This window comes from Nansenia antarctica, assembly GCF_963989245.1.
Source record: "Nansenia antarctica genome assembly, chromosome: 3".
In the NCBI taxonomy this organism is placed as follows: domain Eukaryota; kingdom Metazoa; phylum Chordata; class Actinopteri; order Argentiniformes; family Microstomatidae; genus Nansenia; species Nansenia antarctica.
In genome coordinates, this window is record NC_137688.1 from 58,139,128 (window position 1) to 58,276,891 (window position 137,764).

Sequence of the window (137,764 nt, forward strand, 5' to 3'; positions counted from 1 at the left end):
TTACTTATGAGAGCTGAGAGCTACAGTAATGACATTTGCCCTAGCGAAGGGCCTGCAATTGGTCCCATGCAAGATACTTTAAATTAAGTTAAAAATGTTACGTTTTAATGAAAACCCTCTTTTCCACAGATGCAACATGTTTTCGACAAACTTCCGGGATTCAAAGAAATCAATGTATTGGGAATCAGGTAAACATCTGGTTTGAATATTTGTTGTCATTATGTTGTTGTGCCAACAGTTAATGTTAAAAGATGAGGTGGGAAAGAAAAAAGAAAAACTGGGTTCTCTGCCTGAAGGAATTATGCCATATCCTCTCTACCATAGGGGTGAGAAATCTGATCAAGACTCAACATTAATTCATCAGATTTCAATGAAGTGTTAATTTGGCATGGATGATGTATTCATTTGAATGAATCATGAACTCCCTTTCACCGACACTGTAGCTGATGTTCAGTCTAAAGCCAGTAACAGTTAATGATGTGTAGTGTCAACATCTGACTGACAAGCAGGTCCACAGATAGGGGCCATGATAATGGGCTTTGTGATGCCAGTCTGAGTCACCCTCTATGCTGTCAGTCACCCATGAACAGTAGCCATTTCCTTCTACTGGCTGTGCTAGGACCTTTCATCATTACTGTAATTTAACCTACTGTACTTGCATGCCATCAGAACATACAGAGGCTACGTGCTCTCCGTTCAGGTGTTTTCATAATGATGTGATCTTGACATTGACATAAAATAAAATAAAGATTTAAATCATGACACAAAAGATGAATGACTTCTATTGCCTCTATAGACAACATAATACCGTGTCTGTCATTATAATAAAATACTAATAACCTTTCTTTCTGTCCCCAAATGCAAGAGAGACCCAGGAGAGTGATGGGTAATTGAATTATAGTAATGAGAAACATCTTGATTGGTAGCAGCTTCCCTGTGTCTGTGCTTGTCTCTGCCAGTCTTCTGCTCAGCATCTGTTTGGGTCTAACTCATAGGCACAGGGGAGAGGGCTCAAATTACCTTAACAAACAGAAGCTCAATTACTCTGCTCTATGCACAAAATGAAAGGTCAATACAGAAACTGGGATAATACTGTGGGAAAAAAAGGACCACATTTTCCTGAAATCTGTTTCCTGTTATCAAAATTATTATTTTTTAAAGAAGAAAAAAGAGAAAACTAAAGAAAAGAGTACATTACAACAAATACATTAATTATACCCAACTACTACACTACTCCTGGTCAATCCACAACAACAGCTCAAATGGCTTATTACAGAGTCTATAATTGTTCTTCCCCGGATTCGTCCAGCAAATGCGATAAGTCCTCGTCTTGCTGATATTTTATGAATGGGCCCAAATACTTTGGAATCTTTCCTGCCTTTCTAATGGTAGACACAGAGACACTCCTCTTTCTAATCTGATGAAGGGTTCACAACTCATCTGACTTTTGTCTGCCAGTCTTCAGTAGTCTCAAAAACAAGGAAATACACTATTGTGGCCTCTCCTTGGGGGCCCCCGGCCACCCCGCCCGCGTGCTTGGTCTGTGCCCCGCCGCTGGGGCACCTGCTTGGCTAGCCTGGTGCGGGGCTATTATGGTCTGTGCTTGCTTGGCTGGGCCAGGTGTGCTGGTGGTGGGGCGGGTCGGGTGTGTGGGGCGGCGGGGGCCCCCCGAGGGGAGGTTTGGGGTCCGCTGCTGTGTGCTGGTAGGTAAACTGGTAGTTGTCGCTCTATGAGTAGAGGGCTGCAAGGGAATCTGTCATTATGTAAAGCGCATTGAGTCGCATCTTGGGAGATGCGCTATACAAATAAAACTTGATTTGATTTGAATACAATTTTGAAGCTGACATAATACTGGCAGAGCAACGTTTGGCTTTTATATTGTATAAAAAGTGTTTATTTATTTATTTTGAAGTATTTCAATCTTCATTACAACAGTTTTTTTGTTCTTTCTTAACATGGATTTTTATTCCTCAGAGGAGTGTCTGTGCACTATTCCCTCGTGTTTGAGACACATTCACCTGACATCAGTGCTGAGAGTTCAGAGGACAGCACTGGGACTCCAGTTACCTCACCTGGGCCCAGCCTGTGGGATATGGTGGCTAAAGCTTTGAGAGAAGAAGCATCTCTGCCAGTGGATCTAGATTCACTCAACTTTGAACCAGGTAGCAAAATATGTATTTGTTTTTATGTCTGGGTATGAGGGATTTTTTTCTTTTTCTCATGATTTTACCTTTTTGTGTCTTATTACAGAGAAAGTGACCCTACCAGCTTTGGTGCCAACCCCCTCTGTTAAGGAAGTGAGTGAAGATTATTTTGAAGACCGCTCCAATATACTGTACATTATGATGAAATACATTTGGAAATATGTTTGTCATGAACATGCATTGCATTTTTTAACAGTCCAGGGAGCCAGATTCACACAATGACCTTGAAATAGCCACAGATGAGCCAGAGGGCACTGTCGAAAAGCCCCGTCTGGTGGTTCTACTTACGCCTGTGGAGAAGGAAAATGATCTCGTCACCCTGCTGAACTCTGCAGCTGTTCCAAATGATGATGATGATGATGATGATGAAGAAGCACTAATCTCTACAGCCACAATACATTCAATCTCAAAGGATACTCATGATGACTCAAAGCCCAGTGGTGAGAGTGAGCCTGAAGCAACAAGTGCACCAAAGGAAGAGGAGCCATATATCACTCACATGATTGAGACTATTCGAGCGGGAATTGGTGAGCTTGTAAGAGACTTTTTCCCAACCCCTCTGGAGGATGCTGCTGTTGAATCCGACTCTATTTCTTCTACAATTCCAGAGGAATATACAGAGACACCTTTTAGTAATGTAGTCCCTAGCATCACCAATGAAGACTTTGCCTTAATCCCTCAGTATTTAGATTTGACTTCCGTCCCTGAACTAGAAACTGATGCTCCAATTGTCAATATCTCACCTAACTTGATATCAGAGGAGGACCTAGCTCCTGTTGATGATAGTTCAGATATAGGGGAGGCTGAGACTACCCCCACCACACAGTTTCTGTTGACCACAGCCACAGTGAGCCCTCCCTCTGAGGAGGCCACAGTGGATGCATCTGACTCTGGATTACCTGTGACAACTCTCTCAGCCCTCACAGATCAACCTCCTACTGAACTTATAGGGGACCTGCAAGATGAAGAGGATATTAATGTATTACCAGCTGAGGGGGAGACTGACATGGAGGTCTCTGACATAGAGGTCTCAGATGCAGAGGTAGATGTTTCTGAACCAGAGGGAGAGGCTAAGGCTGAGATTCCTGAGCCTGTGGAGGTTGAGGTGGGCTCAGGGATACAGGAAGACTCTCCAGGACCTGAAGAAGAAATTGAGGTTCCAGAGCCAGAGGAGGAGGTAGAGGTTGAGGTTCCAGAGCCAGTAGAGGTTGAGGATCCAGAGCCAGAGAAGGAGGTAGATGCTGAGGTTCCACAGCCAGTTGAGGTTCCAGAGCCAGAAGAGGAAGTAGAGGTTGGGATTCCAGAGCCAGTAGAGGTTGAGGTTACAGAGCCAGAGGAAGAGGTAGATGTTTCAGAGACAGGGGAGGAGGTTGAGGTTTCAGAGCCTGAGGTTCCAGAGCCAGAGCCAGAGGAGGTTGCGGTTCTAGAACCAGAGAAGGAGGTTGAAGTTCCAGAGCCAGATGAGGAGGTTGAAGTTGAGGTTTCAGAGCCAGAGGAGGAGGCAGAGGTTCCAGAGGATGAGGATACAATTGTAGAACCAAAGGAGGAGGTAAAGGCTGATATTTCAGAGCCAGAGGAGGTAGAGGATAAGGTTCGAGATCCAAAAGTTGAGGCCCCAGAGCCACAGGAGGAGGTTGACGTTGGAGAGTCAGAGGAGGAGGTTGAGGTTCCAGAGCCAGAGGACGCGGTAGAAGTTGCGGTTTCCGAACCAGAGGAGGAAATAAAGGTTGATGGTCCAGTGCTAGAAGAGGAGGAAGAGGTTGTAGAGCCAGAGAAGGAGGTAGAGGCTGAGGTTCCCCAACCTGATGAGGAGCCTGAAGAGGGGGCAGAGGTTGATGTCCAAGTAACTGAGGCAGAGCCTGAAGTAGAAGCACCACCAGATATAGAAGGGGGCATTTTTGATACAACAGAGGACCTCAAATCTGGAGATGAAAGTAGTGAGCCACCAGCTTATGCAGTTACAATCATTCCACCTCTGGACTCTGTAGAGGACCTATTGAGTTTAGAAGACACTGAGGTCCAACAGCCTGTGGCGGAGACTGACCATCTGCCCACTGTGCCAATAAGTTCTGAAGATCTGCCTGATGAGGAGGACATTGGTGATTTTCAGCCTGAATACTCTGGATCTGGGTATGAGGACCTCTACCCAGAGGACGATATTTATACTGTGGATCCACAGGAGAAGACTGTGACTGACATGCTTCCCAGAGGGGACACACCGTCAGACATAGAAACCAGTGACCTTCAGCCTGAACAACAGCTAACTTCTCAACCAGACACAGCAGTTACAGCAGGTGAGGAATGCAGATTATTAAAGCTGTTGCAAACTCAGTGTGTGATAGACAACAAGCAGAGAGAATGAGAAATGATGTGATTATAAGCAATGAATGACTGTAGGCTAAAATAGTTGTGCAGTTACAGCTAATAAGTGCTAGTGAGTGCTGCTGGCTGATAAATGTTGTCTTGTTTATCAAGGCTGTTCTACCGGTGAGATCCTTAATGTAATGGCTGTAGGACTCAGGCAGAGAACTCAGAGACAAAAACCTAAATCCAAAAGAATACTTTCAACATGTATTCAGTACACAGTCAATGCGTAGGTAGATAATCCAGTAAGGGGGTAGACAAAGCAGGGTTCGGTACACAGGTTGGCAGTTCAAAAAAGCAGGCAGACTTTGTAATAGGACAACATTTGTGATGGTGTGTAAACTTAATTCAATCTTTTACCCCATATTTCAAAGAGGTGACAGCACCAGTAAAAGATGACACATCACAGGACAGCGAAGTCAAAGAGCTTGAGGACGTGCCAGAGGAGAGAGAAGAAAGTGATTTATTCCCTGATGAAGAGATTTCTGTGACAGCAGAACCCATCCAAGATTCCATACCAACACCACCTACAGACCCTAACACCGTGCCTATGGTGCTTTTCACAACGCCATCTGTAGATAGTGGACTCTCTGAGGTAGATTTAACAGAATCACCTGCAATCACTTCAACACCCATGTTAGAGCTCGAGCCCTTGGAGGAGGAAGCAGAGGTACAAGAGCTTGAGGTAGCCATCATTGATGAAGTCTTAGAGGAGACTGAGGAGGAGGTTGTGGAGGATTTCAAGGAGGTGGAGACAGAAAGTGAGACCACCTTACCTACAGCTGAGGATGACTCCATCGATAAGAGTATGCAAGATCTTGCAGCTAAACTTGACCAAATGGACAATAAGGAGCACCGCTTCGAGACCACAGCTTCCCCTCCACTGAGATACCTGACCACTCCTTCCATGACCACTGCCAGCAAGGGAAGAGAGCTGGTAGTGTTCTTCAGCTTACGGGTTGTCAACAGGAAGTTCTCAGATGACCTCTTCAACAACAGCTCTCCTGAATATAGATCCCTGGAGAATGTCTTCATGGATTTGGTGAGTGAAAGAACATACAATAATTGTGTTCAGAGTCAGAGTGCACATGTTTTTACCATTTGTTTTCTTTAGTGCCAAATGGAAGAGCTACAGAGGAATACAGGTCTATGTTTTACTTACTGTTACTACAGTAAGTCTGTACATGTTTTTTTCAAAACCATACTTGCTTCTCCTATGAGCAAAGCTTCAATTCAATTGATTTCAATGGTTTTAAATGGTATATTTAGAAGGAACATGAAGCCCCAATGTTTGCCATGATCCACCTGCTCTGACTGAATTGATTACCTCTTGTTGACATTTTTACAATGAAAAAGCTGTAAAGAAAATACAGGTGATGAACAAGAATAGAAATGCAAGAACCAAACTAAGATTGTTTTTGTCACTAGCTATGAAATACATCTCTCAAAAATGTCTGCAAATGCTGAATCACAAAACATGAACGGAATGTACATAGTTTTCACTGTCACTGTCGAAATACAGTATTGTGTCTGAAAATTCCAAAATAATTCTGAAATAACACTGGTTACAATTGTGTGTGCATGGGCATGCTTGTCTACACAACACATGAAGCACAGCATTTGACAGTATGTGTACCTAAAATGTACTTTTTGCAGTTGCTGCATACGTTCTGTACAGTGCAAGAAAATGTTACAATGTTTACATCAAAGGGTAAAGAGTGCGAGAGCAGATGGCTTCTCAGTGCGGGAAAGCCAGAGCAGACGAGTGTGAGTGAGTGAGTGAGTGTGTGCATGTTCCTGTGTGTCTCTTTTTTCCTTATACATGTTTTTCATAGAAAATAAGCCACGGCCATGGAGTTTCAGATAGAAAAAAAATTATCTTGTACCATTTCTCTTTTTGTAAAAATTCAAAACGGGTCATTTTGACCCGAACACCACACAAGCGTTAAAGACAAAATCATTGAGAAACGGTTACCAGAACTAAACGCTAGTAAATCCGAAAAGAAAACGTCCATGAACCTATAGGCTTACAGTATGTGTAACACAATGATTGAGAGACCAGGACAGTGTAGACATACAGTACATACTGTACATGTATTGCCTCTTAAACATTCACCCTAAAGATATCTCCCATTGTATAAAGCCACAATAGATTTCTATAGGATAGGATTTCAGAGGATTTCAGAGTGCTTTATTATAGCATTTATCTGTGGCCCCAAGGGACATAGAAAAACAGAATAGCAAAATGCTAAACAGCTACAGTATGCAGAAATGTGGGCAGTTTCTCACTTCAGAATAATATAGCGATAAATCATTTTGGCACAACACTGAATGTCTGCATATGTTTTTGGTGTAAGAAATAAAATGAGACCATCCATGTTTTACTGATATATACGGACAGTAATTTAATGGCATTATTATCAGAAAGTGCAATAATCAAAACCTTTCATGATAATGACTACTTTTCTTTCCTATGTTCAGCTGTTACCTTACCTGAAGTCTAATCTAACGGGATTCAAGAAACTAGAGATTCTCAACTTCAGGAATGGCAGTGTTGTGGTCAACAGCAAGATGAAATTTGCCAAGTCAGTGCCATACAATGTCACACAGGCTGTCCACTATGTCCTGGAGGACTTCTGCAACTCAGCAGCCAAGCATCTGGACATTGAGATTGACAGTCATTCTCTGGACATAGAGCCAGGTACTGTATTGTGTAATGAGGCAGAGGAAGGAAGTACATGTTGCAGTTGTTGGGAACGTGTAAAATGTATATGTATATGTTACGGTACATGTGGGAATACGGTACATGTGGGAAAACTAGGGTTAGGGTTAGGTGCTAGGGTGCTACGGTTAAGGTTAGGGTTAGGATTAGGGGTAGGGTTAGACATGCCAGCATGTACCAAGTCGACGTAGCACCAACCCTAATCCTAGTTTTCCCACATGTACCGTATTCCCACATGTACCGTAACATATATACAACGTCACAATCTACCAAATCAAAACAAAATGTTCTTGATATTCTAGTAATGAGGTATCCCTAGATAGATATACTGTAGCAATGAAAACACAATTACAGATACTGTAAATCTGGAGAGGGTATGTAATGTTATGCTTCTTTACCTGAGCCATCAATGTTGAGTGACCTCTCAGAAACTAAACCTTAAGTGGCGTAGCCTGCATGTCATCCCCTCTCTCTCTCACCCATCCTTCCTGTCAATCTCTACTGCCTCTATTCCAATAAAGTGGAAATGCAATAAAAAATGATTAAAAAAAGAAAGAAACTAATGACTAAACTAACTTATGATTCAATGCAGACAAGAACCAGAGGACCTCATTAAAATCAATCAAACACTCTCCACTACCACGCAGAGAGAGGAGGGTTGTTAAAGGTTGGAGAAAGGCAGTTAGTTCCTGAATGCTAATGAGACCTATATTTTTCCTTCTTTTTTTACAGCTGATCAAGCGGATCCTTGCAAGTTCTTGGCTTGTAATGAGTTCTCTCGTTGTGTGGTGAACCGGTGGAGCAAAGAGGCAGGGTGTTTGTGTGATCCTGGCTACATGACGGTCGATGGCCTGCCCTGTCAGAGTCTCTGTGTGCTCCAACCTAACTACTGCCTCAATGGGGGAGAGTGCGAGATAGTGCCAGGGCATGGAGCGACTTGCAGGTACCTTAGAATAACTTAGATGGGCCATTCTACTGAATTTGATCAAAGTCCAGAGTTGGAAACATATTTTTGAAATGTGTTTTTTTTCCAAAACTTTGTCCATACATATATTGTACCATATCTAAGGTACATACAGTATCTCAAAAGTGAGTACACCCTTTAGATTTGTGCAAATATTCTGTTATATCCTTTCAGGGGATAACATTATCCTACTGAAACTTTGATATAACTTAAAGTAGTCAGTGTGCTGCTTGAATAACAGTATAGATTTATTGTCCTTTGAAAATTACTCAGTACACAGCTGTTAATGTCTAAACAGCTGGCAACAAAAGTGAGTACACCCCATAGTGAACATGTCCTAATTGTGCCCAATGATGTTGTTTTCCCGCCCTGGTGTCATGTGACTCGTTAGTGTTACAAGGATTCAGGTGTAAATGATAAGCAGGGCTGTTAAATTTGGTGTTTTGGGCACAATTCTCTCTGAATGCTGGACAACATGGCACCTCATGGCAAGGAACTCTCTGAGCGGCTGAAAAAAAGGATTATTGCGCTTCACAAAGATGGCCTTGGCTATAAGAAGATTGCTAACACCCTGAAAATGAGTTGCAGCACAGTGGCTAAGATCATACAGCGGTTTTCCAGGACAGGTTCCACTCGGAACAGGCCTCGCCAGGGTCGACCAAAGAAGTTGAGTCCACGTGCTCAGCGTCATATCCAGAGGTTGGTTTCCAAAAATAGACGTGCGAGTGCTTCCAGCATTGCTGCAGAGGTTGCAGAAGTGGGATGTCAGCCTGTCAGTGCCCAGACCATACGCCGCACACTGCATCAAATCGGTTTGTATGGCCGTCGCCCCAGACAGAAGCCTCTTCTGAAACCGATGCATAAGAAAGCCCGCAAACAGTTTGCTGAAGACAATGAATCCAAGAAAATGAGTTACTGGAACCATGTCCTGTGGTCTGATCAGACCAAAATAAACCTGTTTGGGTCAGATGGTGTCCGGCGTGTCCGGCGGCACCCTGGTGAGGAGTACCAAGACAAATGTGTTTTGCCTACAGTCAAGCATGGTGGTGGCAGCATCATGGTCTGGGGCTGCATGAGTGCTGCCGGCACTGGGGAGCTGCATTTCATTGAGGGACACATGAATTCCAATATATACTGTGACATCCTGCAGCAGAGCATGATCCCCTCTCTTCGGAAACTGGGCCGTAGGGCAGTTTTCCAACATGATAATGACCCTAAACACACCTCCAAGATGACAACGGCCTTGCTGAAGAAGCTGAAGGTTAAGGTGATGGACTGGCCAAGTATGTCTCCAGACCTAAACCCAATTGAGCACATGTGGGGCATCCTCAAGAGGAAGGTGGAGGAGTGCAAGGTGTCCAACATCCGTGGGCTCCGTGATGTCGTCATGGAGGAGTGGAAGAAGATTCCAGAAGCAACCTGTGCAGCTCTGGTGAATTCCATGCCCAGGAGGGTTAAAGCAGTGCTAGATAACAATGGTGGTCACACAAAATATTGACACTTTGGGCACAATTTAGACATGTTCACTATGGGGTGTACTCACTTTTGTTGCCAGCTGTTTAGACATTAACAGCTGTGTACTGAGTAATTTTCAATGGACAATAAATCTATACTGCTATTCAAGCAGCACACTGACTACTTTAAGTTATATCAAAGTTTCATTAAGATAGTGTTATCCCCTGAAAGGATATGACAGAATATTTGCAAAAATCTAAAGGGTGTACTCACTTTTGAGATATACTGTATATCTAGTAAAAGTACAGTACATTTTCTTATTATAATTTGTGCCTGTTCTTGGAATGTTTTTCCGCTCCCGAAATGTGTCACTACTGAAACATAGCAAGACAAAATATATTTAAAAATATATTAATTTGTTAAAATTGTGTTTCCATACCCCCTCTAAATAATATATATTTTAAAATGTGTTGAAGATTTTTACAACTCAATCAATTAAAATGAATATTTTAACAAATAATAGTTATCATAAGATTTTAGTTGATAAGTCAGTATCTTGTGTTGGCTGCACTGTTTCGGTAGTGACTGGTTTCGGTAGTGACTGTTTCGGTAGTGACCACAGTATTTTGTTTGCAAGGTTGTATCATATTCCCTCAACTGTATTGCTTATGAACTCATAACATGCCTTAAGTTGGGAATATTACAAACAAATGTTTATGATCAATAAAATCACTACAGAATTCCTAGCATAACTCAAAAATGCTAACAAGCACATGGCTAGCAAACAGATGTTTGAACAGTTGTACACACATAAAAACGACGAAAGATTTTTCACTAAACCCCCAAAAGTTTACTCAATTGTAGAGAATATGTGTTCAATATGTGTTCGGTAGTGACAATTGTTTATGTTACATACTGATTTTTCAGACTTTGGAACACATTTACTTTACGAAATGATGAGAGGTAACTACTCACCATGCAGCCATGAGGGACAGGAATGCAGTGTCTCTTCATGGTCAAAAATGCAAGGGTGTGGCTAAAAACCAGGCTCAACCTATGTGTAAAACTTATCATAAGCTGCGTTGTGCGGTGCCTCACCTCTGTTTATGTCGTGATAGGTCTCATGAAATTCGGGGGCGGCTGTGGCGCATGAGGTAGAGCCGCCGTCTAATGATTGCAAGGTTGGCAGATCGGCGGTTCGAGCCCCGGCTGGCCACATGACGAAGTGTCCTTGGGCAAGACACTGAACCCCAAATTGCTCCCAGTGAGCGCGCCGGCGCCTTGCATGGTAGCTTGCCACCATTGGTGTGTGAATGTGTGTGTGAAAGGGTGAATGAGTGGCCGTTGTAAAGCGCTTTGGATAAAGGCGCTATATAAGTGCAGTCCATTTACCATTTACCATATATTCATGTACAGAAAAAGTAAACGGACCAGAGAGACAGTGACTTTGGCGTAAGCAGGCCTTTTTTATGTCAGCTTCACTGTGTTGATTTTGTATGATACATAGACTTAGCTGTACTACAATATGTATTTTTCTTTCAATACTCAATTATGGTTACAAAACAGACTCTCCATTTTTAGAGCTGAGAGCACTTCTAGAGCTAGGGTGAAGCCATCTTTACGTAAGCTCTTAGGTTACAGTCCCAATATCAGGTGGACTCCTGAGAGAGAAATGTCATTTGAAACCCCAGAATTAGAATTACTTAGTTACCATAGCTACTGATATAAAAATAAAATGTGCATCTAAAGGTTTTACAATTACATTTCAGAAAGCCTTTAAATCTCTCGCCCTTAACTTCAACTACACAAATCGTTGCTAATAATAATAATAATAATAATAATAATAATAATAATAATGACATAATAACATTTAATAATCTTGAATATGTATTTCTGTTTAGTCATTGTGACAATGACTAAAGCCCATTTGACAATGTCCTTTTTCAGAACTGAGTTGGTACGTTTCCCAAAGAATGAAGGAAACTTCAAAACCTTAAACTTCTCTGACCTAACTCTAGCAACAAAGTGTTTAAAGAAAGGTTAAAATGTCAGCTTATTTGGTTCCCTCCCATATCCAGTTTACATGTGTACTCATATGAGCAGCTTTACTGCTTGTTTTTTCAAGGGTCTTAACTCCACCAGAAACCAACCTACAGTCCTCCAGTACATGAACAGAGCGTCTAACCGTGGTCACAGACCAGCCAGCAACAGAAACAGTAAACAACACAATAGTAAACATGGCCAGTTTAACCAAAGCTAACGGTTAATATCATACAAGATAACATTAGCTATGCTGTTATTTTATCGTGGATGGATTTAAACAGTGGTGTGCCGTCAGGGCCAGCAAGGCCTTCTCTGCTGGCCTAAACATCATCAGAATATACATTTTATTTTAATATATATTTTCCACAAATATGTATTAATGATTCCCCATAGTCTATTCTCTTCATTTCATAGCTTTCCTCTTGGTTGCGCTGCTTCCAGTCTCCGATTGAGATTTGGAGGGCTGGCCTTTATGTTAGAGCTTTTATCCAATCAAAATGTGTTGCTAGGGGGCTCAAAAATCTGCCCGCCTTCACATTAAACGGTGCTGCGGATTCGACCTGTAACTTAACATTGGAACGAGAAAACCTGTGGCGTACCTAGTAAACCTACGTAGATGCGAGCAAAAGCAACAACGGCGCCTGCTGTAAGGCTCAATGATGTCAGCACCCAGCACGTCTTTTGATTGGATACGCACTATTGCTACGCACTATTGATACGCACTATTGATATTCACTATTGAGATGCGGAACTATGCCGGTAGATGTGAAACTTTTGAAAGTGCGCAGGGAAACGGAGCATCACAACGAAAGCTTTCGTTGACTGATCGATAATACTGATCGATTGTGTCCTGTTTTTGGGTAAACAATAACTTTCATTTAGGGGACACAATGAAAGCGCCAAGTCCACAAACAGAGGAAACTACGTTGAGCTTCTTTCTTTTCTGGCTGAAAACAACCCAGATTTACATTACCACCTGTCCACAAACAAAGTGTTTACTGGGACGTCAGGCAAAATACAAAACGACCTGATTTTTGCTATTGCTGAAGTGATGGAAGAAGAGATCAAAATGGAGATTAAAAAGGCACCCTTTGTCGCTATTATGGTGGACGAGACGACAGACGTGGGTAATGTAGTGATCTTAAAGATGTTAGTTTAACACTCTTCATTGTAAATGCGGATTTATTGATTAAAAATGCTTCGGAAATATTAATATAACTCTGTTGTACTTGTCTGACTATGTTAAGGTGATGCAACGCCCGGTTATACTGTGTTTCTGTCTAGTTTCTAGAGCCATGGCGTCATAACGATGGTATTAAGAGGTAGAATAATTCAGGTAGGAATGTGTCGGACATCACTGAAGGCCTAGGTGTGAAATGCACCGCCCGTCTAGTAGTGCCTAAAATAAAAAGCCATAAAAGCAACAGGTCACAGATTAGTTTCAGAGACAAACCTTTAAATCAACAATTTACAATTAGGCCAGATTGGAAAGTGATTCATGACATTCATTCAATGTCCAACTATTGCTTCGTAAACTGTCTGTCAATGTAAGCAGTATGAAAATACAGGATACTGCACCTCAGTGAACACAAACATGGCTTTTTCATGTTAACAATCCGGCTGTTCTCTACTGTACAGTATGCTCTGTCCTCCTGACTAATGTGTCTTCTTTACAGAAAAACCGCTTGTCGTGCTTCACCCCATGTTATTTTCCCCTTGGGATAATGTACTGTATAGTGATAATGTACTGTATAGTGATAATGTACTGTATAGTGCCAATTGTTTTCTGGTCTGCTCCTTTGTTTGTTTTCTTTCTTTTTCAATACATTAGCAAAGCTGCTTTAAGTGTATAGCTCATCTCCATTTAATGTGTTTGTGTGTTTCTTTTGTAGATACCCAGAAGAGTTAAGAACACGGTATCACATTTAGCATCACTAAATACTACATATTTAGGTAAGGAAACGTCAAGTCATTAATTTTTCACACAGCAGGAATTAGTTATTACAATTTAGTTGACCATAATCATTCTGCTAGCTGGAGCCTAAATTGTTTTTGGAGCTGTGTGTATTCCAGTGGCGGCTGGTGCTAAACATTTTGGGTGGGGCACAGGTTATGGGGGCATGCTCCACGGGGAAGAATATCAACTTTAAAATCTGGATTTACAGTCGATTTTAGCATGAGAATAACAGTGTTTCCCCTAGGTTTGCTGCCTTGGGGGGGTGGCATGGACCGTGGCATGGACCCCCCCCCCCCCCCCCCCCCAGGGGGTAAGACCCTGCGACATACCAGCGTCATGTCCAGGGGTGTACTAACTTGTACATTAAGCCGCCTCACGCTACGGAAACAGGAGATAGGCTCCTTCCCTATGGGCCATTAGGCTCGACAAGGCTACTTACTTATGTGGTCTTGACTACCTGTCCACTTTCTCACCTGGTTCTTGCTGTCTCTCTCTCTGGTGTGCCGACACCATCCTGCTCTCTCTCCTTCTCTCCCTCCCTATCCTCCTCTCTCCCTTTTGCTGTCAACCAAAAGGCAAACATAACAACCAGAGTATTTATAATCTAATAAGAGGTATAAATTGATCCATATCAATTGTTATTCATATATACATACATATCATATATTCGTCATAGTCAGGGACTCCAATTAAATGTCACGTAGCCCATAGGCATCTCCATCAATCCAGGATTCATTACATTGTCTACTGTCACATTGCCCATATAGTGGGCTGTTGTTCAGGTATTGATGTTAGCCATTGATGTAGTCAGGATTATAGAGTTGGTTTAATTACCTGGATGTAGTGTGCCATTGCCTCTCTGTGGTCCGTGAAGGAGGCAGTGTTGTTAGCAAATGTGACAATCAGCTTGTGTGGAAATAACAGCCCATACCTCACGTTAGCCTCCCGCGGGGTTGAGGTCCCAGCTTGTCGGCACCAAACACGTCGCATAACAGGGAATTCATAAAAGCAGTGTGATTGCCTTTCTCACTGTCTTCAGGCAGTCCCAACACTCGAATATTAAAACTGCGGCTACGTGCTTCAATCTGTTCAATTTTCTGTTTCAGTGACATATTATCCGACTGTGATTGAGAAAGTTTTTGTTCAATATCAGTTAGACGGCGTTCTGTCTCGTTAGCAGCTGTTTCCAGGTCCTTTACCTTGGTCGTATTGGAAATCATATCCTTGCGGAGTGAATCCAGACATTCTATAATTGGTTTAAGTTTCAGATCAAATGCGGAGTCAAGCTCTTCACGTATGACTTCTCTCATAATTGATGCAAGTTCTCCGCGGTCCATCACCGTAACTTTTTGTTTTAGATCGCTTCTTAGATTTCTTAACTCTCTGCTGCCAGCAGCGTTGGCCATACAACTTGAGTAACCTATATCAAACAATCAACAAACAGCCGGTGCGGAGATTGCGACCACAAACAAGATAAGTTTGACTTCGGTAATAGGTCCAGTTGCAATATCCTCAAGTTAGGAACAAAAGATGCCTCCTTCTAATCCATTTGTTCAATTTGTTTACAGAAAGAAATCCTCCTTACATTGTAAAAAACGTAATTTGTTAGGAGAGCAGTCGTGCGTGCGTTCAATCCATGCTGCCCCGGAAGTCGGAAGTCCTCAGCATATGCATTTTCTGCTATACAACCGGATATTCAGGGCGCCCCGGCCGAGAAATAGGAGACAGCCAATTGGAGCGCTGCTACAGCTCACGTGTAAGCGAAAAGTATTTGGCCTGCTATAGACTTGCATTCGGCCGGCGCCCCGACTCCTCCCCCTATGTATTTTAACAATGTTATGTGAATTTTACACACACACAGATAAAATGTTTATTGTATTGGAGGATTTTTAATGAATGCTGATAGGCGCCGACAGAATATCAGCCGCATTTTGTGAATAAACCATGTTTATTTTTAAACTTTTAGAAATCGCAACTAGGAAGTGAAGGTGGGGGCGGCGCCCCAGCGCCCTCTATCGGCCAGCCGCCACTGGTGTATTCCCACAATAGACTTAACCACAGACTGAAGTGCACACAGACCAGGGGCCTCATTTATAAAAAAAGTACTTGAACGTCATCTTTGACTTTCACGTAAGCACATTTTTCTAAACGGACGTAAGCATTCTTTATAAAACGGGCTGAGATGGTTTAAAGTTGCATACGTGCTTCCTTCTATAAATACCAACGCAGGTAAAATGAACGCAGGTGAATGAGGTTTGTATTAACGCCTGTGATAGCGACTCAATTATAGCGGCTGAATTAAGCCAAGTGCTATAATATAGGGTAGGCGTTCGTCTGGAAGTGGGAGAGGGCAGAGAAGGATGGCTTCTCGGTAAGTTGCATTTGTAACGTTTGATCATGACAACTAACCAGGCACATGCTTATACTCAGTACGGTACTCAAGTTGTAAAAGAAAATCAGGGGAGGTGGTGGATTTTATCATATGAGGACAATTTTAGCATCCCCTCAGCGTCAGTGACTTCAGTGTCAGTAACTTGGTAAAAATGTCATTGCATGTGTGCGTGCCCCCTCGCACCTTGAAATAGCAGTAATACCACGTTCATTGATAAAATGACAAAGTATGGAAAGAGGGGGGCGATTTTGACTGTTTTTATTTCTGGGGGGATGCCATCCCCCCTCAACTCGAGTGCTGCTTATACTGTAATAATATAATGGTCTTATTCTTATCAGGTGGTCTTATTCTTATATGGCTGCGAACTCCCTTTGCGAACTCCCAGACACCGGAGAAAATCCAGTATCATTTAGCGCGTGGCCGGGCAAGGTCCGTTGTGGAACGCACTAGGCATGTTGAAGGGGAGATAGACAGCTCCGGAGGGATATAAAGGAAGACTGAAATACAATCATAAACATCAGTTCCTTTTAAATCTTGAATTAAACTCATTTTCTCGGCTGATAACAACATCGTTAATTTTATTACGAGCCACTTGCATGAATTACAGTAGGCAGTGCGGCTCACATTCCTGTAATAACTCCGCATAACCAGTAGGTAATGTGCGTACGCAAGGTCAATATCGACGTAGCTACGATCGTTTCCACGGTCAAATTGACTCACGTTGAAATTGTATAAATCACTACGTTGACGTGGTTTTCTACGTACGACACGGGTAAGATCAAAATTTGATCTGAGTACTTTCCATAAATGAGGCCCCAGGTGGATACCATTCCTCATTCCGTTCCATGCATTACAATGAGCCGGTGGTCTGATTTCTACCTCCACCACCAGCCTCCAGACACAGACAGTACACCTCCAAAGGGTGGAAACCTTGCTTGCAGAATATCCAGTGGTTTATAGCACTCTAAAGAGGTGTAAAAAAAGAAAAAGAGGGGAGGCTGATTGTCAAGCCTTGGGGGTATTCCATCAATGTTGCTAAAGGGAAATCCGGGCTTATTTTGATAAGTCTCGCGACGTTGATGGAATAACCCCCTGTTCATTAAAGCAGACTGTTGTTGTTGTTGTTGTTGTTGTTGTTGTTGTTGTTGTTGTTGTTGTTGTTGCTGCTGCTTTCTTAACATAGGCAATTAATCTGGCTTTGCTTGATCCTCTTTCCGGGTCTGTGTTACTGCCATTATTAAGCTGTTGAGGAACTGGGTCTTACTCACTGTTGAATTCTAGGCAATTCTTTTTGGTACTCAGTTTGTGTGGTGTACACATGCTTCAATGTACCTAATGAGCTGAGGTGTTGATGGTTAGTATAGGCCAACTTCAAAACAACATACAGTAGATGTTTTGCTGACAATTCAAAATATATGACTTTGCAAAATGCTGCTTTTCATCAAATGTCCTGTGTGCTCTATTTGTTTGTCTTTATCCAAGGTAACTTTAGTTTTCTCTTTTTTTAGGGCATGGTGATTGCTGATTGGAATACAGAATCCATGAAGGCCCTCCGACAGTGAAGGCAAATCAGACTATGTTGGGACACAGATGATGATTTGCTGGCTTTTTACTTATTTCTTATTTTATTTTCAGCAGCAGCAGAAACGCTCCACAACACCTATACTGTAGCTCAGTTATACATTAATTGGAACTCACCAAAGAGCTATAACGGGAAGGATGTTCACCTTTCTGGTGAAAGACATTTTAATCAGTGGACAAAAATAAATGCAGAAAATGCTGTGAACTACAGATGGACGTGATCATTCTCTTGCATTTCTCAAATTAATGTCAGTTCATCCTGGGGCCTAATTTATAAAAAAAAGTACGTCATCTTTGACTTTCACGTAAGCACATTTTTCTAAACGGACGTAGCTACGCCTAGGCATTATTTATAAAACGGGCTGAGATGGTTTAAAGTTGCCTACGTGCTTCCTTCTATAAATACCAACGCAGGTAAAATGAATGCATGTGAATGAGGTTTGTATTAACGCCCTGTGATAGCGGCTCAATTATAGCGGTTGAATTAAGACAAGCTATATTATAGGGTAGGCGTTCGTCTGGAAGCGGGAGAGGGCAGAGAAGGGTGGCTGGTAAATTGCATTTGTAACGTTTGATCATGACAACTAACCAGGCACATGCTTATACTCAGTACTCAAGTTGTAAAAGAAAATCAGGAGAGGTGGTGAATTTGATCATATGAGGACAATTTTAGCATCCCCTCAGCGTCAGTGACTTCAGTGTCAGTAACTTGGTAAAAATGCAAAAATGCAATGAAATAGCAGTAATACCACGTTCATTGATAAAAAAACGTTTTACATAAAGTATGGAAAGAGGGGGACGATTTTGATAGTTTTTATTTCTGGGAACCCTGGACTGCTAACTGCTTTTTAATGTGTGGTATACAATTTGTGTGTAGTGAACTGGTTGGAAAACATGCTTTTTAAAAAATAAAATGGCAAAGACATGTTATGAAAATGTCCTCATAATGAGGTGCTTCTATTGCAGTGATCATCACATACACAGAACATCTGCGTAGGTTGCCGATGTATAATATAAAAGTCATAATGTTTTTAATGTATCCTCCGTGTCAATACATTTGCTTCGGCTCACTTCATCCACAGTAGAGCATTTTCTCAACCAATGTGGCCATTCCTGTTGCATTGTTGACATGGAAGGAAAGAGAGACACAAGAGGCAGACAAGCAGTTGAGTGAAACAATGGAATGCGTTTATTTCATCAGTTAGATCAGCATTAGAAAAGTGACAGTGAAAAGGCATTATCTGCGGAATGATTGTAATGCGTAATGAGAATGAGATACGTAGCCAAGCCAGTCATTGGTTTTACATTACAGGATATTCCAGGAGACCCACAGTAGTACACTCTGGCATTCAAGTCATAAATAAATACTTAAGTCTAAACCGAAGACATATGCTTCAGACACAGGAGTGGATAGATCATGTATTCAAACAACCAAGTCGCCTTTTGCTTGTAGAGCAAAGTCAAAGGGAATGAAAAGCTTTTAGAAACAAACTCAAGACTAACAGCCTTACCTGAAGAAAGTAGTTCTACTCTCACAAGAGATTGTCTCTAAAACATATGACTGTACATAAACGCTGTCCTTCTCCTTTTAGCGTTGTTTGGGTAAATTATTGCTTCATTTTACAGTAGTCAAATAACAGTTTCCAAGAAACAGACTCACGTGCCCAAACCCTTGGATCTTAGTGTGGAAAGACTTCTTTTGAAAATAAATGTGTACATTCCTGTAGAAATATTACACTCTCTTTGTATCATACACTTATATAAAATATTTTGTGTGTGTGTCTAGTGAAAAATGAAATGATATTGAGGATTGGGAAGACTACATGTACTGTATACTGTATGAGCATAATCTCTTGCACCAACCAGCGTATTAATCATTATCTCACAACTCCCATAGACACATTTTGGTCCAACAGTATGACTTGAATTATTATTGGAAATTTTAGAGTACGTCAGGATTTGCATCTGTATCATCATATTTTCACATCATAATCAAGTTTAATACATTATTTTGTCATTTGTTTCTTAAGACAATATTTGGAATATCATAACCATGTGTGGATAATAGAAAGAAATCCATTTTAATTTAGACAACCAAAACACCATGGTTTTAGGTGTAGTTGGGTGATGTTAAAGAGAATCTGTTTGTCTGTCTTTAACTCTCATTAGCACTCCATCGAAACCTTAAATCACACAATAATGGAGAATAAGACACACAAACAAAAAGTAAAGACTGAAGGAATAAAATCAATTAACTCAAATTACATTCAGTTTGAAAGACAAAGGTAAAAAACTATGTTATCATTACAGTATTGTCAAACATTTTAATTAGAAATTAATTTTGCAGTTTGCAGTTACTGAAATAATCTTAGAGAACCTGACACTCAATACTGCCTCACATAAGAGAACAGAGTTACAGTACAACTACTCTTTTTGTGCAAGTATTGTCCTGTAAAAACTACATGAAAACAATGTAAACAGCGAGTTTGAGTGGAATTATAAACAAGCTGTTAAGACTGCAGAGACATAACAATAAGACTTCAGTTTAATCAGGAACTCATAATTATTAACATCTATATGATTTCATAAACTCTTATTTGGAGAGGCAGCTTTGAAACAGTTCATACTTTCAGCAAATGACCCTGTTAAAGTATTTTTAAGGCCTCATAGTTAAAGTAGAAGTATTAAAGAGAACTTAACATTTGCTTGAAAAACAAACTAAATGTATTGTAATTATTCACTGATTCTTCTGCATAGGTTCACTGCAAATCGCCCTGACCCTACCCAAAAACTGATAATCGACAAGACCATTGAAAGCCAGCAAGACCAACAACGTGAACAACAAGACAAATAACAAAAAAAGCAGTTCACTTATGACTCAAGTGCCTCCAGTCAGAACATGGTACAGTATTCCTGAATGCTGGCTGTGTTAAGTAGCTAGTGCATTCTTCTTCCCTTTGCTGTAGTGAGAGGCATGTAGTAAGAGGCATGTGGATTGAACCAGGGCTCTACTTGAGGAGGCTCTGCAACATGGCTGTGGCGTAGGTGGGACGGGCCTGCCGGCTCTCGATGGCGCTGCGGAGGTACTGGATCCCGCCGCAGCGTTCCCAGATCTCCTCAAACTGCCGGGGCAGGATCTCTGCCCCCCTCTTTCTTGTTAGACCTGTCTCCTCCAGGCTCAGCTCACACATCTCCATGTCGTCTTTCCCTACAGAGCAATTAGTGAGATTTGTGAGTTTACAGCCAAACAGATGGACAGACCCAGAGGAGGAAATCCATACTCTGAGTCAGAGTCCTGATTAAGCTTTGATCAAGAAATACTGTGGCCCAATCCGATTACACACATTGCTCCTACAATTTAGCCCTTTTTTTTTATTTTTGTCCTGATTCTTGTTGGGATAGAGGGGTAGGGTGAAGTGGTAGGGCTACTTGGCACATTCCAAACCGAGTGTTATGAGAAATCTCCCAGAATGCCTTGCGAATCATCAGCAAGATAGTGGCGAACGCACAAGAACAAAAGAAAACCACAATTGTAATTACTTTCTTTGTTAATAAAGATTAAAAAATCATTTCAATGCATTATAGACCTTTCTTTATAACAAGCATAACAAAAAAAAATCGCTAGTAGCCTATGCTGATGTCTCTATCTTACGGAAGAGTATTAGGGCCACCAACTTGATTTTTTTTTTTCTTCTCCCGAAAGGGGGGGGGGGGGGTTATATTCTGAGTTTGAAGTCAGAATTTCTGAGATTAAAGTCAGAATTTCTGAAAAAAAAGCCCGAATTTCTGAGATAAAAAGTCAGAATTTCTGAGAAAAAAGTCTGAATTTCTGAGATAAAAAGTCAGAATTTCTGAGATAAAAAGTCAGAATTTCTGAGATAAAAAGTCAGAATGTATTAGTGTTTATTGGTCCTACTGGTTAAAATGAATGACATGAATGCTCTTATCAAGTTATACTTTGGAATTGGCTTTAGTAATAAGGACATTCTTTGTCTATTGGCACAAAATCACCTTATTATAACAAGTATTCGTACTTTGAAGCAACGTTGTCGCGAACTCGGTCTTTAGGCTACAGAAGGAGAAATCACTCAGATTTAAATGAGGTAATAGCCTTGGTGCAGGAGGAACTATCAGGAAGTGGCCAAATGCATGGCTATCGTTGGATGCATCTTCGTGCCATTCAAATGGGATTCGTGGTGCAACAAGATGTGATACGACAGATTATCAAATTAATTGACCCATGTTCTGTGCCCCTATCAGTTCGCAGCCTCTCTGGACATCCTCCAACACAATGCTTTGAATATAATATCCAGCTATGACTTTCGGGTTGTTGTTTGTAGTGTACGCTTCCATCAATACCACATAACATCCCTATTGATTCCATACGGCTTCAGTTTGTCGTAAGAGTCCATATGCCAGAGTGCATTAGGACCTCAGGTAGAGTGCTGCCATCGCCGCAGACGATGTGCCCGTCGCAGTTCCACACTTTGAGGGTCAATTAATTTGATAATCTGTCGTTTCACATCTTGTTGCACCACGAATCCCATTCGAATGGCACGAAGATGCATCCAACGATAGCCTTGCATTTGGCCACTTCCCGATAGTTCCTCCTGCACAAAGGCTATTACCTCATTTAAATCTGATACCAATAAACACTAAACTGACTTTTTCTAATAAATTCTGACTTTAATCTCAGAAATTCAGACTTTTTATCTCAGAAATTCAGACTTTTTTCTCAGAAATTCAGACTTTTTTCAAAAAAAAAAAGAAAACTCAGTTCGTGGCCCTAATACTTCCGTACTAGCTAGCTAACTTTCCAACATTGTTTTAAGGCTGATTTGTGCATGACACTCCTGCATTTTGACATATTTCCATGTCGCATTTCCCCCCTTTGATGGCATATGAAATTTAACTTAAGTCCAGCAGTGAAGTTGTTGCACTTACCGCTCCTCTAATATCAGTGAAAACTGGCAGGGTAGGAGCACGGGTTGCTAGCCTACAAAACACTGCTATTCTGTCATGAACTGGTAATGAAGCATTGTTCTCTTTTATTTGATGACTTGTTTGATCGATTGATAGCGTGTAACTTATAAGTTGTGAATTAATCGTGGCGTCCATGCTTTTCAATGATACTACCAGTGGTGTGCCGTCAGGGCCAGCAAGGCCTTCTCTGCTGGCCTAAACATCATCAGAATATACATTTTATTTTAATATATTTTTTCCACAAATATGTATTAATGATTCCCCATAGTCTATTCTCTTCATTTCATAGCTTTCCTCTTGGTTGCGCTGCTTCCAGTCTCCGATTGAGATTTGGAGGGCTGGCCTTTATGTTAGAGCTTTTATCCAATCAAAATGTGTTGCTAGGGGGCTCCAAAATCTGCCTGCCTGCACGTTAAGCGGTGCCGCGGATTCGACCTGTAACTTAACGTTGGAACGAGAAAACCTGTGGCGTTCCTAGTAAACCTACGTAGATGCGAGCAAAAGCAACAACGGCGCCTGCTGGAAGGCTCAATGATGTCAGCACCCAGCACGTCTTTTGATTGGATACGCACTATTGATACGCACTATTGATACGCACTATTGATATTCACTATTGAGATGCGTATATGCCGGTAGATGTGAAACTTCTGAAAGTGCGCAGGGAAACGGAGCATCACAACGAAAGCTTTCGTTGACTGATCGATAATACTGATCGATTGTGTCCTGTTTTTGGGTAAACAATAACTATCATTTAGGGGACACGATGAAAGCACCGAGTCCACAAACAGAGGAAACTACGTTGAGCTTATTTCTTTTCTGGCTGAAAAAAACCCAGATTTACATTACCACCTGTCCACAAACAAAGTGTTTACTGGGACGTCAGGCAAAATACAAAACGACCTGATTTTTGCTATTGCTTAAGTGATGGGAGAAGAGATCAAAATGGAGATTAAAAAGGCACCCTTTGTCGCTATTATGGTGGACGAGACGACAGACGTGGGTAATGTAGCGATCTTAAAGATGTTAGTTTAACACTCTTCATTGTAAATGCGGATTTATTGATTAAAAATGCTTCGGAAATATTAATATAACTCTGTTGTACTTGTCTGACTATGTTAAGGTGATGCAACGCCCGGTTATACTGTGTTTCTGTCTAGTTTCTAGAGCCATGGCGTCATAACGATGGTATTAAGAGGTAGAATAATTCAGGTAGGAATGTGTCGGACATCACTGAAGGCCTAGGTGTGAAATGCACCGCCCGCCACTGGATACTACTGATGACGTATCAGGGTTATCCCATTTCATAGGGGAAGATTTCAACCACTAGGCCTACATCTTGTAACTCTGTTCCAATGGGCAAGTCGAAAAGCGAGTGGCACTCAAAAAAGAGGGGTTGGGGTAAAAATAAGAAATGGGATTTGGCCTGTCTCACCCTTCTTCACCCCCAACACACTGAGTATGGGCCTCTGGGTTACTGACCTGCCACCAGCAGGATGGGCTGCTTGTCTGGGTGCAACTCCATCTGCCGGGCGATCCATGGCCCGTCAAAGTGGGCGTACCACCAGCCCTTCTTCTTGTTCTGGGGGTCCTTGTACTGGTCTCCGGGTCGGATGAAGGGGATACGGAAGTAGCGCTGCTGCCTGTTCATGGCCACCTCGTGCTGCCTGGCGGGGATGGGCGGGGCCGGGTTCTGTTGGGCTGTTAGAGGGGTTAGAAAGTCCATGACGCTGCCCTAGCCAATAGGAATGCTAGGAGTGTGTGTTGCTGCTAGAGCTGGGGAAGAAGGTTAGTAGCGTCACAGAGGAACTGATCAAAGTGAGAGTGAATCAGAATGACAAGCATATCAGTGTTTGTTACAGGGCTTGAATGTTTCTATCAAAACATAAAAACACATCATTTGCATATTTATACAAATGTGAAGCATAAACTAAAGGGTCAATGCAACATAGGACCAGGGAAAGACGGGTGCAGTTCTCAGCCTATAATTATATATTATAATACCATTATTTATATATATATATATATATATGGAATAACATAATATATTATCATATTGGTAAGCATGGCAGTATCAACTAACATCCTTTACCAGAGCCTCACACTCTTCCACCTCCACCAACAAAACAGATCCTCCAGACCAACTAACAAAAGGCAAGAAAGCAGGACAGATTATGTTGTTGTGACTTACGCCTATAGATAACACCTTTGCATCCCATGATGCCTTAGCACTGACAACCTTGGCAGATGCACTTTAAGTTATGCCTGCTATAGAGCATTCATATCTGTTTGTAGTACATATACCAACTCCCTGGCTTTCAGCCACTCACTGCCTGATTTATTTCATAACAGGATAGAGCCTGTCTCTTGGGCAACCGTTGAGAAGAAAGGAGGGTTTTCTCTTCCCCCTTTCACTCCAGAATTGGATGATGACCCTGTTCTGTTGTCAAACTTTTTTACTCCACTGAGCAGCTGGCCCCGTACCGCCCGAGCAAAACCGGTAACTCATGGGAAACGCCGACGACACACATCCCCTCCTGCTGTAACAAATGACGAGTGCATTCCTGCCGGCCTCTCTGTCCTCCAGCCATCGACCCTCCTGCCCCTTCAAACACTGGACACTGCTGTGCCCAGTCGTGACGTCATCCCCAACGGAGCTGCCTCTCCAGGTGAAAGTGATTTAATTAACTCCTTTGAATTTTACTCTGTTGCCCCTGACTCCGCTCTACCCAGCGATAAGGCTACTGACTATCAGCCACCTATTTTAGCCATACTCTCTGTATCGAATGGGGGCTGAAGGGGAACCTGACATCCTAATTATTGGTGAGACTATCATCAGATTTGTTGAACTACCTGGCGCGATCACCTACTGTCTTCCAGGTTGCAAAGTTTTAGACATTATCGAACTGTCAGCAGTGCTCATAGACCTCCATCCCTCAGCTCACACACTAGTTGTACATGTTGGCACCAAGAACGTCATGAACAAACAATCAGTCAAACTCTGTGACCAACTGGAGTCTTTTACACATACTATTGAGAGCCTGGGCAATACCTGTGTTTTCTCTGGCCCCATTCTCAGCCCTTCAAAAAGCACTGAGCATTTCAGCCATCTCTACAGCCTTCATGAATGGCTTAAAAACTTTTGCACTGCACTGTTTAGCTTCATTAGCCATGTTGACTGTTTTTGGACCAGACACGATCTCTACAAACCAGATGGCCTGCACCCCAACTACCCCCAAAGGGGTACTAAACAACGTGCCCAAAACCTCATAGACTATATTGCCTGTAATTCAAATTGATATTCACCTCACCTCAGGTTGAGCCCAGCACAGAAACGGCCCTGGTAAAGGTCGTGAATTAAAGATTATTTTATTGGTTTACAAGGCACTACATGGTCTCACTCCCGACTACATGTCGGACATGATTTTAGAATACGCATCCACTAGATGGCTCAAGTCCTCTGGTACTGGTCCCTTGATTGTTCCAAGGGTCCGGACAAAGACCCATGGCGAGGCCACCTTTAGCCACTATGGCCCTAGACTTTGGAACGGCTTGCCGGAGGACTTGAGGGTGGCAGAGAGTGTGGATATTTTTTTAAAGTAAGCTGGCCTTTATCTAGTGTCTTTGTCAACTTGCACTTTTACAACTATTTCTTATCTTCTCATTTTTATTTATTTTATTTATATATTTTGTTCTTCGTTTTATTCCTTATGTCATACCTTTTGTGTTATTGTATTGTGCTTTATTTATTATTGTTCAGCACGTGGAGTTGCATTCAATGCATGACTTATGCTATATCAATTAAGTTTGATTGATTAATAAGTGACTGTAGCAAATCTCTGCTTGAGCGAGGAGTCAATTGCCATGTTTCTCTTTTAATGCTGTCACACTCCCATAAAAATGACAAGACCCAGATCTGCATCCAAACACAATTTAGACAAATTGCCCTGAATGCTTTTAGCTCCCATCTCTGCTTAGTTACAGTAGACAGATATATAACCGCAGTCATTGAGTAGTCCGACGTCTCCTTACGCACATACTCATTTTCTACTAGCCGTGTTCATGACGGCTTAGAACAACAATTAAAATCATCCACTCTCTTGTACAAGTAACATAGTATTTCATAGTCTAAAACATGCAAAGAATATCTACCATGTGTACCAGAGACTTGTTGCATAACGTGTTCCCTATGACAACAACAACATGCAAACAGAATACTTCACTTGGATAGCAACAGTTACTATAGGAGTCAGTACACCACCCTCACCAAAAATGAAAACTCAGAGATGAAACTTCCCAATAGAACAGTGAAGCACGCAAGGAGTGTCCCTCTATTTTCCCATGGTTAATAAGGGAGTTAGCGCTGTGATTAGTGGTGTTACAGTACATGGTGGAGTACCACTTACATGCTTTTTTCACGGGAGGTGCATGATCTGAAAGCAAACATGCCAGGTGACACATGAACATATCACATGCATTATCACAGGTATTCCACTTAATATTACTACTATGAACCAATGAGACCTTTTCAGTCATGATATACTGTATTACAGAGACTACAGCAACTAATAGAATGTCTATTGGTAGACAAGACAATGAAGTATGACTGGAATGACAAAATAAAGGGGACATTATGTAAAATAACTACCTCTACCAAAGAGATACAGTACCAGCCAGTCCCAGAATGGGAAAGTGTGTCCAAACTTTTGACTGGTACTGTATATGTACTTGAGCTTTATCATTAATACCAACATTTTGTTTTTACCATAGATAATAATGGACAACAATTGAATATCCATGAAATCGGATTTTCTATTGTAGGACCACACAGCAAACAATAGCTGTCACTACAGGGAGGTAAATGCAGTTGAATAGCATGCACAGGCAATGGCATTGCATTTGTTCAAATGATAGAAGAGCACTAGTGTATTTCTCGCATGTGTCTCTCTATTGTGTCAGACAGCAGGAATAGAGAACTGTCTGTACCATTCTTCAGTAAGCTAGACAAGGAGAGGTGTGTGTATGTGTGTGTGTGTGTGTGTGTGTTTGGGGGAGGGGTGGGTCTACAGCCCAATCAGTAGTCTAAACAGAACGGCACAATAAGTGGGCTCTGCTCTTATTAAGAGCTCTTTGTTGTCATGACGACTCCATGGTGGCACAGGAGCTATAGTGACAGAGAGCATGGGTCTCCGTAGATAGTGATTAATGAGGGAACAGAATGCAGACACCTATAGTATTTCAGCAGAAGAACACATCCTCAAAAAGGGGGAAACAGAGGACTCACAACTTCTGCTCTGCTGAGGTTTTGATCAGCAGAAAATGTACCGCTTAAAAACACAAATCATCCCTATCCATCACAGCAGTGAAGAAAAGGCTAAGGCTACTAACAGTGGTATTGCGCTGTATGAGCATGTGTGAAAGAACCGCTGTGGGAGGTGTGTGGGGACCTTTACCGTAGTCAGTGACCGATTTGGGGGCCCTCTGCTCGGTGTCAGTGTTGCGCTTCTTGTTCTTTGACTTCCAGGCGTGGTAGACCTTGAGGCGGCGGTGGAACTCCTCCCGGCAGGCGGCCAGCAACTCAATGTCTGCAGGTGAATGGAAAGAGAAATTATTAACACTAGAACAGCCCCGGGGGTAAAATGATCCCCTCTTTTTCAATGCTAAGCTGCTATTTACACAGAAAAAACATCTAAAAAAGCCAGCCCTGTTCTGGAAGAGCATTATTTGGACAGATGAAACTAAGATCAACCTGTACCAGAATGATGGGAAGAAAAAAGTATGGAGAAGGCTTGGAACGGCTCATGATCCGATGCATACCACATAATCTGTAAAAAAAAACGTGGAGAAAGTGTGATGACATGGGCATGCCTGGCTTCCAGTGGCACTGGGTCACTAGTGTTTATTGATGATGTGACAGAAGAAAGAAGACAGAAGAAGCAGACGGATGAATTCTTAAGTGTTTAGGGATATTCTGTCTGCTCAGATTCAGACAAATTCAGCAAAGTTGATTGGATGTCGCTTCACAATACAGATGGACAGTGACCCAAAACATACTGCGTAAGCAACCCAGGAGTTTTTTAAGGCAAAGAAGTGGAATATTCTGCAATGGCCAGAGTCAATCACCTGATCTCAACCCGTTCAAGCATGCATTTCACTTGCTGAAGACAAAACTAAAGGCAGAAAGACCCACGAACAAACAACAACTGAAGACAGCTGCAGTAATGGCCTGTCAAAGCATCACAAAGGAGGAAACTCAGCATTTGGTGATGTCCATGTGTTCCAGACTTCAGGCAGTCATTGCTTGCAAACGATTCTCAACAAAGTATTAAAAATGAAAATGTTATTTATGATTATGTTAATATGTCCAATTACCTTTGAGCTCCTGAAAATAGGGGATTGTGTATAAAAATGGTTGCAATTCCTAAACGTTTCATACAATATTTTTGTTCAACCCCTTGAATTAAATCTGAAAGTCTGCACTTCTCGATTGTTTCATTTCAAATCCATTGTGGTGGCATACAGAGCCAAAATTATGGGAATTGTGTCACTGTCCAAATATTTCCGGACCTAACTACATGGCTGCTAGCCTGTTAACTGCTAAAGTAATAATTTCTTTGTAAACATGCTGTGCTGCCTGCAGGGCTGCTTTTTCCCCATTAAGTTCTGTGCCACCTATTGGCCCACTCGGTGGCAGGCGCTCCGGCTTCAACAACAGAAGGGACGAGTCAGAGGAGCACACATTCCTCATAAAGATACATTCCAAATGTACTGCCAAATTAAAGTGGAAGGAGACAGGCCTCTTTCAAAGCACTCTAAACCAAGCAAAATCAACCAAATTAATGCTACTGTACAGTAGTGTCAACTCGTCACCCAAAGCTATGCTACTACAAGCTACAGAGAACATTGAACATGAATGCATGAGGTTTGCCAAGAACAGCAATGCTTCAACAGAACATGAAGCCTTGTATGAAAGGTTTCAACATGGTCTCTTAACGACAGCGATGTTGGTCCCCAGCTTTAAGAGAGTTTTAGTATTCCAGTCGTACCGCAGGAAGTGTTGATGGCGTCCCTCAGCTCTGCGTACTTCCACTTGCTCAGCTCGTACTTCTTGGTGCCAGCGGCAGCCTTGGTGGCCTGGACCTGTGGGCCTCTGGCATCGCAGACACAGCAGAGAGAGAGAGAGAGAGGTGAACATCAAAAGAACCCAGTGGGGCAAACCAGGAGAGGACCCATAAGGAGAGAGATCACAGAGGTGACTATTCACATCACTTCTTGACATTGATATTGTTCTTGGAACAGTTGGGGGCAGAATGAAGGAAAATGTGGGGTTGGTTGGGTTACTGTAGCTGTGGGTTGGTTGGGTTACTGTAGCTGCTGCAGCTGGATATGTATCAAACTAATGGAACCGAAGGGGGTTTGTTTTCTTTTTTCTTTTATCACATAATAAAAGAAAATGCATGCTGTTTGAGACCAGTAACACCAGACTAAGAATACAACTCAGAAACCACCTGAAAACTGTATGGCGCCTTGTAGCGTTGAAATATGAGGGGCCATTTGAAAGTTTAAGTATACTTTTTCTTTCCAGCTACGAGGCTTTCTGTTGACCGTCAGTACTCTCTTCATGGTGCTGACAGGGATTTGCCCCTTTTAGAACACTTCCTGGAGTTAGGGTGGGCTCTGTGCCACCTAAGGCCTATCCATTCTCTAATCCTATTGGCTGAGTGAGCCTCTCCATTAGCGGGGACTGGCCTTGCACCCTGACGGCTATTCCAGGTTCTCAGAAGCACGTGGTGCCGCTGACCTTGGGGCCAGCGGGGGGGCGGTCACCTTCTGCTGCCAATTCCTGTGGCCATGTGTCAGAGGTGTAGTGGACGGCAGCTTGACCCGAATTAGCCACAGACAAAGTGGCAGTGCCTGCAGGCATTAGCTGGTGTGTGTCCTCCAGGTAACACCACCTCACTCAAACTTACGCCAGGGCTCAAGAGCTCAAAACAAGTGGGCCACGATAAGTATGACTTATATAACATGTGAGTAACTAAAACGGTTCGAGCCGCTATGATGGCGACGTTCTGGTTTCACCTCCTCTTCGGTATAGGTAGGTTTGATGGGTTCATTTCATTATCATTCACTTTCCAGTATAAGAAGTAAAAGCTAGCTTGGGGTAAATGCCTGACTCTGGTCTGTCCAATCAATGTGTATACCTTAGACACATGCGCACAGTGGAACTGATTTTGATCATAAATGATCTATCCACCATGGAGAGCCCCACACCCCAGTGTTGATGACATACACGTAGGACCACAATGACTGTGTAGAATTACCCAGAATTAAGATGATAACACTATACTAATACGATTTGAATTATGCAGATTCACACATCATGTGCTTCTGCTGATGGTGGTCATTCTGTTTAATCCATCATTTCAACGAGTGTTTAAGTGATTGCAATGATTTTTTTCTGATTTCATTCATTACAGTTGCTTGAAAGTAATGATCTCTACCCACCTAGCGAGGAGCTCAGACATTTCCTTGGCCATTTCATCCCTAAAAGAACATGATGATCCCCGCATATAAGAGTTAGAATGTCTGGCAATATCACCACTGAGGCATTTTCCACAGTGGTGCCACCCAAAAAAATAGAACATACATTGATTGCAATTGTAGGATAGTGAAGAAGAGGAGGAGGAGGTGTGAAGCAAAATAAGTTGTGGTGTGTGAGTGTGTGTGTGAATGTGTATGTGTGTGAGAATGTGAGACCTAGTGGATAACACACTCTCTCTTCCTCCCTAGTTGAGTTTGGGTAGGTGGGCCTCAGAATGAAAGAAATTGCACTCTCTATAAATCTAAATACATCTCTAATATTTGCAAGCCAGTGTTGGTGTTGACGATAAGGCGCAACCTTTTCCAGATTCGGAAGAAGAATAACGATAGGTAGGTTTTCCTGTGGGTGCGATGTCCCAGGCCCTCCGTCTACAGGTCTTGGGAGACAATAAGCCTCCTGACGGTATGCCTGGACCATTATGTGACAGCAGCTAGTGAAAGTGGGAACAAGTTGAAATGTATTTACATTTTTAGGAATAAAAGTCGGAACATTTTTGATTGGTTGCTGACTTGTTTCCCCGTTTCACCAGCTGCTGTCACATATGCAATCGGTGGGAGGTGACACGTCTGGCCGCATGAGACTATTCCCACCCTAACCAGGAGGCTGCTGCTGCTCACCGTCTTCCTTCACATGGGGGGGCCCTTGAATGACGTCAGGCCTCACAGGGGAGTCAGACATATGAATGACGTCAGGCCTCACAGGGGAGTCAGACATATGAATGACGTCAGGCCTCACAGGGGAGTCAGACATATGAATGACGCCAGGCCTCACAGGGGAGTCAGACATATCGTATGGTGGCTTAAAAGTGAATGCGATCGTTCTCAGCATGAATCCGCGAGTGGAGCCCAGAACCCGGCAAAGTGAGTCTAATTAAACTCGTCACTGCAACATACTTACTCCAACATAATCGTGTCTTTTAATTAACAGAGTTTATCTTCTCCTCGATTCGAATGCTCTCTAGAGATGCTCACTGTACGAAATAGCTACAGGGTGCGTAGACCCAGGAGAATTGTCTATTACAGCCGCTTTTTTAATTTAAGAGAGAGCATATCACTGAGAAAAAAGTGACGTTTTAAGAGGAGTAAAGAGGATTGTGGGTAAGTAAACCATATGACATATACTGTATCCATTCTTTCAAAACACCATTTCAAAAAAGTGCATAAAGACCAGTGCAGTGTCTATGATTCACAATGTGACATATATCAAAGCGGAGTTAGTGAGTTTGTGTGCACTGCAGTTCAGTTAAGGGGGAGCTGGAGTGAGTGAGGCTGTGCAGGGCTGATGTCCAGTTGGCACACGCTAGTTTTAGTGCTAAGGCAGCGATTAGTAACATTCAGTAAATGGCTCGTGCTGGCAGCTCTGCGCACTATCTGGCAATTCCACGATGATCCTTGATATTAGCCCTACAAAAGCATGCAAGTCTGATGTGAGGAAAAGTGCAGATCGTTCTAAATCCTGCACTAAAATAAGTACAGGACAGGTGGTATTGAATCTATTGAATCTAAAATCTCAGTGTGTGCTGAATGTGTATTTAAACAGAGTGAAGGTGATGCTTAAATGTAACCTACATGGTCAAGCTCTTGAGCTTTTCACTTCCACCAGCACTGCAAACAAGAGAATAATAGGATTACAATGAAGCAGTAACTCTATACACAACACAGGGACCAATCAGAAGGAAGGGTGGAAAAGGAGATTCCTTTTTCCCCACTACTTCTATGGAAAAGGTGATTCCTTTTCCTCTGTTTCTTTGATCAAAGGATAGATTATATTCCATCACAAATAATTATGTAAAAAAAACAACATGAGATTGAAAGATTAAGTGACAGCTTTTCAGATTAGTGTAGGCTACGTCTTGGAATTGAGATGTTGTACTCTTAAACGGAGGCATCCCTTAGGTAGACTACGATAATGATCCTGCAATTAATTAATGTGTTTCTGTGTTAGAAAGAAGGCTGGTTTAGCTGGCAGGTGGCTACAGCATGCAGGGAAGTATTGGTTCAGTGGTCAGGGGCAGGCTGGACTGGGGGGGATTAGGGGGTTAAATCTGTGGGTCTTACGTAGCTCTCTCTGGGGAGGATGAAACACCTGAGGTGCCGTTACTGGGAGAAGAGAAGAGAAGAGATTGGTTACACACAGACGCCACATTCAGAGGAGAGAGAGAGACTGGTCTCTCCCTCTCTCTAAAGCCTCTCCATATTGATATAAATCTCATCTTTTGTTTTGCTCAGAGACCTTCTTGGTCCTACTGACTATTAGGACCAGAGTTGAACTGATTGCTGTCAGGATGGTTGACAATATTATGGATGTGGGTGGTGGAGTGTGTGGCTGTGTTACCTGCGCAGGCCTGCGTCGTTCTGGCTCTCCTCAGGGATGAGTTCAGACTCGCTCTGGGCGATCCTCATGGCCAGCTCCCTGTCCCGCCGCTCCTGCTCCAGGATGTTCTGACGGGCCGCGTTCTCCTCGCGCTCCGCCTCCAACTGCAGCTCCATCTCCACCTGCGGAGAAACAACACGCCGATAAACACACAATCCATAACAGACAGACACTCACGCGTTCACAGACGACAACACAGAAACAGACACACACGTTCACCACCAATCACACAGGCACACACACATGTTCACCACCAATAATAAACACACACACACACACGTTCACCACCAATAACAACACACACACACACACACACACACACACACACACACCACACATGCATCCAATCCCGACCCAGACACCTACAGCAGGGCTCATGGGAGGGAGTCATCTCCTCTGTCATGTTGTTGGGGGCCTGTGGTTCTGTACTTTTCATCATGAAGGATACAAGGTGGGGGGGGGAGGAAACCCAGTAAAATGACGAATAGTCCTGCCCATCCCATGTTCACTGAAGGTACAAGAAACTCGGTTTTGAGGCCACAGGGAAAAGCTGGGGCAAAAAGCTAAAATGAGGTATCACATGGGCACGACATTTTTCAGTCCTCTCAAAATAGCAGAATATGGCAGGGTGACTAAAGGTTGAGAAGAGTATACTGCTCTACCTTTGTGGCCTCTGTCTCTCTCTCTCATCTCAGACCATACAGTAAGGCCCAATCCCGTAGAAAATTATCTTTTCTACCACTTCGGCTCGTTTTGGAGTCACTCGCTTTGGAGCCAAGGCCTCCGAACAGAGCCACAAGCCGTAGTGGTTCCCCTAAAAAATGGGACAACCCTTCACGACTGATACGTCATTCGCGTCATCGCGATTCATTCACAACTTGAATGAACTTGAACGCTATCAATCGATCAAACAAGTAATAAAATAAAAATGAACAATGCTTCATTATCAGACCATGACAGAATAAGCTCTAACCTGTATGAAACCTGTGTTCCTATGCTATATAGGACAACAGTGCAACAATTTCGCGGCTGAACTTTAGTTACATTTACGGCGTCATATGCCATCAAAGGGAAACATGGAAAAATGCATTTATTTTTATGACGTTACGAAATCCGATGTGACAGGAACGCTGGAGAAACAGCCGCTGTCCACTGCATTAGTTAACTACGGTACATGTCCTTGATGAGTCTCCTGCTCACTGCCCTCATCAAAAATGGCACATCCATCGATAATATTACATAATAACAACTGCTCGGATTAGATTGCCGGTTGTTTTGGTATAATAACAACTATAGCGTCATATACCACCAAGGGGGGGAAATTCGCGCCTATCATGCTGTCAAACACCACAGGTAATCATTTATTTCTAAATAAACATGATTGTACATCTCTGAAATGTAAATCGCGCACCGATGTATTTCTATGGGGAAGGCTGTGCTTGACACTTCCATGGGACTGACGTCGGGGCAGCGGAACACGGTGACTGTCAGCCTGTGACAAACGTGCAGATATGAGTGCTCCGGTGTCCTGCTGGCTCCGGTGTCCTGCCCGCTGTCTGTGGAACTTTCTATGTTAAGCACCTCGGCATAACAGCGATTTTTTTGTTATGCTTGTTGTAAAGAAAAGGTCTATAATGCATTGAAATGACATTAAACTAAGATAATACGATGGTTATCACAATTTTTAAGTCTTTAATTACAAGTAATTACAGAAAAAGTAAATGACATTTCAGGCTAGCTTCCGTGTTTACGAGAGCGAAAATAACATTTCTGTGGATGATTCGCAATGCATGCCGGAAGGGAGTCTCATGGCTCCGAATGGAACGTGGGTCCATATTTTGCTCCAAATGGAGCCATGGAAAGCCCTAGCCCTAACACTCCATGTAAAATGAATTGGGACGCCACTACCCCTACACGTGAACGCGCAAAACGGAGCCGAAGGGGTGAAAACGGAGCTGGAGGGGTGAATTGGGATTCACCCTAAGTGTGCCATGGATTTAAGAACCTAGAGAATAAGGATACATGCCAAGGCCTGATTAGATCCTTATACTGCCAGTAATGAACCTTTCTTATGCCTGTGGGTCCCATGTGTTTGCTGGACACAATCCAGGGGCTCAATGGAGATAACAGCCAATTAGCACCCTAGGGGTCAGGGGATAATTAGCCTTAACGCTCTCAACTAGCGCATGGCCATGGTGCCAAGCAAAACATATCTTCCAGGCAGTTTCAAAAGAGTTTGTGCAAAACCAAGAGAACATCACAGAAGAAAAGTTCCTATCTTCTAAAAGATGTTGGTGCAGTTTCTCCCTCTCCAAAAAAATAAAAAATAGATACAAGCTGCAGTGGTGAGTCATGAATAATTACATAAGAGCATGCGTTTGTCACCCCCAAAATTGAACGAGAATCAAACTTAAAAATCCTGGCTGGGTAACCCTGCCCCGGGCTGTGAGCCCTAGTTCACAGGCTTTGCTCAGGGGGGGGGTGAGGCGTTCAGCGCTAAAACCTGTAAATAATCCAGGGTCAGAGCCCCACGGAGCACTATGCGAGCAGTCCTTCTCCAGCAGCAGATGGACAACATGGTGCGGCCAGTTTCCTACCCACAGAACACTAACCGTCTCCACACACATGGAGTCAGTGGGAGAGGAGTGTCAAGAGGGTAGGAGCAGCGGAGAAGTTTGAGACTCCTGCCAGGGAACATTGAGAAGTAGAGCACGGGGAAGTGGAGCATTGGGTACAGAGTGCCAGTTAAATTCCTTCCCCACAGCGGGCAATGACAAGAGGAAAGTGAAAGTACAAGATGGACAAAAGGAAGGAAGACGAGTGTCACCTACCTGAATCCTCCTCTCCTCTTCCTCTCTCTTCTTCCGCTCCTCTTCGTCCTGTTTCCGTTTCAGTTCCATCTCTGCTTTCCTGAGGTTGAGGGAGAGACACGGGCCGTCAGTGTTGGTGTCATATTGAGTCACTGGAACGTCTGGCCAATAAAGAGAGCGTGTACAGCAGCTCCTTGATTCACTCTTCACTATTCAAAGTTATATCAGGGTTCCTACAAGTTTCAAAAAGTCAAATTTAAGACCTTTTTAAGACCTATTTGAATATAATTTTAGACCTATTCGCAACACCATATGATAGCTTTTTGTCATCCTCGAGGTGATGAAATTAGGGATTTCACTGCCATACAGAGAAAAAAGGAAGCAAATTGGCATTGTTTTGGTTCCAGCTTGATTCATTTCCGCGTAAATAGATGTGTTCGGACTGATTTCCTTGCAGGGTCTCATTTTTAGACAGAATAACTGAAATTTGCCGCCTTTTTAGGCCTTATAAGTTGGAATGCTGGATTTTAGACTTTAAGGCTTTTTAAGACCAGCGCGGGAACCCTGTTATATGAAGATCAAATCCAAACCTGTTAAAGCACTGATAGAAGGGTAAGGGAGGGAAAACCATTTAGATCAACAGATCACCTTATAAATGATCCCAGGATTAATAACTATAACAGAGCCCTGACATATCACCTTTGTATAATTTAGATCCTTTAAGTGCATACTAAAAGTGCATTACGATGTCATGTCATGCCCTTGACATGGTCACACTCCAAGTACCTCGGTCTGACCAGGATATTGAACCATTTCCATGACAACACCCTTCAGTTACCTGGCAAATGAATTCGGATTTGATCGCGGGTCCATCGAGTTTGGGCAGTCGCCCCACGAATGCCTTAAATTAGTGGCTACTCATTTGTGATGGATACAACAGCCCCCCATTAGTTCTGCTAAAAGATGTTATACACCCATAAAATATGTGGGGACACTTGGTGTGACAAATGGTGTCTGAGATTTGGGGAGTACCCTTCCCCTTCCCCCTTTATCCTCCACTCACAGACGCCTGTCCTCCTCGTCCTGTTTGCGGCGCTGCTCCTCTTGCTCCTGCCTTTGCCTCTCTCTATCCATCTCCTCCTGGATGCGCTTCAGCCTCTCCTTCTCCTCCTCCTCCTTCTTCTTGTTCTGCATGGCAGTCAGCAGCTGCTCAGAGCGGGTCACCAGTGCCTGGTACTCGTGGTCAATCTCAATGCGAGTCATGACCATGCTCTAAAGGGGGAGAGGAGATGGGGAGGAAAACAGGCATCAAATAATCTTGGTACGGCTCAGGTCTTGGTACAGATCTGCTGTTTAAAAACCACGTCAACGATATTTCAAAAATCTTTTTTATGGAGGCAAGTGTGAAAAAAGGAAAGCCAATCTCGTGAGCTACTGAAAAGCTGTTCATTATTAGTTTATCCCCTCTCTCGCCTGACAAACCACTCCATGGCTGATATGCATCCCTAATCAGAGCCCTACAGTAAAGATCTGACTGTTGGCATTTACAGAGATTTCGAACACAGCTGTACAGGTGTGAACTCGAGGTAAATGTGTTACAGACACACTGCTGATTGAATATACAGTACATAGGCATCTGCCATCAGACTTTTATCAGAATGCCTTATTTTGGACCACAGCTGTGGGGTGGTGTTTAATGAGACTCGCCCGAGGACTCGCAGGTCCAAGATCTATTCCACTAAAAGCCAACATCAATCATGTACATCTGCCATAGCAGGCCCTATGCCAGTCCCAGTGCCTACACTGTCGACACCCTTTCAAAATGTTAATCTTCTGTCGCCCCAGTGCCTGGACTCAAAATAAATTAAGTTAGTTACTATTTTTCCCCACTAATGTTGACAGCCGTACTGTGCACTGTCAAAGTGAAAGAAACGTTTAAAAAATGATTCACTAAAATTATAAACAGAGATGACCTGTTTGCAAAGTCTACGGCTCTCCTATGTGTTCAAATGCTAAAATGTTACTGAATACATTTTTATCTGAGTCCATCTGAATGCAAGGATCATAGTTCACGTGATTTCAGAATCAATATATTTGTCTTTATAGGGTCCCTGCTTTGAGTAGGAATCAATTAGACACTGTGTTGATTAGGATGTCACTACCAACTCAGCAAATGTCTGTTTCTCTTGAGCCTGGCAAACTCTATCATTCCTGCTGGAGACTAGAATACAGTAGCCATAACATGATGCAGCTACCACTATTCTTCACACAGGACATGGTGTGGAAACTGTGATGCATGTTTGATTGATTGAGAATGTTTATGTTGGTCCCTTATACAATTCACAATACATATATTAAAAAATGTACACAGTCACAATGCGTACCAGGACCAAAAAGGTGTAGGCTGAAGCCATGGCTTATTGCGCCTACCCTTGTTACATGCATGTTTACTTTTTATTTTTTTCTCATGTGCTGGATTTGCATTTGAATTCATTGATGCAAAACACAATTGTGGATTTTAAATAGATTTTCAAATGTCCATTCCATCTGGCCACTCCGTTTTATAGACCAATGTTGTAGAGTGACTGGGATGATGTCTTCAATTCCTGCATTTGAGCTAATTTTAGTGACAGCTACAGCAAGGAGGGTGTAGCCTTTTGCAAAAAATGTATTCTCTGTCCAGTAGGCTGTGTAGATCAGTGGAAACAAATATACTTATTTAATGTATTTTGATTCCAGAGAAATGTCTGGCAAATTCTAGGCAAATGCCAATGGAGAGAAAGAGTAGAGATATAGAGAGAGATATACAGTATGGCTGCCAAAAAATACATTTGTGTGAATAATTTATCCTGAATTCTGTTCCTTCCAAAATGTAAAAACAGCACAGGTTCCCAAAACATAGCCAGAGCCCTCTGTAATTATCTACCATCTGGTAGCAGCCCCCATTAACTCGTGAAGTTTTAATCGAACAAACCACAATATGCTAAATGTTTCACAACGAGAGGTTCATACGATCTGTGCATGTATAACTGACATTTGAAAACGGAATGATGACATTTGCTCAAAGAAATAAGAACGAGATAGATATGTGCATGTATTTCGTCTCTTTTTGACACACTTAAATTAAATTGTTAGCTTGTTCGTTTTTGGACTGATGGACGTTTCTACTGTAGATTAATAGAATGTGGGGCTTGTGTCCATCTCACTCACACAGCGCTGCTAGGATCCTGATGAGGGGGCGCAAATATGATCACATCACCCCATCCTCAAATCACTTCATTGGCTCCCCCGTCTCCCTCAGAATTGAATTCAAGGTCTCCCTCCTCACCCACCAGTGCATTCATGGAACTGCCCCCCCCTACCTCAAGGATCTCCTCCATACCCCTCAGACCTCCTCACGCACCCTCTGTTCTACTGCCACCAACCTCCTCAAGACCCCCAGGACCAAGCTCCGCACCATGGGAGATCAGGCTTTCTGCTCGGCTGCTCCCAGGCTGTGGAATGCTCTCCCTGACCACCTGGGCACCACAGTCTGTGGATGCTTTTAAACGAGGCCTTAAAACCTACCTTTTTAATAGAGCCTTTTATTAGCTTTTTTGATTGAAAATGTTTATTGTTTTATCTTCTTGTTTTTAATTGTAGCACTTAGCTTTTTAAATTGAAAATGTTTATTGTTTTATCTTCTTGTTTTTAATTGTAGCACTTGTAACACTTTATGTAAAGTGCTTTTACAAATAAAATGTATTATTATTATTATTACTTTGATTTTGACCATCAGTGCGGTGATGGAGGTGTCCAGCTCCTGGATCTGTTTGCTCATTTCCTGCTTGCCCTCCTTGAGACCGTTCACCACCTCGTTGAACTTGTTCATTCTCGTCTTCAGGTTCCGCACCTTCACGAGCCCATCAATCCTGCCACACACACACACACACACACACACACACACACACACACACACACACACACACACACACACACACACACACACACACACACAAATAAATAAAACCAGACCCATAAAATCACACACAATGTTAGTCTAAACCAGCAGGTTGCCAGATCAGAGAACCTCAAGGTGAAAATTCCCCAGGACTTGTTTACCATCAGAGATCTCTCTAGGGCAGCGCTGTACAGGCCACCACATGACAGTCTCTGTAGCAACATGAGAGTGATGTGCTAAACAGCCTGGCACCACTGAGATGTGAAAAACGCGAATGAGGAAGATGAGGAAGAGGAAGAGTTGGATGGAGGAGAGGACACCCACCTCGGCTTGTGCTTCCTCCTGCACAGCCACATGCGCACTGTCTTCTGCATCTTGATGCAAGCACTGGCACGGTACAGCATCTTATTTTTCACTGTGGAAGAGAGAGTGTGTGACGGTGAGAACCCAGACACCCACCAACCTGCTGGGCTGGGCACAGACACTCAGAAGACACCACGGTAGTACACACAGAGAGCAGACGATATGGAAATGGATCGTCAGTCAGGGTAAAACAAATGGAAAAATAGAGAATGCCTATCATGAGGAGGTACAGGGTATTTATAGTGTCCTGTATCTATAGTATGTGCACTATAGATAGCGGTTGAGGATAATAAGATAATGAGTTGTATGAGATATGAGCCGTATACGTCATCAGAGGACACGCCGCACCAAAACAGAGGGCCAGAGACAGTTACCGTTTTTTGATCAGAGCACCTGATGCCATTCCTTGAACAATTTAATTATTGTACGATTTGGTAACCGTAGGTTACGTTACTCACACTTAATGACGGACAGGGAACACCACTGGACCTTCTTCCAGCGGCTGCAGATGAGCCACTTGTTGACCTTCTTCACAAGCTCCGCCAGGTGGTCTGGGTCCGACTTCATGATCTGGTCGAACTCTGCAAACTGAGGTGAGGAGGAGGAGGGAGGAGAGAGAATGAGAGAGACAGGGAGAATGAGAGAGAGAGAGTAACACAGTAAACCCAAAAGCACTTTCACAGTAAAACAGCCATCAACACAGTGATGTTTCCTTAGGGTTGGAGATATTTCATGGATAATAGCAGCAAATCATGGCAAAAATAGACATTTTAATTAAAGCTCTTCAAAATAAGTATACCGCATATTCATGATTTATCTTTCATCAGAAATGAATACACCATCTGTTCAGCTCTTGGTTTATTAACAAAATCTAATTTCCCCTTACCTTCACAGCCAAATGCACCTAATGCACCTAGTTTTGAGCCTCTTCATTCATAATGGGGAACATTAATAACCATTTTAATGAGAGCCACAGAAAAGAGAGTCTCACCTTTCCGGGCCTGAAGAACACTCTGGTCAATCCAAACTTGTAGTCGTTCTCATTCAAACCCAGTGCTTTAAATAAAGCCTGGAGCACAAAACATACAATAGCATATCAGTACAATGTAATCAGGTGGTTCATCGTGTGTAGGCTATATACAATTATTAACAAGCAATTGAGCCCAGAGCCAGGTTGAGCATGGGGGGGGGGGGGAACGACGACGACTGACCTTCGTGAAGAGACGTGGATCCAGGCGGGTGAGCTTGGCAGGCATGTACTGCTTGTACATGTTGTAGAGCTCATGGAAGGGAGCCCTGGAGGGGAACCCCCCCTGCATGAGGTCCAGCACAGACACCATCCCTACCAGGAAACAGCACAGGGTCAGAACAGGGTCAGAACAGACAGAAGAAACAACTCCACAGTTCTGCTACAGCTCACAATAGACTTACTGTACCGTGTTAGCTTTAACTTCCATAGAACAGTGACATAAACCTGATCAACATGTCTTCTTGTGTATGTCCATGCACAGCCACTTCCTCTGTCCACTCAGATGCACAGTACTGTACAGTACAGCGGACAAATGCACTGCGCCATTTGTTCTTTTATATACAAAGAAATGGAGCACAGAATCCGCCTAATGAGATGTACGTGCGCAGATGAAAAATGCAGATGCTGAACAAAAAGCATGTCAAATGGGATATGCAGATTGAACAGGAGAATGGGAACTTTTCCCCTGTAGCATTTTAAGGTCTGGGCAAGGACAAAGGTTCAGAAACACTCAATCAAGCAGAAGTGCTCTTCTGAGGAGCATAGTGAATCAGCAACACTGCAGGAAAGCAGAGTTTACTGATATATCTTTTTGATGAGCAAACAGAATAGACACTTGAACACTCCAATCGTGAATCTGTGTTAGCGCTATAGTACTTGTACTTGTCTCTCCAGCGCTGTATGGAGAGAGAGAACATACTGACCTGAGCACTGCAGCTGAGAGAGAATCTGGGCCCCTTCAAACTGGTGGCTGATCATCTTCAGGTTAGGTTTTATACAGCGGATGAAACTGGAGCCCTGGGACGGAGAAAAAGCAGTGAGCCCATTAGTCCTGACAGCAGACCCCTGCAAATGGCCCTCATGCACCGACGGTGCAGACCGGATTTAAACATTTTGGACATGGTTCAGACAGGGCAGGCTCACTAAATTGCAATTCGCTCTAAAGTTACATTACAGGGGAATTGACTTCAAGTTACCGTACAGTACTTGCCAGAGGGATAGAGCAGTAAAGGTAGAACACAAAAGTCAATACTGACCGTGCTACGAAGCTTCTCCAGGAGTATGTTCAACTGGGTCTGTTTAAGTAAAGAGAGAAAAGCTTTTGTTTAGTGATATAGAGTAGACCTACTTGAGGGACCTGTCTAGTCCAACAAAAAACTAAAAACATGCTTGTTAAAAGGGTGCTTGCTCCCTCTGCCTCTAGCGATCCTGTCCGAAACTCACTCAAACTGACAGTGACACAAGCAACAGCACAGCCATGAAGGGGCACATAACAATGGAAAGTGACTGGAGGAAAGTACATATTCTTCATTCGACAAATCCATGCAAACAGGTGAATAAACAAGACATTTAAGCCATCAGGAATGGAGGACAGAGGGACGCATGGTTGGTAGCTGCTGTGCATTGTGGGAACACAGACAGATAACCGCTTTTTGGCCACTCTCTGTAACAGCTGTGGTTCTCTGCAGTGAGGAGTGTTTAACTGACTTCTCTAAGGACACCACAAGGATATTAATATTTATGCTCGGCGCGATTTCACGTGTCAAATAAACAGCTCTATACGGCTCCATCGCCCTGTAACTCCAGGAACAGACGGGTACAAAAATGTATGCCTGATTAAGTCAAGGACGAAGTCTTACGATCTATTACGAGCTATGGGTGCAATTGCCAAATAGCATGGGTGTTGGCTAATAAACAATACACAATCTTGCATTTTGGTTACAAGAATGTTATTGTGGCATCGTAGAATGGTCTGGAGAATGCAGAGGTGATCAATCTGGGGTCATTGACATTTAGTTGACATCCTGACATGAACTATGGATCTACCTCTGATTCTTGCATGTGGAAAAGTGTAGCCTAGCAACATGAGATGTGACAGGTCTGCAGTACACTGTTGATTCTAAAGGATATGATTAATAACCGGTTGCATTCATGTCTTGGGGGAAAAGCTGTACTTTGATTAATTGGAGGAACAATTCAAATTAGATATCATTAGCAATATACGCAGATTTAGGTATGGAAATGAAGCTGGTCTGTTGCAGTATCATAGACATGGGAGACAATTTCACAGACAGGATTGTGGGAGGGACAGGGTGTGACGGTAAGCGGTTAGCTGGAGAACAGAGGGGTATTGTTCACAGGTATTGTTCACAGCATTAGTCAATGATGCATTTGGTACACAAAACAGCAGCGCAAGACAAGTTACCTTCATTCCCTGGCTGATTCTACGATTCCTCACGACTGACTTTACCCCCCTTATATTTTTCCTGTCTGTATTTCTGTCTGTCTCACTCTCTCTCTAACACCTTCCAAACTTAAATCACAGCTTTAATGGGGATAAGGAGAGAATGGAGGGACAGAAGGGGAGGGACAGTGGGAGGGAGAGATATTAGGAGCAACACCACCACAGGTAACTGAGCACAGAGAGAACATGAAGTCAGTGGAAACTCATCTAGACGTACAGTACATTAAATCAGACACCGCTAGAAAAACAATTATGCCTCCCTAAAACAGAAGCTGTGTTGAAATAATGCGAATGCAATGAATATGAATACTTCTATTATATTAATATTTACCAATAGTATCTAACACCTCTTGGGTGTAACTTATAACACACAGGGTTCCCACGGGTCCTTGAAATTCTCTCTCTCTCTCTCTCTCTCTCTCTCTCTCTCTCTCTCTCTCTCTCTCTCTCTCTCTCTCTCTCTCTCTAACTAACTAACTAACTAACTAACTAACTATGCCGTGTTGGTCCTTGAATTTGAAGGAATTGAGTCTTGAAAGTCCTTAAAAGGTGCTTGAAAGGTGTTTGAATTTGATGTTTCAGAAGGTGTAAACACAATATTGTATACACAATAGACTACTTCTAAGTGCTACTGTTCTGCATACAAACTATAGGACATAGCTTTGGCTGTTAAAATTCAACATTCAAAATTGTGAACCGCAGGACATGATGAAGTAAACAAACTAAAAAAACAAACAGTGGATTTAACTCACTTTGAATTTGTTTCCAACACTGATGAAGCTTAGCTTCCCGGCCTTGGCGTTTCGACCCTGGTGTTGCTTGGAGTCCTTGGTGTTGTTGGAGTTTTCAAAGAGTTCCCTCACAAACCTGTCCTTGGATTCACTCACGAGGCACTCCAGAGACATGTGCAGGGCGTCGTTATTCTTCTCCACAAACTTGGTCTGAAAAATTGCACAAAGTAAAAAACCATTGACCTACTCTATTCATTTATGTCATATGCCAAGCTGCTTTCATTTGCAAGGGTTTTGTAGGAAAAAGGATGAGAGAGATTGAATATCGAAAGAGGTTCAATGGGTACATTTGGTTCGTCATACACCAAGATTGCAAAAGATGTGGGAAGAAATCAGATAAAGGGATATGTGTAAATGTTTATGCCATTCAAACATGTTGCTGAGTACACCCATTTGAGCGTACCGTCTCATAGCACACAGCTCCTGCAAAGTGTCTGACGATGAAGCCTTCATCATCCCTCACGTTTCTGTGTACGGCCAGCTTGGACTTCCTGGGCACCTGAGGGACAGATACATAACCTCAAAGCACATAGCATTTTTTATTCATTTATTTATTCCTATTTTTGGAATAAATCTTGAATTATTGCCTTATTGTCTTGTGCTGCAATGTCAGGAACCGAAGCCTAAGAATTATTTTACTCTCTTACACTTGTGTAATGTGACAGAAACTAAAAGAAACTTGAAACAATACTCAAAGCATAGTGAAGGCTAGTGTGACTTTCTACAGAAAGGACATTGAGCCCTGGTTGGAGTAGTAAGGACCTACAGTCAGGCGGAAGTGGTTCTTGTGCTTGTTGTGTACTGTCTCTGCAAAGTGCTGGTCGCTGGGCTGAGGTAGACGGTTCTCTTCATCCAGGATGTCCAGGATGCCCACCAGCTTGGCCTCAATTAGGTCTGGAGACAAAGACAGAGAGTGAGATGGAGAGAGAGTGAAACAGAGAGAGAGTGAGACGGGGAGAGAGTGAGACGGAGAGAGAGTGAGACGGAGAGAGAGTGAGACAGAGAGAGAGTGAGACAGAGAGAGAGTGAGACAGAGAGAGAGTGAGACAGAGAGAGAGTGAGATGGGGAGAGAGTGAGACAGAGAGAGAGTGAGACAGAGAGAGAGTGAAACAGGGAGAGAGGTGGGTCACGGGTCTTTTTTATTTTATTTTATTTTTTTAGACCAAAACTCAAAAATCCAAAACTCCAGCGTAGCCTAAGAGCTAGAACAGCATTTTGCAAGTGTCATTTACTTGTAAATACATTTTGTACAGCCCTGGGTCACAGATAAAAGCTCCCGAAATGCATGTACCTGGGATTTCTTGAGTCCACCAAGTACCATATACTTTAGCACAAAATAATCATCATCATCATCATCCCCCAGACTACCTCTGCTCTGCTTGTCTAGTACACATTTATTTTTACTTTTTTAATGAACATTTTCACAATTAAATCAGTACAGAATGTTTCTAATCTAACATACATTGCTATGCAGTTGCGAGAAAAAGTATGTGAACCCATTGGAAGTATATTGTATAAAGAATGGTTATGAAGAATCAGATACATTGGCTTAATATATACACCATTTTCCCCAGCGTTTTTCTCCCAGTTCTTTTTTTGGGAGCCTTATAGTGTGAGCCCTTTGTTCAGTACAACACTCTTAACAGAAAAACCTATGATGGATGTAAAAAAGTAAAAGTAAAGGCAAAAAGTAAAAGGCACATGTTCTCAGGGGCAGTGTCTTTTTGACTCAACAGGCGAGCTCCAATCAGTGCAGGCTTTAAGGGTTTTTACTAAAAGTTTACCCCACTCTACATGCCTGGACTAGAGAAAAGCCAGCATTAACCCAAGACACCTCCATCCCACTGCCCACTGTGCTTACTGCTGCAACTCTACAGACACAACTCAAGAAAGAAGAAAACAGCCCTCCAATGCTCACAAACTCTCCAGTCAGACAAACAAGGAATACCAACAAATCCACAGCTAGGACAACGTTACTGGTAACTCAACAGTGATATGCATGTAAACATGAGGAAACAAACCTATGCAGTCCTGATTGTCGACGTAATGGACTTCATTCACTCCAAGCCCCTCCTTGTGGTACAGCTCTTGCTCCTACAATATAAACACAATGGTTCCAATAAGCAATTATTATGATTTTCATAATATTATAAATTGTTTGTATTATATTATTATTAGTAGTAGTATTAGTATTATTATTATTATTATTATTATTGTGATATTCCCATTATTCTGTGGAATAACAAGGACAAGGACTGTACGGAACACTAGAATACATAAGTGTATAAATACATAGAAATAAACTGTCAAATTTTAAAGGTCAAGGTTTCATTGCCGCTTGTTGCCAGCACTTTTTGGACTCCAGGGGTGTGAATAATTCGACAGGAGGGTCAACAGTCAGTAGAAAAAGAGCACCTGCATGAAGATGATGAAGCACTCACCTCTTTCAGGATACGCTCGTTGAAAAACTGCTGCAGCTTCTCATTACAGTAGTTGATGCAGAACTGCTCGAAGCTGTTATGCTCAAAGTACTCTGAAGGGAGATTGAGACGGAGAAACATAAACATCCGCAACGTTCATTTCGAATTTCCACAACGTTATACCCACACAACCTTCATCCCCCATATCCATACACAGTGGTATAGGAGCACAAAAGAGACGGTACAAACCGAAGCCTGCGATATCCAGGACCCCGATGAAGTGGGCAGAGGACTCAAAGGGGAAGCACTGGTTGACCCTGGTGACCACATGATCGAACAGGCGACTGTACATGGCCTTGGCCAAGGCGTCTCGTGCGTGGTTTGCCTGCTCAACTTTCAGTGGCACTCTGGGGGAGAGAGGGAGGCAGACGACAGGGAGGGAGCGTCAATTATTTTGTCGACCCATTGTCCTGTCCAAACATTGGGTCAGCAAAATTATTAAGGGCTCGCTTGACCTCCCAAGCAGATAAGTGTGTTATTGACGACTTGGACAAGGGAGTGATTGGGTTACGGCTGCTATCACACTCCAATGACACGGAAAGTATAAACATCAGCACTGCATCTGACCGCGCTCGAGTACACTTGTGCAGCTCAATATAATTAGACAACAGTGTGACGTTTCTCAACAAGCTTGAGCTTTGCATTTCAAAACCCAATTTTTGGCATACACTTAAAGGCAGTAAAGAACAAGGGTTCTCTCTCAGCAGATCACTGCGCTCTATGGGGGTGTTCTCACTAGAACATTTGCTTCACTTGAAACAGAGTTTAGGATAAAATTTGCTTTGCTCTGCGTCATTTGGAGCGGTCTGTTGCTTCGATTGCGTATGTTACTTCGTTACGTGAAGGGCTGTGAGAACGCAAATCAGAGAAATAATTTATGCAACAATGTTGCGAACTCATCCACTGGCTCCAGGTCTCGATTCAGACTTTCAATTGAGAACATGACCTAAGTCATATTGTGAGTAAAGATTCCGAGACTCCTCGGACCCCTTTACCTCCATTTCCACTAGTCAATTATCTACACAGACACAGTCATACACAGGCACACATGCAGGCACACACGCCCTCACACCCTCTCTCCCTCTCTCCCTCTCTCTCTTTGGGCAGAACTAAACCATTACTTAACCATTACCAGTATGCACCCTTGTGGAGTTCCCTTCAGCATTGGCCAATGTGGTAATACGACAGTCACGACTCTCCCCACTGGGACGCTCCATGATGGCCCCTTCACCCCTGTGGTCTCCACCGTCCCACCCTACATCTCTCTCAGTACACCTCGTCTCACTCAATCTCAAATGTCTGCCATGTTTAATTCATTCTCCCCCCCCTCTAGCGGGTGTAAAGGGTCCACAGTTTTTGCGAAATGCAAATCTGAGGGTAAAAGCCAGAGCACTAATAGCAGCAGTGATGTTTCTTCCCTTTTTCAGGCCTCGGGGCTCCACCTCGCCTCATCTCCATACATTTCACAGCGGAGGCCGTGTCTCTTGTGGCTGGGAGGGTTGGAAGGAGTGTGTAGCCCCCCCCCACCCCCACCCCACCCCGCCTTGCTCAGCTGTTCTTTACTACAATGCACATTGATTAACACTCTCTCACCCACAAACAGACATGCCTAAGGCCATTCTCTTACAGATCATTTAGTTCAGGGAGCTTTCTCCCTTACATAAGTCACAAAAATAGCCCGCTTAAGAGTGGAATAGACAGGCTCAAATCGCCACTTTCCAGCCCATTGTAAGTCACTCACTCTCTGCTACTGTCACTATTAAGTGACAAATGTGACACAGCCCAATGAAAAGGGCTACCTGTAGGCGAAATCATTTTTCAGTCTTTTACATGTGCTTAAACTACAGATTGTAAGCTTTCAAATGATGCATCATACATTGAAATCGGAAACAAATTGAAGACGACATGAGTATTTGAAAGTTGCTACACCGGAAATCACTAAGCACAGAAAATCCCCATCAAAGATAATGAATCCCCATCAAACAACAAGAAACGAAGTCATTGTGTTATAGATTACACTTATTTAATGAATGTAAAACTGTTCGGAAAAATAACGAGTGGGTAATTCACATCTTCGAGTTGAATGTTAGCTAAAAAAACGAAAATCCAAAAAAAAAAAAAAAAAAACTTTAAAGACGAATTTGACGTCTTTCTCATTTCCGAGAGGTGTCCAGAAACACCAGGAGCAGTCACAAATAGTTTACAAATAAATACTGTATGCCCTGAAGACAAACAGGGCCAGTCTAGCTGCTGTGCTAGCTGATTGCTTCCACACCCTGTAAAAACATGAGGTCTCCCTCGCTCACCAGAGCCCCCCCACACAGGGGACCGAGAGAGACGAGGACCACATAAATCTACAACTTAACAACCTGAGCAGCAGAGCAAAAGCTGCTCTCAATCAACAGATAAAAGGGGAGGCATTCACATTAGCGGAGGAGAACGGTAATCGCTGCGAGTGACGTGGCATTCCGTTGGCAAGCGGAGTGGCCCAAGCTGCCCATGAAACAATCCCAGGCGTTAGACGGGCGGAGCCGTGGCTAGAACGCAGGCAGGCGCTTGGCTAGATAGCAGGGTTCCTACAAGACAACAAGTTCCTACAAGGGTTCAACCTCAAGACCTTTTTAGACCTCTTTGAATAGCATTTTAGACCTATTCGCGACACCATGTGATAGCTTTTTGTCATCCTTGAGGTGATGAAATTAGCTTGATTAATTTCCGCGTAAATAGATGTGGTCGGACTGATTTCCTTGCAGGATCTCATTTTAAAGACCTAGCACCTCATTTTTAGACCAAATAACTGACATTTGGGACCTTTTTAGGCCTTATAAGTTGGATTGATGGATTTCAGACTTTAAGGCTTTTTAAGACCAGCACAGGAACCCTGAGATAGGGATAATCAAAGGAGAGCCACGCTTCTATCTGCCTTCTTCAGACGACTCTGTGAAGCTCTCCTGTCCCCACAGAGACACTGTGAAGCTCTCCTGTCCCCACAGCGACACTGTGAAGCTCTCCTGTCCCCACAGCGACACTGTGAAGCTCTCCTGTCCCCACAGCGACACTGTGAAGCTCTCCTGTCCCCACAGCAACACTGTGAAGCTCTCCTGTCCCCACAGCAACACTGTGAAGCTCTCCTGTCCCCACAGCAACACTGTGAAGCTCTCCTGTCCCCACAGCGACACTGTGAAGCTCTCCTGTCCCCACAGCAACACTGTGAAGCTCTCCTGTCCCCACAGCAACACTGTGAAGCTCTCCTGTCCCCACAGCAACACTGTGAAGCTCTCCTGTCCCCACAGCGACACTGTGAAGCTCTCCTGTCCCCACAGCAACACTGTGAAGCTCTCCTGTCCCCACAGCGACACTGTGAAGCTCTCCTGTCCCCACAGCAACACTGTGAAGCTCTCCTGTCCCCACAGCGACACTGTGAAGCTCTCCTGTCCCCACAGCGACACTGTGAAGCTCTCCTGTCCCCACAGCGACACTGTGAAGCTCTCCTGTCCCCACAGCGACACTGTGAAGCTCTCCTGTCCCCACAGCGACACTGTGAAGCTCTCCTGTCCCCACAGCGACAGGATCTGTACATCACCCTTTTTTTCCTCATGCAGTATTCTGATTCCATCCTCTCCACAGCCCTTCACTGCCATGTTTCCACTTGTGTTCTCTGTGTTTTATAAAGCATAAACTGGAGATGTACAATATGGCATGGAGGCTTCCTTCTAGCAGGGAGGCAGGAGCAGTCCTATTTTTAACTGTGTTAGAGTGACGTGTGCAGCACACACACACACACACACGCGCACGCACGCACACACACGCGCTCTGTGCTAGAGTGACGTAGCACACGCACACACGCGCACGCACGCGCACACGCACACGCCTCTGCGTTTCCTGTGGTAACTGGTATGTGACCCTGTGGGCAGTGTAAAACAAGGTGATAGGAATACCCCGTATGTGTGCTACTGCAGCAGATCATACACAACTGTGTTCGAGAACCATTCAAGAATTGTTAATGCACAATTCCCCGAATGGATGCGCATGAGACATGACCAATGTCAATATATAACCTGACCCTCATTGGTTACACCATGTGGTTCACCAACGTCCATCCCTTGACGCAATCAAAACAGCAAACAGCTGTGCACCATGTGCCCCCTGCCCCTCTGCGTGACTGTGAGGGGGTTCTTACTTGATAACTGTTCCTTTGGCGCCCCCTGCTGTTGTGAGCATGACCCTGGTGGTGAGGCTGACCCTGAGGTCGTCCTCTTCCAGACCCAGCAGCTCAGCACAGTACTCCAGCGTCTGGCTCGACTGGTTCTTTATGGTGCAGCCACCTGGTGAGACACACAGAGGTCAAAGGTTAACATGGACATTGTGAGCGCTTACAAAGAAAGTGGCTGAAACTCCCTGCCAGCTGGGAGTCTATGTCAAAGGTGACATCAGAGACAGGGCTCATATCACGCGGATGTGGCGCAAGAGGTAGAGCCGCCGTCTAATGATCGCAAGGTCGGCAGATCGGCGGTTCGAGCTAACCCTAACCCCGGCTGGTCACATGTTGAAGTGTCCTTGGGCAAGACACTGAACCCCAAATTGCTCCCAGTGAGCGAGCCGGTGCCTTGCATGGTAGCTTGCCGCCATTGGTGTGTGAATGAGTGTGTGAATGGGTTAATGAGAGGCTGTTGTAAAGCGCTTTGCATAAAGGCACTATATAAGTGCAGTCCATTTACCATTTACCATTTAGACAGACCATGGTCTCACACAGAGTAAATTGTGGACTGAGCTATGGAGTATGACGTGATTAATTGGGTCGAGTTAACCTCTTTGTATAACTATTTTAGTATGCACAGTATGCTAGGCCAGTTAGGATGTTGAGGGGGGTTAGCTTGGGTGGTAGCTTGCGACATCGACAGCGATGTGCTAAATCCACAGTGATGCGGTAGATGGCATTTTTTTCTTTTTCACGATCCGGAGGTCCGGGGCTATTCATAAAACATTTGGGGCTAGAGACCTGGATGCACAGGCCTAACAACGTCACTGTGCTAGGCATTTCATTAGAAAATAGTTAGACAAACAGGTTAATAATAGCCTAATAATATTATGATGAAATGGGCTTCATTAGTCCTGAAACACAGCACTCCATCACTGCCTAGCACTCTGCATACTATACTGTGACTCTGCTGCTCTGTCAGGGGGTTGCCACTGTGGGTGACAAGAGGGACAGTATGAGGGTGACACAGGAAAGAATCCCCCCCCTCAGAAGACCTGGGAAGCTGGGACAGGATATCGTATGATTCATGTGGAGACGGAGGAGCAGGACGGCCCATCAACCACTGTCACGATCATTATTTTCTCAGACTGCACGCTTTGCCTCAGTCGTTGGAAAAAATTTGCCCTGAGAGAACCCCGCTGTGAAAACGACTCTCTTTAAATGGCACCACGCTGTGCTCTCACTTCTGTTCCCGGGGGGGAGGACAGGGAGGGAGGGACCGGAGCCATTATGTTCAGTCTCACAGGGATGTTCAAAAAGGAATGTTTGATTTCCATAGAAATGTAGCTTTCTTGGGGTTATCTGAAACAGCATGCATAAATGGGTGGCGTGGCTGAGACATCCACACAGTAATGTACCACCCCATGACCAAAGGGAGTATATCACAAGTGGTCTGAAAATAGCAATGCAAATCGATGACATGATTGAAAATTTATCATTGGACTCATTTACCACTGGTACAGGTTGTGTTACAGTGGTAAATGAGTCCACAACCCCCGCCCTCGAATGGTAAATTGCTTTTCTCCAACAGCCACCAGAATTCATGTATTTACAATCATTAATCATTTCAGAATACATATATCCTTCCGCCACAGAATATAGTCCCATAAACAAGATCAACCATTGCATTGTAGGTCAGCACAGGTGTTCTTAATCAGATTGATTGGGAGGCGCATTGATACTGGAAATGCGATCTGAACAGTGGGTTGTTGAGATTTATACAACAGTTAGTTCCGACCAAGTAATTTGATTGGACAAGAGGCATTCCATGAGTTACGATATATAGTATAACAGCACTGGGACTTTTAACTATGTGTATCACTCCGCTGCACAGGTGTTCAGCAGCGTGCTGTCTGATGTCAACTGGTCTGACTCTGAATCACATTCACACATGCCACCAAAGCGACTGTCAACCGAGTCATATTTCACTGGTTGCACAATACATGGAAATGTACAAATAAATGTACACGATACAAAGTAGCTAGTTTGTGTTCAGGGGTCGGTTGCACCACTTCTTACTAACTTCTTGCACCACTTCTTACTAAGTACAAACTAACCCCAAACTAACCCCAAACTAACCCTAAACTAACCCTAAACTAACCCTTCGGTACTCGGCCTGCGGCCTCGTACCTACGACCGAATCACAGCCGTGCTGATATTCAGTATAACACACTCCCTCTCGTGTGATATTGCTTAAATTTACCACTGTTCCTAGCCAATCAGAATCCAGTATCCATACATGCTGTTGTAGAAAGTGCAATTTTAACCCCTCAACCTCTCCGCTCCCACTCACCCACCCACCCACACACACACCCAGGGCCGCTTGGGAGATATGCGAGGCCCTGTGCGAAGTCAGATTTGCGAGGCCTTTTATAATGATGTAGGCTACTATTCTAACCGCGCGACACGCACGCACCGATATATTGCAAGAAATGCGCTCACATGCTGTGCTGATAGACAATAGAATATCTACTTATTTAGATAGTTTACAACCATGTTTGTTTCATTTCAAACCTTTTATACTCGTAAAGGATTAGGATTTAGGATAAAGCAGTCATCATACCCAACATTAAATACGCACAAGCCATTATTGACATGAATAGAGATGTTACTCACCACCAGCAGCATAATTATGTCAGAATCTTCTCCTCGATTTCCTTCCCGCAAACTCCGAAATAATGTCTGTGTAATCCAGCTTTGATAAGACGTTCTTTTCAATTGCAATGATAGCAAGTCCACACAGTCTCTCCTGGGACATGGTGGTCCGTAAGTAGTTCTTAATTAGCTTTAACTTTGAAAAACTGCGCTCTCCAGACCCAACTGTGACAGGGATGGTCAGTAAAATCCTTAGAGCAACTTCACAGTTTGGGAAAGTTCCATCATTCCTTTTGAGGAAGCGCAGTGTTTCCAGTGATGTCTTGGTTTCCCCTGGGACCATTTCACGCAGGACGCGCAGCTCGGAGAACAGGTCCTCTCCGTTTATGTCCGCAGATCCTCCGTGACTCAAAGACGCGCTCAGGGCCTGACACTTTCTTTGCAGTTCAGTGTCATCTAGTGCGCAAAGTTTTGACAGTTCAAAAAGAAATCCAAATGTGTCCTCGAATTGTTGCAATTGTTTAAATCTGGAGCTTAGTGCTGTGAGGGCCTGGTCCACAATTGCAATAAAATATTCTGTTTCAAATACCCGCTATGGGGTTAGTGGGGTATTTTGAGCATCTCTCTTCTCCGTTTCACGCGTGATTCCCTGAATACTGCATCAACATCCATCTCTGAAGCAATCTCTATTGCTGTTATTTTTGCAGAGGTAAATCCGGTCTCTCTGTATTTCTCCATGAACTGAATTAGTCCCTTAATCTGAGACAGGGCTACATCCAGCTGCATATCCTTAGACTGAAGACTCTTACTCACAGTGTTCACGGCGAACAACATATCATACCATATGACCATAGCAAGAATGAATTCAAAGTTTTGCAGCTCATAGTTGACCAGGGACAGGGCCTCACTTTTAACTTTAGGGTCATTACTGCTCTCTGCCACTTCAAGCAAAGCATCCTTAATATTATTTGTTTGGTAGCGGATTGCTTTCACACTCTCTATCCGGCATTCCCACCTCGTCTCAGATAGCGGTTTAACAGTGAGAGATGGAGCATTTGCTTTCAATATTTCCCAACGTTTAATTGAAGCGGCAAATAGTGTGTATATACGTTGTACAACACCAAAGAAAGTCATTGCTTTTGGGCAACATTTTGCCATGTCTCCCAACATCAGATTCAGGCTGTGACAACCGCATGGCATGAAGTAGGCACGGGGATTCAGACGGAGTATGCGAGCCTGCACGCCTTGCTGCTGTCCTTTCATATTCGAACCATTATCGTACCCTTGTCCTCTACAGTCGCTTATATCGAGACCAAGCCGCACCAGTTCAGCGAGAACAGAATCTGTCAGTCCTTTTCCAGTCTGATCACTTGTCTCAATAAAACCAACAAAATGTTCCTCGATGCTCACCTCAAGGGAGTTCATATTCACAAAACGCAGTACAAGCGACATCTGCTCTTGATGGCTCATATCTGGAGTGCAGTCGAGAATAATCGAAAAATACTTCGCAGTCTTCGTGTCATTTAGGATGGAGTTTTTCACGTTTGAAGCCAGGATACCAATGATTTCGTTCTGAATATTATACCCCAGATAATGTTGATGGGTGTCTTTACTTTGTATCCGTCTGAGATGCTATTGCATGGTTGGGTCAAATTTCGCTATCATTTCTATAAGGCCTAAAAAGTTACCATTGTTTTCCTCGTTGATCTTATTACTGGTTCCTCTAAATGCCAGATTATGTTCTGCCAGATATTGAACGGCTGCGACAATACGGGTTAACACGGCCTGCCAATGCGCTTTCTCCCTCTCCATTTCCTTCTGTTGCAGCGCATCTATGCCCGTATTAGTCTCAAGTCTTTTCGTTGCTTCTATCCATTTGCACGCATTTGAAAGATGCGCTGGGGAAGTTTCGTGTGATTTCAACTTGTCACTTAAATGACGCCAATCGTTGCTCCCTTTATCAACTAGTTGTGATGTAGGCCTATCCTTTATGTTGAAAAGCTTACAGCAAAAGCAAAAAGACATGTCCCGTTTTTGAGAGTACACAAGCCACTTTCTTTCTATTTTTACCCCATTCGGTAGTTTTCGGAGAAATAAAGTTTCACTAAAGTTTCTGTTCTCATTATTTTTAGGATAACTAAATCCAGGTTTCATCTTTGGGGGACCTCTTCTAATGATCACATCTGTAACTGTAGAGTCCATATGTACCGGCCAATTACCAGGATCATCATACATGACATCTGACACCGTAGGCTCGTCTTGCGTTCCATCACCTGTGGCTGCGTCCATGTCAATTTCACTCTCAGCCCTGCTGCTGCTGCTCTGAGTAGCTCCATCTACCGCCTCCGTATCCTCTACTTCGCCACTCCTGACCATCATCACCTGGGGCTGGGCAGCCCCACTGCTGCCGGTGTAGCAGTTGTCCTCCTCCACCTCCGGGACATCATCTTTGCCTCTCAGGGGGGGCTGTGCCGTAGCAGTAACGTTAGCTTCTTCGGTGCTAACGGGAGCCTCACTTGTTTTGAGAAATTTTTCGAACGAACCTCTAAGAGAGGCCCTGAAGCCTTCCTTTCTTTTATTTTTATTTATTTTTCAGCACCCGATTCAAATTTTCTTCCTCGGTCTCGTTCCCTCGACATTTTGTACGTCGCACTAAGCAGTCACTATGCACAACAAGTGTCAACGCACGCCCAAAATTCACGTTTCACGTAAGGTCAAGGTGTCATAGGGGGATTTTTTTTTCTTTTTTTCTGTTGCTAAGAATCTCCCTGTCCTCACAGTCTATAGGTATGCTAGATTTTAGATATATGATTGACTATGATTATCACATGTGTGAACATTTAGAAATGTATTAAAGGCAAAAATAATAATATGGTCCCTTGCCTGGCGCTTTGGAGGGCCTCGCCAGCCAGGATACCCCAAAAAATAAAAAATAAATTTTTTATTTGTTTATTTTTTAGCCTGCCTCACGCGAGGCCCTCCAAAGCGCGAGGCCCTGTGCCACCGCCCCAGCTAGCCCCCCCTTAAAGCGGCCCTGCACACACCCACCCAACGGTTGCTTGCCACAGCTCACACAGTAAGGAGGCCTATAATGATGCTATAGCTAACAAGTAGTTAGGTCTTAAGTCACACATAGACATTGAGACAAACTCACCTGTATCAGCAGATCAAACAATACATTGATAGAATTCAATGTTATTTGTCCTCTCCCATTCTGTCCCCCCTCCCTCCCCCCTCCTTCTGGCTCTCCCTCATTCTCTCTTGGAAACTGCCCTCTCTCCATCTCTCTCGCTCCGTCTCTCTCTCTCCCTCTCTCGCTCTCTCTCCCTCATTCTTTCTTGGAAACTGCCCCTGTGATATTGAGATTGTAGTGATGGGATTACTCAATGCTGAACTCTCTCTCTATCTCTCTGTCTCTCTGATGAGGTTAAAGTGCAGCTCAGTGTTTTTAAAGGGGGTGCTCTATCAGACTTACAACACAGCAGTGGCAAGATTACAACAGGGAAGAACAGAAGACTAAACCATTACAAGAAAATACTATGATCAAAATTGCTATCTCCAAGTGCTTCTTCACATGTTATTGAAGTGTTGTTTAAAGTTTAAAAGCAGGAGAATTTTGTCAAGAGGCTCTTGCAAAAGAGGGGCTTCTAAATTGACTCGGTCTGTGGTGCTGTGCAGTCTGCACGGTGAGAGATACAAGCTCTTCTGTCTGGAGGATAAACAGCTCGTCTGTGTGGTGTGTCAGGCCGCAAGGATACATAGAGGTCATCTCTGTGTCCCAGTAGACGAGGCTGCACAGGAACATAAGGAGGAACTCCAGACAGCTCTGAACCCCTTACAGGAGAAGCTGGAGGTCTTTAACAAAGTTAAACAAACCTGTGATGAAACATCAGAGCACATTAAGAGCCAGGCCCAGCACACAGAGAGACAGATTAAGGAGGGGTTTGAGAAACTTCCCCTGTTTCTACAAGAGGAAGAGGAGGCCAGGATAGCTGCACTGAGGGAGGAAGAGGAGCAGAAGAGTCAGATGATGAAGGAGAAGACTGAGGCACTGAGCAGACAGATATCATCACTTTCAGACACAACCACAGCCTTAGAAAAGGAGCTGAAAGCTGAAGACATCTCCTTCCTGCAGAACTTCAAGGCCAGTAAGAAAAGAGCCCAGTTCACACTGCCAGACCCAGAGAAGGTTTCAGGAGCGCTGATAGACGTGGCCAAACACCTGGGCAACCTGCAGTTCAGAGTCTGGGAGAAGATGCAGGGGATTGTCAAGCACGCTCCTGTGATTCTGGACCCCAACACTGCAAGCCCCTGGCTCTCTCTGTCTGATGATCTGACCAGTGTGAGACAGAAACGCCCAAGGCAGCAGCTGCCTGACAACCCAGAACGGTTCATGAAGTATGGAAATGTTGTGGCCTCTGAGGGGTTCATCTCAGGAAAGCACAGCTGGGAGGTGGAGGTGGGGGACCATCCTGGATGGAACATGGGTGTGGTTAAAGAGTCCAGTGACAGAAAGGGGGAGGTAGGAGCATCACCACAGTATGGAGCCTGGGCTATAATACAGAGGGATGGTAAGTATACAGATGGAATGAGTAACACCATCACTCTGAAGAGGAGGATCAGAGTACAGCTGGACTACAACAAGGGGGAGGTGTCCTTCTACGACCCTGAAGACATGACACTCATCTACACTGATAAAGACACCTTCACTGAGAGACTGTTCCCCTTCTTCTCTATTGGATGTGCTGGTGATGCTAAACACCCTGATCTGCAGATCTGCCAATCAGAGGTGTCTCTGACCGTGATGTCATCCCAGTGAGGAGTGTATGAGTCTGTTTGTGAAACATGAGCCACATGTATGCTCTCTCCTATAATTATGAAATACTGAGATTGATGAGATGAGATACATTTTTTATGAAAATGTTTATTGTTTATTCTGTTTAATGTAAATTAACAGATCATTTTTCTTTTATTGCTGTCTATCAACAAAACTTTGCTTTGGAGTGTGAGCATTATGGTATAAGAATTGTATGTATATGAAAACATGTAGCTTGTGTGTAGAGAATCACATACTGTAAGTATATGAAAACATGCAGCTTGTGTGTAGAGAATCACATACGTGTAAATATTGTTTAGAGAACTGCTATGGGACAGACACAGCCCTTTAACAAGGTCAAATATTTTGCTTACTTTGTCCAGTTAGTTACTTGCAAGAATCCAAATCTAACGGGCAGAATGTGATTCTTCAAAAGCTTGGTACAGGTACCACAGCTGAGACCTGACTGTGTAATTAAGGTACTGTGTAATCATATAGTGTTGTGGTCAATGATTTGATGTTTTCTTATGTAAAGCTCATCTGTATTTGATATTCGTGCTTGAACCAAATTACTTCACTTAGCATGTTACGAGCTAGCGTGTTCACTTAGCATGTTACGAGCTAGCGTGTTCACTTAGCATGTTACGAGCTAGCGTGTTCACTTAGCATGTTAAGAGCTAGCGTGTTCACTTAGCATGTTAAGAGCTAGCGTGTTCACTTAGCATGTTAAGAGCTAGTGTGTTCACTTAGCATGTTAAGAGCTAGTGTGTTCACTTAGCATGTTAAGAGCTAGCGTGCAGCCACAGGGGAGTGTGTCTGTGTTCCCACAGCCCGATGTTCCCACATTTCTAAGTAATCTAACTAACCCTAACCCTAACTCTGACCCTAACCCTAAACCTAACCCTAACTCTAACCATAACCCTAATCCTAGCCCTAACCCTGACCCTAACCCTAACACTGACCCTAACCCTAAACCTAACCCTAGCCCTAACTCTAACCATAACCCTAATCCTAGCCCTAACACTGACCCTAACCCTAGTCCTAACCCTAACACTGGCCCTAACCCTAACCCTATCCTTAGCCCACCTATGACATATTAGAGGTGTGCAAACGTTGCAGCTCAAAGTGCTTTATAATCAATGAAGACGGATTATCACCCTGTGTCTTCAGTGGTGCGTCTTTGAAACGCCTTTTCCACAGACTTAACAACAAACTAGAAGCTGAAGAGTGAAGCTGCACACCAATCGATCACACAATAAATTGTCCTGGAGGACAGCAAATGGCACCTGCTGCTCAGAAACCAAGCAACTAAGCAAGTATTGTCTTAGTGGTATTGTCTTAGTGGTATTGTCTTAGGCCGGACATGATGACTTCTGGGGTCTAAAACAATGAGAGAATGCTAAGGTCTGACACAACTTTAGTAACTATCACTTTCCTCAGTATGTCCTTAGTCTTGATCTTGAGAGAGCGAGAGAGAGAGTCGGAGAGAGTCGGAGACCGTGGCCTGCTCACCTGATGTGCTGCCTGCTTCCTCAAAGTCGATATTGCCCAGATGCAGTACCCCAGCCACCACTCTGAACAGGTCCAGCTTCTCCGTGTCATCCAGGCCGATCTTCTTCATGGCCCCACACATCCTGTTGAAGTCTCCCTGGTCGTCCAGCAGAGGGTCCTTCAATGGCCCAGCTTTGAGGTACTGAGGAACCACGGGGAGGACAGGTCAGTGACCTGGGGTTAGCCTCTCCTCACAGAGGTGACATGTCTCAGGTTTCAGAGGTCTCAGAGGTTCGAGAGATCCTGAGCAAAGTGGGCTTGGGATGAGCCATGTCAAAGCTGTGACCTCAAATACCTTACTTGTCTAATTACACATCTCGTTAGCATACCACCTGTGTACTTGTCTAATTACACATCTCGTTAGCATACCACCTGTGTCGCTATGCTCAATGAAGATGATTTTCTCGGCTTTACGAGAGAGGCCCTAAGGACCATGTTTGAATCTGAGATATACCTTACTTGTCTAAGATATACCTATCTATACCTAGATATAATAATAATAATATTATAATATATGCCATTCAGCTGACACTTATCCAAAGCAACTTACATTGAAGTATTAGCACAATGAAAGAACATAGTACATACATTAAATCTCCAGCTGCAGTAGGAGGACAAGCAAGGGTAGTAAAGGAGATAACACACCTGGAAAACCACTCAAGAGGAATGTCACAGTATGATGATGTACTGGCAACACAGCAGAAACAACATACTGTAGCTACTACCACCAGAGCAGCATGGCAGACCATCTGGTTTTATGAGAATTGGGTTTCCTAAATGTAACAGTCCCAAACAAATCCTGGAAAGCAGTGTAATTTGAATTTGTATTTGAATATGTCTGTTATCACAGACTGAAGGCATGAAGGCAATGAATAGCCTTTTCAGGCAAATGACACTAGCAGAAATTGCCTTGAAAAAAACCAGTCAGATCAGCAGCAGAGATTTAGGTGGCTGGTGTGTAGCGCTTCTTCTCTATAGAAAAATGGATGACAGAAGGTGATAAAACATTTTTTAAAATTTAAAAATAAAAACGAATCCATAATAGTTCAAGTTTAAGAGCCTACTCTCATGCCCAATCAGCAATTTGTGCTGAGTTGTCACATACTTTTCAGGCCAATGAAAGATGCTTATAGTTATAGTAGCTGCTTCTCCTGCTCTGTATGTACTTGGCAGATCTTTTTTGGCTCCTTATTTTTCAATATCTGAACACAAAAGCCCTGGTGTGGCGGGCTGACAGAGTCCCTGTATGCCAGATAGACCATTGTACTGTGACATTCTGGGCCAGACAAAAGCTGGACACAAAAGATGTTGTCATGTTGACCTCAGGCCCTTCGCTAGAGAGCAAACTCAAATCATGCACATTCAAAAGGGAGAGAGAGAAAGCATGCAAAGACTCTACAACCCACTACACCCCACTGCACTCTGCACAGATGTGAACCCGGAGCTGAATGCCAAAAGTCACATCACCACTACAATTCCAAAAGAAAAAAAAATCCCTTTCATTTGACAAAATACGATATATAATCACCTTATCGTCCTGTATTATATAGAGAAGAAGCATTGTGAGGAGACATAGAGCCTTGATCAACACACGTGAGAGGAAACGTTGTACATTATATGGGCATGGCATAAGCCTGGAGGGCTTATCATTGAAACAAACATCATCATGTCTGTCTAGAGTTGGCCAAAAACAGCATTCAACATTCAGCAGTTTGTTTCCCCAGAGCAAAGTTATGTCCCTCCTATGACCATGTAACAACCTGCCTGCCTCTAATTGGAACATGAGTGGTCCTGATGTGAATTTGAAAAAGGCAAAAAGCTCAAAACTAACAACCTACTGTAGCTACAGTTTGAATAATTGCCAAGAATCGCCTGTATTTATTAACAAAACTGTATCATTCTCAACCCCACTGGGTAGGATTACTCTTCATCCATTTCAAATCTCTCAGCGTAGATTCAGTCAGTATTGCCACTTATACAGCATAAAGTAAGGATGCAATTACAATGATACAACAAGATCAGAATGTCGAAAACCCTGAAACGTTCCTTTTTCCAATGATGTCCCAGTGTGAAGTGAGCTGAATTAATCATTGTACAGTCATGTGAAAAAAATAGGACACCCCATGAAAACCATGGTCTTTTTCAACATATAATAAACATATTAAACCTATTTAAACATATGAAGCTAATATAACTAAACAAATTAAAAATAAAACATATTTTAAAAATGTATCTGTAAAATATAATTAATAGAAATGCATTTTCTTGTGAGGAAAAAGTTAAAACACCTTTATGTAGTTTTACTATTTAAAATGCCTAAAATTCACCACTTCAGTGCACCACTTCAGGCCTGGGTTGCACCAATTTGGCGTAAGTCATTACTAAATGTAGGCATTTAGTAGTTACTAAACCCCAAGTAGTTACTAGATAGTTTCAAACTAGTTGTTTACTAATTTCGGTTGCACCACGCCAATCGTTTGTCAAGCTAGTAAATACTTAGTAATGCGCAAGTTGTTACTAAAAAGACACTGTCACATAAAACGTAGAAGAAGAACATTATAGCCAATCAGCGAGCAAAGAAAAACCCTCAGTTTTTTAATCCTCAATTTTGGCCGCCATTGGCTAAAAGCTGTAATTTGGCTCTACAAGTGTTAATATGTCATTTTATTAAGTTTTAATATGTTTTCAGGCGAGAAAGTAACCATATATATTCACAAAATGTGTCCAGTTTATCAAAATAACCCGTTTATATATCTGATCTGACGTTTTTTCCCCCACTTCTGTGGGAAACTTCGCTAGCAACACGAGTAGAGCTTACCGTCGTTACCTCAGCGGAGATAAGTAAGGTATCTTAGCAACGTAATGTTGCTAGCGAAGTCTCCCACAGAAGTGGGGAAAAAAACGTCAGATCAGATATATAAACGGGTTTTATAAACGGGATTTAAAAAAGATCTCCAAACAATTAGAAATCAGCCATTCCACTGTCCGGAAAATGAAGTGGAGATTGAGAACATTTAAAACAACTGCCAACATGGCCAGGTCAGGCCGTCCAACCAAATTCAGGCCAAGAGCAGACCGCAAGATGCTTCAAGATGTCTCCAACAATCCTAAAAATATCACAGGATCTACAGGTAGCTCTTCCCACAGTTGATGTCAAAGTACATGCATACCACCAGAAAGAGACTGCACAACATTGATTTTCATGGGAGATGGGCTAGGAGGAAACCCTTGCTGTCCAAAAAAAATCAGGGCAAGATTAAAGTTTGCCAGAGAACAACTATTAGGGAATAGGATGTCTATGTCAAATTATTCCCTCACTAGGAATTGCCATTTTTTTGTTAAAGAAATTATAACATTTTCATTGTTTTTGGTTCAATTCCATCACCTTTATTTAGAGATATTGTTTGAAAGAAGATCAAATATTGTCCATGTAACTAAATATTTCATGGGGTGTCCTAATATTTTCACATGACTGTACCTCAAAGATGAAGAAAGGCAAATTCTTGTTCGGTCTGTTCTTAATAACAATAATGATGTACACTAGTCCTGAAGGGGAGTCCTCCTATACAGCTGCAATAATAGAATACTTATGCATGATTAATCAATGGCAGAAGGCAAAGCAAGGAACTAATTTCAGAGGATCGAGAATTCTCATTGGTACGGTACATTAGATCTATTCATTCGTCTCATTTCACTTTCAGATTTCTTAATTACAATGTTTGCCTCTTGTCTGCATCACAGGTCTGGGAAAGTTTCCAGAGGTAAGGGGCTGGTTTGTTCTGATCAGAAATGATAGACAGCACACTTTTAGTTGTGGGAGTTCCAAACTCTAACTACATTTCACTAAGGGAAACTGTGTCAGCATACCAAGAGACAGGCCACACATGTCCTACTGAGCAGGCCAAGAGGTAAGAGACAATGTCACAGATACAAGGAGTGATGGGAATGAAGGGTACATGCTATTCCCTCTCTACACAGAGTCCTCTCTAGGTACAATTCCAATTAGTTCAGCAGAAGAGGTGTATCCCTGTCATTAGATAGTGTTGGGGAACCTGGCCCAAACCAATCAGAGGGTTGGATATTGGAGGTGGTCTGGGATCTGGGATTACCTGGAGTAGCAAGGATAATGGGAACATACACTGGTTGCTGTTACAATTAGGACAGAATGAGATTCGAAGGACAGAGGGGGTAGAGGAACACAGAGAGAGAGAGAGAGACTGGGAGAGGAGAGAAAGACAGAAGCAGAAAGAAAGTGATAAAGATCTTGAAAATGAGAGAAGGGAAGATAAAGAGAGACAAAAGTAAGCTGTGATATAGAGAGGAAAAGAGAGAGCTAAGACAGAGAGAGAAAGAGAGAAAGACTGAGAGATGTACTGTACCTCAGGGCTCTTGCGGTTCTGCAGGATCTGTTTGTCTGTGTCCTTGTTTGCAAAGAAACGCGTGCATCCTCTGTTCAGGTACTACGAGAGGGCAAAAAACAACAACCTCAAATCTCATGTTATCTACATTCACCATCTCATCACTTTGGAACTTGGAACTTTTTACTTATTGAGCCTGCACTGTTTTATGTATTTTATTGAATGTTTTCTGTCTGCCCTAACTAAGCTGTTTGACAACAACATTTCCCCATTGGGGACAATAAAGGTTTTCAATCAATCAATCAATCAATCATATCATACAAACCGCAAGGCGCATCATATGATAGAATAAATCAAAGACATAACATGCATGACCAGTGCTGAAAATCTTTTCAACATTTGGGGATTTTGAAAGGTACACCTCAGTGCTTTCTGATATCTTGATTACTTAGTTTTTCCTTTTAAATGCATGTTAAAGTGACAGCATTATTTTTTTCTTCTTCACAACACATGATGCACACGATGGATGATATTATTGTTTTACTGTTTTGAGGTTGTAAACATCACTGTCAATCTAATCACAAGATATTTCTGCCTCTCGGTAATTGGTTTCGAGCGAGGTTTAATGCCTTTTCGTCAGCTGGCTCCCTTCCAGTCACCAGAGATACAGGATGATAATGAGCGTCACATAAACTAATTCCCAGGTGAGAAGGACAGAAAACAAACAGCACACAGAACCGGGGCTTATCTTAGAACCGGTTTTGTAGAGAAGGGTCATTTTAGCTAGGCAGATGGAAAAGGATAAAACACTTTCATTACAGTGAGGCCTTGTAATGAAACGTTCACTTCCCTCCCCACTTCCTCCTCCCAGCCCGGCACTGCGCAGACATGACACTTCCGGCACACCACTGACTAAGACTAAGAGACAAGGCTGTATGGAGCGCCCCGTCGCTGCTAACATCCCGCGGGGTGCTTTCAGGACATGCGCGCAAAGTAACTGTTGTGACTAAAAACCCATCTTTTTAATATTGCCTTTAAATGACAAAATAATTAAATTAAGATTATAAAAACCCATCCTTTTAATATTGCATTTAAATGACAAAATAATTAAATTAAGATTATATAATGATTAAAGCACTTTGAGCTGCAACGTTTGCAGGAAAAGCGCTATACAAATAAAGTTATTATTATTATTATTATTATTATTATTATTATTATTATTATTATCAAGAACTCATTTCATTTGAGTTATCAGCAGAAAAAAAAGTTGGGAATATATGAGGCCATCAAATGAAGACGGCACAAGGCCGTGCCTTACTAGAAGCAGAAATGCTTCGCAGGGGAGCTTCATGCAGTAGAAGAGAGAGATAATCTAAGGCCACGTACATGTACAGTACCTACTAGCCTGCGAATGACAGAGGTGAGAATAGGCCGTAGAATAGTAATACTGCCATAAAAGTGATGTTTTTCCAAAGAAGGGGCTGGAATATGACTTCAGAGCTTTGCTAAAGAGATGTGTCAGCAACGTTGGAGTTTGACCTGCCCTATCTTTGCTTTGAGACTGTCAGGCAACTTAAATTCAGTAGAAGTGCTAGCCTACTTGATGCCAATCTGTACAGCATAATGAACAGGGAGTGGTATGGAGCACTTGGATGTTCCGCCAAGTCTGCTGGCTAATCTGCACCGTTTACCCAGTGTTGGCCTGCCCATTCTCAAATACAGTACGTGTGCTGAGAGCCAGGATATTCAAAGGTCTAATACTCATGTCCAGAGTTTAATTGGAAATCAGCAGAAATGTCACAGCCATTATTTCAGCATTACTCAGTTTTATTATCTACATTAAAGCAGCCCGTGTTGGGTGTCAAGAGCTGGAATAAATATATCTGCCTGAGATGACCCAGACAAGGATCATTAAGAGGGGGGCAGACAGTGGACAAGACAATTACAACGACAATTACAACAGAACACCCGTAGCCTGCTAGCTAATAATTGGCTGTCCTAATAGGGTGTCCTAATGCCAAGAGATGGATACCAAGAAATGGACAATGGAATTGGTGCCAAGCAGAGAGGACTCTCCAAGACAGCCAAGTGTGCCATCTAGTGGCTACAGCCAACACACATAATTACAAACAAATTACATGTCAATGATGAATTGACATTATTCTCCACTGAATATTTCTCAGCCAATTAAAAGTAACGGTGCCCTGTTATTCAACTTCACTGCACTGACATGGGAAGTCCCTCTGTGTCATGTGACAAGCTGACTACCAGGGTGAGGCAGGAGCCTCAGACTAGCAGGAGTCAGAGAGGAGCAGGCAGAGGGCACAAGGCCGGCCAGACGGGCCCACTCACCCTGAAGGTGTCTGGGGAGCCCAGATGGAACTTCTGCCTGATGTCCTCAGACGCCCCGGCACACAGCCGGTAGAAGATGTGGTAGTTCCTCTCGTCCTGGCTCTGCCTGCATATCCGTGACTTCTCCAGGAGGTAGTGAGACACGAAGCCCCCCACAACAGTATTCTGACCCAACACAGATTCAACTTCATATGAGCATTTTTTCTCTCGCCAGCAGCTTTCATTGATAACTGGTTGATAATGAAATAAGATGAAGGTGCTGTACCTTTTCATTGAAGTGGATTTCTACAAACTTCCCAAAGCGACTGCTATTGTTATTCCTGACGGTTTTAGCATTTCCGAAAGCCTCCAGCAGTGGATTTGCTGTGTGATTCAAGGGGAAAAGGTTGAATAAAAAAAACGGGTTCATGCAGTATGGTGTTTGAGTGAAAAGCAAGAGTCATTCAAGATTCTTATTACCTTCAACTATTCGCTCATCGATGTCTTGACCTGTTCCGTACGATGATGTCAAGTATCTAGAGTGCAGCAAAAATAATCAAAGTTAATGCAAACACAAACCTTCTCATAATCACATTAACAAATATAAACAGTCTGCAAAACCAGTCAGACTCTCTATTTTGACTACACAGTATATACACTCACCGAACACTTTTAGGAACGCTATACTAATACAGGGTAGGGCCTCCTTTTGCTCTCAAAACAGCCTAAATTCTTTGTGGCATTGACTCCACAAGATGTTGGAAACATTCCTTTGAGATTCTGGTCCATGATGGCATCACGCAATTCCTGCAGATCTTTCAGGTGCACTTTCTGTGTATCCCCTGTTCTACCACATCCCAAAGGCGCTCTACTGGCCACTGAAGAACACTGAACTCATTGTCATGTTCATGAAACCAGTTTGAGATTACTTTTGCTTTGTGTACATTATGGGGCATCATAATAATAATAATAATAATAATACATTAGACTTATATAGCGCTTTTCTAGACACTCAAAGATGCTTTACAAACTGAAAAGATTGAGTAGTAATAATAAAAAGACACAAAAAATAAATAAAAGAAAGTATAGGGGCCTAATTAAGTGCTGGGGACACATGGGAAGGGGAGGGGGAGAGGGTTAACTATGGGGTTAACTAGGGTTATCATGCTGGAAGTAGCCATTAGAAGACGGGTACATTGTGGCCAAGAAGGGATGCACATGGTCAGCAACAATACTCAAATAGGCTGTGGCATTCAAGCGATGATTGATTGGTATTAACGGGCCCAAAGGGGTCCAGGAAAACATCGCCGACACCCTTACACCACCTGAATGAATGAGAAGGTGTACAGGTGTTCCTAATAAAGTGTTCAGTGAGTGTATAGTTATACATATTTATATTGTCATGTATTTACCGTAGCACAAACTTGGTGTTTTCAGTCTTTCCAGCCCCAGATTCCCCAGACACTACGATGGACTGGCTCATCTTCAGCACCCTCATATCCCTGTAAGCTTTGTCAGCTGAGAGAGGAGAGCATCCATTAACACGGTGTTTATCCTGTCTGTTACGTCAGAAGGTAGATGCATCTAAATGAAGACTTCAATAGGATAATCCTACTGGATTTAAACTAAAAGCTGAATGTGGTAACATGAGCCATATACAGTGTGTAGTGTGTTCTGATTGTACTAGGTAACTACTGCTACATCACACTGATCATAGCTGCCAGTAATAATAAACCTTCAGAGAAAATGAAGTGTGACTGCCCCCTTGTGGACAGATGTGAAGGTGCAGTGTTGTGGATGCGACAGTGGCACAGGCAGGCATGTGCTGTGGTGACTCCACACTCACCGATAGCGTAGACATGGGGTGGCAGAGTGCCCAGTGACCTCCCATGGTACTGTTTAATGGTGTCTGGCGAGTAGAGCTTCGGGAGGTCATAGTATGGGTTTACTGCAATTAGGATATTGGCTACAAAGGTCTGGTAGAAAGAAAGAGAAATCTGAAGTCAGACATGCACATTTATGCAGACATGCACATTTAAGAGGCTGTTTGTGTTTAAAAAAAATAAATAAAAATACACACTTTTTCACAAATCTCTTATCTCTCACAGCCAGTTTATCTCTTGCATATTTGGCTCAAAGAAGACAGTGCCCAATTAGCACAGCAGCAGTAACTCATTGCAGCCACTAGATGACGCCTGGCGGAACTCAAGTGTCCCCTGCCTCTCCTCACCAGCTGGCATCCACGACTTGCTGTCACCTCAGAGGACCTAATTAAGTTCAGTGGGGAACAGGATAGCCCTCCCTGGCTGATACCTGAAGTCACCTGAGTCCAGGGGTGAACACAGGGACCAGCAGGGAGGCAGTGATGAGTGCAGCTGTGTGTGTGTGTGTGTGTGTGTGTGTGTGTGTGTGTGTGTGTCTCTCTCTCTTTTTCAGGTGTCTACCAGCAGACACCTGACAGGCCAGGAGTGACAACGACAGCAGCCGTCACCCCAGCCAGGGAGGGGAGGGGACACAACACACACACGGTCGGACACAGTCAACACACACGTAGGCTCAGTGGTACTGAGGTGAAGGGGCATCAGTAAACAGTGAGTGTCCTATTCTCAATCCTGCTGTTCCAATCTGTGGCCTGTGGTCCAGTTGGGTGTATACTGTAGCTACTTGGGAAGGATGGAGGAGACATAGTGGGGTATTCTGTGTATGCATTACTTACATAAATTTTGTCTTTACTATATCGCACTCGGATGTTGTTCAGTAGAGTGGCTTCATTCAAGTACATCAAAGAACCTGAAAACAGGACACAGGGTAAAGAGTAAAGACACAAGTGTCAGAAATGAGGCTCAAAATGGAAAGCATATCAGAACATTCACAAAATGGCTGGGGAATCATTTGGCCTTTTGGGTGTAAGTGTAACCATCATGTTAAAGATCAAAAACATGTCCACACTTGAAGGTGAAACAATAGCGCTGGTCATGGAAACTCACAGTTGTCTTCCACATGTTTGTTGACGTCATCCTCAGCAGGAAACACTTGGTTGATCTGGGCCAAAAAGGTCTAAAACATGTTGAGGAGGGGAAAGATTCATTCACATTACTGTACTTTAACAGAAAACTCTTCACTTTTCAATAGGCTCCACAGACAGAATGGTTTGGTTCTACCACTTTAGGAGTGCTAGTGTGACTTCACAGCATACTGAATGCAGCATAATATGTATATAATATAAGCCATTTAGCTGAAGCTTTTATCCAAAGCATTGCAGTGAGTGCATACATTTTTCAGTATATATGGTCCCAGCGGGAATAGAATATAAAACAGAGACAGAAGAAGAAGAGGAGTCAACCTATTACCTTCACTTAGATTGCTACTTCTGTGCCTACCTTTAAAGATTCTGGCTACATTAGTGCCATTTCAAGTCTTTGTCAAGGTGGATGTTGAACTCCCAGAAGGGCTAAATATACTGTACCAACTGTTCAAAACTGCACCGCTTCAATCAGCAGTCCCCTGGTGCGTGGGCATGGACATATCAAGGAATGATGAATTATTTGGAGGGGGGGGGGGGGGGGGGAGAAACAGGATCTGGAAGGCTTGGAGCTCTAGGTGCTGTGAGTGACCGAGAGCTGCAGGTCAGGCAGCCCCCACACACACACACACACACACACACACACACACACACACACACACACACACACACACACACACACACACACACACACACACACACACACACACACACACACCTCCTCAGGCCCAGAGACATCCATCCACACCAGAGTACAGCCAGCATGCATTATTCACTGTACAGGACAAACAACACACCCACATGTGCCCTGGTTCAGTGTGCAGGGCCGGTGAGGCTGGTGCTTGGTGTGTTACTGTACTTGTAGCACATGTTTTTTTGGGGGGGGACACACATCTGGCTAGAGCTGGAAGTTATTTTGGAATCCTAAAATCTGCTGACAGCAGCAGGTTGCTATGTGTTAAGCACGTGTTAAGCTCATGGTTAAGCTGATGAGTTTCTTTATTACTCTCACTTTCGGCCCTTCTCTACTCTCTCTACTCTCTCTCTCTCTTTAAGACTGGCAAGTCGAAAGGTACCATGGTCACATGGTCACATGCTTGTGACTATTTAACAAGGCAACCCATGTGTCAAAAGTCCAGACTGAGCTAGAACATCAAAGGGAGAAATAGTTGTTTTCTGTACAATAAACTCTAATTCCCTCCACAATTCCAGCAATGCTAACAATGATCGGGATCAACGACGCTTTTTACAGTTTTTTACGATTGCTAACTCACCATGTTCGATACTGAAACCACAGTTTCACAACTCTTCATACAGTCTGCATTCGTAACACTCATGTTGGCCAATGACTTCATTCATGTCTCAAAAGAAGCTCATTCAACCACACACTGTCAACAATGTTCACTCAGAAGCATACACTGTCATTCATAACATTCTGACTTACAAAACACTAACAACAGGGAGCATTACATAGTTTGAATGATTTTCACAAGAATGAATATTTCATTATAAAAATGGTTTGATTTATAGTAATCATAGACAGAATAGTTGACTGTACAACTGTAAAGTATTAGGCAACAAGAATGAATCAGAAATGCTGCAATTTGCTTCTATCCTTTATTCTATCATTTGCTTCTATGTATTCTGTTTTATCCTTTTTTTTCAGTATCTTTGCAGAAAGTAAGTTACGGTACATTTACTTCAAAGTACACTACATTTACTTGTGTAAAATGAAAAGTGAAAAATAAAGTGGAAGATGCAAAGTTCAAATAAAAAAGAAAAACTGAAATTCCAGGCCTACAATACAATAGCAATCACACCAAAAATGTCTCACTCCTGAGGGTTTTGGTCCACCCTCTGGTCTGCTCTGGTCTGCATCTGGTCACATCTAATGTCTTCCCTGGCAATGCATCTACCGGTAGTCTATTTCATTTCATTGTATATATTCTGCTAATATTTTCTAGACATTTCAATATGATTACTGCAAATAGTGAAAATACCACCGCTCATCCGTTATCAGACTTTGCTGAGGTTCTGGAACTGAAGAGTATCAATAGAGTGCAAAATAACAGCATCTGCACACTCAAAGACTGTGCAAAAAAACTGTTTATTGCGAGCTTTCTGTCATATATGATAGGAATATGATTACTGCAAAATTGCACCAAATAATTCAGTTTTGAACGTGTTCTTCAGAGTTTTGAACACAGTATGTTAGCAATGAAAAAATGTGTTGCAAATACATAGTATTTTGCAAGTGGGGGAGTTTGAATGAGAGAAGTGTTATGGCATTTGGAGAACGTAGTCATTGAATGCATTCTGTATGAAAGCAATGCACATATCACAGAGAAAGAGTCACAGTTTTGTTCACATGGGTTTCTGCTCTGCTGACTGTATGAAGAGTTGTGAAACTGTGGTTTCAGTATTGAACATGGTGAGTTAGCAATCGTAAAAAACTGTAAGATACAATGATGCTTATAAAAGAAAATCCCTTTCCCCACTACCAACCAAGGCTAGGCAAAAGCTTGTTGCAACATTCTTCTTCCGCATGGAAACATTAACATCACCGACAGACAGTAGAAGCTAAAAGACAATGTTGGCCATTTTACCTTCTAAGAGGGTCCACGTTTAACAAATATTTGAGAGGGTCTGTGTGAACACACATGTAGAGTGACCTTCGAGTCTGTGGGTTAGTTTGTGTGCCTGTGACCTGTAGGGCGAACACAACCAGCTCCAGTCGTCATGGGGCCCTACCAGCTTCTCCCATCGCTGGGCAACATATTTTAGTCTCTCCAATTACAGAGTCACTGCGAGGGTTTTAATAATACCCCAAGGTTGGAGTGCCAAGGTGACCGTCGTTTCATTCTTTCCTGCCATGGTATGTTCCACATTCTCTCATCTCCCTGGCAGGGTTCTTTAGCCCTGAGCCATGTGAGGCGACTGAAGGAGGGAGAAGGGGAGCTGACGCAATGCCCCCTGCATTTAAACACAGCCTCTTTTCTCTCTCTCTCTCTCTCTCTCTCTCTCTCTCTCTCTCTCTCTCTCTCTCTCTCTCTCTCTCTCTCTCTCTCTCTCTCTCTCTCTCTCTCTCTCTCTCTCTCTCTCTCTCTCTCTCTCTCTCTCTCTCTCTCTCTCTCTCTCTCTCTCTCTCTCTCTCTCTCTCTCTCTCTCTCTCAAACTGACATCAAGGCAAGAGTGAAACTGTCTGGGACACATTACCTAACGCTGCGGGGCACAGAGTCGGCCATTGTGGCTGTGTGACGTGGTGTCATGCACCGAGCAGCCTTCTCTCCTGACGTCCCCCCCTCCCCAGGGGTCTGCCAGCCTTGTACTGTACACTGGCACAAACTGGCTGCTGCAGGACAGAATGCACATTGTGCTGCCAGTCTCAGATTCCCTGTTACGGCCAACCGCAGCCCAGAACTGCCACTTACATCCACAGAATGAGCACATCCGCTACAAGTGAGCGGACCTCACCACCCACCCACGCACGTGCACACACACACACACACACACACACACACACACACACACACACACACACACACACAGACGCAGTTTCCTTCATAATAAAGGATCTGACAGAACCCAGTGCTTTATGGGCCATATGTAAACAACATAATTGAGCAGATTGTTTGAAGAGGAAACTCCGTTTCGGAGTCCTTCTGGTGACAAAGTGTTTAAGACAGGCAGGAAGGTATGGGTTACCATAGAAACGTCGGTAACATCAAGAGCTTTGAACAGGGTGACACGTTATTTAGCCAAGAGGAATAGTGGATTCGCCGTGAATTGTGGCCTCTAGAACAAACTGCTTGACCAGGTAAAAGCCACTTCAGCAGAGACACTGTGACCTAACCTTGTATCAGTGGCAGAAGGTGCCGTCTCTTAACTAAAAATATATTTTTTTGAAAGCAGATGTTGCACTGATGATGGGAGCCCCTATGATTTGTATTGTGTGTAAAACGTTGTGGTGATGAATGTCTGTGCACTATGCTCACTCACCTTTCCCTTTTTCAGAGGCTCGATGGTCAGGCTGTCTGCTCCTATGTCCACTATGGTCCCCAGCTGGAACCCATCTGTTGGGTGGGGTGCCCACACCGGCTTCCCGTCCTCCATTGCGCCGCTCGACAGGCTCTGGAAAACATGGGACAGACACAGGGGACAGTTAGGAGGCTGTTCACGACTAAAGCCACAATGAAGAAATGATATATGTACATGTACAGTGCCTTGCAAAAGTATTCACCCCCCTTGGCTTTTTACCTATTTTATTACATTACAACCTGTAATTTAAACATTTTTTAATCAGAATTTTATTTGATGAATCTGCACAAAATAGTGTTAGTTTTTAAATGAAATGAGAAATATATGTATAAAAAAAGAATTTAAAAAAATAAAGAACTGAAAATTGGCATGTGCATATGTATTCACCCCCTTTGTTATGAAGCCCCTAAAAACTTCTGGTGCAACCAATTACCTTCAGAAGTCACATAATTAGTGAAATGAAGTCCACTTGTATGCAATCTAAGTGTCACATGATCTGTCAGTATATACACACCTTTTCTGAAAGGCCCCAGAGGCTGCAACACCTAAGCAAGAGGCACCACCAACCAAACACTGCCATGAAGACCAAGGAACTCTCCAAACAAGTCCGAGACAAAGTTGTTGAGAAGTACAAGTCAGGGTTGGGTTATTTTAAAATGTGCTTTAGCAGTATGCTTGGGGTCGTTGTCCTGCTGGAAGGTGAACCTCCATCCTAGTCTCAAATCACTTACAGACTGGTACAGGTTTTGCTCAAGAATATCCCTGTATTAAGCACCATCCATCTTTCCCTCGACTCGGACCAGTTTCCCAGTCCCTGTTGCTGAAAAACAGCCCCACAGCATGATGCTGCCACCACCATGTTTCACTGTGGGGATGGTGTTCTTGGGGTGATGGGATGTGTTGGGTGTGCGCCAGACATAGCGTTTTCCTTGATGGCCAAAAAGTTACATTTTAGTCTCATCTGACCAGAGCACCTTCCTCCATACATTTTGGGAGTCTCCGACATGCCTTTTTGCAAACTCAAAACATGCCTTCTTATTTTTAGCTGAAAGTAATGGCTTTCTTCTGGCCACTCTTTGATAAAGCCCAGCTCTATGGAGTGTACGGCTAATTGTGGTCCTATGGACAGATACTCCAGTCTCTGCTGTGGAACTCTGCAGCTCCTCCAGGGTTACCTTTGGTCTCTGTGCTGCCTCTCTGATTAATGCCCCCCTTGCCCGGTCCGTGAGTTTTGGTGGGCGGCCCTCTCTTGGCAGGTTTGTTGTGGTGCCATGTTCTTTCCATTTGATTATGATGGATTTGATGGTGCTCCTGGGGATCATCAAAGATTTAGATTTTTTTTTAATAACCCAACCCTGACTTGTACTTCTCAACAACTTTGTCTTGGACTTGTTTGGAGAGTTCCTTGGTCTTCATGGCAGTGTTTGGTTGGTGGTGCCTCTTGCTTAGGTGTTGCAGCCTCTGGGGCCTTTCAGAAAAGGTGTGTATATACTGACATATCATGTGACACTTAGATTGCATACAAGTGGACTTCATTTCACTAATAATGTGACTTCTGAAGGTAATTGGTTGCACCAGAAGTTTTTAGGGGCTTCATAACAAAGGGGGTGAATACATATGCACATGCCAATTTTCAGTTCTTTATTTTTTTAAATTCTTTTTTTATATATATATTTCTCATTTCATTTAAAAACTAACACTATTTTGTGCAGATTCATCAAATAAAATTCTGACTTTTTATTTTATTTTTATTACAGGTTGTAATGTAATAAAATAAGTAAAAAGCCAAGGGGGGTGAATACTTTTGCAAGGCACTGTATATACATATATAGATATGGATATATGTTACGGTTCATGTGGGAATACGGTACATGTGGGAAAACTAGGGTTAGGGTTAGGTGCTAGGGTGCTACGGTTAGGGTTAGGGTTAGACATGCCAGCATGTACCAAGTCGACGTAGCACCTAACCTAACCCTAGTTTTCCCACATGTACCGTATTCCCACATGTACCGTAACATATACTATATATATATATATATATATATATATTAAAGTATATTAATTAATATGACATGGACAGAAACTATTATTGGAAGTTTGAGAGTGACAGAACGTTTAAATGGTAGATTTACTTACAATGTGGAGGTAGGCTAGTACGGTATGCTTGAGTATTGAAAACGTGACTAAACATGAAGGCCTAAAGTCAGGTTGCATCATGTTTTCATTGCTCAAGCATACACATTACCTCCACACTGCATACATTTTGCCATATAAAAGTTATCTGACTCTCTTTGAGAAAATGGTTTTCCTACTACCTTCAGAATGTTAACTGCAAACTACCAGAGTAGTAATTGGTAAGAACTACGGTATACCTAGGCTACCTGTGGACTAAGCAAATAAGCACACTAGCGCTCTAACGTTTACCACATGTTCCTCCATTACTATGGCCAGGCCTCCAATTATGATGCTAATGAATCAAACTAACAGCTGATCCTGTTACCGTGGTAAAGTTACAGTACAATGAGCAGCCATCCCACTGAGAAATCTGCAGGCGCTTGAGACTTGTGCCATGAGTGATAAAACACAGCCTAAAGAGACAGCAGGCCACACACTAGTACCATGAGTGAAAACAGGCAAAACAACTCTACCTCCCTTGTATAGAGACAATAATCCTCTTCCCTATCTATTTCAGACACACAATATGACACAGGCACTTCCAAAACAACAAGGATGCTCTAGTTTTAGACAGAAATGTAAGAGGTTAGGGGCCTTCTGCTCATCAAATTTGTATCTTATTGATGTCCGAAAGGTATTGCAGGCTATGGACATTGGGTATCCATTAGGGGTGCAACGGTTCGGTTGGCCCATGGTTCGGTATGAACCTCAGTTTTTGGGTCACGGTTTCAGTAAGTGTTTTGTGCGTAAGGAGGAAAACAACATGCCACTATTTATTTACAAACTGTTACTTTATTTTGCTTATGGAGCTTTAACATTCAGACACATTCCAGAATATGACTGGTATATTGTATAATATAAAAAATATAAATATATATAAACAAAAAACTAATGTAAAGAAAGGAGAGTAAGAAATAAAAGTAGCCATGACAGCTGGTAGCCCATATACGCATTATGCTCATTGTAGGAGCCATGAATATGATTTAAAAAGTATTTAGTATACTAGGCTAATGGGTTTATTGTGAGTTTATTTTCGATTGATTGTTTTTGCCTTGATCACCGTATTGAGATGTCACATGGTTATGGGCAGTGATTTAAGCACCTGTGCACCTTGCATGGCGTTAGTGGAGAGAGAGGGGTGCGATGGGTCGCTGTATTTTTGTTGAACGCATATTCTTTACGTATTGTTTATTTAAATTGTTATTTTGTATGGATTATTTTTGTACGTTTACATACGTAGTTTGATTGTTACATTTCAATAAATGCTCTAAACGTACCTTTTTCGCAAGCGAATTGTTTTTGGGCGGGTCATACAATCCTCAACTCAGACCCTGCTTGTGTCTCTCAGCAACTTTACTGCTTGACTGATCTAGTCGCTACACTCATATTATGCGCATATACGACTCATTCATTTCTGTTCACTGTTTTCCTTCCCTCATCATTGTATTCAATGCCAAAACCAAAATGACTGTAGATTTGCAGCAATCCGGGGCTTCCTCAAACTGTTGCCATGTTCTCAACTCCGCTCGCCATGAACAAACATTTGAACAAGAAGCAACTGCGTTCCAGACAAACTCGACCACCGACTTTCACGCAGCATAAACCGGAAAACCGACATTCACTAGTGCGTATTGAACCATGGATGGCGAACCGTACGGTTCAATATAAAACCGACAACCGTTGCACCCCTAGTATCCATGGAGGTTGGCTAGATGTGGTTCGGTTGTTGAGTGCAAAACAGTGGAATTTATGGGTCCCATGGCCACTTTTAGCATGCTAGAAAAAACATGCCTACATCAACTTAACTAACTTCAAACCAAGTAGCCTATAGCAACATGGTACTTCTTCACACTTCAAAGTGAGTCTTAAGCTAGAACTCTTTTCCTCTAATGTACTGTACAGGGTTCCTACAAGTTTCAACAAGTCAAATTTAAGACCTTTTTAGATTATTTTTTTTACCTCTTTGAATAGAATTTTAGACCTATTCGAGACACCATATGATAGCTTTTTCCTCAAGGTGATGAAATTAGGGATTTCACTGCCATACAGAAAAAAAAGGAAGCAAAAAAAGGAAGCAAATTGGCATTTTTTTGGTTCCAGCTTGATTAATTTCCACATAAATAGTAGGGATGCACGATATGCATTTTTTCCAACCGATACCGATAACCGATGTTTACCCGCTTCTCGTGGCCGATAACCGATATGAGAACCGATATGAGAACAGATATAATTTCACAGTTGATAACCTGTAGTTCATGCACACCTGAAGGTAAGAAAGGCTATGTAGTGAGCAAAGATTGATGATTTAATATTCCATAGTGATCTCACCAAATCTAACTTACATCACTATTGTTAACACAACAAAGAGAACACTTCTGACTCTTCAAATGTTCATTTATTTAAAAAAAGGAAATACATTTCAACATTGTTGAAAATCACATCACACTCGCTAGTCAAGCCAAACTATTGCAATGCATGGATTGGGTGAGTACTAATCCCCACTGCTACCTAGTTAACTATAACACTACTTTACATTGTTACCTAGTTAACTAGAACACTACTTTACATTGTTACCTAGTTAACTATAACACTACTTTACATTGTTACCTAGTTAACTAGAACACTACTTTACATTGTTACCTAGTTAACTAGAACACTACTTTACATTGTTACCTAGTTAACTACAACACTACTTTACATTGTTACCTAGTTAACTATAACACTACTTTACATTATATATATATTATTATTATTTTTCTGATTTTATCCCTTTTGGTATCCAATTGTTAACCTAGTTAACTAGAACACTACTTTACATTGTTACCTAGTTAACTACAACACTACTTTACATTGTTACCTAGTTAACTATAACACTACTTTACATTGTTACCTAGTTAACTAGAACACTACTTTACATTGTTACCTAGTTAACTAGAACACTACTTTACATTGTTACCTAGTTAACTACAACACTACTTTACATTGTTACCTAGTTAACTATAACTTTATTTTTTTAAATTTGTTTTTCTGATTTTATCCCTTTTTCACCCAATTTGGTATCCAATTGAACCCAACCTATTATCCAATTATCCCCTGCCTATTGCGTAGGATCCGCCGCACGACCCCGTGGCCGGCAGCCCCAGAGGAGATAGCCAGGCAGACTAGCTGTCTGGCTTCTCGAGCCCGACACCGTTATTCCAGCACCAGACGGGGGCGGTGTTGCGCGACGGATCCTTGTCCGGAAATAGTCCTATAGCCGCTCAATATGCCGCTCAATATGCCGCTCAATATGCCGCTCCCTGTGAGCCCCGGCCATATCCGGGTCTGGCGAGACCGGGATTCGATCCCAGTCCCCGGTGGGCAGCTTGCACTAGAGGCTAATGCTTAGACCGCTGCGCCACCGCGGGGCTTACATTGTTACCTAGTTAACTAGAACACTACTTCACATTGTTAGCAGGCTCACAAAAGCTGTGTTAGTTGACTAGCGATGTGTCATTCATTTTCAACAATGCTTAGCTCGCGCTTTTATTTTGAAATCGCGAAAACAGAAGTCAATGTCGGAATGAGCCTCTCCTTGTTCTTCAGAGAACAGATGCCAAACTACCGACATGTTTGCTGTAATAATATGATTTGGCAGTAGAAAGCCATCAGTCAATAGCTTGTCTCATTCACAGAACAGCATGGGTTGCCTGCACTGTTTGATTGCGTATTTTAGAGCAGACTACAGAGATGGTGAACATTAGCACTAGCTAACATTGGCTATCTATTTACCTTAGCTTACCAATTGACTGCATGGCTGTACGCAGGCGCAGCATCATCAGCGCGACAACCGGAACCGGAAATATTTCTGGCTTCATATTATCGGCTCTATATCGGCAAAAATTTAATAAAACCGATAAATATTTAATAACATTAATTTCCCAATATCGGGCCGATAATTATCGGCGCCGATAATATCGTGCATCCCTAATAAATAGATGTGGTCGGACTGATTTCCTTGCAGGATCTCATTTTTAAGACCTAGCACCTCAATTTTAGACCGAATAACTAAAATGTAAGACCCTTTTAGGCCTTATAAATCGGATTGCTGGATTTTAGACTTTACGGCTTTTTAAGACCAGCGTGGGAACCCTGCTGTAGTAGACTGTCATTGCAAAAGTACACATTTGGTGCTTTTCCACTACAGGGCCCGGCTCGGGTCGGGTCAGCTCGCTTCGGCACGCTTTTGAACAGTTCTGGGTATTGGCGCTTTTCCACTATACACAAGAGACCAGGAACGAGTAGGAGGAGTAGGAGATAGTAGGCGGAGTTACGCGTCATAAAAGCGCGCCATGGTGGTGACGTATATTTTCAAGAGACACAACACAGCCACAACAATAGCAACATGGAGGAACTTGAAGCTATCGTATACCTGGCATGTGGTATATTATTAACCGTGGTTTTTTGGAGAGAAAGAGAAAGAGAGAGAGAGAGAGAGAGAGAGAGAGAGAGAGAGAGAGAGAGAGAGAGAGAGAGGAAGCTATGTACACATAATAAAGTCATGTTTTTTGAACCCTTAAAACCACTGCCTTCACTTGTCTGCTTTATGAACTGTATGAGCATATGAGATGGCTACTGCCTGATCGATGTCGACACTGCTCGTAGTGAATATAAGCACTTGACGCATGTTGAACTCCTGGTTCATTGAGTTTACTCCCGGTTCACTTCTCGGGGTGGCACCACGGTGGTTCAGGGCTCAAAATGACCGTATACCGATGGTGGAGGTAGCCAGCATAGTCTTGTGTTTCTACCCCCTTCATAGCCGGTGTTATTAACGGGCAAAGACGGTGCCCAGAGGCACCGTGGGTTACGGTAAAAATTCAAACGTGTCCCAAGAGGGGAGAGGACAGGGAATCTAGAACCATTTGAATGGTGTCGATACGACACTCTAATCACGGTCGACACAGCGCGGAGCGAATTCCCGGGTAGAAATTGTCTCTCCCCCCGCTGATATCCTACATGACGTGCTGCTGCTTAGAGCAGCGGGTGAACTCCCGGTTCATTGAGTTTACGGTTAAAAGCATAACTTCTCGGGGTGTCAGCGCGGTGGTTAAGGGCTCAAAATGACCGTATACCGATGGTGAAGTTAGCAAAGGAGTATTGTGTTTGTACCACCTTCACAGCCGGTGTTATTCACTCGCAAAGACGGTGCCCGGAGGCACCCTTTGCGGGTTAATAACTGTGATTTACCGTGGGTTAGGATAACAATTCAAACGTGTCCGGATAGGGGAGAGGACAGGGAATCTGAAACCATTTGAATGGTGTCGATACGACACTGCTATCACGGTCGACACCGACATTATTTATATATACAGCATATGGATGTTACCTGCCTGTTACCTGCCGCTTTCAGTTCTACAGGACATCGCCATAATAGCGATTTTTTGTTATGCTTGTTGTAAATAAAAGTTCTATGATGCATTGAAATGACATTAAACTAAGATAATACGATGGTTATCATATTTTTTCAAATCTTTATTAATACGTTATTACAGAAACAGTAAGTGACATTTTCCTAGAGAGAAATCTGTTGTGGTATTTAAAAATGGCGGTTAGTGATGAAATCTATGAACATGGGATGACGATTTCCATTGACCAATCAACGGTGTGCAGCGTCACGCGTCACACGCAGCCTGGCAAAAAAGTACCTTTCAGCCCTGTAGTTCCTGCTCTTGAAGGGTAGCTAAAAAAGTACCTTTCGGCCTGGTTCGGCTCGCTTCGGGCCAGCTCGGTTGGCAATGGAAAAAGGATAATAAACAGGGCTGACCCGGGTCGACCCGGGCTGGCACTGTAGTGGAAAAGCACCAATTGAGGAGCACTATAACCAGGGGAATAGAATAGATTTCCCAGGAGAACTGGCAACAGGCGGATGGATTCTGCTTACAGTTAAGTTTTTCATGCTCACAGTTTGTCCCAGACCGACCTCTGTTGCCTGAGACACAAATCGCTAGAGTGCGGCCAGGCCCCAGAACACAGCCTGTGTTCAAGGGAGATTTTCAATGCTCAATTATCAATTATTCAGGTCATGCTTTGGGAATCGCTTACTATGCACCACAATCGCCTTATTCTATCAGACGACAAAAAAGCCACATCAAAATATCTTTAAGGGGGCCACTAAAAGAACCATGCTAATGGATTAAACTTAAACAAACAATGTTTGTCCAATATAAAGTCCAATATAATAAATGTAGGCCTACTTGTAAGTTGTCAGAGTAACTCAATCAACAGGGGTTTTCCCTCTTATAAAGCAAAAGGCTTCATCAATTGAAACAAATACCTACAAGTACATTCCGGAAACACACTCTGTACTAACTAACATAGTTAAGCTTCTCCCATGTCACTAAGGAGCAAACTGATCCTATTAACATGAGTGAGATCATACATATTTATTTTCTTGTCACCTTTAAAAAGCAGAGAGACTTATTCACAATGCTGTTGCCCACAATGATAAAATAGCCCACCAATTTCAGATGCACCATACGACATTTAAGCTAGGCCAAGTGTTCCTTTTTAACCAGAGTGCCTTCTTGGCCTGAAGTCAAAGTAGAAAACGTCATAATGCTGGACAGTTTTGAATGGGTCCCTTCATTCATAACCTAGATAACAAGTTAGTACTGTGTGTAGAGAGCTCAATCTTTGCTTTTCACACAAACATGGCCAAATTCAGTTAGGCCCAAAACCAAACAACATAACCATACATTGAAACAAACTCCACAGTCCTCATTGAGAGGCCCCCACCCCCTCATTGAGAGGCCATCCCCGATCAAGTTCACAGACTACAATCTGACTAAACGACTTCATCACTCCTATTGAGGGCTTTCATTTTGATTCAGGAGTGACACATTGTTCAATTCAGGCACTGTGGGGAAAACAATAAATACATCAAAGGTTGGTGGTAACTTAGTGACTGAGCTGTAAAAAACTTCCTCATACTGTACTACTGTATCCTATCCTCCTGACCCCTTTATCCAAAGCGACTTAGATTGCAGTTAGTGCTTAATCTTTCAGTAGGCTATATATGGTCCCAACGGGTATCAAACCGATAACCTAAGCATTGTCAGCGCCATGCTGTACTACTAACTAACTCAGTTGTTACGACTCTAATCCCACGCCCAACATAAATCAGACTGCCCTCATACTATGAACCTGAGGACCCGGAAGTTCCCCAGGCAATGACATCAGAACTGATGATGCAGAGCCATTTGAGCGTTTAATTCCTGAAACCACATCAGGGTATGAGGTCAATATCCAATCCCTCAGACTTCCTGATAACACATAGGCTACACAAATTGCTTAGCAAATGAACCCAGATAGATTATTTCAGACGATTTCCATGCTGTCATTCAAGGTGTGGTGCTGATGTTCTTCAGTAGAAAATGGATGCATTACGGAGAACCTGCCAGAAGCAACAACTGTGTTTTATCAAAGTTTTGAAATAAGTGCAAAAGAGAACTACAAGAGGGCAACAAAAAGGCTGGAATAAGCATGCCTATTAAACCAACGTACCCAAAGCCCACTTCACTCTTTCTATTCAAAGAAAAAAAGGTTTTAGGTTTACTTTAGTTTTTTGAGTAAGGACTCATAGTTTATTGTTTAATAAAGAGATCCATGTTTTTATATAGATCACCAAATGATGGGTTTCTGATTTTATCTCTGATTTTATATTTTTTTTTAGGAAAATTAGGACAGTTTACCTTAGAAATTATAAATTTAAACTTAGATTTTAGGGTGTAATAGGTACACGTTAAACATGTTAACAAGCACTTCATGAATGTACAATAGCCTTCATAATTTAAAAAAAACTGCAGCTTTCAAAACATTGTTTTTCAGTGTATTTTCATGTAGGCCTATATTTTTCTCAACCTCACTGATGTGTCAGTAGAACAGCTCGGAGCCCAAATGAGCGATGCACGAGGCAGGACCAAACCTGATCCCCACCCACAACCGTCAACTGTACACTCTAGCTGAACATCACAAAGTGCAACAGGCCTTATGCGGCTTCAATGGAATTATGAGTCATGGCATAACATTGACGTCAATCTAAAAAGTGAAATAGGTGTTCAAAAGAATACATGATCACTATGACTGACTGCACTATTCTAGGCTAACAACTAAAGGCCCATTTCAAAGCCGGTTTCTCCTTCTGTCAGAGTCCCTTCACAAAAAATGGCATATAAATAGCTTGTTCATTATCATATTCAGTGGTGTGTAACATTTAAGTTGGGGATGAAAACCAACATCTGCTCAGAGCCATTCACATGCAAATATAAATAATAATGCAACAGACTATCAGTCTAGCATATAACTGGGAATATTTCACATATGGCTGACTGACTTTCCTGGATATCTGAAAGTACAGTAACAGTTGTTTAATTAGCCTCTCTCTTATATGATGCCTATAATGGTACAGAAATAAAGGCTACTCCTCTTCACATCTGATCACGGGATAGCCACATGCTACTGGGAAATAAGCCAGGATTCATCACATCACACCATCTCATTTCATTTCATTTCAAACAATCAATTTCTCAATCACCTCAGCTAGCTAATCAGGCTAATCTTTAACAGCTTCGAAGCTGTGAGTATTAGGAAAATGTGTTTCCAATCTACGGGCACACCCCAGTTGAGTTGTTTGCTTGGCCTTGTGACAGTCCCGCGGTAATGTAGCTACACTACACTACTGCATGGCAACTCCAGCCGCAGTGCCCAGCCAAAAGCTGGGAAACCATGGAAGCCATTTTCACGAGAAAAAGATTCTTAGAATGAAGGGCACAACACAACACACCTGGCCTGGCCTGTATAATGCTTTTGCACTAACAATAACCGCTGAGGTAACTACAAGGTATTTGCAAAACAATCCTGCCTCTTATGATTTACATAGAGAATGCAAAGAAAGCAAACTAAATAGATCTAGGCCAAATAGTTGCTATTGGTTCTGACATGCAGACCTTGAGTAATATTAGGCCTACGGCACAATCTTAAAAGGCAGTTAGCGAGATTAGACAAAGCACTGAGATTGCATAATAAGGCTATTGTACGGAAAGAAGTGTTTATCTATTTCTCTGTCGAGTACCTCTGGGAGACAACACAAGCGTTATGGGAGGATAGGCTTACATGACATATCCTAATATCCAAGACAGCTTTAAAATGAACATGGAATAACAGTCATATCACTGTGACTAAACAGTTGCATCCGTGAGTGCTGATATTTTGATTGGGGATCTCAGCTGGTCCCAAGTCTCTTTAAATAAGCCAACTGATCGGGTGATTACTCTCGCTTGTACATCACTCTCTTTGCTGATGACACCACAATCTGACAAACAGCTGGGGGCATAGATGGGAAGAGCTTAAGGAGGGCTCTGTGAGTGTGTGTGTGTGTGTGTGTGTGTGTGTGTGTGTGTGTGTGTGTGTAAGGGAGGACATAGCCTTACTGTACTGACTCCAAACCTTTTTCATTTGTACATTCAAGCCAAGCCAATAGCAGCTGTCAGTTCTAGTTTATTGTATGTTTTTAAGTAGCAGAGGGACAGGAAGACAGACTATCTAAAGAGAGGAAAAATGCTTCCATGCCAGAGGAAATACTTGAGAGCAGTGTTTGAATGGCCTGTGAGTTATGCATGTTGAGCCCACTACTCTGCCTCAGCTGAGACAAACAGAGGATTGTTGAAGTCGCGTCCGCCTGGCACTAAGAGCTCACTGTCATGGTAAAGGAAAGTCACATGGTGAAAAGAGACACAAAACCCAGTGCTATGTATAGAAACAATGGCCCCAGAGAGAGTGTTGAATCTGCCGAGGCAGAACTCCAAGATCTAAAGCCTTCAAAGCCCCTGAATCAGCCTCAAACTATTTCAATAACAGCAGCAGTTCGTGGTTATGTTGCTGTATAAATAGGCCTAGGTCTGGAGCCTAATCATTATCAGCGATCATTTCCTATTCTTTATCTTGTCTAACCATAACTGTTTATGATAATTATATGAGGCTGGAATATTGCCTGTGAAATGGCTTGGAGTATGAACTCTAATGGAGGTGGCAGAGGAGGAGCCTATAGCCTACTTCACACAAGCAAGTTAGCAGATTGCTATCATGAATCAATAATGCTTTTGATGGTCATAAAATGGTCTAATTGGAATCAGTTAGTTAGTTAAGCCTACATCATCAAATCAGAAACAGAGACAGGTGTGTCAAGAATAGTCCGCTCACCACGGCATAAAACATCTGTCATTCGCCTAATGTGTTTGTTTGTAGGTGGATCATACCTGACAAAACAGGTTTTCAGCCTAATGGCTTAGGCTAATGCCTCAAGTTTACGCCCAAAGATCATGCTTTAACTAGGCAATGTGGTGTCTCTCAAAGTAGATAGTAGTAGTACAGTAGTTTCTTTCTCTTCAGGGGTCCTGACTGGTGGTAAAATAGGGATTTCATCCAGAGAGAGAAGCCACTGCCAGGCAGTCTGGTTTGGGGAAGATGCTGCTGACCAGGGTCATGTTCATTGGGCACTTTCAAAAGCATTGCCACCATTACCACACCTGCAGCAAAGCCTTGCCCAAACTGGGAGTGTAAAAGGATCAGCAGACTAAATAGCTTCTTGCTATTGAGCTGGACAGCAATACCCGCCCCCCACACCTCTCCTCATCCTCCCCACAACACTCCTCTTTGTCAACTCCCGGTCCAGTGAACTTCTTTTTGATGATGTGAAGCCAATGCCTAACTACAGAGAGCTTGTACAACAATACCTGTTACGTAGCTTAAATATTGACAAAATTGACATTTTTTATAAGCCAAAGTCTAACACCAATAAACGGTGGTCATCAGTGGGACCACTAAAAGTTAAACATTGCACATATTCTACAGGTCTTGTACAATGCCAATGGCAATGTACAAGATCAATTTCAAGTAGATGTAAACTCTGGTGGGAGCTACAATCTTTGATTCCATTGAAACTAACCCCTGGAGCTTTATAGCCCGAGGCACTGAGCAATCTGTCCTTTCTCAACTAACCCCTCGGATAACTTTGCCTATCGCCAAAAGCTACACAACATAATCTCTTCTCCCACAATCGTGTCCTCTCAGGCAAACATTTATTTTTCTCTTGTGTGATCTGGTCCTCAGAGAGATACACCAGAGATAATGGCATGTTCATGGTCCACAGACACTCTCCAGTCACCCAAAATGAAAGGGGAGGAAGCCTCTGTGGCGTCATGCTATGCAGACACTCAGATAGGAAAAAGACAATGTGGACCAAAGGGGAAGGAGTTCCCAGGACAGAGCCTATTTGTCTTATCCAGCCAAAGGGGCCATTGGAAAACACATTGGGACACTGGAGCCAAATAGGACTGGCAGGGAAACAGAGGTGGGCACTCAAGAGTATTAGGCCACATGCAGACAGACATAGTCAGTGGAGTCTGGAGGCCACAACACAAGCTGCTTATCTGACTGTTGTTTCGTAAAGGCACTAGTTGCACAGCAGGGCAGGAGGGCTAGCACAGGGGAGAGCTAGGCTACGTTTAGAAAAAGCTATACATATTTCATGGCGACAGGAGAGCCTGTAAATAATGGATGGTAAAAAAGCCAATCAGAAAAAGAACAGTGAATGTTTGTGTGTTCTATAGATATAATATAACTGAGAGACTGGAGAGATATTTTCTGTACAGAAACAAAGAAGAATGTCCCTCAATGACAAGACAAAATAACCCACACACTTCCGTGTAATCATTCCCTTTTATGTATCAGGGAGAGTGCTGGTTTAATATGGGTCAAAGTTTCACATGGATAAAGCCGCATGAGCATTGGGCTGGGCTTAGCTAACCCTAACCCTAACAAAAGTAATGGAAGGAGAATAAATAATCCACTCATAGTATACAAATATTATACAAATGGAATTTCTTCATGCTTGAATCAACAGCAAATTTCCCTCTGTAGACAACACGTAGGCTAGTATAGCTTAGAGCACTGCTGTAAGACTAGAATAAAATAATGTCAATGTCCTGTCTTCAGTGTGACATCTAGCTCAAATTAAACGTATTAGGGTTGTGCCAACTTCAAGTAGCCTAATCAGTAGCCTAATCAGTCTTGAACAATATTAAAATCCTAATTATTGTGGTAACAAACTGATACTCTGCCCAACTCCCAAAACAATGCCTAGATACACACTCACTATCAGCAACACTTTGCACGTGCCTTGCCCTGTAGACTAAACGGTGAGGTCCTTCACCACGGCAACAGCCGAGGCAGCGAGAGGGAGCATAACTCCATTCCAGAGGGAGGCCATGCGTTCCAAAGGTCGGGGACGCGTGATCTAATGTAGGCAGAGAAGGGCTAGGACCTATGCAGTATGTTACTATGGTTACACTACCGGCCATAATGATGGGCTGGGTTCATTTGCATGTCCTAGTAGTTAAACAACCAAGAGCCAGAAGCTATGCAATGCAGCTACGTTCACAGCTGAGCCAGCAATGAAGTAACCTGTTTTAAAGTGTTAAAGTTCAAACTTTCTTCCAGTTCATTCCAGTTCACTTCCAGTTTATTTACGCTAATAGATGGTATCACTTCTACCTTATGAGCAGAAAACAGCCCTTGGCATATCATAAGTTTACTACCCATGGAGCATCATTGGCTGCTAATCTGAGCGCTTTGGCACAACAAGAAATCCCCCACAAGAACCATACAAGGGTGGCCTGGGGTGGTCCAGTAGTCTAGCACCGCGGTCTACAGTGCACATATGCCCATGTCGGCATGGGTTTGAATCTGGCCCATGCCCCTGCTGACATGACCTCTCTCCCTTCTTCTCCTTACTTTCCTGTCTGTCTTCACTATGCCTGTCTTATAAAATGAAAAATATGAGTGGGACTGCCCCACTCAGAAAAAAAAAAATAACCATACAAGGCTTTCACAGACCCAGCTCAAGTGTTGGATTTACGGCCCTGCACAATAAACCTGGTTGGAGGTGGTTTGAGTGTGTGTAAGAGTACCATAGTACAGAGTAGACAGACACCGCACCTGGACTAGGGTCCTGGGAACACAGACGGTGTAAGGTGACACTCTTCATCACACTGACTGAACAGAGACTTTAGTCTGGTGACTGGGCCATGACTAATTCAGATCACATTCCTAATTACAATGGCACATGGGCAAATCAATGGGGAGCAAACCCCCCTGTTGCCTAATATTATACCCCCAGAGACACGAACTACGCAGTCCCATTCCGTCATCACTGGCGCTGCCCGGTGTGGTCACATTCTACTGCTGTTTTGTTGGAGTAGTCTAATGGTTGATGGGAGGGGTTCAAACCTGGCTGCGGCCATGTGAGATGTTATACTAGTAAAATGTCCCCAGTTTCACACAGCCCATGTATGAGTCTCTGATTGTATTTCTACCGTGGACATTACTAATGGACCTATGATACAGTGGAATTTGACATTTGTGAATCTTGACTCACAATAGTCATAATGGACAATAAAGGGATGCATGGCCTGATAGTAGACATTAAAATATAGGCAAATGTCTCTAACAACCAATATCTAACACAGGGGGCCAGGACATTCCAGGATATCATTGCTGGTGGTAAAGAGTTCTTTTCATGACAGGACTTTGAACCCCATCAGCTTTTACTAGCAGGATGTTAACCCAGGTACAACAGCTCTATGTCACAATGAGAAGCATCTCTGTGTCATGACTGATATGCCAATTCACTCATAAAACACAAAGGTCAAAGTCCTTCCAAAAATAGAGACAAATCATTTTCTGTTGGTGATTTCCTAGACAAGGAATTCAACAGAAAATGTTGATGTAGTTCTTGAAACAGTCGTCTGGTCTCATAGAACAAATATACTGAACTCTTATGTAATCCTTACATAAAGAAAATGACAGACCATATGGAGTATACAGATATACGGTAGAACAGGCTTGGCTTATTGCAATGCATACATGAGTGCACGTCACGTGTATCTCTTTAAAGGTGTCTATTTCCAGTACTTAGGTGCAGGCCTATTCCTCTGTTCAATATGAATCCCTTGTCACACAGAAGACCGAACACACTAGTATAGGGATATACAGGCAGGGTAGAGAGGGAAACACATTTCAGCGACTGTGCGCTAGTGAGGATACTCTATGCATGTCCATTGACAATGATACAATGTTGCATGTCTGATCAACGGAACATGTAGGAACTGTTATAAAACAACCCGCCTTGTATCACGGTTATTTACATTCGGATCATTTGCGCTAATGTTCTTCCTCTGCAACAGTAGGCCACGAAAGAACTCTATCATATGCTGCTGGTGTAATGAACCTAGTAATTGCCACACATACTGTCCTGGCAAGAGCGTCTGTCAATATCGAATTTTCCACAATAGGCCTACATTGAAATAATTACAAATCTGTAATGTGCTGAAGAAAGCGTTTCTTTTGTGCAGAAATGCGGCTCAGTTGCACACTCCATGCTTTGTTTACGGTTTTCCTCAAGGAAGGATAGATGTGATGGAAATCGCTTCCTGTGTTTTGACAGCATCCACCATTGGCATCAATAGGCTACCGTGCATTTCCACGGATCCCGCTAACGTTAGCGAGCTAACGAAGTTGAACCCTTATAAGCTAACATTATTATTTAAGCCTTGAATAATTGCTGTAAATTCAGTATTTAAGAAAAGCACGCGTGCAAATGTTACATACCTCCTGTTTGCGCTTCAATCTCACTCCGTGACTCGTTTGGGTTTATAAAAGTGCAAGTTTCCACGATAGCTTGCCGGGTGCAGATCCAAGCTCCGATCTCCCCTTCATGCAGCGATCTCCGACTCCCTCAGAAGTCCAGGGAATTGTTCGTGACGTCACTAGCAACACAAGCACTAGCCTCTATTGGCCGCTGGGAGCGCTTGACTGACGATGTACTGCTGATTAATCAATTAAACCAATAGTGAGACAGGATATGTTCATACCAGTTGCCTTTCAGGAAGTAGTGAGATCGTGCACCTAGCCATAGTTTGGGTCCAATATCTTGTCTTACTATTATTTATGTGATTCAATGGGCAGACATGTTTTAAAATAATTATGCTTTGATGACAAAGAAAGGTTGGAGCAATACTGATACAACTGTAGACACATCTCCAATGTTTCCACATAACAAACCACTACTTGACCGTCATGAATGTTTGAGTGACCAGTAACATAAAACTGGTCACGTTTCCCTCCCCCCTAAAGAAGTTATTCAATAGCAGGCTGAAAGCTGATAGCTACAGCATTTGTGCATCCCATTAGAGAATCACCTGAGAGGCCAAGAGCTACATCTGCCTATGTTTATACACACAAACAATGGCTCAGAATGTCTCCTTGTATTCTTATCACTTCAATGCACTGCACATGCACTGTCAAAGCCATTATGCATTGTCATATGTAGGGAGTAAGTAAGCTATGAGAGACAGCCTGCATCATATACATAATATAATTGCATATTGTGCTGAAATGTGTTTCTGTTTGTCTATCCACCACCCCACTGGGTCACCCCACATTCAAAGTAACTTAATGCACTGCTAACAGCGTTTGTATTCCACAGAAAATAAGGCTTGTTTAAGGGGCAAAAGGGATGCACTTGACATTTTAGAGGACAATAGATGTTGCCAGTCACATTGCAGCGGACTAAGCAAAGGTGCATTGATCCTACTTAAGCTAGTAAAATATTTACACAACATTGTCTGTGACCATAACTGCAGTGAGGCCTGAAGGGCAGGCAGGTTCAGGTTATTCAGAGTGTGGGAATAAATGCAAAGATTGTATGAACTGCTTCATTAACATACTTCCCCTTCATATAGCATTGTGATTCAGTGTGATAACTGAACAAGTAAATAAAGGCAGTATTATCTCAAAAGGTCTGTAGGTTTTTAGACAGTAATTAATTGAAGATTTTGAATACATACAGTATATCTCAAAAGTGAGTACACCCTTTAGATTTTTGCAAATATTCTGTTATATCCTTTCAGGGGATAACATTATCCTACTGAAACTTTGATATAACTTAAAGTAGTCAGTGTGCTGCTTGAATAACAGTATAGATGTATTGTCCTTTGAAAATTACTCAGTACACAGCTGTTAATGTCTAAACAGCTGGCAACAAAAGTGAGTACACCCCATAGTGAACATGTCCTAATTGTGCCCAATGATGTTGTTTTCCCGCCCTGGTGTCATGTGACTCGTTAGTGTTACAAGGATTCAGGTGTAAATGATAAGCAGGGCTGTTAAATTTGGTGTTTTGGGCACAATTCTCTCTGAATGCTGGACAACATGGCACCTCATGGCAAGGAACTCTCTGAGCGGCTGAAAAAAAGGATTATTGCGCTTCACAAAGATGGCCTTGGCTATAAGAAGATTGCCAACACCCTGAAAATGAGTTGCAGCACAGTGGCTAAGATCATACAGCGGTTTTCCAGGACAGGTTCCACTCGGAACAGGCCTCGCCAGGGTCGACCAAAGAAGTTGAGTCCACGTGCTCAGCGTCATATCCAGAGGTTGGTTTCCAAAAATAGATGTGCGAGTGCTTCCAGCATTGCTGCAGAGGTTGCAGAAGTGGGATGTCAGCCTGTCAGTGCCCAGACCATACGCCGCACACTGCATCAAATCGGTTTGTATGGTCGTCGCCCCAGACAGAAGCCTCTTCTGAAACCGATGCATAAGAAAGCCCGCAAACAGTTTGCTGAAGACAATGAATCCAAGAACATGAGTTACTGGAACCATGTCCTGTGGTCTGATGAGACCAAAATAAACCTGTTTGGGTCAGATGGTGTCCGGCGTGTGTGGCGGCACCCTGGTGAGGAGTACCAAGACAAATGTGTTTTGCCTACAGTCTAGCAATGGTGGCAGCATCATGGTCTGGGGCTGCATGAGTGCTGCCGGCACTGGGGAGCTGCATTTCATTGAGGGACACATGAATTCCAATATATACTGTGACATCCTGCAGCAGAGCATGATCCCCTCTCTTCGGAAACTGGGCCGTAGGGCAGTTTTCCAACATGATAATGATCCTAAACACACCTCCAAGATGACAACGGCCTTGCTGAAGAAGCTGAAGGTGATGGACTGGCCAAGTATGTCTCCAGACCTAAACCCAATGGAGCACATGTGGGGCATCCTCAAGAGGCAGGTGGAGGAGTGCAAGGTGTCCAACATCCGTGGGCTCTGTGATGTCGTCATGGAGGAGTGGAAGAAGATTCCAGAAGCAACCTGTGCAGCTCTGGTGAATTCCATGCCCAGGAGGGTTAAAGCAGTGCTAGATAACAATGGTGGTCACACAAAATATTGACACTTTGGGCACAATTTAGACATGTTCACTATGGGGTGTACGGTACTCACTTTTGTTGCCAGCTGTTTAGACATTAACAGCTGTGTACTGAGTAATTTTCAATGGACAATAAATCTATGCTGTTATTCAAGCAGCACACTGACTACTTTAAGTTATATCAAAGTTTCATTAAGATAGTGTTATCCCCTGAAAGGATATGACAGAATATTTGCAAACATCTAAAGGGTGTATTCACTTTTGAGATATACTGTACATACTTTAGGAAAGGATTTTAAATGGAAAAAGAAGGCCCAAATTCACTCGACACATCAAATCAGATATACTCTAGCTGAGATGACATCTGACTGAGTTAACGTGAATTACGGTCCCATGGGAGGAGGCCATCGATGAGGCATTCGTACGGAAGAGGCTGCGGTATGCCAACTTAGCAGTCGAAGCAGAGGGGCGGGGCTGGAACGTGAAGGTGTGGCCAGTGGAAGTGGGCTGCAGAGGCTTTGTAGCCAGCTCCACCACAAGGCTCCTGAGGGCAGTAGGGATCAGAGGACAGGCCCAACGGAAGGCAATCAGAGAACTGTCCACTGCAGCAGAACGGAGCAGTCACCGGCTGTGGCTGAAACGTAGGGACCCAACATGGGCTCCCAAATGACCACGTGGTGCCACCGTGCGACACACACCCAGGCCTGATCAGCCTGTGGTGGGCCAACCTCGGCAGAGGGTGTCTTGTGATAACTGGCCGAAACACCCAATGAGGTCGGGGACCACAACTGAAGATGTGTCGTACTGGTGGCACCACGTGATCATTGCCAAATTCCACTCCACCCAAGAGGACATCTCCAACTCCACTCAATTGTTGTGCTGAATATTTAGGGATTTTAACAACCAGTCCTATTAAGAATCCTTTTTAACATGTTCCTGGTCAGTATACAGTATACCCTGTGTAAGAAATGGGATGTTGAAGTACTGTTTCTTCTTTTGGCACTACACTCCAAAAGTTTAAATTTGAAATCAAACAATTACTATGAGGTTAAAGTAGAGATACGTCTGTGACCCCACCAGATGCTGGGTATCTTGGTGGTACTCTCCCGGCTTGTACTGCAGCCATCTTCAGTTGTTTGTTTTGAGGTCTTTTTGTCAGTCTTATTAGCTATCAGGAAATGAAATGCAATGCATGTTCAGTTGGATTTAAACTGTTGATTTTGTCAAGCCTAAGGTTTTGGCTCTGTTTCTGTTATATTCATATTGTATAATGGCTTCCTTGACTTTCATTGACACCTCTTTGGTCCTCATGTTGACAAACACCAAATAGCAAAGAATCAATACTACACATTGACAGCTCTCTTATGCCTGCACAAATGATGTGACCTGACTTAACACCTGTCAAGCCAATTGTCCCATTACTTTTGGGTACCCTAAAATAGGGGGACAATGTAATTGTCCTGTAATTTCTGAATGGTGAAACCAATATGTACACATATACCATCAAATAAAAAAGGGGAATATCTTTAACATAGTAATTGTTTGATTTCAAATCCCATCTTTTGGAGTGTAGAGCCATAAGAAGAAGACATTCTTCACGGTCCCATTACTTACACAGGACACTGTACTCCACTCATATCTGTACTCCACTCATATCTGTACTCCTGTACTCCACTCATATCTGTACTCCTGTACTCCACTCATATCTGTACTCCACTCATATCTGTACTCCTGTACTCCACTCATATCTGTACCTTTCACTGTACTCCACTCATATCTGTACCTTTCAGTATAAATATGGGAGCATGATGCTGTAGAATCCTGACAGACAACTCCCAAAAGGAGGAACAATTTTGATATGCAGTGCATCACAAAAACTAAGGCAAATTGTGTGCTCTTGAATCTCAGTTTGTTTAATGCTGAAGATCCATCCACTCACATTGGGAATAAATTTAACAAGCACTGACTACGCAACTCATGAGAAGAACTGGGATTTTGAAAAGAATGTATTTTTTCCAGACTGGTGGATATAATTTACAAATAACAGAAATGTTGCTACACAACTCAGAAACATAAAAATATGATGCAAAAGAGTAACAGTATATTCTGCACAGAACCTCCTGAAAAGAGAACTTAATTGATGGACATAACTTAATTGATGGATGATTCCTCTAATATAGCGCATCAAAAACAGTGAATTACAAAGGCAGCGTAAAACTCCAGCATATGTACATGTTTTTAATCAATACAAATTTAAATTTTTGTTTTTGTTTCTGTTGTTAATGGAAGGAATAGGACCGTTTTAAGAAATAATGGAGGAGTAATCCAGCAGCGTACAATCAGGATTGGCCCCAGCAGGCTTGCAGGCGAGACCAGGCCGGATGAGCGGGACCCAACAGGACCATGTCAGAATAAGAGCATAGCAGCGCCAGTTCACTTCAGGGGCTGACAGGCAGGTTCTGCACACCTAACCCAGCCGCCTCTCCCACTTCCTGTTCTCCAGGGGAGCCTTTGGCTGAGCCCTGGCTCGCCTCCTTCTTGTCCATTTCTTGTTGAGTTTGGATTTTTAGGATAAGGTCCTTGATTTCTTCACGCTTCGTCTTCATTCGTTGCTGTGGGAACCACTCTGCCAAGTTCACAGGAAGGAAAAAACTTGGAAGTGGATTCTGCAACCAGAAAAAAAAAAAGTTGAGGTTATGTTAATACTGCAGTGTTTCCCCTAGGTTTGCTGCCTTGGGGGGGTGGCATGGACCGTGGCATGGACCTCCCCCCTCAGGGGGTAAGACCCTGCGACATACCAGCGTCATGTCCAGGGGGTGTACTAACTTGTACATTAAGCCGCCTCACGCTACGGAAACAGGAGATAGGCTCCTTCCCTATGGGCCATTAGGCTCGAGAACCATCGGTTCTCAAGGTTACTTACTTATGTGGTCTTGACTACCTGTCCACTTTCTCACCTGGTTCTTGCTGTCTCTCTCTCTGGTGTGCCGACACCATCCTGCTCTCTCTCCTTCTCTCCCTCCCTATCCTCCTCTCTCCCTATTTTGCTGTCAACCAAAAGGCAAACATAACAACCAGAGTATTTATAATCTAATAAGAGGTATAAATTGATCCATATCAATTTATAACATAATTATAATTGAATATTGGATTGCTGTGGGCAATGCAGTCAGATAATGTCATTTTGACATTACTCTCTCACCTGGAAAAAAAAACATGTCCAACTATAAAAAACTGACATTTCAAATGCTTCAATCCACTGTCCATGTACTGTAAATATGCCATTATGGTATTACCATGAAGCCCAATTCTAGCAGAATAAGAAAGATAGTATATCTAATTTAAGTAAAATAATAAAGTGCATCCAGTTAGCTCTTTAGCTGGCAAGTGTGCAGCAGACTAGCTCATCTAATCACCTCTGAGCTAGCTAGCTAGCTTGATAGTTCTTTGACACTATTTACACAATGGAATTATAGTCATTGTCAAGTGTCAGTCAGACACTTTCTAGTCACAATAATAACGACCAATTTTAACCAACTTTCTCTGTCAGAACACTCAGCAATTATATTTGCTAACGTTTCAACTTGCTTACTTTCTATCTGAAAACATCTCACCCGGCAAAACCTATCTCGCGTCGCGCGCACAATGTTGTATTATTCTCCAGCGCGGCACAGCGCGAAGCGAAGTGTGGAGAGATAGGTCTGGCTATGCGAGACTACTGGCAGACTAATGTTACCAACGAGCCTAGGGGCTTGCCACTTGCCAGATTCGGTTTGGGTGCGTTTAAAAAACGCGGATATTTTAGCTTGTCAGATGTTTGGTGTTTATGTCCGTAATAATTCCTCTTTCTTGGGGGGGCGGGTGGTTCCGTTGGGGGGGCGGCCCGCCGCAGTGTTAGGGGAAACACTGTACTGTGTAAATTCACTCCCGCGAAAAATTCCTAATGATCTTCCAAATCCATACTCTTTAGCCACTTTTAAAATCCCAATTCAAGGGAACTGCCAACAGATCTAAAAGTGGCTAAAGAGCATTGAGTGGTGTAACAGATCAATGTCCATTAAAAGATCTGACGTTGAGATAGATACCGGACCTGGGTGTTGAACCAGTCACCTGAGTAGTCTCATATCTCCTCAGCCTTAGCTCTCACCTCAAAGAAGCTCTCCACATACTGCAGGATGTAAACTCCACAGTCACTGAAGTTATCCTGCTGAGGCACACGTGGGCTTGAGCCCTTCATCACGTCCTTCCCAAAACTCCGCTGGGATCCCTTTCTCACCTCCCATTCCACCTCCAGGTACCTATAGACACACACACACACACACACACACACACACAATCAATGCCTTTGGTGTGTCTGTGTAAGACTTGCTTGCGTATAGGTTCTTAAAGGCAACCTACATGTATATAAAGTGCAGAGTGAAAGTAATTACTTACTCTCGTAAAGTTTTCACTACGGCGGATCTAGGAGGACCACGTAATGAGTCCATGATGAGGATACAAGGCCTAGGGAAAAAAACAGGATATTTGCATGATATTGTACATTTCTTGAAATAGCCTATCACTTCATTGTGCAACCATACACACCACACCAGGTAAGACAAAGCTTAAAGTAGAGCAATAGTGCCATCTAGTGACACAAAGATGACAGAACACAGAAACACTCACTGTTTGCAGAGGGTGGGCTTGGCGGTCCACCCCACGGTCTCAGAGCTGGGTGCGTCATCAGCAAGTGCACCATCCTCACTGCATTCATCCTAGACAAGATAAGATCAAATGAGGAAAAACAGCATTATGTTTAAATATATGAACAATCACAGACATACAGGCTGTCATGATAAAAAAAAAAGTAAAAAAGTAAAAAAGTAAAAAAGTCCCAACAAACACTGAAAATAAGGAAAGAAAATGTAACCTTTACCTGACAGGAGCTTTGGTCATCTGAGAAGGTGTAGGTGTCATCATGTTTATCCGGTGATGCATAACACACACTGATTCTGTGCAAACCACCTGAAAAACATATTTCAAAGGCCTGTCACCTCACATTTACTCATTTCCAAACCAGTTCCTAAACTCACCAGAGACTCACCAGTGTAGTGTGGCTGGGCTGTGAACTGTCCATTCACCGTCACTCCAGGGCTCTTTGGAGGCTCATCTCCCCCATTAGGACAGGCAGAAGCAACTTTTGGCTGGTCACTGTTGGAGTGGCCCTCTGGGGAGGCCTCGGTGGCATTGAGGTATGGGTGCTCCGAGGGGGCGAAGTGGTCCTCTCCGTCTGGGGACAGTGGCCTGCAATGGTCTGGAAAGCAGCACTCCTGTGCTGGACCTGGAGCAAGGCCTGAGCCTGGAGCTAGGCCTGAGCCTGGAGCTAGGCCTGAGCCTGGAGCTAGGCCTGAGCCTGGAGCATGGCCTGAGCCTGGAGCATGAGCTGAGGCTGGAGCATGAGCTGAGGCTGGAGCTGGGCCTGGAGCCTGGTACAGAGGGTTGGGCTCAAACTGAGGGCCCTGAAGGCCTGGGAAGCAGATCACTGCCAAGTACCAGTGGGCTCTGAAAGAAGGAAAATGGAGTACTTACTCAACTGAATGAAATAATAAATGAAGCCCTTTCTGTCTATTAGTTTATTTAAAATACCACTCAACCCAGTATAAACCTAAATGCATTTACATTTTGAGTAGAGGTGTAACGGTACACAAAACCTTCGCTACGTACCGCGGTTTTGAAGTCGCGGTTCGGTACGTTTTCGGTACAGCAGGGTAAACATATATATACAGTGGGGAGAACAAGTATTTGATACACTGCTGATTTTGCACGTTTTCCCACTTAGAAAGAATGTAGAGGTCTGTAATTTTTATCATAGGTACACTTCAACTGTGAGAGACAGAATCTATTCCAGAAAATCAAATTGTATGATTTTAAAGTAATTAATTTACATTTTATTGCATGAAATAAGTATTTGATACATCAGAAAAACAGAACTTAATATTTGGTAAAGAAACCTTTGTTTGCAATTACAGAGATCAGACGTTTCCTGTAGTTCTTGACCAGGTTTGCACACACTGCAGCAGGGATTTGGGCCCACTCCTCCATACAGATCTTCTCCAGATCCTTCAGGTTTCGGGGCTGTCGCTGGTCAACACAGACTTTCAGCTCCCTCCAAAGATTTTCTATTGGGTTCAGGTCTGGAGACTGGCTAGGCCACTCCAGGACCTTGAGATGCTTCTTACGGAGCCACTCCTTAGTTGCCCTGGCTGTGTGTTTCGGGTCGTTGTCATGCTGGAAGACCCAGCCACGACCCATCTTCAATGCTCTTACTGAGGGAAGGAGGTTATTGGCCAAGATCTCGCGATACTTGGCCCCATCCATCCTCCCCTCAATACGGTGCATTCGTCCTGTCCCCTTTGCAGAAAAGCATCCCCAAAGAATGATGTTTCCACCTCCATGCTTCACGGTTGGGATGGTGTTCTTGGGGTTGTACTCATCCTTCTTCTTCCTCCAAACACGGCGAGTGGAGTTTATGCCAAAAAGCTCTATTTTGGTCTCATCAGACCACATGACCTTCTCCCATTCCTCCTCTGGATCATCCAGATGATCATTGGCAAACCTCAGATGGGCCTGGACATGCGCTGGCTTGAGCAGGGGGACCTTGCGTGCGCTACAGGATTTTAATCCCTGACGGCGTAGTGTGTTACTGATAGTTTTCTTTGAGACTGTGGTCCCAGCTCTCTTCAGGTCATTGACCAGGTCCTGCCGTGTAGTTCTGGGCTGATCCCTCACCTTTCTTATGATCATTGATGCCCCACGAGGTGAGATCTTGCATGGAGCCCCAGACCGAGGGAGATTGACCGTCATCTTAAATTTCTTCCATTTTCTAATAATTGCGCCAACAGTTGTTGCCTTCTCACCAAGCTGCTTCCCTATTGTCCTGTAGCCCATCCCAGCCTTGTGCAGGTCTACAATTTTGTCCCTGATGTCCTTAGAAAGCTCTTTGGTCTTGCCCATTGTGGAGAGGTTGGGGTCTGATTGATTGAGTGTGTGGAGAGGTGTCTTTTATAAAGGTAACGAGTTCAAACAGGTGCAGTTAATACAGGTAATGAGTGGAGAATAGGAGGGCTTCTTAAAGACAAACTAACAGGTCTGTGAGAGCCGGAATTATTACTGGTTGGTAGGTGATCAAATACTTATTTCATACAATAAAATGCAAATTAATTATTTAAAAGTCATACAATGTGATTTTCTGGATTTTTGTTTTAGATTCCGTCTCTCACAGTTGAAGTGTACCTATGATAAAAATTACAGACCTCTACATTCTTTCTAAGTGGGAAAACCTGCAAAATCAGCAGTGTATCAAATACTTGTTCTCCCCACTGTATATATTATATATATTTTTCATTATTATTAAACAGTGGTTTAGTGAACAAACAGTGGGTCTTCCTTTCTTAATTAAGAAAGTAGGTGCCTTGGATAAGTCGTGGACAACTGTAGTTTGTGCTTGTTTATAAAAGGCTGGTCTGATTTGCTGGCTGAAATGTGGACGAGAGGGAACTACGTAACGAGACTCGATTACCTTCAACATAATGTTTGAAATCTGTGTTCTTGACAACGGGAGTATGGTCCCCTGCTATGTTTGTTATTGCTTTGGTCTGAATTGTTAGCGAGAGGCTACTTAAATGCCATGGGAAACGTCCGTTTTTTTCTTGTACCTGTAATGTTCACATTCGGGTGATGCCGTCTCAATAAGTGAGCAAGTTCGACGTACAGCCACCCGATCGCAGTTGAGCAATGCTAGCTTTGGTCCGATCCGCCTGTCTTTGTCCATCGTCATTGTAGGTAACTGAGAAACCGTAATTTCCCCAAACAGGAGACTTAAGCGATGCTGGAGGAACTTCAAGCTCTAGTTTAAGCTACACTACTAACAATCTCTCTGTGGTGTGTGTGTGCGCATGCGTACAGGCTGAGATTACTTCAACACACAAAAAAGTTCTGTGCATGCAGTGGGTAAAGCTGCATTCATTCGGTACACACGCGAACCGGACCGAAAATCTTCAGTACGAATTTGTGAACCGTTACACCCCTAATTTTGAGAGAAGAAAATTAGTGACTCACGACTCGTTTATGGGAACAAAAATGAAGTCTTTCTGGAACAAGTCCACATGTCGAGTCCATGTCTTCACTCTGTTGTGCTTCCTTTTTTGTATCCTGGCAACCAGAGAGAAGAAGAGTGTTATTTTAGCGCATAACTGACATTTATCTGAAATAAGTTAAATCTGGGCAGAGGGGACTCACGGCAGATTAGTTGCATCTGGAACATTCCTCCTCTCTCTCTGGTTGAGTCTCTTGTAAAAAAAGGAGCTGAATACGTGACTTCTTTGTGCATCTTCTTTTTTCAACTTCTCTAAAACTAAATATCTAAGGGGAGACATTCACACACATCAAGACTGTTATTCCACTATACATGCTAGAGAAAATCATCCAAATGCAATCAGGAGAGCGCTGTTCTCCATAGAAAACGTGACTTCGGAAATGAAAAAGTGAGTGAAGCAAATGACTCACTTCAAATAAAAGTCTATGATGACGTCGTTTAAAAACTCTCCATCATTAAGGCAGTGGAGGTCTTCGTTAGTCACAGTTATCCCCCCCTTGGCCGGAGGAGGGGGGTACACCATTAACCTGGAGGACAATCATCCAAACATTAGCAAATGGACTTATATAGCGCCTTATTCCAAAGCACTTTACAATGGCCTCTCATTTACCCATTCACACACACAGGGTTCCCACACCTTCTGAAACATCAAATTCAAGCACTTTTCCCTCAAATTCAAGGACCCAACACTAAGACAGATCTAGATGAGAATTTATATAATAGGAACTATCCGCTCACAGACAACAATTTAAAAAAAGAGGCTTTTGAATGTAGAGGCTTGAACACTAGATGGTCTCTTGCCTTCTCTACCACAGCACAGCACAGACGCCAGCTCTACCTCCTGAGCCACATCCACCCCATCAACATTGAGGTCAACAGAAATACATCCTTGTGTGAAGAGGACAAATGTGGAGAATCCCCTCTTACTTTAGGATTGGTCCAGTGAAGGTGGGGTGGAGCTCAGCCATGTCATCGTCCTCGTCGTCAAAGTACGTGCCGGTCTGCTGCTGTGTAGCCATGCGCGTTTGTACAGGCTTGGTCGGTGTGTTTACCTTCCCCTGCAGGGAAATGATGCACAGAATAGCTCTTGGTCAAGAGATCGTTTAAAAAAAGAGAAGGCTCGTTAAACGGCATTCTTATGTGCAGAGAGCACACCTTTTCTTTTGTCGCTTTGTTATAATTCACCAATCTGCTGTTGGCCTCGTCGAAGGAGAGTTTGGTTGGGAACTCATCCAGGTTGTTAGTCCGGCCGATCTCTAGTAGGATCTCCTCCAGGATCATCTGGTCCTTCATCGACAGCCCGTTCTCAAAGATCAGGACTATGTACTTCTCATCAGTGTCTGAGGAGAGAAGAGACAGCAACAAGACATGTTGGACAGTGTGCTGAAAGCGAGCGAAGCAAGTGGAGGGGAAAGAAAAGAAAGACCTTTCTGAAGACAGAACTAGTCAATCATGGCAAGGGTTTCTAAACAACCAACCACAAGAAATTCATGCTGCAGAATACTGATCTTGCAACCGTTTTGAGTTTTCATATCCATATCTATATGAGCAGGGGGGCTGTTCCACGAAGCGCGATTAGAGCTAATTCAGACTAGTTTTGATAATTCGCAATCATTTCAGATCGAGTTCCGTTCCATGAATGTGGCTCAAATAATTTGGTGCTTGGTTGCAATGCAATTTACGGTATGGTTTAAGTAAGATTAAGTAAAAATGTCTCACAGGTGAAAACTAAAGTCCCGAACGACAGTTCCGTTAAGTGTCTGTTTGGGAATATTAGTTCCCACCTTTTACCAGATAGATAGATAATTAGATATTTTGATACATAGTTTGATAGTGTGCTAGATAGATAGATAAATAAAATGGTGTTTGGCACAGGGGTTAAGGCAGCCAGCTCCCAATCAGAAGGTTGCTGGTTCGATCCTTGCCTCAGGAGAGAGGGGTTGATTTTAATTTTAATGTTTATTTTCTTGACATTTAAGCCTTCATGCAAGTCGATTTACAATAAATGAATGAATTAATGAATGGTCTTTATTGTCATTGCTATAGTACAGGTACCAAACAACGAAATTTGGGAGGGGTGGCTCCCCTGGTGCTAGGAAAGAAAAGAAAAAAGAAAAAAAACAAGAAGTGAAAGGAGCTGGTTTACATAAATAAAGGCTATGTACACTATCCACTATACTATACTGTACAGATAAAACGACTAGGGTTGTCATATTGCACATAGTGTTATTGCACATTCATTTAACATGCATGAACACTTGTCAGGGGTAGGGGTAGGGGTGGGCCTAGTGGATAGTGAGTTGGATAGGTGATCTGAAGGTCATGAGTTCAAATCCCACCTGGGAACACCACCACTAGTGTGCCCTTGAGTAAGGCACTTAGTCCTAAGTCTCTCCAGTGAATCCTGTAATCTCTAACTGTAAGTTGCTTTGGGTAAAAGCATCTGCTCAATGGTCAACATGATTACCTTTACTATTCTCACCAACTGCTCTACTCACTAGGGGTGCAACGGTTCAGTTGGCCCACGGTTCGGTATGAACCTCGGTTTTTGGGTCACGGTTTCGGTATGTTTTTTTTTTTAATGCTACTGTTTATTTACAAACTGTTACTTTACTTTATTTTGCTTATACTTATGGAACTTTAACATTTAGATACATTCCAGAATATGACTGGTATATTGTATAATATAAATATATCTAAACAAAAAACACTTTCAAATGTAACAAGAATACATAAAACACTTTCAAATGTGACTTGTTGTTGATTGGAACTAACTACAGATCGTAAGCTTTGTTCACTAGTGTATTGAACCGTGGAAGGCAAACCGAACCGTCCGTAAAAAAAACGAGAACCGTTGCACCCCTACTACTCACCGTTCCCGGCACAGTCATACCACTGGCCTCCCTTGTCCTGGGACATGTTGAGCTGGGTGCGGAGCCGCAGACACTCCTCGGGGGTGGTCTGAAAGAAGAGGACCGGGAGCTTCCTGACGTTACACCACTCACAGCTGATCAGCTCTGAGGCCCGCAGGCTCACCTTCTCCAGAGTGTCCATCACAGGGCCTGGCACAGGGACACGAACCAGTTACCCCACATTGCATTCACCACATCACTCTCTATATAGTCACTGACAGTTCAAGACAAAACGTGTAAGACATTACATTAGATTAGATTGATTAGACATTCATAAGGTGACCCTTACTTTCAGTTTCAAGTTGGATGTGATCAATTGTAAACTGAAAGACAGAGAGGATGATTAGATGATTTAACAGTGGTTTATCAGGCAATCAAAGCAGCTTTGAGTGTCGCTATAGGAGCAACAAAAGCTCTTGGCAAGTTGTTTAGATTTATATCAGAACGTATCAGTAGAAGGTGGCAAAAGAAAAGGGCCATAGTACTTACGACGACTGGCTTGGTCACCATCCTACGGAGGGTCCCTACTCTTACACTCCTGCATTCCAGGATTATGCTGCCTAACTGGTACGGGTTGGTTCTAGTTTTTTTCCTTGGTGGGTCATCGGGTACTTCAAACTGAAAATTAAACAGATGCTCAGCTGTGAAACCTGCTGCTTTATACCATTCATTATTAGGATAAATCAACATGTCAAAATCGACCAAATATTCCTCTACAGCAGTGGTTTTCAACCCTCTCCTCGGGGACCACCAGCCGTTCCACATTTGATCTGTTCCACCACCAGCACACCTGATTCAACTAATCAAGTGCAAAGCAATTATGATGTGTACTTGATTAGTTGAATCAGGTGTGCTGGTGGTGGAACAGATCAAATATGTGGAACGGCTGGTGGACCCCGAGGAGAGGGTTGAAAACCACTGCTCTACAGGGTATTTGGGTTCACCTGTAATTGGTTAGCATCTAGTCAGAAGCAGCATATTTCTCAAAGGTACACTTTATGATGAATACACAGAGCTATAATAATTACTCCAAACTGCAGTATTTTCAATTTTAGTCTATCTAAGGGAACTCCAATTCTAAAAACAAAACACGCAATGATATTGCTGCCAAGCAAAACAGCACACGAGGTTTACTTGAGAGAACAGAATCATGAACATTGAGTTCTCAAGGACATGTAACTCAACATTATTAGTCATTGCTCATTGTAGTCAGAGACTAGTGCCAGTTCTATTTTTATAATGTACAGAGAGAGAGAGAAAAACTGCTGAAAATGAAAAAGCAACAACAGTGCCTGTATGCTTTCTCCACAGTAGGGAGAAACTGTGACAAACATACGTCTTTCATGCGGGGTCTCCTGGGTATTGAGATTTTCGTATCGATGTCAGCGAAGAACTCAGAGTTGATCTCCTCCCGCTCTCCAGTGCTCTTCACCGCTGCCTCTACTCTGCCCCCAGAGGGCGCCGGTGAGGAGTGGGCCGAGTCAGCGGGCCGAGGGGAAACGCTGTCCAGCCTGTTGACACTTCCTGTGCTTGCATTGTCAGCCTCTTCCTCCTCGTCATCATCACTGGACAGGACAACTGAAACACAACATTGTAGCCATCCCTTACTGACCAGATCCCTTACTGACCAGATCCCTTACTGACCAGATCCTCATGGCAGAATTATTTTTTGCAAGATTCATGTTCTGATATGCAACGTAGCTGGCAGCACTGGGATGCAGCATGCGCAATCCCGTGAAGTACCCATCAGGGCATTTAACCTGCTACATCAGAAATGTGAAGAGTTGTGCATGTGGACGCAGAATAAATAGCCCTCCTGGTCTGCTTGTGCAAGGAACATCAAACGTATCAATTCCTAACGTTGAATTTCTTGTCCTGTCAAGTCTGATTATCTTTTGGGGTTCATGGAGTTGGGGGTTTGTTACCTCCAAAAACGACTGTATGTTGGTTCATCAGCTCCTTTTCCTAATTTTCGGTTGCTGCTAGCGCAGCTGGCTCATTGTCTATGCTTCACGCACGCACTGGTGTAGCAGGTAACGTTTCACTACAATAGGAGTCTATCAACTCTGTCTCACAGATGTAGATTTCATCGCCTGTGGTTTGGCAGACCTGTTAAGACTTATCAGCCAGCGGATGAGACTGTGTAACAGACAAAGACTTATCAGCCAGCGGATGAGACTGTGTAACAGACAAAGAGGCCGGTTTCAAGCAGGTGTCTGAGGTCTGTCACCAAAAACGCGCTGTACCGTTAAATTAAATTAAGAATTTGTGGAATGCCTTTGTTTACTACATAGCAACAATGATAGTGACCTGAAGTGTCCTAATAGTAGGAAGCACCTCAGGAGGCAGGTGAAGAGTGGGTGGGCCGTGGGACTTACTGGGGTCGTTGAGCTCGTGTTTCTTGGCCGCTGCGGTCCTCTTGCCTTTGTTAGTGTTACTGTTAGTGAGCCTGGCCCCGCAGCAGCTGGAGAGCACCCCCACTCCAGCGGGCCGCCCGTTGTGCTGTAACAGGGGGCTGCCCCTGGTGATGCGCACCGGCACTATGTCCATGCGTGGCGGGACCTTGCTGGCGGAAGGGGAGCTGTAGAAGTTCTTGTTCAGCTGCAGGTTTGGTCCTGGGTAAGGTTGAGGCCGGATCGGCGGTCTGGGCGCAGGAGCTGCCAGCTGGACTGGGTGGACAGGCCGGGGGGCCTCCGGTATCAGGGAGTTCCCACAGTGCAGACACTTGCTATGGTCTTCACTGGGCATGTTACACTTACCACACACTGTGAGGTAATCATCTGGGCATAGAGGCTGAAAGAGATACAAGAGACATTTTCACTTCAGCGGGTAGCTTAATTTGCCTGATTGCTGCTGTTGAGTGTATCTGCTTATTCATCAGGCTTTTTAAAGAGGTATCAGCTGGCGGAGAAATACTGTACAATAGGCTGTTTTCTATTCATTTGATATTCATATAATTGTAAGTCTGGTTCGAAGGTGCAGCTTAGGAGTAGGCTTATATTGTTGACTAGTGAGAGGAGTGTGAGAGGCCATGGGGGGAGAAGCTCCAGTCCTTCAGGCAAGGGTCAGAGTCCTCCCATATAGCAAAGACAGCATGATAAACAATAAACTCTACCACAGTGGTGTTGATCATCAGATGACTACTTACCTCCACAGCCTTGACTGGTGAGGGGTAGCTACAACAGCCCTCCAGCGAAGTTCTCCGCTTGTTCTGGATTCGTCGTTTGATGTTCGTCGTTTGATGATCGTCATTGTCTAAAAAGGCACAAAACAAGAAGAGGATATGTGACTCATCTGTCATACAGTAGCCTCGTACACAATAACAACTGGGTTAAGCAGTAAGAACCTGGGCTTCATGTTAAACGCAAACCAATAAGCGAACAGTGAAGAAATCGGCCCTGAAAAACGTTCATGTGGCTGCGGTTTTCCCAAGGTCAACTTTGCAGCACCACATGTGACCGTTCCCATGTTATTTCGTGCGGGAGTGGCCTGTTCCACCGTGCTTGATTAGCCTGTGTGCTTGTGCTGTGTTGTCCTCGCTCTGCTCATCTGCGGCAGCCAGGCCCTCCTTCCTCTCAGAGGAGCTTTGCGGATTAATCTGTGCGGCCTGCAATCCCCGCCTCTGGCAGACACAGGCGGGGAGGGCTCAGCACAAATCTGCATCCCCCCGCAGACACACGGTCGGCTTTCACTGCCTCTAAGTGCACACGCCCGGCCGCAGCTCCCCCAGCCACCCACACCCCAGTCGCACATCACATCCTGAGAAAAGCATTTTCCCCTTTTTCTCCTTCGAATCTTTTATAGAAAACATGTCACCGCGTGAAATCTCTCTGCCGAACACACCGGGGCCAACAGACACAGTGGATGTAGGGTTAAAGCTGCTGTATACCTGGCATCTCTGGACATGTGAGGATGATGCTGTCTACTTCTACTGCTTGGATCTGCTGGGGGATGGTTGTGAAGTCTTTTCTGAGGGAACAAGGTCACATTTTTGGTCAGAGCGATCGAAGCATTATTGTCATCACAGGGTAAACCAAATTAAAATCAGCAGCATGTTGTTGGAGATAAGCAAATGATGCAATATGTGTGCATGAGGAGGAGGGATGCCATTTCACAATTAAATATGGTTGTGAAACACAGCACACGGAGTACCCATACACACTACCTTTAGAGTACCCCACAGAGACAGACGAATAGGTGGTGGATGCAGGGTGAGGGTTTAGTAAAAAGCATTATTAACACACAGGACCACAAGCATCACTCGTTTGACTACTAGTATTATCTCAAAGACACAGACCATCCAGATCACTACAGTAATGTTGCTGCGCAAATCAGGGCTGAGCAAATCCACTGAATAAAGAGTCTTACCTTTCCTTCAAGTCAAGGTTGCTTTAGGGTGGTAAATGGAGAGAGTGTCTTACCAATTGAATCAATCTGTGATCAATGTCTAAATGGGCTGCATTTCCTAATTGATGACAATTTAACAAAAGCATTACTGAGTAAATGGTTCCAGCCTGTTTGGGACTAAATCCCCCTTAATGAAGTAAAGGAGTAAACAGTGAGATACTATTTTTATGTCTAGACCACTGTGTTATCATTCCTACCTTTGGACAGGTTTTCTTATTGGAGAGGGAACGTGGGTGTGCTGAAAGGATCTCCCTGGTATAACAACCCCTTGAGATGGCGCTTGGCTGACGATTAAATAGTCGGTTCTGTTAGGCATCGGCGACGACGTTGCTACCGTGTGTGGGATTTCACTAGCAGACGGGCAAAGGGAGAAAGGGAGAAACAGCAAGAGGGTTGTATTGAGCACAGGTTCCATTTGTTCATTGTGACGTTCTGTGGACCCGAGCGATACATACAAAAATAAAGGGACATAACGAAGGGACAATACCTTGGCCTTCTGCCAGGTCCTAGTTTGTTTACTGTCCTCATGTGATTATTTGCCCTGTTTTCATATGTTTTCAGAGGATCCACAGAGGAGAAATGCCTGAGCGTGGGAGACTGGTGGAGAGAAACAGAGGGAAAATTAATCAAGAGAATCTAATAATTCTGCTGCGTACAAACATATGTCTTAGATAACGCTGAATGAAAGAGTGAGTTGGGTACTACCAACTGAAAACGCTGATTTCTTTTTGCACACTGTAAGCTACAACGTTCTTGCATGGAAACACTCTATAATAACATCAGAATGTTCATCAGATTAATTGCATGTATAACAGTGCCGTCTCCGTCCAATGTCACAACATGAACTTCTCCCCCATGCCAGTCTTGAGCATCAGCCCCAGTCTGCCCTTGTAAATGTTGGTAGATGCCCGGGGTCCTCTGGGTCTTTGGCCAGATGAGAGCCTGCAGCCTGCTAAGAGAAACAATGCCATGAATGTGATTCATGAGGAGGCGAGAGCCCGGCTTAGGGAGGTTCAGTACCTTCCTATCCTCGGGGCAGGACTGCTGCTGTCCGTCCATCTCCTCCATGGTCACCACGGGTGGGCTGGGAGGAGGAGGGGAAAACAGCAGTGAGAGAAAATACCTTTTGTGTGCTCTTAAAACACTGGATAAAATCACACTTGGGGGGCTTACATTGGGCTATTTCATGGTGAAATGTGTAACAACATATTTATGTGTGGCTAGTTTTGGCACCACAGTACCACAATACATAAAGCCTACTATCAACAGATTAAATGAAAGAAAAACAACTCAATTAGTCTAGAGGAGAGAATAAGACTAGAATTTCGATACATCTTTATAACAATGACTTTGCATGCAGACAGTGTGTGTGTGTGTGTGTGTGTGTGTGTGTGTGTGTGTGTGTGTGTGTGTGTGTGTGTGTGTGTGTGTGTGTGTGTGTGAGTGGCCGTGTCTGTATTGTCGAGCTAGTGGCAGGCTTTCAGGTGGGAATACTAATAGAGAGATGGCATGGGGTCTATCTGTGTCTCAGAGATACGGGGGGGAAATTGATGCAGTGCAGCGCTGAGTGCTGAAATGAGGTCCGGAGAAGTGCTTACTCATGTCTCCTTTCCTCTTCACTGTCATCAGAAAAAGAAAAGCTCCAGTTCTGCTTGTACCCGCCATCTCTCCTGGTCTCTGATCTATCCAGAGCTTAAATATAAACCACACTCACATCAGTTCACTGATACCGCATGAGACCAAAAAAAAGCCATCAGCTGAAATGATCATTTTGTACCAAGAGTCTCATTAATCATTTCAACTAGATGACTTGATTTATACAAATCATGGTAAGAAAAACAGCACTCAAACATCACTCTGATCCTTTAAGACCTTTAAAACTACTCTGATGGGGAGCTGAAGCAAAGCTAGCATTTCTTCAATAATGATGGCAGAAACATTACTGGCTGGGAACAGAAGAGGTGGTCAGGAAGCTACTGTAGCCACTTTTGGGATGCGTGTTGACACCCTGTAGTTATTGCAATCATGTAATTGTACCCTTATCAATGTCTGGGGTAAGACATGACACCACTGCACAAAACAAGGCTATTTCAAGGTAGCAAATAGACTCACCGGTCACTACATTAGGTAGGCTACACCTTGCTAGTATCAGGTTGGGCCCCCTTTTGCCATTCAGAACTGCCTTAATTGTTCATGGCACAGATTCAACAAAGTGCTGGAAACATTGCTCAGAGATTTTGGTCCATATTGACATTAAGCATCACACAGTTGCTGCAGATTTGTCGGCTGCACACCCATTATACGAATCTCCCGTTCTACCACATCCCAAAGGTGCTCTATTGGATTGAGATCTGGTGACTGTGGAGGCCATTTGAGTACAGTGAACTCATTGTCATGTTCAAGAAACCAGTTTGAGATGATGTGAGCTTTGTGACATGGCGCGTTATCTTGTTGGAAGTAGGATTAGAAGATGGGTACACTGTGGTCATAAAGGGATGGACATGGTCAGCAACAATACTCAGGTAGGTTGCGTTTAAACAATGCTCAATTTGTAAGTGTATTAAGAAAATATCCCCCACACCATTACACCACCAGCCTGAACCGTTGATACAAGGCAGGATGGATCCATGCTTCATGTGGTTTACGTCAAATTCTGACCCTACCATCTGAATGACGCAGGAGAAATTGAGACTCATCAGACCAGGCAACATTTTTCCAATCTTCTATTGTCCAATTTCAGTAGGCCTGTGCAAATTGTAGCCTCAGTTTCCTGTTGTTTATTGACACAGGGTATATACAGGAATCTTGAGGTTAATTTCAATACCTTTCTAAGACTTTTTAAAGACCTTGTCAATATTTTTCCAGACCTTACCGCCACTTCGAGGTGTAACCGTTTACATCAGTGACACCTTTAACTTAACAGTTTTAGTTTGCAATAGACTAGACCATTATCATACAACACAATTTCTGGTTCATCTTTGTTTTTTAATAAAACTAATAAATTCACAAACTTTTACTGAAAGCTTTTAGGACTCAAACTCTTTGGACAGAGTCTAATTCAGAAAAATACCAACAAAATTCAAGACCTCATAAAATCGTGATAAGACTTTTTAATACTTATTAAGGGTCTTGATTTTCCCAAAATGTATTTATCAACTTTTAATACTTTTCAAGACACCGTGGATACCCTGTGACAGGAGTGGCACCCGGTGTGGTCTTCTGCTGCTGTGGCTCATCTGCTTCAAGGTTCGACGTGTTGTATGCTCTTCTGCATACCTTGGTTGTAACAAGTAGTTACAGTAGTAAGTAGTAGTACTAGTAGTAGTTAATTTTAGTTACTGTTGCCATTCTACCAGCTCGAACCAATCTGGCCATTCTCCTCTAACCTCTGCCATCAGAAGGCTTTTTCGCCCAGAGAACTGCCACTCACTGGATATTTTCTCTTTTTCATTCTCTGTAAACCCTAGAGAGGGTTGTGCAGGAACATCCCAGTAGATCAGCACCTTCTGAAATACTCAAATACTCAAGCCATATTTACCTTAATAGACTCAATGAGAAATAATTCAATGGGAATTTTGAATAGTGCATCTAGCGATTACATGATATGCAATGCACTTCCAGGCTCTACAAAAGCTCTGACTGAATAATTAGTTTTCTCAAAACCATTGTTAAAGTTGCAATCTGTAATTCAAATAACAACAAAGCAGGCACCCCACTCCCTAATTTTTTTGTAAACAGATGGGGAATGGGGCTGGAGAAATGGGGCTGGAGAAATGTAACCACTAGGGCCTAGGCTGCACGACGACAAAACGACGGTTCGTCAGACAGCACCAAGGTTCGGAGGTTCCCGAACGCGGTGTGAAAGCCCTATGAGAGTATTGTGAGGTGTATGTTTTGCTCTGCCCAGCACTATTTGCTGAATCAAATTGAGGCCCTAAATAGTCTTATTCAAAATGCAATAGCAAAGTAAGCTGTGAAACTGAGGATGTGGCTATGGTACGAAAATTAACCACTTCAATATACCATATCCAACACAGTCAGCAAGAAGTCTTACAGGTAGGTATTGCATGCCAATCTTAGCTCAACATAGAAAGTAACTCATATAATTAGTTCCCTTTCCACAGCACTGTGAATACCCCCTCCATGCAACCCCAGTAAATGACTGAGTCTTGTCATAGACAGAGCAGTTAGGAGAGCTTTGAGTTTTGCTTGGTGGCTTACTTTGACACAGTCACTGCAGCTTTGTTTCCTCTGTCTTGCCCCTCTGCACTCAACTGAAGCCAAAGTGCCGCAAGGGAGCTCAAACCAGTCTATGCAGAAGATACAGATAGACAGCCTATGTCCGCCTAGCTTACAAACCGTGCACTCACATTGATAATAGAAAAATGTATGTAGATGTTCTGGCATTTACCTTTATAAATCCATGTTTCATTTATGTTAACACATTAATCATTTCAGTTTTCAGGACAAGATGTAAAGTTTTACACTTTTTACCGAAACGTCAGTGATTAATATGCAGTGATTTTTGCAAGTAAGCAGAGTTGCATGGAGCCTTTCTTTAAAGTTGATCAAAATGCAGGCTGAAATGGTAATTGATGGAACAAATAAAAGAGTAGCCTAATTGCAGTCCAGGACAAGTAAATGTTACATTTAAAACCACAAATCACAATGGAACGGGTTGTGCTGTTAAATGACTTGACTACAGCTGTGACTACTAATACGTCCTTATATGAAGTATATTGCTTCTTCAATTTCACATAATTGTGTCTCAACAAATGCTTGATCATGGAAAAATCCTTATTTCTCCATGTTCATTAGTGGTACTTGGCACTGACAAAGAATTGCTTAGGCTACTGTTTCAATGGTCATCATGGGGGTTATTAACAATAAATAAATACGTTCTACAAGTCTGTTCGGGGTGCTGTAATAGAACCTCAACTCCCCCACCCCCAACTCTTGTCTCTCGTCTTGACACAAAATTTGAGAAGCCACATTCCACACTGACTGGCATGGTGCTTTCAGAACTAAGTCGATTTCAGCTGTGTGCTCGTTCTTACTAATTGAAGTTACCGAATTAGTGCCGAATGTGTTTCTATACAAGGCAGAAACGTTTCTTTTAAAACCACAAAACATTATGCTTTGTCCTATAGCTTCCAAGCTATTTACAGGATGATGAACTCCCACGACTCAGCATGCTGCGGTCTGAAATGAAGTCATTCCTGGCTGCATACATACCCTTCGAATGCAGATGAGAATATGCATTGTTTACATAATTCGAATGATCGTGTAGCAAATTAACCAGTCAAATCTACAGTGTGTGTTTAAACCATTTTCATATGAGAGACAAAAGAACATGTAAAATACTTGCTAGCTATAGCTATCACATAGCCAGCCAACTGACAGGAAGGCCTGTCATCAAATTGGTACTGGTTTGCAGCTAGCTGGGCCCTGCTGACTGTCAAATACTAGTCTGAGCATTTTCTTCACAAGTACACTATGCATATCTAACATGTGTGATTAGTAGGTGTCAGTTAACTAGCTACTCGGAAACAGCGAGACGCATTCAAAGTACAGAAACACGAGCCAGGGTTGCGTCTAGTTGGCAATAGCATGCTCGCTACGGTGGCTAGACTGATAGCCTTCTAGCAAATTGAACATTCACTTTGCAAATGTGCCATGACTAAAATTCACATAGAATCGTACTGCATCAGTAGAATAACAAGATGGGGTTACTCAAGGCATTTAAAATGCGACATGTCTGTTTGTTGTGCGTATCAGACCCTGGCTAGCTGATCACTGTCAACAATGTAGCTTAGCTCTTCCGTCTGCTATGGGTGAATCAATGCAATAGCGTTAGCTAGCTAGCTAGCTAGGTGCCATGTCTGCTATAGCTATCCCACGAAACATGACTGGAACCGAAATTGAGGCACGCGTTCACTTGATAAGATATCTTTTTTAGAACACACGAATCTGGAAATGCTGTCGCTTACATAAATAGCCCCTCGCTGCCTTTATAAACGCTCACGCCTTACCGTCAAAAAAATAGCTTCTATTGTGGGCCATGTTTATTCCATGTTCTCTCTCAGATGATATGGTGTTTGCGGCTCATCAGCGACCAGAGGGCTCCGCGACTTGGCTCTAGTCGGTTCCACGCACAACGCACGACATTGTGTCGATTAGCTTTTTTTTTTTTTTTTTTTTTTTGCAGTTTACAAATCGACCCCGATGGTCACTTGGAAATATTTGCTATCTAGTATTTCTAATATTATTCCAGCGTTACAAAATAAACTCGTATTATACCTTTGCTTTGGTTACAATGAACCAAGGAAGGTCGGGATCAAGGAATTGTCATTTCAATATGCCAACCACTTCAGAGTAACAAGAGTGTGTGCAACCAAGTGACAGAGTATGTGATTTTTCTGACTGTAATAACCGTCAAGTCTGTTTGTCTTTTTCCCCAAACATCTCAACTGTGTTCTGTTCACACCACATAGTAATGCTTCACATTCCCTTACCAAACTGCATTAGTTACAATAGCTGCTAGATGGCGACAATGTTCCAACATGACAACAACCCCACCAGAGGACAGAGTGCTGTAAAGCTGTAGCACTTGGCCTCGTTATTACTGATTTATAATTGACCATGAATTAAATTGTAAAACATCCCTTACAACGATGTAGCCCAATCTGTTACTTGGATTTTATTTACATTTGGATGACCGCTCTCTGCTCTCCCTAAGTGAGGGAGGTGCGCACGTTGACAGACAGTCGTTCACTGAGTCAGAATGGAAGAGACATATATTTCCACAATTTGCAGTTGTTACCCTTGAATGGCTGCTGATTATTGTAATAAGATGCAGGTATTTCTTTAATGCATCCATCCACCCCCACAGTAAAGGGTTTACGTCAGAGTGTTTCTCTCTTCACGTATTTAAAATATTAATTGGTTGAATTGTTGGTATGACTAGGATCAAGCAAGAAGTTGGAGAACATGATATGATATTCATATTATGGATACATTTTTATGGCATGTACCAGACATTTATCATTGGTGTGTGATATTGAGTGTGAAAGGGTCTCACTGATACACAATGCACAAATGCAGGCTATGATACATTTAATAGTAGACTAATTCAATGTGGTATCCAAAAGTATACAGTGACTGAAGTTCAAGTGAGGTTATTGCATGCATACATTTAAGTTAATTAGTTATTTCCAAGTCTATTCTGTACTAACTGCTGATGAACAATTTCCTAAGAGCCATTTTATGTGTCAAAATCAAACACCAACCACTCTTCTGTCAGCTAATCATTATGTGTATTCCTTACAGGCATTGCACACATTATATTACAGCCCAATAGATTATTATTTTGATTGGCTCATAATGAAAATTAGCAAAACCGATGTTTCACTTGATTCATGTTTGTAATAAGGACTGATTTTGCCTGTTTCCAGACATATAAAAGAAAGGAAAGAACCCATCTCCTGTGAGACTAGATATAGAAGTGTAGAATTCAGTACAGTGTATCCAATGTTGTTTTTGTTTTCCTTCCCAATAAAACCTGACATGGACCTTGATTTTACATGGACATTAAACACCTCCCCAAAATAGGCCTTGTTGCTATGTGACAGAGAGCTGGCTACTGCTATTTAAGTCTGTTGAGGACCACATCAAATTCAAAATGTATTCCAGTATCTCACAATGGAACTAACCAGCGTCTCTCTGTTAACAAAAACTAAATTGAATAACCTAACTTTCAGTTTGATTCAGCTTCAAGTGGTGTGAGAGACTGTCCTTGTTGTTGATGGCAAAAACATGATTGAACAGAACATTCAGTACATAGGTTGACTTTAACAGTACATAGAAATGACTGTTGCCCAAATGACTGTTGTTTTGGGGGAGTAACCCCAAAAGATAAACATCTTGTACTCTGATAACTATCTTGGAGCATTAGCAGATGCAGATAAAGAGGGAGCCTGACTCAATTATGCCTCTAATGAGCTGCTCTTGGATTTCCACTTATTGACTTATTGTACATTAGCAGTGCATAGTTAGACTGTATGGAACATAGTGTTCAAGTATTTTCAAGCAGATCAAACACCACATTTTTTTGTGTTGAAAACAAGAAAATTCATCAGCTGTAGCAAGAGTTGACATTCAACATTTCAATCGACCCATCTCATGTCATAAAATGGTGAATGTTTACATTAATTACATGAATTGTATGTGAATATCAACTCCAAACATACTGTAGTAGTGACAATATAATTGTGGAGAAACTGCAGTATTTTATCAGCTCCAAATCCTCTATCCACTAGATCACTTAATGAAATACTTAGACTTTGAAACAGTTAGGTCACTTTCACAGTCATGTATCAAATGACTCATGTTAACCACAAGTGAAACACTGTATTGCAATGTGAGGAGGACCACCGGCTATGGGCTTAAAATATAGAATGATCCCTTTGAAACAACAGCATCTTTTAAACAACAGCGTCTCTCATACAAACTTTATGACTCCATGTGGGTGTGTGGATGTTGAGATTCAAGTATTCATTGTTCATAATATGAATACATAATATGATATTATAATCTCTGTGTGAATACATCTGTGTCAGTGGTATTGCATCGCATTGGGTGTAGATGTCATCAGCAACTTAGCACCTGTCAGAAGTTCCATATCTCGATTATCTGTAGAAATAACTTGTTTTGTAATTATATTTAGTTTAGAATAATTATAGCAAAATTTGACAATTGTGTCATCGGTGTTGCATGGTGATGCTGTGAAGTTTTACTCACAATGTATATATTCTTAGACACCACTACACTACTAGAAAGAGGAGCTATTCAAATTGCCCATGTTCCTAACCCATTGTAAATTGCACTGTGAACAAGGTAATCAAATACAGTCTACGACACTTTGGTGTCAACAGTGGTGTGTTTGTTAAGGCTAGACGGTTACTCTTTAACACTGCAGCAGCAAACCTCACACAGAAGGGGATCACTGCTTCTCCTTTATAATGCCTTGTTTTGACATGGTTTTATTGGGAACAAATGTTCTCATATTTATTGCCCCTGATAAATCATTTTTGTTTGAAAAGCCTTACTTGGGTCTTGCACAGTGTCAGTGGTCTATTCCATCTTGGGAAAAATATGCTGAGCCAGTCAATAGACTAATGTCTAACTACCTACAGTATATTAAAAAACAATAAATTGAGTCATTTTGGTGCATGTCCACATATTCAAAAGGTTGACAAAAATCTGGTGATCAGAATGTATTTACCTACAGAGTGTCTTGGCTCCAGAGTATATTGCAGTGTTACTTGATGAAGCAGAGTACTGAGTGGTGGCTAGCCCTGCCTCTGGCGGGAGTGGTTGAGCTGGCCTTCCCCTGCTACAGAGTGGGAGAGTTCAGCTGTCAGAGGGGCTTGGAAAAGCCTCCTTCAATCTGCTCAGCTGCTAACAGCCGAGTGACTGAGAACAGCAGTTAAATATAGCCCAGACCCAGCTCAGCTCCACACTCTCCTGCCCAGGAACAAAAGGGAAGAGAGGGTCCTCCTGAGAAAGTTTATCTCAACTTCTCTCCTCAACACCATCTAACTCTGGATGCTTCAGGAAAAAACTGACTTCTCTGAAAAGTGGTAATTGAGCAGTAGCTGACTACCTCCTCTTAGTGTGGTCTCTTTCTCTCTCTCTTTTAAAACTCTCACACAATCCTCTCTCTCTCTCTCTCTCTCTCTCACACACACACACACACACACACACACACACACACACACAAACACTCACTCACTCACCAATCATCCTCTCATTGTGTGGAAGACTCCGCTGGGCCAAACTTTGGGAGAGGACAAAGCTTGGTGTTTATCTTCAGATGGCTCTTGCATTGCCTCTGTAGCCTTGACAGGAAAGAAGAGGACAAAAACGTTAAAGAGAGAAGAAAGAGGATAGAGGAAAGATATATTTTTGACAGACACTGCCAAGATAACCAAACATATTTTTGAGGAGAGACTGTTTATACTTTGGGACTCTCAGCACAGTAACTCAAATACAGTATTTCACCTTTGACCCGTCACCTCGAGGACAGGTAAGAAAGTATATTTTCCTTTGTAATTCAATATGAATATTTGTTATTCTTTTCATTTCGAATACCATATCAACTGTTTAGTATTTTATTAATGTACTGTGTCTACTGAGAGATACTGTATGTAAACTCAGATTTATTAGCTGTTACAAAGTCATTACAATTGCTTAAACAGACATGCAGTTTATTTTCTGTACTGTGTTGCATTGAGTCATTTAATGGAGAATACACCCACTAACCCATGCGTGACGGTTGACTCATGAATGGATCAGTGTGCAGCACATTGTGGATCAGTGAGTGGGGAAAGAACATTACTTATGTTGCCGGTCTGACGTCCTGTAAAAGACTCATTTCAGGAAATGGTACATTAGGAGGCATTCATTGATTACATCTTTCACCAGAAGATTGCTTTAGCGCTGTCTCTAGAGGAGGTATTAAAGGTATTAATAGCTGAGTAACAAAACGCAGAGAGAGAGGAAAATGCAAGTAATAAATCAAGTCTTTTTCAACATAGTATTCATCTCTTTTAGCGATTTAAAAATAAATAAATCTGTTTTGGAAACCTACAGTAAAGACACAAGCATTCCTCAGATAATGTAATGTCACCCCATTTAGACATGTTCCCGTATCAAAACAATAGCCCTCCCTGCGGACTTGACTGCGATAAGGGGATCCATGAGAGACCCCCCTTGTTTGAGGGCACACAGTGAACAGAGCCACTCTCCCACCCCCCCAGTGTTGTTACAGAGGCAGACAGACGTTGGTACCAGACCCACATCTCTGGGGACAGCAGGCACGTTCCATTAATAACTTTTTTCCACAATATATTTCCAAATATTTTCCTGTGTGACGATACAATACATGTTTACTGTCCATGCGTACTTCAGTGAAATGTCATAATGTAATGTCAGTGGCATAAGAAACTCCACGGACATCCTCGAAGTAGAAGAGTTAAATGACCCATTGTTATTTGAAATAGATACAGCAAGTCCGTTTGTTGCCAATTATCTTCTTTCTGACAGGACTAAGAACAGCTGGGATGTTGTTAACAAAAATCTCAGAGGGCAATTATTATTTATTAGGATTACTCTGGTGCAAGCGTACAGTCCTTCTTAATCTCCATTCACAAGCATGAATGAGTTTGGAGTGAGCTGTCCATGAGCGATTACTGATACTGTATGTCGGCTAGTTATTGGGTTTTATATTTGAGCTCCGAAAATTGTCCACAAAATTGTGACGGTGAACGCCTCTCGTCCAGCCTGTATCTCAGATTCTCATACCGCATTTCCCTGTGCTCTTGTAAGTTCTTTGGCAGCATTTCTTTTTAAATCATCTGCTTTGGTTTGTGTCTGTGTCCTGACATCAGCAGCAGCCAAAGCCCAAGTGATAAGACAGTGAACCATGAGATCACTTAGCTAATTCAGCTCAGCCAATCTCAGAGTGAAGGAAACAGCAGTGCCTCTCCTCATGTTTGGCTTTATAACAACCTGACTGTTCCCATGACAGCACAGCATGGAGAGATGGATTGCATTTGTTTAGGTGCTTTCCTTCTTACCCACTGACAAGATACACAAAACACTGAGATAAGAACTACAGATCATTATGTACACTTTGGGAGAAACAAATCACAAGAAGATTTGAAGAAGACATTTGAATTAATAATCTATCGACAGTAAAAATGAGAGTACTGTCTGTTGCAGGTGCTTTCACCTCCCAGAAGGTTTTCATAAAGTGATTTCATAACATGATGAAACATGCATTAGCATTGTAGAGGAAACAAAACATTAGCACTGTGGAATCTTACATCCCATATCAGGCAAGCCTGAGACTGAAGTCATCTTACTGCCCACACACTTAGGAGCTGAAGGTGTGGTGCATGAAGAGAAGGACTGTTAGGCCTCAGTCCAACCCCATAGTGATGTAGGGGAGTACTGGGCCATCCACACACAATGTCTCTGGATTCCTCTCTCATTATCACCTTTAACAGCTGCAGAATAATTTCCAGGCCTCACCGGTAGACCCTGATAGTTGGTCAGATGGGTTATTTTTGCCATGTTAGCTGAATACAGAATATTAACCCAACCCAATCGTTAAAACAAAGTTGCAAGCAAGATATCTTGTACTAATATTATTAGTATAACTAATAGTTAATGATGCAAAGCTATGTAGGTTGTCTACTGAAAGTATTTACAATTAATCTGTGAGAGGCCCTCAGTGCAAGAATAATGTTCTTCTCTTCCGACTCAGGTCTTTGTCCTGTCCTTTTTCTTAAAGGCTATGACAGGATGTGTCTGGTGGCAAACTGAACACTAAAGAGTTGAGTGCTTTCTGTCTCAAGCCGGAAACAGATTGTTAATGGCAAAGAATATGACACAGTCAGCAGTAATCTATTCCTCTCACATACTCTCTCACTGACTCTCTGTTTACATCCACACTATTTGGCCATTCAGATTGAATTAATTCCGAATGAACATTCCGAAATAACTGTTTATATCATAGCAAATTCAAGTGGGCTTTTGGAGGTAACTGTTTACATATCCTAACCTACCGAGTAATCGGACTAATGCTCAGTGGCCTTTGCTTCATACATCTCTCTCTCTCTCTCTCTCTCTCTCTCTCTCTCTCTCTCTCTCTCTCTCTCTCTCTCTCTCTCTCTCTCTCTCTTTCTCTCTCACTTTATGAGGGAAGTGACTTCATCCTCATTCCATCAGAAAGGCATTTGAGACTGGCCTGCTTGAGAACTACATCTGGCCAGTGATGTCAGTTTTCTGGACCCGTAACCACTGATTAGTCTCAGCACAGAGGCCTGTGAAGATTGCTGAAACTTGCTGATCTCTGCTGATTCATTTTCAGTAATGACTGACCTATGGGAATTTAATTGGATTGTGAGAGACATGATCATGGCAATATGATGTCACATTTGAACTCTGGCACAATCTACATTTTAGTTTTTAATTACATGCTATATAGTCCCATTCTTGCTATATAGTCCCTTTCTTGTAAACCATTTTAAATTACATTTTATTCCTCCCATGCTGCCATTTACTTCACATTGTTATCACATTTTAAAATGTAGTCCTTGGCCTCACCCCTGACTTTGTACAGCATACAGTCTGTCTTCTGAAACTAATTTCCCTGCTTACTAACCCCCCTGGCCTGGTCTCTGGTTGTGTAGAACATTGAACCTGGCCAACTTTATGATTTCTATTTTTACACCAGCTTTTTCATGACCGCTGCTACTCACTCATCTGTATGCCTTTAAGATCCCCTTGTAGGTTGGCAGATGATGGTCAAATTTGAGATCAGCTGCATGGTAGTGGAGCTATGCAATGCAGCAGATTATATAATATTCATATGGTTTTGGAGATGCATGCCCAGATCTCAGCAGTATAGGCCTGACAGCAATGTAACCACTCAAACATGCTGATTTCATGTCATGTTGTCAATGGTTATGAATCATCATCTTAGGTCTAAAGACACTAATCTACATACACAACATCCCTATTCTTACTATACAGTATAAATCACAGTTTTATGAGCTCAAACTTCCAATTGTTTATTGAAAAGAGAAGTGTAGAAGAGAGATATCCTGATAATCCAGAGATATAATCATTTAGGAACAATTTTCACTGTCAGTCTGTGTACCTGGTTAGAAAATACATTATACCATTAACTTTACTGTATAAGTGTTAAGCATAGCAGGTGGCTGCTGGACATGTCGTCAGGGGAAGTTGTCAGCAATGAAGAGATATTAAGATTATTCTATTTATGACATGTCCATGACATACTACAGAATGTAACCCGAGCCGTGAGTACTATTCCAGTTTCAGTGCCAGCATTTCAGGCATGTATGCTTGATATTAAAAAGTGGACCAGTGCTGTGCAGTATATTGAGAGGTCCATATAATTAACATTAACAAAGTAGTCTCCAGAAGCTTACTAAAATGTATATCAGTGCTATAGGAACATCTAATATGATGCAATCACTTTGTAAACTGTAGCATGAAATGAAACATGGCTGTTGTAGCAGAACATAGCCTGTTTTTGCAGGCTATGAAATATCTTTGGTCCAAAGCTTTAGGTCTGCCCCTGTGGAGACAGTTGTACTGTAGGCCTACAGATGTCCCCTGTGTTTCACACAGTCTTGTCTTACCACTCAGGACCTCCCAGTCACCATGACCTTACCATGACCTCTGGTCACAAGGTTGTCTGGGACTGGGATGGCATTGTACTTAGCTATAGAAAGTCTTCAGGAAGTACAATATTTTTACCTGAATTTATGTTATACACAGAGCTGTGACATTGAAAAGACAGTTTGACCCAGTCTTGAACCCCAGCTCTCAGCAGCATAGGCCTGCCTCTCACAGGGAGACAGATATAATGTACTGTAGCTAATCACAGACTGCCAGAGGTGATTAGAACACAGACAGTATCTCCCACTAAGAGAGTTATCGGGGTTACAATAAAGCTGTATGCCATTACAAATGACTTATCCTGACTGTGGTTTAGTTATGACAGCTTTGTTTGAACAGTTTTTTCCCGCCAGCCATGGTACTTACTGACAGTGGCAGCTGAACTCATGAATACAACATGGTGCAACTCCCAGCGTGTATTCACTCATCATCTGATAAATGAAGCGCAAAGCTGCATTATGTTCTGGTATTGCAGTCAGCTCTCTTTACCCCATACAGTGTTGTCAAGGCTACCACTGTGCTTTCCATAATGTATTGTTATTAGAAATGCCTAAAATCTACTCAGCACAATGTCACTATTAAAACTCTCTGAGGAGTAGCTGTGGAAAGAGTATGGACAGTTTCATTCCCACCCTAAGATACTGCTGCAGGATTGCCTGTACTGTAGGTTCTCAAAACGAAAGTCTGTCTTTGTCTTTGTGTACTATATCCCTTCCCATATTTAGTCACATTTGAGTCTTTGCATGGCTGAATCGAATTCTGTTTCAAAGGCATTTTTTTGAAGAGGTAGGAAATCAAGTGGGGGGGGATTTGGAAAGTTGCCACCAGCTGTCAGTACCTAGTTTTACACTGGCTAAGTAGGGAAGTGAGGGAGTCAGAGTACAGGGGGCCCTCATCACATTCAAACAGTCCTGACTGCCCCAGACACTCTGAGTAAAAACACCTCACGTGTAGAGGTGAAATGAGCGGAAAAAGAAGCAGAAGGCTAGGGTCGTTACAATACATTTCAAATTAGTTGTTTGACAAACACACAAGTATCAGAGGGTCTGAATGTGGACATGCAGTACCGTACTACAATTTAGTGAAGCATTTAAACTCTCTCCCTTTCACCACAGTATGTGTTAATGTGCCATATGAGAAAATAGCCATAATGGAACATAATACCAGGATGTGTGAGCCTGTGAGATGTTTATACACAACATATCAATTAGTACAAGCAAACACTGACTGGCTTTCACAAGTGTTTTTTGTTTCCCAGATTAGCTGCACTGTCATGCCTTTGAAGGCATGTGAACATGACAGAGGGCAAGTGCTATCAACACCCCCCATTTTGTTCCTATAGGCATAGGGGGTGTCTTTGAATATCAGAGGATGCTGCATAACTTTCAAACATGTGTGCAAAGAATCATGGGAAGTAATCATCAAGTGGTCTCTGTTCCACTGGTCTGAGCAGCAGTGATGGTTTATTTACAGTAAAACACACTGCTGTGCGCGTGTGAGATTGTGAGACTCTACAGCTGTAGAGTAAAATAGAAGTATTGGCATCTGTTAGAATGCTGATGGCTTATAAAGTGATAGCCTTTAGAGTTTGCCTTATGGGTCCCATAGTACAAGTGGAGGGCCACTATAAATACCCCCAAAAATGTCAACAGCAAACAGCTGTGCATGCCATCCAAGGTCCAGCTCACAAATAGGGGTGAAGTCCTTCCCTTATTTACCTACCTATTTTGATGGGCATAGAATCCATGTATCAGCTACAGTACAGGCCACAACTGTCCCAGTTGTTTTTTTTTTTGATCAAGGCTCATGTGTAAATCAGGGAGACTAGTCTAGCATGATCACATCTCTGCACTATGAACATCTGAAGAGCTCGTCATCCTCATTCAATGTTTCTGCTAATATAAATTTGTCGTATTAATCAAGAGAGAAATTGTCCTCTTAATCATTAGTCATGAGGGAAATTGTTATGGCTTAACTCATTATGAACTGAAAACATGTTAGTATAAGTTGATGAAGTTTATGGGAGATGTGTGAAACCCTTTGATATTGCTATATTTACTATAACTATATATATATATACCATTTGTGAACACTATTATTAAAAACTATCTCTATTTTAGATCCTAAATTCACTGTTATTGCCAAGTGACCTGAGACAGAGAACAGAGAACAACATAGAGTACCAATGAAACCATTTTACTATAGAATAACATAATAAATATTGCCCAGGGCTTGTTTAGATATTTGATACAGGGCATTTATCTAAACACTGGTGTGTAATAGTGTGCCTGCTGTTACCCTAAGCATGTCAGCTTTATATTTTCTATACACAACTGTTCGTTTTTGTTCGAATCAAACTGACACTCAAAATTAAGACAGTTCTATGGCTGTACCCACGGGAGTGCTTGGCTTTTCCCCTGAAACAACTATTAATAACACCCAGCTCTAAAGTGGCTGCTACCATTTGGCTGCCAGGATTTTCTCAGCCTGAGTCACAAGCTGCTTTCATCAGAGGTACAACCTTGGGGAACTTTGGCTCCATTCAGATCCAATGGCCTCATGTTCTTTTACTGAAGACTCTAGAGCTCCAAGGTTATGGATCTACTGTGTTTATGTCTGCTATAGGCAGTTGATGTGTCATCATTAGAAACATTGTTCTCAACTCAGTGTGAAAGCTGATTAATTCAGTTTGCTCAGAACTTTCAGTAATCTATTCATCATTGAAATTCAATTATCATGTGATATTCACAGCTTCTTGCCTCTGATGCATTGAGATCATTATGTTGATAATGATGCTTCTGATGTTGATTCAGAGAGCAAAGAGCTCTCTGAGCACACACAAACACACACACACACACACTCGCATACACACACACACACGCCCGCACCCTGCACGCATGCAAGCAAACACGCAAACATGCACGCACACACACACACACGCACGCACGCACACACACACACACACACACACACACACACACACACACACACACACTCACACACACACACACACACACACACACACACACACACACACACACACACACACACACACACACACACACACCAGTCTCTGATCAATGTCCAAAGACAAGCCAAGCTTAGCTCCCCTAGTGTGATATGATGGAAAGCATGACTATGGCTCTCTGTGACAATGGAAACAATGGCTATGAGTTGGCACAGTGAGAGCTATAGCTCTTGACTGTCAAATGTCACTCCTGTTGTTTGATTATGAGCCTTGAGTGCAGTAACCTTTCTCCATATAGCCATAGCTCCATGTGTACTATACAACGTATACAAGTACTGTAGTCTTAGTCATATGAAATGTTTTGGGTTATTGAATGTGATAGGAACATGTTGCTTTTATATTGGTTGCACATTATTTATTTTATTCCAAATGTTGTTAAAGGTCCCCATGAGAGTGTAGATCATTCTCACTCCCAGAGTTGGGTCCCACACCTAATCACAGTCAAGTGCAGCAATTGACGTAAGAGATAGAAAAAAAGGTATAAAATGGTACTGTATACACTTTGACAGTATACAGTATCTGGAGTTACATACTGTAGGGCATTAGTCAGAGGTTATGTAAGATCACATGGGAAATTATGTGAATATGTAACATTTGCTATTGATTAAAAGCCTTGAGGTCATACTTTAATGAGGCTGAGATAACATAAAGTTACCTCTCCCTCTCCAGACTAAGCTTCCTTACTGGTCAATGCTGTACTGTGAATATTGTCAAGTGATTACATTGCTCTGCAGTACAAATGATGCATATGACTCATAGATATTACCCTGGCTTTGTAAACAACACATGATCCTGTTGTGCAAGTACTGGAGAAGACTGATATGACATTTCAATGGCCATGATCAAAACAGTCTCTGTCAAAGGCCAGGGAACTAATGTAATCCTTATGGCCTATGCAAAAAGCAGTCACACAAGTCAAGTCATTTTTAAAAATATTTTCCAGCTAAACATTGTGTGTTTGGGTGATGAATTAAGAAATTATTCTGTTGTCATCCTTGACATCGTCTAGGTGAGAATGAGGTCCAGGAGCAGTGCCATGGAGGGCCCAGACGATGGACAGATCAACATCACCCAGCCCACCAAAGGCTTCAACAACAAGGAGGAGGAGAACACACCTGAGCTGATGAAGAGGAACATAAAAGTTCAGCGGGGAGAGAAAGAGGGGAGGACAGTTGTGTCTGGAACTGTGAAAAGGCCACAAAAAGCCCTTGAGAAAAGCAGACAGGCAGGAAAAGTGAAGGATATCTCCAAAGAGGACCTCCTCCGCTTGCTGGGAGTGATGGAGGGAGAGGTGCAGGTGAGAGTCTCCGCTCTGCTGTGTGCTAAGCTAACTCTGTAGTCAGTTTTTGGTTCATATTTGGCGAGCGGGATATATTCTCAGCCTCTGAGGTTACTGTGTTACTGTGTGTACTGTGTTACTGATGTTACTGTGACCAGAGTCACACTGACTCACTGCCACTGCGTGACGTTAGAATTATAAGGTTCTATCTCCGTTTAGGGTAGTTCAGAGATATTGAGCGTCAAAGTTTTTACATTCCATTATGTTTTGTGAGATGGAACCTTTGTATTTTATTAATTACTAACAACAACAAAAAATCAACATTTAAAAAAAATAACACCACACAGGCATTAATAAACACCTAATGGATCAGATTATGTAAAAAACTAAATTTTGACAAAAATTGAGATAGAACCTTATAATTCTAACGTCACGACTGGTCTCCCCCAGCAGCCATTAACACTGGGCCCCTCCCACGCTGCCCCCATGGTGCGTCCTGAGCAGGGGGCAGGGCGGACAGGAAACAGAACATACTGGTGCTGTCCACTTTGAAGCCGACTAATTATTCTCTAATGGAGTTCCATTTCTACACAACCCTCCTGAGAGGGAGGCTGCTGCACCGTCCTTCCTCTTCCTTTTCAACCAGCTGATTTGTTCAGGCGTTGTTGATGGATTCCATCGGAGCTGGGATAAGTGACAACAGATGTCCTCTACGCTACATGTTGAAATCTAACTGAACCCTGAAGTGCACATTTCAAACTGAAAAAAATGCAAAGGGTATACAAAGGGTTTTGTTCATAACAACTAGATGACTTGCAAATGGCATTCTACAGTATAATGACTGAATATTAAACGTTCTGTTCACTATTCTACTGACTGAGATAAAGAGGGAGTATTGTTGTGTCCTCATCGCTTGCAAGAATGTGTGTTATGACAAGGGGGGTCTAGCTGGAGAGAACAGCACCCCCCTGTGGTGTGAGTTTGGATAGGGGTACAATTCATGCACTAAACTTCTCGTTCACTTACCCCACCATGTGGTCGTTTCAATAAATTGCACAGATCTTTACAGTTTTTCTCTATCGCTTTAACACTAACATCTGAACCTCAAACACAATGACCAAAAACTGAAACTGGTGTATTTTATCTCACACCAATTCTTCACAACGACAAACACATTTCTTGCTTATTACTCATTTTGCAGCTCTAAACCGCACATTTAACAAAACATTAATTATTGTGTTCACATAGAAAACACTTCCATTCAGAATGCTAAACTCAAACCACTAATAACACAATCACACTCCTCATATGGGCAAACCCCTATTGCTTTTCAATTAGCAATCATAGCTTTAGCAATAAAAGGGCCAAAGGTGAGCTCTCATGTGTTTAAATATATCAGAAATATATCAGGGCTGGATTCGTCATGCCAGGCGATACTTTCCCCTCTGCTTGGCCAGGGAGAACATTGTCTGTGATGTCGACAAGGTGTTGTGGCCTTTGTGTAGAGTATATGCAGAAGGCTTATTTTCATTTTTCTATTGTTTGTTCTGTATGAAGAATACTTTACAAATCCAACGGTCATTGCTGAGATGTGTACAGTATTTCAGAATTTAAAAAAACGTTCTATTCTTGTATTTGTGTGTTTTATATTTGTGTATGAAATCATAACAGTTTATAACAGGCTACTGTATGTATGTAATGTATTGTAACACTGAAAATGCAAAAGGCCTACTGATAATCTTATCATAGTGTTTTCCATTGTGCAAGCCAGGGTTCAATTGGTTGTTACAAGTGTCTATTCATTTGATGGTGTGTGTGTGTCATTTGATGACAACATTTGAAGTGAAGTGTTTGCTTTTGCAAGAGATTTGTGGAGTTTAGGGTTTTGTGTGTGAGTTTTTGGATTTGTGTTAAAAGTTAAGAAAAAATGAGCTATGCTTTGACTAAATGTGTTAAAGCGATAGAGAAAAACTGTAATAGAACATTATTTTTATGGTTGCTCTGGAATATTCTCCAACCATTTTGACCTCACATGAACTACCGTTTTATAATCCCAAATATGAAAAATAATATATAAAATAAAATTCAGCATATTTTAAATTTAATCTTTAATTCATTCCACTAATTAATCCCACTGGTCCTTGTCCACAGGCGCGAGAGGACATCATTCACATGCTGAAGTCAGAGCGTACGCGGCCCGCCCGAGACCCTAGAAGCCCATTACGGCTCCGCTGCTCCCATCAAGACCCTCCAGGCCCTGCAGAGAGACAGCCTGCTGACCAACAGCCCGACCGCAGGGGACGACGTGTATGAGATGCCCATGGCAGAGGTGATGGCCACCATAGAAATACATGTAGACATCGTTAAAGGCTCTCAATGAGTACCAACCTCTGGTCTGGTGATAAAGAAGCATGTGAAAATGAAGTGAAAATGAAGTGTGTCTTGTTCCCATCAGTTGGATCGGGTGGAGGAAAAGCATCGTGAGACGTATCGACGCATGCTAGAGCAGCTGCTGTTGGCTGAAAAGTGCCACCGTCGCACGGTCAATGAGCTGGACAACGAGAAATGCAAACACACTGACTTTATGAACAAGAGTGATGACTTTACCAACCTGCTGGAACAGGAGAGGGAGAGGTGAGGGTGTGTATGTGTGTGTGTGTGTGTGTGTGTGTGTGTGTGTGTGTGAGAGAGAGAGAGAGAGAGAGAGAGAGAGAGAAAAAGAGAGAGAGAGAGAGAGAGAGAGAGAGAGAGAGAGAGAGAGAGAGAGAGAGAGAGAGAGAGAGAGAGAGGCAGGGCAGGATGGGTCATTCACTTTGAGAGAGGGAAGGATGGCATCACTACTGCTCTCTGCGGTCATGCTACAGTGGCTCTCTCTTTAACCATGAATCTGCCCTGGCCAAGCTATAGCAAACAAAGAGCCAGGGATAAAGCATGTGAGTTATCAGAACTCACACACACACACACACACACACACACACACACACACACACAAGACATCAAGGCTGAGGGAGCTTCAAAGAGCACTGACGGAGAGTATGAGACACCCAGGCAAGTGAACCCCTCACAGGCTTAAAAGAGACCCAGAGGGGCCCTGCGAGGCTTGGATGATGAGGGCTAACACAGCCAATGCTCAATAGAGTGATGAATAGACTCAGCCAATGAACAATGATGAATGAATGAATGACCAGGCAGTGTCATGGTGCCACAGTTCATGTAACCATCCTCCAGGGCAGGTATAATGCTATAGTAAAATATATACTGCCAATACAACTTTGTCATGGCCTTACACACATCCATTTCATGTCTCAAATATACCTGTCATGTGCTGTAATTTCCCCATCAAATATATTTATAGTGAGGCCGTCTGATAAATGTTTCTTTGACTATGGTTTTAAACAAGGATGTAAAAAAAAAAGATAGAAAATGAAATACCAGGATGATGATCCCAGGTGGAATTTATGAGGCTCATAACGGTGCTGGAATCCAGATGTCAATCTACCCTGCCTCCGGTAGTACCTCAGACTGCCTGTCAGGACCAGGCAAAAGACAGACAAAAGACCAGCAAGTCAGGACAGAACCACTGACATCACCTACAGGATAGTAGAGCAGAGCCATCTGATAAGACCCAGCATGCATCTGTCTGATAGCGAAGGTGATGAATGGTCTATCAGGACATGGTGGATAGTTTATCAGAACTCACACGTACACGCACACGCACACGCACACGCACACGCACACGCACACACACACACACACCCACACACACACGCACACACACACACACACAGCACTATGCACAACTAGCTTCAATTAAGGCGTAAATGCTCCATGAAGGAGAAGCCTCATGCCTCACTGAAAGGTTTATCCACAACACCAAAAGTTGTGGAGTACTTTGACAGTGGGTTGCATGCGCATTATCAATTTGGACCAGATGGCCTTATTCAGTGTTCTGTTATGTTTGAACACAACTATGTAATATCCTCTGTGAGCAAAAAGCTGTCTTTATTATACATATGTGGACATGCTTTAGTGGTTAACATTACCATGTGTGTGTACTGTGTACCAGGGTTACTTGGTTTCTGTTCACATGAAGAGAGTATCTTATACATGCCGAGCACCCCTTCAGTGAGACACACTGTTTGTCTGTAGAGAGACAGAGAGACAGAGAGAAAGAGAGAGAGAGAGAGTGAGAGATGACCAGAGGACTCACAGAGCGAACAACTGTCCAAAGCACGGAGACAGCTGCTTCACATTCATCATAAAACATCAAATACTTTTGTGAGCATCTCAGACAGGCCAGTGAAATAATTTAACGGACCCTATTCACCTTTGTACTGTAGGTGGGGCACAGCAGAGACAAAGACAGCTGGAGCTCGCTTCACATCTCTTGATGATTCTGAGGGATCCCCTTGTGCTAGTGAGAAGCTTAGTGTTCCATAGTTCGGGAGGATGTGTAGGAGGCTAGGAGTGCTGGTTTAGTGACCAAATGCACTGAGGTTTTACGGTCTGTTGGACATAGCGTGGAGATGACAGCCCATGACCTCACAGAGTCCAATTACTGTTTTGAAGCGGCCAGTGTCAGGCTGGGAAAAACAAACTGACCAACAACTGTACGTTTACTTAAAGCCTCTAAATTTAGCAAGGTTTATATGGATGGGGTTTATAAGACAAGTCATTAGAGGGAGTGTTATTCAATATAAAAAAAAGTTTGGGTTTTTATTATTTTCATATTTTGATTTGTGGCTGAAGCTCAAACATTTGATGACTTGTACGTATGACCCTATATACAATATACAAATGCAAACACATGTCATCTCTAGACAGGTTGTCACCTCAAAATCATTATTAATTTGTTAAGAAGTATATGGTATACTTAGTATCTCAGCCTCAACCTTTGAATGAAAGACCTTCTAAAATGGCACAGTTTCTAAATGGTGAGCTTTGTCTTCAGGACTCTGTATTTAGAAAACCACTTACCACCATCCACTGCCCCCCCCCCCCCCAGTGGCCCCTTTCCCCCCTCCTCCTCCTCCTCCCCTCCCCCACTCTGCTCCGCTCCCTCAGCCTCAGTCTGATAACACATTCCACCTCGCTGTGGTCATTTCAGAGATTCACTGCAGGTGATGTCATGGACAACCCTGGCTGAGCACCTGTGAAAGGATACCAGGTTACAGAGGTCATCTGCCAGGATAATTAGATGCTCTTTGTTTACATTTCATCTACCATGGTGGAAACCCTCCCAGTATATCTACTCCTATTCTTTTTTTTACTGTATGTTGAAAACATTTTCACTACACACAATGAGAGCAAGGTCTATAGCATTTTCAGTTTCACACAAATATACTCCAAAACAAAAATGAACAAAAGAAAAACCTCTCCAGTAGGAAATACTTAGTCACAGATGTGAATTCTTTCTCTCTGCTAGAGGAGCATAAATAGTGATTTTACTGTGACCAATATACTGTATTGATGCCTCTCTAATGGTGTCTGCTGTGGGCTTAGCTTGGCCTCACACTTGTGGGAGGTTTGGAGCTTCTCTATCGAGTGATAGACCTCTGTCAACAGAGTGGCTAAAAATATCTCTGACCACAGGGAAACATTTTGGTCATCTGCTAAAGGAGTTATTTTATAACGCCATCATGATCAGGGATATGCCACACACTCTAAACACTCCCATGGAGAATAGAATACAAAATAGTCTTGTGCCATAATAGCACAGTATTAGATTAGTGTAATGCTTTACCTCCCCATCAGGATTTATTGGAAAGGTTAGCATAAAATAGCCCATGAGGCAGGCTTGTATAATTACTCTTTACTGAAGAACTGCTAATGGTCAATAGTTTCTGTGAGTCATGCAGCAGTTTGCTCTTATTGCTGCTAACTTGGAGCCTTTTCTACTTGACAACATTCCAGACAGATTGTGTGAAGGCCACCCTGGCCTGGACCTTGTGACGCAGGCTTTATGATTCATATGCCCGGTGACATCATCCATGTGGCATTTACATGATTACAGTTTTATAAGACCACAAGTGTTTCTCCTGGGAGGGGAGGGTGTGAGATTAGTATTTTATAGAGTACACTCACACGGCAATATATCTGCAACCTCTCTGCAGCATTGGGCTTCTTGTGTAGCACATTCACTCTTTTGTTAGAAACTGCAAGTGTACTTTCTCTACGTCTGCCTGATCTTATGCTATACATGTATGTTGGGCTGTAATCTGTGCTATAGCATCTCAGATGAACATGTATGTATTCAATGAGTATAGTTCCCCTTTGCATTCTGGGACAGGAGATTATGAACCATAGAGTTGCACTTGTCTGGCATTGTTCCCCTCAAAACTTTGTCTCTGCATTGTTGCCTTGTTTCTATGGAAACACTGTTGCTCGCAAGACGGGCATGAGGCAATTGGGTCATGCAAGACAACAGTTTGTATGGGAAGGGAAATGAAACTGCAAACTTAAAATAGTTGTGGGTACATTTACCTGTGGTTTAAAAGTCTGTTGCAAATCTGCTTCAATTCTCTTGAATGCAACCCCTCTCTTTGGAGGAAAAAAAAAGAATGAGAATGAGGACAACACGAAAGATAGTGTGAAAAGCCTTCCCCCCTGGCTTGAATCCCTCCTCCTCTGTGTCCAAACAAGGGCAGCACCATTATGTGCCATATATGGGAGGTGTGACATCACCAGCGAGTGGTGCAGCAGTGCTGTTTTAGACAACATTCACCTTTCATTGTCCATTGATGACATGTTTGGAATGTGATGGCTAATTCCCTGTGGAGCGGGGGCCTTCCCAGAACCTATGAGAGCAGCCGGGCTCCTGCAATTTAAAACATTTCAGGCATGGACCTACCTGCTGTGCATCCCGACTAGTGGGTAAGTTGGAGAGAAAGCTGTTAAAACTTAAGAAACAATGCAATTTAGCTGCTATCATTTGCATTGTTAGACAGGCATCCTGTGCCTTTGTGTACTGTGCTGGGAGAATTCATTTGTAATGCAAAGTAGCAGACTAAAACAAAAGACAGTGTCATGCAGAACTCATCAGTTTCTGGTGTGGTCGTGCCTGTTCCATATGGCAGGGACCTGTTGCAGGCTCCTTCTCTGAGCAGTTTCACAGACAGACTCCCGCAGAGCTTAGTTAAACATTACTACTACTGACATTATTACGTGAACTGCCCTGGTGGCTGTTCTGCATCAGCAGTTTATGTTCACTTGTTTTGTTTTGTTTTTACCATTGAGCTAGCATGTCTCTGGTGGTACTTTGCTCAGTAGTGTAGGTCAGGGTTTCCCATGTTGGAGAGAATCACATGAGGGTTCAGGCTCTAATCTGCCTTAGTCCTTTGTTCCCTCTCCTATCATGCCTCTGCCATTATTCTGCTTGCCTGCCTCCCATCCAGGCTCCCACTGCCCACGGGGTTCTGGGGTAATACATTCATTCTGAGTCTGGTCAGGCTCCACTGGGAACTGGGAAGAGATGTGCATATTAGAGGGACATTATAATAATAGCACAGGTAAATGTTTTGTAAATTGGATAGATTTGATACGTTTTGATTATGTCTGATAATGTTTTGGTCCACTTTAATTTGAGTTGCCCTGTACCTGTACATTTGAAAATACAGCACACTAGTAATAACATTATATGAACATGCTGCTACATAGTGCACTAGTAATTTCTGTGTAATTGCATAGTAATGGGGTTGATCCGTTTATGTCATTACACATGAGGAATCAGCACTATGACAATGTACTGTAACAACATGTTAATACAATAAGTAAGTAAGTAATTACAATGTTACTACACCGGTATAGAAACAGATTTATTTAGTGTCACAAAGACTTTATTTCATATTTGGCTCATCATCAGTGGAACTGATTACTTTACCAAAATTCATGTTAATGTAGAAACTTGGTCTCTCTCTCTCTCTCTCTCTCTCTCTCTCTCTCTCTCTCTCTCTCTCTCTCTCTCTCTCTCTCTCTCAGATTAAAACGGCTGTTGGAGCAGGAGAAGGCATACCAGGCTCGTAAAGACAAGGACCACAGCAGAAGGCTTGATAAAGTCAGAGAGGAGCTGGTTAAACTAAAATCCTTTGCCCTGATGCTGGTGGACGAGCGGCAGCTCCACATCGAGCAAATTGACCAGCAAAGCCAGAAGGTCCAGGACCTCAGCCATAAGGTGCAGGAGAGAGAGCAGAGGCTGGCAGCCGTCAGTGGCACTGCCAAGGAGGACGGCCAGAAGTTGCTCAAGCTGGAGGTGGAGCTAGAGCAGAAAGCAGCCACATTTGCCCAGGAACATGAGGAAATGACTGCCAAGCTTGCCAACCAGGAGTCCCAGAGCCGCCATCTCCGCCTGAAGCTATCTGGCCTGACACAGAAAGTTGAGGAGCTGGAGGAAAGCAACAGAGCACTGCAGAAGTCAGAGGAGGACCTCCAGGAGCTGAGGGACCAGATCAGCAAGGGGGAGTGTGGGAACTCCAGCCTGATGGCAGAGCTGGAAAACCTACGTAAGAGAGTCCTGGAGATGGAGGGCAAGGATGAAGAGATCACTAAGACTGAGACCCAGGCCAGGGAGCTGAGGAAGAGGCTGCAGGAAGAGGACAACCACAGCAGGGAGCTGAAACTAGAGGTGGAGAAACTGCAGAAGAGAATGGTCGAGCTGGAGAGACTAGAGGGAGCTTTCAACGCGAGCAAATCAGAGTGTGCACAGCTTCATGTTAATTTAGAAAGAGAGAAAGGCCTGGTGAAGGATTTAGCTGGTGAGCTAGAGACAGTGAAAACCCGTGTGAAAGAGCTGGAGAACTCTGAGTCAAGACTTGAGAAGACAGAAATGGGCCTAAAGGATGACCTGATGAAACTGAAGTCATTTACAGTGATACTAGTGGATGAGAGAAAGAAAACTGGCTGAGAGAATTAAATATGAGGAGCAAAGAAGTGATGATTTAAATAAGATGTTTAAAAGTGAGCAAGGAAGGTAATGGAGGTCACAGAGAAGCTGATTGAGGAGAGCAAAAAGCTCCTCAAACTGAAATCAGAGATGGAGGTAAAGTGACAACTCTCACTAAAGAGAAAGAGGATCTGAGAACTAAACTTGCAAGTGAAGAGGAAAAGTGCAAGGATCTTAACACAAAGGTTTGTGTGATGAAAAAAGAATGGACGGACTAGAGGAGGCAGAGAATGCATCGTTAAGAAGCAGAGCCAAGGACAATAAGAGATTGCTGGACGAGGACAACAAAGTCAAGGAGTTAACACTGGAAATTGAAAGGCTCAAAAACCGTCTCAAACAGCTTGAGGTGGTTGAAGGTGATCTGATGAAGACTGAGGATGAATATGACTTACTGGAGAAGAAATTCAGAACTGAGGCAGAACAAAGCCAATGCCCTCTCTCAACTGCTGGAGGAAATGAAGAGTCAGATTGCCAGAAACAAGGCCATAGAGAAAGGAGAGGCAGTGAGCCAGGAGGCTGAGCTGAAAATGCGCTGCAAGATGGAGGAGGCCAAAACCAGAGACCTGCAGTCCGAAGTCCAGGCCCTGAAGGAGAAGATCCACGAGCTGATGAACAAGGAGGATCAACTATCCCAGCTTCAGGTGGATTACTCTGTCCTCCAGCAGAGGTTCATCGAGGAGGAGGAAAGAAGAAGAGTATGTGCCAGGAAGTGGTCAACCTCACCAAGGAGCTGGAGGTCAGCAAACGCTATAGTCGTGCCCTGCGGCCCAGCATGAATGGTAGGAGGATCGTAGACGTCCCGGTCACCTCTACTGCAGTGCAAACAGATG

The 137,764-nt window shown here is 42.9% G+C and overlaps 4 protein-coding genes across 7 annotated transcripts in view; 2 read left to right on the forward strand and 2 right to left on the reverse strand.

Moving 5' to 3' along the window:
* Nucleotides 1-18,858: 18,858 nt before the first annotated feature.
* LOC308153463 (unconventional myosin-VI-like) lies at nucleotides 18,859-91,479 on the reverse strand. Of its 3 annotated transcripts, XM_080526615.1 has the most exons (36): nucleotides 91,367-91,479; nucleotides 74,447-74,578; nucleotides 70,413-70,482; nucleotides 70,142-70,215; nucleotides 69,272-69,401; nucleotides 68,838-68,943; nucleotides 67,906-67,961; nucleotides 67,712-67,809; nucleotides 67,447-67,611; nucleotides 65,116-65,196; nucleotides 60,698-60,878; nucleotides 51,697-51,841; nucleotides 47,706-47,863; nucleotides 47,478-47,569; nucleotides 47,058-47,130; nucleotides 45,802-45,929; nucleotides 45,439-45,534; nucleotides 44,997-45,185; nucleotides 43,037-43,075; nucleotides 42,704-42,797; nucleotides 41,962-42,092; nucleotides 41,742-41,819; nucleotides 41,209-41,338; nucleotides 40,712-40,802; nucleotides 40,208-40,358; nucleotides 37,511-37,719; nucleotides 36,469-36,547; nucleotides 33,599-33,759; nucleotides 33,322-33,363; nucleotides 32,833-32,868; nucleotides 31,168-31,206; nucleotides 29,709-29,812; nucleotides 28,116-28,247; nucleotides 27,069-27,095; nucleotides 24,145-24,363; nucleotides 18,859-20,890 (listed from the first exon to the last, which is right to left on the reverse strand). In XM_080526615.1, the coding sequence occupies exons 2-36, from the start codon at nucleotides 74,558-74,560 to the stop codon at nucleotides 20,691-20,693; spliced, it is 3,918 nt and encodes a 1,305-aa protein (XP_080382741.1). In that variant the 5' UTR covers nucleotides 74,561-74,578; nucleotides 91,367-91,479; the 3' UTR covers nucleotides 18,859-20,690. The 3 variants fall into 3 exon arrangements, with proteins under 3 accessions (XP_080382741.1, XP_080382743.1, XP_080382742.1); XM_080526617.1 differs by lacking the exon at nucleotides 67,447-67,611; XM_080526616.1 differs by lacking the exon at nucleotides 27,069-27,095.
* LOC308153132 (E3 ubiquitin-protein ligase TRIM35-like) lies at nucleotides 57,944-59,188 on the forward strand (the record flags this gene model as incomplete). Its single annotated transcript, XM_080526226.1, has 1 exon — nucleotides 57,944-59,188. The coding sequence occupies one exon, from the start codon at nucleotides 57,944-57,946 to the stop codon at nucleotides 59,186-59,188; it is 1,245 nt and encodes a 414-aa protein (XP_080382352.1).
* Nucleotides 91,480-95,929: 4,450 nt separating the features above from the next.
* senp6a (SUMO specific peptidase 6a) lies at nucleotides 95,930-111,031 on the reverse strand. Of its 2 annotated transcripts, none has more exons than XM_080527829.1 (22): nucleotides 111,011-111,031; nucleotides 110,433-110,496; nucleotides 109,900-110,009; nucleotides 109,610-109,762; nucleotides 108,895-108,974; nucleotides 108,154-108,260; nucleotides 107,384-107,798; nucleotides 106,342-106,583; nucleotides 105,495-105,623; nucleotides 105,295-105,328; nucleotides 104,967-105,155; nucleotides 103,279-103,433; nucleotides 103,021-103,151; nucleotides 102,504-102,620; nucleotides 102,237-102,359; nucleotides 102,057-102,149; nucleotides 99,043-99,500; nucleotides 98,875-98,963; nucleotides 98,625-98,713; nucleotides 98,394-98,462; nucleotides 98,107-98,257; nucleotides 95,930-96,625 (listed from the first exon to the last, which is right to left on the reverse strand). In XM_080527829.1, the coding sequence occupies exons 2-22, from the start codon at nucleotides 110,478-110,480 to the stop codon at nucleotides 96,398-96,400; spliced, it is 3,210 nt and encodes a 1,069-aa protein (XP_080383955.1). In that variant the 5' UTR covers nucleotides 110,481-110,496; nucleotides 111,011-111,031; the 3' UTR covers nucleotides 95,930-96,397. The 2 variants fall into 2 exon arrangements, with proteins under 2 accessions (XP_080383955.1, XP_080383954.1); XM_080527828.1 differs by having other exon boundaries at nucleotides 103,249-103,433.
* Nucleotides 111,032-127,732: 16,701 nt separating this feature from the next.
* The window catches only part of filip1b (filamin A interacting protein 1b), a gene marked incomplete at both ends in the record, with an annotated part of 13,627 nt that continues 3,595 nt past the window's right edge, over nucleotides 127,733-137,764 (forward strand). Inside the window, 11 exon segments of the mRNA XM_080525251.1 lie at nucleotides 127,733-128,014; nucleotides 130,148-130,192; nucleotides 130,194-130,325; nucleotides 130,452-130,630; nucleotides 135,974-136,883; nucleotides 136,885-136,957; nucleotides 136,960-137,031; nucleotides 137,034-137,132; nucleotides 137,135-137,349; nucleotides 137,351-137,621; nucleotides 137,624-137,670. Coding sequence (XP_080381377.1) covers nucleotides 127,733-128,014; nucleotides 130,148-130,192; nucleotides 130,194-130,325; nucleotides 130,452-130,630; nucleotides 135,974-136,883; nucleotides 136,885-136,957; nucleotides 136,960-137,031; nucleotides 137,034-137,132; nucleotides 137,135-137,349; nucleotides 137,351-137,621; nucleotides 137,624-137,670 — 2,325 coding nt within the window.

Bases quoted from the DNA above. Each gene is read 5' to 3' on its own strand.
- LOC308153463 (XM_080526615.1), bottom strand. From the start codon at position 74,560: ATGGAGGACGGGAAGCCGGTGTGGGCACCCCACCCAACAGATGGGTTC. The intron at 47,131-47,477 runs GTGAGTGCTTCA...TTTATATTGTAG, and splicing joins ACGAGCGTATCCTGAAAGAG to GAGCAAGAGCTGTACCACAA. The intron at 45,930-47,057 runs GTTTGTTTCCTC...CTTTGTCTCCAG, and splicing joins CGACAATCAGGACTGCATAG to ACCTAATTGAGGCCAAGCTG.
- senp6a (XM_080527828.1), bottom strand. From the start codon at position 110,480: ATGGAGGAGATGGACGGACAGCAGCAGTCCTGCCCCGAGGATAGGAAG. The intron at 98,463-98,624 runs GTGAGTGTTTCT...TTTTTTCCCTAG, and splicing joins AAGCCCACCCTCTGCAAACA to GCCTTGTATCCTCATCATGG. The intron at 98,258-98,393 runs GTAAGTAATTAC...GTGTGTCTATAG, and splicing joins GTAGTGAAAACTTTACGAGA to GTACCTGGAGGTGGAATGGG.